We start from the raw sequence: 121,586 nt of genomic DNA, 5'->3' as shown, positions 1-121,586 counted from the left end.
TGCCACGCCTGGCTAATTTTTGTATTTTTAGTAGAGATGGGGTTTTACCATGTTGGCAAGGATGGTCTTGATCTCTTGACCTCATGATCCACCTGCCTCAGCCTCCCAAAGTACTGGGATTACAGGCGTGAGCCACCGCGCCCAGCCATGCGCAGCTACTTTTTGTTTATTTTTATTTTTTATTTTTATTTTTATTATTTTTTTTGAGACGGAGTCTCACTCTGTCGCCCAGGCTGGAGTGCAGTGGCCGGATCTCAGCTCACTGCAAGCTCTGCCTCCTGGGTTTACACCATTCTCCTGCCTCAGCCTCCCGAGTAGCTGGGACTACAGGCATCCGCCACCTCACCCGGCTAGTTTTTGTATTTTTTAGTAGAGACGGGGTTTCACCGTGTTAGCCAGGATGGTCTCGATCTCCTGACCTCGTGATCCGCCCGTCTCGGCCTCCCAAAGTGCTGGGATTACAGGCTTGAGCCACCGCGCCCGGCCGCACAGCTAATTTTTAAATTTGTTTTGTAGAGACAGAGTCTCGCTATGTTGCCTAGGCTGGTCTCAGATTCCTGGGCTCAAGTGAATTCCCCCACCTGAAAGTGCTGGGATTACAGGCCGAAGCCACTGCACCTGGCCTCTTGATGGTATTTTTACAGACCAACAAACAAGCTCAGGCTCAGAGTTTAGCCCAGGTTCATACAACTGATAAACTGTGCATTTGGGATCCAGACCCAGATGTGCCTGATTTCAAAGCCAGTGCTCTCAACACCCATGCCATTTGGACTACATTTTGTGGTCGATGACTTTCAGTACTATACTACCTTGGGCTTGCTGTTTGGGGCCCAAGAGCACTCTCCTAATATATCTCCAAGGGACTGTACTTTATGTGTAGATAAGATTTTGAGCTATTAGAGGGCCACCCTGTCTTACTCAGTTTTATGTACTCAGTGCCTAGCGGGGCACCTGGCACATAGCAATGTTCAGTAAGTGTATGTGAAGTGAAGGGCTGAAAAAGTGAGTAAACAAACACCCCATTTGGTATACTTCAACATACAGCTGATCTCACAAGAGAGCATCACTGGGGACATAAGGATACAAACTTCCTCACTCATTTGTTTGTTTGTTTGTTGATGTTTTTGAGACAGGGTCACCCTCTGTCCCCCAGGCTGGAGTGCAGTGGCATGATCTCAGCTCACAGCAACCTTCACCTCCTGGGTTCAAGCAATTCTCCTGCCTCAGCCTCCTGAGTAGCTGAGATTACAGGCGTGCACCATCATAACCTGGCTAATTTTTGTATTTTTAGTAGAGACAGGGTTTCACCATATTGGTCAAGCTGGTCTCGAACTCCCAACCTCCGGTGATCCACCCACCTCGACCTCCCAAAGTGCTGGGGTTACAGGCGTGAGCCACCGTGCCTGGCCCAAACTTCCCCACTCTTAATTTTTCTGGTTCATCTCTCTAACATCTTCAGACAGGAGGCCTGGTCTACTATTGGCCCTGTCACTGATTGGCTTTTTATTTTTTTTATTTTTTTGGATACAGGGTCTTGCTTGCTCTGTTACCCATGCTGGAGTGCAGTGGCTGGATTATGGCTTACTGTAGCCTCAATGTCCTGGGCTCAAGTGGTCCTCCCACCTCAGCCTCCAGAATAGCTGGGACGACAGGTATGCACTACCATGCCTGGCTAATTTTTAAATTTTTTGTTGAGACGGGGGTCTCACCACATTTCCCAGACTGGTCTTGAACTACTGGACTCAAGCAATCCTCCCACCTCAGCCTCCCAAAGTGCTGGCATTACAGGCAGGAGCCACTGCTCCCAGCCTGAGATTCTTCATGCCATCAGAATCAGGGTCCTGTTTTGGTGTATCTCCAGGGCTGTTGAATTCCCGCTCACCCCTATTACAAAAGCAAAGCAATTGGAATACAAATAAGACCTTGTTTGAAGGAAAACCCAAGACACACAGGAGAGTTTACATCATCTGGCCCACTAAAACATGGTATGCTGCCACACCCACGGTGACTCATTGACTTGTATGCATGATCTGGCCCCAGCCTCTGTCTCTGGCTTCATCTTGCACCATCCTGGCCCATCAGGTCCCAGATGCGTCATGTTCCCTCCCACCTCAGAGCCTTTGCACATGCTGTTCCTACTGCCTGGAATTCTCTTCTGCTTCCTGTTCGCCCTACTTAGCATCCACCTGTCTTTAACTCTTGGCTCGGATGTCATTTCTTCAGGGAAACGTTCTCTGAACACTCCACCCTTTGCCTGAGTCCCTATTATAAGCTGTCATCATATCTCAAAGCTTTCTTTTGTAACACTAACCAGTCTCTCGTGAACTATTTATGGGATTCTTAGATTACTGTGTCTCTATGACTAGATTGTCTGCTTTGCTCATTGCTGTCTCCAGTGGCCAGCAAAGCACCTACTGTGTGCTCAAAATTCTTTGATTCTTTTTTTGTTGGGTTTCTTTTTGTCATTGTTGTTGGGTTTCTTAAGCATGCATCTAGCTGATAACCCAGACATCATCCTTTAGAGGACTGATTCATGTACACTTTTCATTCAATCAGCTTCTCTCAAAGACCATTCTGGGTGTTGTTTGTTTGTTTGTGACAGAGTCTCACTCTGTCACCCAGGCTGGAGTGCATGGCTCAGTCTCAGCTCACTGCAACCTCCGCCTCCCAGGTTGAAGTGATTCTCGTGCCTCAGCCTCCTGAGTAGCTGGGATTACAGGCACCCACCATGCCCTGCTAATTTTTGTATTTTTAGTAGAGAGGTGGTTTTGCCATGTTGGCCAGGCTGGTCTCAAACTCCTGACCTCAAATGATCCACGAGCTTTGGCCTCTCAAAGTGGTGGGATTACAGGCATGGGCCACTGCACCTGGCCGCATTCTGGGTTTTAAACCTCCTTGTCAGCTGCAGTCTTGATGAATGTGTCTGGTTTCTTATTTTGATCCTATTCACTCTGTTCTCTATCACACCGGAGGTTGCTAAGATTATTCTGTTGAAGGTCTAGAATAATGAACTTTCCTGCAATGTGTCCTAACAAAATCATCATCAAATGGCTCAAGAAAAACAAAAGTACAACACTGCAAACCCACCACCCCAGCTACAGGTGTCAAACCACACAAAGCCACAGAATAAAACTCCAGGATCAGTTTGCCAGAACATAACAAGGTTTCAGTCTTCAGTCTCCTTCCTGAAGTGTATGGAGACAACCTTATTCCGTGCAGCCAAGAAGTTCTATGCATTCTATTGACACTTTCGGGGTAAAACTGCTTTTAGTGTTTATGTATTATCTTAATTCAGAACTTTTTTTCTTTGAGGATATTTCTATTTCTGTTTTTAAAAAATCTGGTGGCCAGGCACGGTGGCTCACACCTGTAACCCCAGCACTTTGGGAGACCGAGGCGGGTGGATCACGAGGTCAGGAGATCGAGACCATCCTGGACAACATGGTGAAACCCCGTCTCTACTAAAAAATACAAAAATTAGCAGGGTGTGGTGGCGCACACCTGTAGTCCCAGCTACTCGGAAGGCTGAGGCAGGAGAATCGCTTGAACTTGGGAGGCAGAGGTTGCAGTGAGCCGAGATCGCGCCACTGCACTACAGCCTGGTGACAGAGTGAGACTCCATCTCAACAACAACAATCTGTTTACTGGCCAGGCACAGTGGCTCACACCTATAATCTCAGCACTTTGGGAAGCTGAGATGGGTGGATCACTTGAGCTCAGGAGTTCAAGACCATCCTGGGTAAGATGGTGAAACCTCATCTCCAGAAAATAAATAAATAAATAAACTCTTCACAGGCCAGGTGCATGCAGTGGCTCATGCCTATAATCCCAAGAGCTTTGGAAGGCCAAGGTGAGAGGACTGCTTGAGGCCAGGAGTTCGAGACCAGCTTGGTCAACATGGTGAGACTCTGTCTCCATGAAAAATAAAAAATTGGCCGGGCGCGGTGGCTCAAGCCTGTAATCCCAGCACTTTGGGAGGCCGAGACGGGTGGATCACGAGGTCAGGAGATCGAGACCATCCTGGATAACACGGGGAAACCCCGTCTCTACTAAGAAATACAAAAAACTAGCCGGGCGAGGTGGTGGGCGCCTGTAGTCCCAGCTACTCGGGAGGCTGAGGCAGGAGAATGGCGTGAACCCGGGAGGCGGAGCTTGCAGTGAGCTGAGATCCGGCCACTGCACTCCAGCCTGGGCTACAGAGCGTGACTCCGTCTCAAAAAAAAAAAAAAAAAAAAAATAGGCATGGCGGCGCATGCCTGGAGTCCTTGCTAATTGGGAGGCTGAGGCAGGAGAATCACATGAGCCCAAGAGTTTGAGGCTACAGTGAGCTATGATGATACCACTGCCCTCCAGCCTGGGTGACAGAGTGAGACCTTGTCACTAAAAATAAAATTAAAAAAAAAATCCGTTCACGGATTCTAAAAATACCCTTATATCAATCTTTTCCAATGCTGAGATTATTTCTGGCAGGCAGATTGTAGTAGAATTCATTTGCCTCCTCTTCGGATGTGTTGATCTTAAGAATGTTGGTGATAAAACATAAATGCTAAAATCTAGTTTTATCTTGTAACTATTTCAAATACGCTATGGGACTGCCTCTCTGCATCTATTAAAGTACAGAAAAAAAAAAGAAGGAGACCACCTCTCTAACAGAAATTTCTCCAACCTTAGGGGAGGAGGTATCTGCACTCCATGTTCACTGCAGCACTGTTCACAACAGCCAAGATGTGGAAGCAATAAAATGCCCATCAACAGTTGAGTGGATAAAGAAATGCGGTGGCTCAAGCCTGTGATCCCAGCACTTTGGGAGGCTGAGATGGGTGGATCACGAGGTCAGAAGTTCAAGACCAGCCTGGCCAATATGGTGAAACCCGTCTCTACTAAAAATACAAAATTTAGCTGGGCACGGTGGCTCATGCCTGTCATCCCAGCACTTTGGGAGGCCAAGTTGGGAGGATCACATGAGGCCAGGAGTTCAACACCAGCCTGGCCAACATGACGAAACCCCATCTCTACTGGAAAAAAAGCAACACAAAATTAGCCAGGAGTGGTGGTGGGCACCTGTAATCCCAGCTTCTCAGGAGGCTGAAGCAGGAGAATTGCTTGAACTCAGGAGGTGGAGGTTGCACTGAGCTGAAATTCAGCCACTGCACTCCAGCCTGGGCAACAGAGCGAGACTCTGTCTCAAAAAAAAAAAAAAAGTAGTATGTGTATATATATATATATATATATATATATATATATATATACACAATGGAATACTATTTAGCCACAAAAACAAACAAAATCTGTCATTTAAATAACTTAGGTTGGGCCAGGTGCGGTGGTTCATGTGTGTAATCCTAGCACTTTGGGAGGCTGAGACGGGTGGATCATGAGGTCAGAAGTTCAAGACCAGCCCGGCCAATATGGTGAAACCCCGTCTCTACTAAAAATACAAAATTTAGCTGGGCATGGTGGCACACGCCTGTAGTCCCAGCTACTTGGGAGGCTGAGGCAGGAGAATCACTTGAACCTGGAAGGCGGAGGTTACAGTGAGCCGAGATCGCGCCACTGCACTCCAGCCTAGGTGACAGAGTGAGACTCCATCTCAAAAATAAATAAATAAACAAACAAAAAATAAGCAAAATAAAATAAATAACTTAGGTTGAGCTAGATACAATCCCAAGTAGCTGAGATTACAGGCGCGTGACACCACGCCCAGCTAATTTTTTGTATTTTTAGTAGAGAGGGGGTTTTGTCATGTTGGCCAGGTTGGTCTCGAACTCCTGACCTCAAGCGATCCACCTGCCTCGGCTCCCAAAGTGCTGGGATTACAGGCATGAGCCACTGTACCCGGCCAAAATTTCTCATTGTTGAATTGCGTATGGAACAATAAGGTGGTGGGATACAATAGGTGTCAGGTGTCGCAGATACTATAATCCTATGAGCTAAAATACATATAGCCATAAAATAATGTTTAATTGTTATCAAATCCTTTAGTTCCCTGACATTGTCCTATTCAGTGTTGCCTTTTCACTAGGCAAGTTGATGTGCAGCCATAAACAAGAAGAAGAGGAGAAAATTTAATATTTTGATTCTCAGATTGGAAGTCAGTCTCCCAAGGGTCATTTTAGGTTTCTACTTGGCAGGAAGTGGCTCAGAAGCAACTCTACCTTTCTCAGTTTTGCTCTGGACAGCCCAGCCTGAGGGAGAAAGCACGCATTGATAAAGAACATAACCAAACCTCACCCAACTTCTCTTTTCAGCACCCTAATTAAAAAGGCTAAATGAGGTGGCTCTTCCCCGCTCATGAAAATCATCTCTGAAGTAACCCTGAAACCTGTTAACAAAGGCGCATTTATTCAGCACAATAGAACTTTGATATCTGCAATGCTTAAAAAAATACATTCCCATTCCTGAGGAAATTAACTTGCCAGGTTCAGTTTAAACGCGATGAACCTTCCTTATTTTACTCCAGTAAAATAAAAAGAAACCAAGGAAACATATTTTTTCTTTAGTATTAAAAATATCTTTTATTGACTGAAGCTGATCAATTATTTTAGAGAAGACACAGAGGCATATAGTATAATCTTTAAAAAATTAAATTACAAGTTAAAATGGAAGTGTTTTAGTCTTTAAGATTTTTAAAAACGCATATAAAATTTGATCTTCCAACAAGCTTTGGTTTGTGTCAGTAGGTGGGACTACTATAGACCCAGAAAGATGGGGCTCTGCTCAGCTTGGGACAGAAGGACCTCAAGTAACCAGGGAGCTATTTTCCAGTTACATTTTATATCAAAGCATCTTACATCTTTTTACATAGCAAAGTCAAGAGCTAAAACCATGAGAGAATACTATTTCTCATATATTTTGAACTGACTCTGATAAGCTATTGTTTAGAATTTAAATGTATGCACAGATTTTTAAAAAATCAGATAGTTAAAACAGCACTTTCTATGCAGGGGTTCCTTCTCTATTTGACGTTCACATTTTTAAAGAGCTTCTCTAGCACTTAGCTGTAGTCTGTATCTTTACAGAGAAGTCTTTTTCATTCTTAGCATAATTCCAAGTTTCTGTATGTACGATAAGGTCTACTTTCTTACACACGAAAATATTTCTTCAGCACAAAAATGATTAACTTGAAAATAAAGTGTAGATGTTTAAAAAAATTAACTTTCCAGTTCTGCTCCCCACTTGAATTAAGTGTCGTTTATGAAGAACTACAATCCTCTTTCAGTTTTACGGTTAAGTATTCATTCAGCATTGGTGTCTGCTTTCTGCCTTCCACATAGATGAGAAATCTGCTTTTGGATGAAGAAAAAACACATTAATAAAATACAATCAATTAACATTGGAGTGCATGCTATAAGCTCCTGGCGTCTAAAATATTAACTGTACATCCTGATTTTTATCAACATCAAGACGTGCAAAATACTGTAAATATGAAAACTCAGCAGAGAGAGGGAGGGGAGAGAAGAGGAGGGATGGGGGCGGGGATGGTGCTGCTTGGGCTCCCTGCTTCCCCAGAGTCTTTGAAACGCTGATATGCTTACCTTCAAAAGATCTGAAATGCCTGTACCCTTTAGCTTATCAAACTGGGTTCTGAAGAAACTGCATATGAAATGCAGGTTTGACAGAAGTAAACACAAATCCAGAAAGTGCTTACTGGGTCAATAAACGTTTTTTATGAAGATTTTACCCCACGTAAAACTTTTTTTTTTTTTTTTTTTTTTTTGAGACGGAGTCTCGCTCTGTCACCCAGGCTGGAGTGCAGTGGCCGGATCTCAGCTCACTGCAAGCTCCGCCTCCCGGGTTCACGCCATTCTCCGGCCTCAGCCTCCCGAGTAGCTGGGACTACAGGCGCCCGCCACCTTGCCCGGCTAGTTTTTTGTATTTTTTAGTAGAGACGGGGTTTCACCGTGTTAGCCAGGATGGTCTCGATCTCCTGACCTCGTGATCCACCCGTCTCGGCCTCCCAAAGTGCTGGGATTACAGGCTTGAGCCACCGCGCCCGGCAACTTTTTTTTTTTTTTTTTTTTGAGACGGAGCTTTGTTCTTGTTGCCCAGGCTGGAGTGCACTGGCCCAATCTCCACTCACTGCACCCTCCGCCTCCCGGGTTCAAGCCATTCTCCTGCATCAGCCTCCCCAGTAGCTGGGATTATAGGCATGTGCCACCACACCTGGCTATTTGTGTGTGTGTGTGTATTTTTAGTAGACACAGGGTTTCGCCATGTTGGCCAAGATGGTCTCAAACTCCTGACCTCAGGTGATCTACCCCACTGGGCCTCCCAAAGTGCTGGGATTACAGGTGTGAGCCACCGTGACCAGCTACACCATGTAAAACTTTTATAAAGCTTTACTCCATGGAAAGACTTCTTGGCCAGGCGTGGTGGTTCAAGCCTTTAATCCTAGAACTTTAGGAGGCCAAGGCAGGCGGATCACCTGAGGCCAGGAGTTCGAGGCCAGCCTGCCCAACTTGGCGAAACCCCATCTCTACTAAAAATACAAAACAAAACAAAAAAAATTAGCCAGGTGTGGTGGCACATGCCTGTATTCCTAGCTACTTGGGAGGCTGAAGCAGGAGAACTGCTTGAACCCAGGGGGTGGAGGTTGCAGTGAGCTGAGATTGCACCATTGCACTCCAGCCTGGGCAACAGAGCAAGACTCCATCTCAAAAAAAAAAAAAACTTCTTTCTGGACAGACGCTCAGATGAAATGCTGAAACATTGATCTGATTTTTTTTCACCTATAATTTTTTTTTTTTTGAGATGGACTCTCATTCTGTCTCGGCTCACTGCAAGCTCCGCCTCCTGGGTTCACGCCATTCTCCTGCCTCAGCCTCCCCAAGTAGCTGGGACCACAGGCGCCTGCCACCATGCCCGGCTAGTTTTTTTGTATTTTTAGTAGAGACGGGGTTTCACCATGTTAGCCAGGATGGTCTCCATCTCCTGACCTCATGATCCACCTGCCTCGGCCTCCCAAAGTGCCACTGTGCCCGGCCAATTTTTTTTTTCTTTTTTTTTTTTTTTGAGACTGAATTTCACTCTTGTCGCCCAGGCTGGAGTGCAATGACACCATCTCAGCTCACTGCAACCTTTGCTTCCCGGATTCAAGCAATTCTCCTGCCTCAGCCTCCCAAGTAGCTGGGATTATAGGCGTGCACCACCATGCCCGGCTAATTTTGTATTTTTAGTAGAGACGGGGTTTCTCCATGTTGGTCAGGCTGGTCTTTAACTCCTGACCTCAGGTGATCCGCCCACCTCAGCCTCCCAAACTGCTGGGATTACAGGCTTGAGCCACCGCACCAGGCAGGTTTTTTTTTCTAATAAATTCTTTGGTTATTATTGTTTTAGTAGTTTTTGGGAACAGGTGGTGTTTGGTTACATGGTTAAGCACTTTGGTGGCGATTTCTGAGATGCTGGTGTGCTCATCACCCAAACAGTGTACACCGCACCCAATGTGTAGTCTTTTATCCCTCACCACCCCCTTCCCCCCAGTCCCCGGTGTCCGTGATATCATTCTCATGCCTTTGCATCCTCATAGCTTAGCTCCCACTTAGGAGTGTGAACATACTACGTTTGGTTTTCCATTCCTGAGTTACTTCATTTAGAATGATGGTCTTCAACTCCATCCAGGTTGCTGTAAATGCCATTATTTTATTTCTTTTCAAGGCTGAGTAGTATTCCATGGTACACATATACCACATTTTCTTTTTCCTTTTTTTTTTTTTTTTTTTTTGAGATAGAGTCTCACTCTGTTGCCCAAGCTGGAGTGCAGTGGCGCAATCTCAGTCCACTGCAACCTCCACCTCCCAGGTTCAAGTGATTCTCCTGCCTCAGTCTCCCAAGTAGCTGGGATTACAGGCCTGCACCACCACACCCAGCTAATTTTTGTATTTTTAGTAGAGACAGGGTTTCACCATGTTGGCCAGGCTGGTCTCAAACTCCCAACCTCAGGTGATCCGCCTGCCTCGGCCACCCAAAGTGCTGGGATTATAGGCATGAGCCACCATGCCCGGCCCATATGCCACATTTTCTTTATCCATTAGTTGATGGGCATCTACAATGGTTCCGTATTTTTGCAGTTGCAAATTGTGTTGCTATAAATATGTGTGTACAAGTGTCTTTTTCATATAATGACTACTTTTCCTCCACGTAGATACCCAGTAGTGGGATTGTTGGATCATATTGGAGTTCTACTTTTAGTTCTTTAAGGATAATCTCCACACTGTTTTCCATAGTGGTTGTACTAGTTTACATTCCCACCATCTGTGTAAAAGTGCTCCCTTTTTACTACATCCACGTCAATATCTATTATTTCTTGATTTTTAAATTATGGCCATTCTTGCTTGAGTAAGGTGGTACTGCATTGTGTTTTCTTTTTCTTTTTTTTTTTTTTTTTTTGAGACAGAGTCTCCCTATTGTCGCCTGGATGGAGTGCAATGGTGCGATCTCGGCTCACTGTAACCTCTGCCTCAGCCTCCCAAGTAGCTGGGATTACAGGTGCCCGCCACCATGCGTGGCTAATTTTTGTATTTTTAGTAGAAATGGGGTTTCACTATGTTGACCAGGCTTGTCTCTAACTCCTGGCCTCAAGCGATCACCCGCCTTGGCCTCCCAAAGTGCTGGGATTACAGGTGTGAGCCACGGCGCCTGGCCTACATTGTGGTTTTGATTTGCCTTCCCCTGATAATTAGTGAGGTTGAGCATCTTGTCATATTAGATTCTTATTTTTAAAGCTGTGTCTATGTATTCACTTCCCAAGATTTAAAATTCTAGGTATTGAGAATAATAACTTTTTTTTTTTGAAACGGAGTCTTGCTCTGTTGCCCAGGCTAGAGTGCAGTGGTGCGATCTTGGCTCACTGCAACCTCCACCTCCTGGGTTCATGCGATTCTCCTGCCTCAGACTTCCAAGTAGCTGGGATTACAAGCACCCACTACCGTGCCTGGCTAATTTTTGTATTTTCAGTAGAGACAGACCAGGCTGGTCTCGAACTCCTGACCTCATGATCTACTCACCTCAGCCTCCCAAAGTGATGGGAATACAGGTGTGAGCCACCACACCTGGCCTTTTTTTTTTTTTTTTTTTAAGAGACAAGGTCTCACTCTGTTCCCAGGCTGGAGTGCAGGAGAACAAGAACTTTTTGATCGGCATTTCTCTTGCAAGTAATGACATTTTACTCTGATTAAATTTAGAAGGTATGTATAAATCAGTTGAGCAAAAGAGAAAGTATTACAAGTCAAACAAATGCATGGCCTTGACTCAACGTTATCAATGTTCCCAAGTTACTTATTAAATATTAATTGAGATATAAGGTGAGATAAGCAAAGGTGACTTACCCATGATCATGATGAATACTGAAGTTGCCTTTTGTTTACTTCAATAACTGACAAAGGTATTTTTTTGAGCTGACTCTTCTGGGACCTCCGAGTTCTAGAAAACAACTCCCAGATTAGTATCCAGGATAGAAAAACTAGAAAATTATTAAGAAGACTAAACACAAGGCCGGGCGCGGTGGCTCACGCCTGTAATCCCAGCACTTTGGGAGGCCGAGGCGGGCGGATCACAAGGTGAGGAGATCGAGACCACGGTGAAACCCCGTCTCTACTAAAAATACAAAAAATTAGCCGGGCGCGGTGGCGGGCGCCTGTAGTCCCAGCTACTCAGGAGGCTGAGGCAGGAGAATGGCGTAAACCCAGGAGGCGGAGCTTGCAGTGGGCCGAGATCGCGCCACTGCACTCCAGCCTGGGCGACAGAGCGAGACTCTGTCTCAAAAAAAAAAAAAAAAAAAAAGAAGACTAAACACAAATATAGCAGAAATGCCTTTAAAAGACATTAGATGAGGCTGGGCGCCATGGCTCATGCCTATAATCCCAGCACTTTGGGAGGCCAGGGTGGGCAGATCACTTGAGGTCAAGAATTCAAGACAAGCCTGATCAGTATGGTGAAACCCCATCTCTACCAAAAATACACAAATTAGCTGGGCATGGTGGTGCCCGCCTGTAATTCCAGCTATGTGGGAAGCTGAGGTGGGAGAATTGTTTGAACCCAGGAGGTGGAGGTTGCAGTAAGCCAAGATCACGCCACTGTACTCCAGCCTGGGCGACAGAGTGAGACACTGTCTCAAAAAAAAAAAAAGATAAAAATAAAAATAAGATGTTAGATGAAGAAATATCTGCACTCTACTCCATGTTCACCGCAGCCAAGATGCAGAAGCCATCTAAGTGCCCGTCAGCAGATGAGTAGATCAGGAAAATGTAGCATATACACACAATGGAATACTATTCAGCCATAAAAACAAAATTCTGTCATTTGCAACAGTGTGGATGAACCTGGAGGACATTAGGCTACGTGAAAGAAGCCAGGCACAGAAAGACAAATGCTGCCTGATCTCACTTAAACATGAAATCTAAAAAACGTGGAGCTCAATGGCGTGAAGCCGGGAGGCGGAGCTTGCAGTGAGCCAAGATCGCACCACTGCACTCCAGTCTGGGCGACAGAGCGAGACTCCGTCTCAAAAAAAAAAAAATGTGGCACCCATAGAAGCATAGAGTAGAATAGTGGTTACCAGGGGCTGGGGGAGGGAGTGGTTGGGGAAAGGGGAGCTATTGATCAAAGGTACAAAGTTTCGATTAGACAGGAGGAAAAAGTTTCAGTGATCTATTGCACAGCACCATGACTATGCTTAACAAAAATGTACTGGCCAGGCACAGTGGCTCATGCCTGCAATCCCAGCACTTTGGGAGGCCGAGGCGGGCGAATAACAAGGTCAAGAGCTCGAGACCATCCTGGCCAACATGGTGAAACCCCGTCTCTACTAAAAATACAAAAATTAGCTGGGCGTGGTGGCGGGCGCCTGTAGTCCCAGCTACTTGGAAGGCTGAAAGGCAGGAGAATCACTTGAACCTGGGAGGTGGAGGTTGCAGTGAGCCAAGATCATACCACTGCACTCCAGCCTGGTGACAGAGCGAGACTCTGTATCAAAAAAAAAAAAAAAGAAAAAGAAAAGAAAAGAAAAGAAAAAAAATAAATAAATAATGTATTGTGTTTAAAAAAAAAAATTATAGAGACAGGGTCTCCCATTGTTGCCTATTCCTGGCTTCACGTGATTCTCCTGCCTCAGCCTACCAAAGGGCTAGGATTACAGGTGTAAGCCATTGTGCCCAGCCAATAATAATGTATTATATGTTTCAAAATTGTTAAATGAATAGATTCTAAATATTTCCACTACAAAGACATGATAAATCTGAGAGGTGATAGATACAGCTGGTTTAGTCATTCCACTACATTATATACATATTATAACATTGCACTATACACTATAAATATATACAATTATTGTCAATTTAAAAAAGATCTTAGGGGCTGTGTGTGGTGGCTCACACCTGCAATCCCAGCACTTTGGGAGGCTGAGGTGGGAGGATCTCTTGAGTCCAGGAGTTTGAGACCAGCCTGGGCAACACAGGGAGACAAAAAATATACTTAAAAAAAAATTAGCCAGGCGTGGGGACACACACCCATAGTCCCAGATATTCAGGAGGCTGAAGTGGGAGGACCGCTGGAGCCTGGGAGTTTGAGGTGCAAGTGAGCCATGATCGTGCCACTGCACTCTAGCCTGAGCAACAGAGTGAGACCCGGTCTCAAAAATAATAAATAAATAAGACCTTAGGAAATGAACAAAATATAATGAAGTGACTGCATACAATTGCCATCCACCCATCCAACAAAGGCTTCTTGACTTCCCATTCATGTGTGGGGGTCCCCTTTGTCTCTAATCTAGAAGGACTTCTCTGTCTGCTTTATCATGTGTGTCACAGCTACACGCTGGCCATCAGCTAATACCCAGATATAACTGGCTCGTTGTCAGCCCTAACACAGGCACTGATCCAGTGAGCCCTAAGTGACCCCTGTTGAAAACAGTGGTCAGTAGTTAAGCATCAGCAACTCTAAGTGCTGTGCTGCCTCGTTAGCCTGCTTAGGTGTCTGGGTGGGGAAAAGGGGAAGGAGGGGAATGGAGAGGTGAGGGGGAGGAATGAAGGGGAGATGATGCCCGGAAAGACCCCGGTGCATTCCGTGGTGACCCCTGGCTTGCAGGTGAGCCCACTTTCTCACCTCCTCCTGCCTGTGTGGCCTGCATTCCACCCACGCCGGGATCCCTCACAGTTCCTCAGGGGCACCCAAGGGTGCTTTCAGGCCTCTGTGCTTTTACTTATGCTGCTTCCTCTTTATGCAAATTGCCCACGTATTTTACCATCTGATTTTCTTTTTTTTTTTTTTTGAGACAGAGTCTCGCTCTGTTGCCCAGGCTGGAGTGCAGTGGCGCGATCTCGGCTCACTGCAACCTCTGCCTCCTGGGTTCAAGCAATTCTACTGCCTCAGCTTCTTGAGAAGCTGGGATCACAGGCACGCCACCATGCCCGGGTAATTTTTGTATTTTTAGTAGAGAGGGGGTTTCGCCATGTTGGCCAGGCTGGTCTGGAACTCCTGCCTTCAGGTGATCCGCCTGCCTGGGCCTCCCAAAGTGCTGGGATTACAGGCGTGAACCACTGCGCCTTGCTACCATGCTGTGTTTTCTCTTATTCATTGAAAAACTTCATTCTAAAAGGGATTCGCAGGCTTTATCAGCCTGCCACAAGAAAGGCCAAGAGCCCCGACAGGTAACACCAACCATCTCAAGCCAGCAATCAGAACGGCCAGGCCCATGCAGCAGGCACAACTCCAAGCTCAGTTTATGGTAGGGTCTGCTCACCACTCCTACCCTCGAGGCAAGGAGGAAGCCTGCCATGAGGCAATGTGCTCAGCTGTGCTTCCTCTTACTCTCACTCCTTTTTTCTTCTTTGTCTATTTTTAAATTATTGGAGTTTTTCTTGAATAGTTTAAAAATCAAAATAATAAAAACAGGTATAAACTGAGGAGTCCCGCCTCTACCTCATCCCTCATACCTCCTACTGGTAAAATTTATGTCATCTTTCCACTGTGTCCTTGTACAAATATATATTCTTATTTCCATCCTCTTTCTTTTCTTCTTTTCTTTTCTTTCTTTCTTTCTTTTTTTTTTTTTTTTGACAGGCTCTTGCTGTATTGCTCAGGTTGGAGTACAGTCGCTCAATCACAGTTCACTGAAGATCCTCCCGTCCCAGCCTCCCGAGGGCCTGGGACTACAAGTGTGCTCCACCATGCCCCACTCATGTTTTTAAAAACCTTTTTTTTGTAGAGACAGGGTCTAGCTATGTTGCCCAGGCTGGTCTTGAACTCCTGGGCTCAAGCAATCCTCCCACCTTGGCCTCCCAAAGTGGTGGGATTACAGGTGTGAGCCACTGCTTGTGGGCATCTCCTTACGTATGTGGAATGCCATATGAATCTTCAGTATCTTGCACGTTTCTCACTTAGCAATATACCTGGAAATATTTCCACATCCTAGAGCACCTCATTCTGTTCTGCAGCTGCTCAGAACTCCACCATGTGGGTGGACCACAGCTTATTCCCTCAGTTCCCTTTTGCTGGACACTGGGTGGCCTGCTACCGTTTGCTATTGTAAAGCAATGCTGCAAAGAAACACATGTGCCTATGCCATTTCATACACATGAAGAAGTATCCGTGGGAGAGATTCCCAAGGTGACACTGCATTGTCAAAGTGTCAGTTCTTCGGTGATTTTTAGAAAACATTGCCAATTTCCCCGCCAGGAGGACTGAATCATTTCATGCTCCCTGGCAACGTGGGAGAGTGCCTGTCTCACAGCAAGGCTCTGAATTACAACCCTTGTCTGTAGCAACAGATGGCAAAGCCCTGGAGAAGCACACAGGCTGCTCAGAACTTTACCCTGCTTCCTTATTGCAGAAATTAAGAATTTTTAAACAAAATTATTTGCTTTTTCTGTACCTAGCTGTACTTAGTACAAAGGCATAGGGGGAGGGGTTTGTAAAGCATGTTGCCAAGTAAATCCCTGTTATTTAAATTCTGTCTTCCCAATATCTCTAGAATCAGTTAATGTACCAGAAAATGTATGCTATCTGGAGCCAACAGTCTTTCCAATTAAATGATTTTCTGATTCTAGCTGTAGGATGTTGAGTAAAGAGATTTGGTCATTTTTCCCTTCCTGTAAAATGTAACGTTGGAATTAGATATCTCTTCTGGTTCTTTCTAGCTCAAACACTCTCACAAAAATACATTTTTTGACACAGGATCTTGCTCTGTTGCCCACGCTGGAGTGCAATGGTGTGATCGTGGCTCACTGTAGCCTTGAACTCCTGGGCTCAAAGTCATGATCCTCCTACCTTAGCATCCTTAGTAGCTGGAACTGTAGGCGTGAGCCACTACACTTGGCTAATTTTTATTTTTTATTTTTTAGCAATGGGGTGTTGCTTTCTTGCCCAGGCTGATCTCAAACTCCCAGGCTCAAGCAATCCTCCTGTGTAGTCCTCCCAAAGAGCTAGGATTACAGGTGTGAGTTACTGCGTCCAGCTAATTTTATTTTATTTTTCTTAGACAGTGTCCCAGTCTATGGCCCAACCTGCAGTGCAGTGGTGTGATCATAGCTCACTGTAGCCTTGACCTCATGTTCAAGCGATCCTCCTGCCTCAACCTCCCAAGTACCCAGGACTACAGTCACAGGTCACCAACGCCTGGCTAACTTTTTTGTATTTTTAGTGGAGACAGGGTTTCACTGTGTTAGACAGGATGGTCTTGATCTCCTGACCTCGTGATCCGCCCGCCTCAGCCTCCCAAAGTGCTGGGATTACAGGTGTGAGCCACCGTGCCTGGCCATGTCCAGCTAATTTTTAGTAGAGACAAGGTCTTGGTATGTTGCCCTGGCAGAACTTGAACTCCCGCCCTCAAGGGATCCTCTCACCACAGCCTCCCAAAGTGCTGGGATTATAGGTGTGAGCCACTGCACCTGGCCAGCTTTGTCTTTTTTCTGCACGTTCCTATCAGTTCCATTCAAGTTAGGCCCTGAGACCCCCTGTGGCAGATGCTGGGTGCTGCAGCCAGGGTGCCAAGGTGGAGAAGGGTCCTGAGGTGCTCACAGTGAGCAGGAGGCATGGACGCAGTCACCTGTCGGGTATCTGATGTGCACTCTGATGGAGACAGATAAACACGCACACATGCATGCACACACACACACGTGTAGGCACACACACACACAGCACCACACTAGCAGGATAAAAGTGAGGGAGTGCTTGATTATATCTCAGGAATTTGACATAAAACCCTAAAGAAGAGGTTGAAAGGACAACCTGAAGCCACGAGGACAAGGAGGAGACATCTGTTGCTATAACTCTTGTTTGGAAAATGTGAATTTGGGCAGGGCGCAGTGACTCATGCCTATAATCCCAGCACACTGGGAGGCCGAGTTGGGAGGATCATTTGAGGTCAGGAGTTTGAGACTAGCCTGGCCAACATGGTGAAACCCTGTCTCTACTAAAAATACAAAAAATTAACCAGGCATGGTGGTTCACACCTATAATATCAGCTACTCAGGAGGCTGAGGCAGGAGAATCGCTTGAACCAAGAAGTGGAGGAAAGAGTGAAACTCCTTCTCAAAAATAAAATGAAAATTAAAAAATAGGCCGGGCGTGGTGGCTCAAGCCTGTAATCCCAGCACTTTGGGAGGCCGAGGTGGGTGGATCACAAGGTCAGGAGATTGATACCATCCTGGCTAGTACGGTGAAACCCCATCTCTACTACAAATACGAAAAAAAAAAAAATTAGCCAGGCGTGGTGGCGGGTGCCTGTAGTACCAGCTACTCGGGAGGCTAAGGCAGGAGAATGGTGTGAACCTGGGAGGCAGAGCTTGCAGTGAGCCAAGATCGTACCACTGCACTCCAGCCTGGGTGACAGAGCAAGACTCTGTCTCAAAACAATATATATATCTATCTATATATATATATAAAAACAAAAAAACTAGCATGTAATCTTTATTCCATCAAAGTTCATGGATCCCCTGAATTCTATTCAACAAATTCTGATTAAAATTATCTGTCCAACAAATCCATAGAGACAGAAAGTAGATTGTGGTAGCCAGTGGCTGTGGCTGTGGGTGTGGGGTCTCCTTTTGGGGTGATTAAAATATTCTAGAATTAGATAGGGGTAGTGGCTGCATGATTTTATGAATATGATTTAAAAAACCACTGAATCGTACACTTTAGAACGGTGAATTGTATGTAAATAATAAAATGTGAATCCTCTCTCTCTCTCTTTTTGATATAGGGTCTCACTCTGTCATCCAGGCTGGAGTGCAGTGGCAAGATCATGGCTCACTACAGTCGTGACCTCCCAGGATCAAGTGATCCTCCCATCTCAGCCTCCTGAGTAGCTGGGACTACAGGTGCATGGCAGGGTGTCCAGCTAATTAAAAAAAAATTTTTTTTTGTAGAGGTGGGATTTCCCAATGTTGCCCAGGGTGGTCTCAAACTCCTTGGCTCAAGTGATCCATCTGCCTTGGCCTCCCAAAGTGCTAGGATTACAGGCATTAGGCACTATGGCTGGCCTATATCTCAATTTTTAAAAATAAATTTTAAAGAAATAGCTGCCAAAGAATGACCAGAAAAGTCATAAAGGTTCTCCCCAAACACAGGGGAAGCAGCAGCCTCACTGCATACATTTAAAGGGATAGTTAAGCACCAAAACACTTTTGGCATAAAAACGTTCCTCTGCCCCAGTATAAATGCAATGCTTCACTAATGCCTCAGAGACAGCTCGTGAAGAAGAAATCTTCCTAGGAAACACTAGAGTCCAGCACGGTTTCCACTTTGAAAAGCTTATAGGGCACACATGGTATACTTTGAAAAACTTCTGTTTTTAGATCCTGTTCTTCTTTAAGGTAATCTCTGCAACTACCTGTTTAGGCTCATGGCAATGAGCATCTTGATTCTAAAATGATTAATGTTCTAGTTTTGGATCTATTCGCGTCACATAGAAAATGCTCCAGGGAACTCTGAATCTAACAAAATACCAATCTGAAGAAGGACTAAGCAAGAAATGCCATCAGAGTATTTCATGAAATAAGACAAAGATGTCTGCTCTCCTCCTTCTATTCAACGCTCATCTGGAGGTCCGAGCCAGAGCAGTAAGGGAAGAAAATGAAATAAGGCATAAATATTGGAAAAAGGAATAAAACTGTCTCTATTCATAAATGACATGATTGTGTAGAAAATCCTAAGGAATCTACAAAAAAACTACTAGAATAGGCCGGGTGTGGTCGCCTGTAATCCCAGCACTTTGGGAGGATGAGGTGGATGGATCAAAAGGTCAGGAGTGGGAGGCCGAGACGGGCGGATCACGAGGTCAGGAGATCGAGACTATCCTGGCTAACACGGTGAAACCCCGTCTCTACTAAAAAAATACAAAAAAACAAAAAACTAGCCGGGTGAGGTGGCGGGCGCCTGTAGTCCCAGCTACTCAGGAGGCTGAGGCAGGAGAATGGCGTGAACCCGAGAGGCAGAGCTTGCAGTGAGCTGAGATCCGGCCACTGCACTCCAGCCTGGGCGACAGAGCGAGACTCCATCTCAAAAAAAAAAAAAAAAAAAGTCAGGAGATGGAGACCATCCTAGCTAACACGGTGAAACCCCGTCTCTACTAAAAAATGCAAAAAATTAGCTGGGCGTGGTGGCACGCACCTGCAGTCCCAGCCACTCCGGAGGCTGAGGCAGGAGAATGGCACGAACCCGGGAGGCGGAGCTTGTAGTGAGCCGAGATTGCGCCACTGCACTCCAGCCTGGGTGACACAGTGAGACTGTCTCACAAAAAATGTTTTTAAAAAGATAAAAAATAAAAAACCTGTTTAAGTTGGAAGTAATCAAAATTTTAAATTTCGCTTTTTAAAAGACACTGTTAAGAAAAGCCAGGCCAGGTGCAGTAGCTCACGCCTGTAATCCCAGCACTTTGGGAGGCTGAGGCAGGAGGATCACTTGAGCCCAGGAGTTTGAGACCAGCCTGGGCAACATTGTGGGACCCTGTCTCTACAAAAAATAAAAACATCAGCTGGGTGTGGTTTTGTCTACCTGTAATCCCAGCTACTCAGGAGGCTGAGGTGGGAAGATCACTTGAGCCTGGGAGTTGGAGGTTCAAGTTGGCCCTGCCTGGGTGACAGAGCCTGGGTGACAGCCTGGGTGACAGAGCAAGACTGTCTCTGAAAAATAAATAAATAAGCTGAGCACGGTGGCCCATGCCGATAGTCCCAACACTTTGGGAGGCTGAGGCAGGAGGATTACTTGAGGCCAGGAGTTCAATGTCAGCCTGGGAAACATAGTGGGCATGGTAGTGCATGCCTGTGGTCCCAGCTACTTGGGAGACTGAGGTGGGAGGATCACTTGAGCCCAGGAATTTGAGGCAGCAGTGAGCTGTGATCACGCCTGCGAATAGCTACTGCACTCCAGCCTGAGCAACAGAGGAAGACGCTGTCTCAAAAATAAATTAATTAAAAAAATTAAAATGAGGCAGGCAGGGTGGCTCATGCCTGTAATCCCAGCATTTTGGGAAGCCGAGGCGGGTGGATCACTTGAGGTCAGGAGTTCAAGACCAGCCTGGTCAACATGGTAAAACCCCATCTCTACTAAAAATATAAAAATTAGCGAGGCACAGTGGCGTGCACCTGTAATCTCAGCTACTTCGGAGGCTGAGACAGAAGAATCGCTTGAACCCAGGAGGCAGAGATTGCAGTGAACTGAGATTGTGCCATTGCACTCCAGCCTGGGCAACAAGAGTGAAACTCAGTCTCAAAAAAAAAAAAAAAAAAAATTAAAATTAAAAGTCCATATCTGTTAGACATCATGATCATGAAATATTTATGAGTGACATGATATGATGCTGAGATTCGCTCTAAAATGCTTCCAAAGAAAACGTGTATGGATGGGGTAAGATAAAATTGATGGTGGTCAAAGGTGAGTGACTGTGCCATTCTTTCTATTTCGGTGCATGTTTGAAATTTTCTATTTTTTTTTTTTTTTTTTTTTTTTGAGGCAGAATTTTGCTTATTGCCCAGGCTGGAGTTCAATGGCACGATCTCGACTCACCACAACCTCCACCTCCCGGGTCCAAGCGATTCTCCTGCCTCAGCATCCCGAGTTGCTGGGATTACAGGCATGCGCCACCATGTCCGGCTAATTTTGTATTTTTAGTAGAGACGGGGTTTCTCCATGTTAGTCAGGCTGGTCTCGAACTCCTGACCTCAGGTGATCCACCCGCCTTGGCCTCCCAAAGTGCTGGGATTACAGGCATGAGCCACCGGGCCTGGACTTGAAACTTTGTATAATAAAATTTGTTTTTCAAAATATTTCCGACTGGGTGCTGTGGCTCACGCCTGTAATCCTAGCACTTTGGGAGGCCAAGGTGGGTGGATCACTGGAGGTCAGGAGTTTGAGACCAGCCTGGCCAACATGGTGAAACCCCGTCTCTACTAAAAGTACAAAAATTAGCTGGGCAGGGTGGAGTATGCCTTTAGTTCCAGTTACTTGGGAGGCTGAGGCAGGAGAATCACTTGAACCCGGGAGGTGGAGGTTGCAGTGAGCTGAGATCGTGCCACTGCACTTCAGCCTGGGCGACAAGAGCAAAACTCTGTACCCTGACCCCCCAAAAAAAAATCCCCAAGAATTTATCTTCATATGCCCCAGATCATTAGAAAGAGGAAGTTTGGGTCCAGTGACATCTGAGTGTAACTTTTTCCTCCTTAAAACAAGCATGTTCCCTTTCCTCCCTAGAGACACAGAAACTCTTCCTCTAACAGAAAGGCCACCCTGCCGGTGATATTTGCACACTGGTGTTCAGTGGTGCGTTTGGATGTGACAAATATAGTCAAGAGAAAATGAAACGCATACATTTGTGGCACTGCCAGTGAGATTCTCATGGCTGATGGGCAGCAGCGTGCTCAGCTCCAGGTCCGTCACCATCTGACGAGATTCCGCCAGCAAACGCTGGAGCTTGCTCGTGGGCGAGAAATCATCCTGGGAGGGTAACACAGTTGAAGCCTACAGGAAATTAAGAGGCACCTTTAAATGCTTAGGTTTACAAACACAAATGCTAACTACCTAGGAATATTTTTTTCTTTTGTTCTTTTCCTCTGTCACCCAGGCTGAAATGCAGTGGCATGATCACAACTGACTGCCTCAAGCTCCTGGGCTCAAGTGATCCTCCTGCCTCAGCCTCCTGAAAAGCTGCGACCATACGTGTGTGCAACCACACCCAGCTAATTTTTTTTTTTTTTTTGGTAGAGGTGGGATCTCGTTATGTTGCTCAGGCTGATCTTGAACTCCTGGCCTCAAGTCATCCTCCTGCCTTGGCCTCCCAAAGTGCTAGGGTTATAGGTGTTAGCCACTACACCTGATCACCTGTAAATATTTCTTTGGTTTAGGTGTTACAAAGCAAAGCAGAACATCAAATAGTAAAATAAGAATAATTAAATTAATTCCTTTTCTTTCTTTCTTTTTTTTTTTTTTTTTGAGACGGAGTCTTGCTCTGTCGCCCAGGCTGGAGTGCAGTGGCGCGATTTCAGCTCACTGCAAGCTCTGCCTCCCGGGTTCACGCCATTCTCCTGCCTCAGCATCCCGAGTAGCTGGGACTACAGGCGCCCATCACCATGCCCAGCTAATTTTGTTTTGTATTTTTTAGTAGAGACGGGGTTTCACCGTGTTAGCCAGAATGGTCTCGATCTCCTGACCTCATGATCCACCTGCCTCGGCCTCCCAAAGTGCAGGGATTATAGGCGTGAGCCACCGCACCCGGCCTCTTTTGTTTTTTTTTTTGAGATGGAGTTTTGCTCTTGTTGCCTAGGCTGGAGTGCAATAGTGTGACCTCAGCTCATTGCAACCTCCACCTCTTGGGTTCAAGTGATTCTCCTGCCTCAGCCTCCCACGTAGATGGGGCTACAGGTGCCCGCCACCACGCCCAGCTAATTTTGTATGTTTAGTAGAGATGGGGTTTCACCATGTTGGCCAGGCTGGTCTTGAACTTCCGACCTCCGGTGATGCACCTGCCTTGAACTCCCAAAGTGCTAGGATTACAGGCATGAGCCACTGCACCCAACCCCTTTTATTTCTTAGAACCTACTCAGTTAAATAATTTGACTTAAACAGAACTTGCTACAGCTAATGAAGTAACACCCATGTGATAAAAGAATCCTAGACATTAGTTAACTCTCCTCAACCAACTTGTCAAGGCTGTATTTAGCATGTCAAAATACTTGCAAAATAAGACAACATTAAAGGCTTATAAGCCTTGAAAAATATGTGGGTATGTGCCTTCATTTATTCCTATTAAATTTCAACTTTGGGATCTGAAGTTTAGCACAAAAATGAGTCATTGCCAACTGCTCTCGAAGGGGCCTAGACTGATTTTTTTTTTTTTTTCTTTTGAGATGGAGTCTCACTCTGTCGCCAGGTTGGATTGCAGTGGCGCGATCTCGGCTCGCTGCAACCTCCACCTCCCGGGTTCAAGCGATTCTCCTGCCTTTCAGCCTCCCGAGTAGCCGGGACTACAGGTGCGCGCCACACGCCAAGCTGATTTTCGTATTTTTAGTAGAGATGGGATTTCACCATGTTGGCCAGGATTGTCTCAATCTCCTGACCTCATGATCTGCCCGCCTCGGCCTCCCAAAGTACTGGGATTATAGGCGTGAGCCACCGCACCTGGCCCTGAATTTTTTTTTTTTTTTTTTTTTTAATTTCTTGAGATGGAGCCTTGTTCTGTCGCCAGGCTGGAGTGCAGTGGTGTGATCTTGGCTCGCTGCAAACTCCTCCCAGGTTCAAGCGATTCCCCTGCCTCAGCCTCCCGAGTAGCTGGGATACAGGCATGCGCCACCATGCCCAGCTAATTTTTTGTGTTTTAGTAGAGACGGGGTTTCACCATGCTGGCCAGGATGGTCTCAATCTCCCAACCTTAGGTGATCCCCCTGCCTTGACCTCCAAAAGTGCTGGGAGTACAGGCTTGAGCCACCACCTGATTTTTTTTTTTTTTTAAAGAAAACTTAATTTCTAATTTCTATCATCAATGATCACTACTGACCTGACATGTAGATGTTTAACGAACATCTGCTGAATTTATCTGTGTGTACATATGGAATGTAGGCCTGCAATGTTAAGTACTGCCTCAGAAAAACTGATACAAACATTGGAAAAGAGTCTCCAAGAGCTAAAAAAGGTAATAGCTAATATTTTCCCTCATAGTTATAACTTAAAAAATTCAACAGCTTTGGCTGGGCACGGTGGCTCACGCCTGTTATCCCAGCACTTTGGAAGGCTGAGGCAGGCAGATCATGAGGTCAGGAGATGGAGACCATTGTGGCTAACGCGGTGAAATCCCGTCTCTACTAAAAATACAAAAAAAATTAGCTGGGCGTGGGGGCGGGCGTCTGTAGTAGTTCCAGCCACTAGGGGAGGCTGAGGCAGGAGAATGGCGTGAACCCGGGAGGCGGAGCTTGCAGTGAGCCGAGACTGCACCACTGCACTCCAACCCAGACGACAGAGCCAGACTCTGTCTCAAAAAAAAAAAAGGCTGGGCGCGGTGGCTCAAGCCTGTAATCCCAGCACTTTGGGAGGCCGAGACGGGCGGATCACAAGGTCAGGAGATCGAGACCATCCTGGCTAACACGGTGAAACCCCGTCTCTACTAAAAAAAATACAAAAAACTAGCCGGGCGAGGTGGCGGGTGCCTGTAGTGCCAGCTACTCGGGAGGCTGAGGCAGGAGAATGGCGGGAACCCGGGAGGCAGAGCTTGCAGTGAGCTGAGATCCGGCCACAGCACTCCAGCCTGGGCGACAGAGCCAGACTCCGTCTCAAAAAAAAAAAAAAAAAAAAAACTGAACCATTTTACTGAGGTATAACTGACATACAACTAACTATACAACTAAAATGTACACTCTGATGAGTTTTGACACATGTATACATCCCTGAAACCATGACCACAAAGAATAGTGACACATTCATTACACCCAAACCCCTTTGGAATTCCTCTGCCCTGTGCCTCCCTCCCTATTCCCAGACAACCACTGTCTCTTTTCTGTAACACAGATTAATTTGCATATTCTAGAATTTTATATTAATGCGTTCAAACTTTTGTGTCCCTCTTGTTTCTTTCACTCAGTGTAATTATCTTGAGAATAACCTATGTGACTGTGTGTATAAATAATTCCTTTTTGTTGCTGAGAGGTATCCTATTGTGTGGATATATTAGGTTGGTGCAAAAGTAAGTATCGTCTTTGTCATTAAAAGCAATGGCAGGCCATTAAAAGTAATCCCAACACTTTGGGAGACTGAGGCAGGCGGATCACTTGAGGTCAGGCATTCCAGACCAGCCTGGCCAGCATGGTGCAATCCCCGTCTACTAAAAATACAAAAATTAGCCTGGTGTGGTGGCGTGTGCCTGTAATCCCAGCTACGCGGGAGGCTGAGGCAGGAGAATTGCTTAAACCTGGGAGGCGGGGGTTGTAGAGAGCCAAGATCATGCTACTGGACTCCAGCCTGGGCGAGAGAGCAAGGTTCAATCTCAAAAAAAAAAAAAAAAAGGAATGGCAAAAACCGCAATTACTTTTGCACTAACCTATTACCACAGTGATTTAGCCATTCACTTGTGAATGGACATTTGGGTTGTTTCTGGTGTGCTGGGTAATACAAATAAAGCTGCTTGCATATTCATGTATAGTAAGTCTTTGTATAGACACATTTTATTTTATTTTATTTTTTCTGAGATGGAGTTTTGCTCTTATTGACCAGGCTAGAGTGCAGTGGTACAATCTCAGTTCACTACAACCTCCGCCTTCCGGTTTCAGGCGATTCTCCTGCCTCAGCCTCCCAAGTCACTGGGATTATAGGTAACCGCCACCATGCCCAGCTAATTTTTTTTTTTTTGTATTTTTAGTAGAGATGGGGGTTTCACCATGTTGGTCAGGCTGGTCTTGAACTGCTGACATCATGATCCACCCGCCTTGGCTTCCCAAAGTGTTGGGATTACAGGCGTGAGTCACTGCGCCCGGCTGTATAGACACATTTTTTTTCCGTTTATCTAGGAATGGAATGCTAGCTAGGTCATACGGTAGGTGTATATTTAACCTTTTTTTTTTCTTTTTTTAGAGACAGGGTCTCGCTCTGTCACCCAAGCTGGAATGCAGTGGCGCAATCATGGCTTCCTGCGGTCTCAAACTCCTGGACTCAAGTAATCCTCCCACCGCAGCCTCCCAAGTAGCTGGGACCGTAGGCATGAACCATTACACCCAGCTCATTTTTAAATTTTTTGTGGAGACGGGGTTTTGTTATATTGCCCAGGGTGGTCTCAAACTCCTGACCTCAAGCAATCCTCCTGCCTCAGCCTCCCAAAGTGCTGGGGTATATTTAACATTTTAAGAAACTGCCAGATGTTTTCCAAAGTACCAGTGACATTCCCACCATCAGTGTATGACGGTCCCAGCTGCTCCAGATTCCAGTCAATACTTGCTATGATCCATTTTTAAATTCCAGACATTCTAATAGGTATGAAGTGGTATCTCAATGTAGTTTTAAGTCGCATTCCCCTAATGACTAACAATGTTGTGCATCTTTTCACACACTAAACCACCATATATTTATAGCTTTGTTTTCAACTGATAGAGAAGTTCTAACCAGTTATTCAATCCCAAAGAGACACTATTCTTTATGTCTGTGTAGAATATCTCTTCTTTAATTACTTCTCGAGATTTACCTCCTCTCTGCACTATGCTAATAAAACACTTATCAGGCCAGGCGTGGTGGCTCATGCCTGTAATCCCAGCACCTTGGGAGGCTGAGGCGGGTGGATCACCTGAGGTCGGAAGTTCAAGACCAGCCTGGTCAACATGGTGAAATCCCCTCTGGCTATGGCCAGGTGCGGTGGCTCACATCTGTAATCCTAATGCTTTGGGAGGCTGAGGCAGGTGGATCATGTGAGGTTAGGAGTTCAAGACTAGCCTGGCCAACATGGTGAAACTCTGTCTCTACTAAAAATACAGAAAAATTAGCTGGGTGTGATGGCACACACCTGTAATCCCAGCTATTTGGGAGTCTGAGGTGGAGAATTGCTTGAATCCAGGAGGCGGAGGTTGCAGTGAGCCAAGATCACGCCACTGCACTCCAGTCTTGGTGACAAGAGTGAGACTCTGCCTCAAAAAGAAAAAAATTTTTTTTTTCTCTTTTTTTTTTTTTTTTTTTTTTTGAGACGGAGTCTCGCTCTGTCACCCAGGCTGGAGTGCAGTGGCTGGATCTCAGCTCACTGCAAGCTCCACCTCCCGGGTTTACGCCATTCTCCGGCCTCAGCCTCCCGAGTACTTGGGACTACAGGCGCTGCCACCTCGCCCGGCTATTTTTTGTATTTCTTAGTAGAGACGGGGTTTCACCATGTTAGCCAGGTTGGTCTCGATCTCCTGACCTCGTGATCTGCCCGTCTCGGCCTCCCAAAGTGCTGGGATTACAGGCTTGAGCCACCACGCCCGGCCTTTTCTCTCCTTTTTAAAAAGAGAATTCAAAATGTGTTTACCATGTGATTCCAAATGATGAACAGGAGAAATAAACATTAACTCAACAAATTTATTATGATTATTATTATTATTGGAACGATGTTTTGCTCTTGTTGCCTAGGCTGAAGCGCAATGGTGTGATCTCGGCTCACTGCAACCTCTGCCTCCCGGGTTCAAGCGATTCTCCTGCCTCAGTCTCCTGAGTAGCTGAGTTTACAGGCACCTGCCACCATGCCTGGCTAATTTTTGTATATTTAGTAAAGACGGGGTTTCGCCGGGCGCGGTGGCTCACGCCTGTAATCCCAGCACTTTGGGAGGCCGAGGCGGGCGGATCACAAGGTCAGGAGATCGAGACCACGGTGAAACCCCGTCTCTACTAAAAATACAAAAAAAAATTAGCCGGGCGCGGTTGTGGGCGCCTGTAGTCCCAGCTACTCGGGAGGCTGAGGCAGGAGAATGGCGTGAACCCGGGAGGTGGAGCTTGCAGTGAGCCGAGATCGCGCCACTGCACTGCAGCCTGGGTGACAGAGCGAGACTCCGTCTCAAAAAAAAAAAAAAGTAAAAAAAAAATAATAAAAAAAAATAATAATAAATAAATAAAATAAAAAAAAAGACGGGGTTTCACCGTGTTGACCAGGCTGGTCTTGAACTTCTGACCTCAGGTGATCCACCCACCTCGGCCTCCCAAAGTGCTGGGATTACAGGCATGAGCCACCACGCCCGGCCTATTATTATTTTTTAAAACAGGGTCTGGCTCTGTCGCCCAGGCTGAAGTGCAATGGCACAATCTCAGCTTGCTGCAGCCTCCGCCTCCCGGGCTCAAGCAATTCTTCCACATCAACCTCTTGAGTGGCTGGGACCACAGGCATGAGCTATAACACCTGGCTAATTTTTGTATTTTTAGTAGAGACGGGGTTTCACCATGTTGGCCAGGCTGGTCTTCAACTCCCGACCTCAGGTGATCCACCCGCCTCAGCCTCCCAAGGTGCTGGGATTACAGGCATGAGCCACCACGCCTGGCCTGATAAGTGTTTTATTAGCATGGTGCAGAGAGGAAATAAATCTCGAGAAGTAATTAAAGAAGGGATATTCTACACAGACATAAAGAATAGTGTCTCTTTGGGATTGAATAACTGGTTAGAACTTCTCTATCAGTTGAAAACAAAGCTATAAATATATGGTGGTTTAGTGTGTGAAAAGATGCACAACATTGTTAGTCATTAGGGGAATGCGACTTAAAACTACATTGAGATACCACTTCATACCTATTAGAATGTCTGGAATTTAAAAATGGATCATAGCAAGTATTGACTGGAATCTGGAGCAGCTGGGACCGTCATACACTGATGGGAATGTAACTGGTACTTTGGAAAACATCCGGCAGTTTCTTTTTTTTTTTTTTTTTTGAGACGGAGTCTCGCTCTGTAGCCCAGGCTGGAGTGCAGTGGCCGGATCTCAGCTCACTGCAAGCTCCGCTTCCCGGGTTCACGCCATTCTCCGGCCTCAGCCTCCCGAGTAGCTGGGACTACAGGCGCTGCCACCTCGCCCGGCTATTTTTTGTATTTCTTAGTAGAGACGGGGTTTCACCGTGTTAGCCAGGATGGTCTCGATCTCCTGACCTCGTGATCCGCCCGTCTCGGCCTCCCAAAGTGCTGGGATTACAGGCTTGAGCCACCGCGCCCGGCCGGCAGTTTCTTAAAATGTTAAATATACCCCAGCACTTTGGGAGGCAGGAGGATTGCTTGAGGCAGGAGGATTGCTTGAGGTCAGGAGATTGAGACCACCCTGGGCAACATAACAGGACCCCGTCTCCACAAAAAATTTAAAAATGAGCTGGGCGTAATGGTTCATGCCTATAATCCCAGCTACTTGGGAGGCTGCGGTGGGAGGATTACTTGAGTCCAGGAGTTTGAGACCGCAGGAAGCCATGATTGCGCCACTGCATTCCAGCTTGGGTGACAGAGCGAGACCCTGTCTCTAAAAAAAAGAAAGAAAAGGTTAAATATACACCTACCGTATGACCTAGCTAGCATTCCATTCCTAGATAAATGAAAAAAAAAGTATCTATACCAAGACTTATTTACACATAAATATGCAAGCAGCTTTATTTGTATTACCCAGCACACCAGAAACAACCCAAATGTCCATTCACAAGTGAATGGCTAAATCACTGTGGTAATAGGTTGGTGCAGAAGTAATTGCGGGCCGGGCGCGGTGGCTCACGCCTGTAATCCCAGCACTTTGGGAGGCCAAGGTGGATCACGAGGTCAGGAGATCGAGACCATCCTGGCGAACACAGTAAAACCCCATCTCTACTAAAAATACAAAAAAACTAGCCGGGCGTGGCAGCAGGCGCCTGTAGTCCCAGCTTCTTGGGAGGCTGAGGCAGGAGAATGGCGTGAACCCGGGAGGCGGCAGAGCTTGCAGTGAGCCGAGATCGCGTCACTGCACTCCAGCCTGGGTGACAGAGCAAGACTCCGTCTCAAAAAAAAAAAAAAAAAAAAAAGTATTTGTGGTTTTTACCATTACTCTTTTTTTTCTTTTTTTTTTTGAGATTGAGTCTCGCTCTGTCACCCAGGCTGGAGTCCAGTAGCATGATCTTGACTCACTGCAACCCTCGCCTCCTGAGTTTAAGTAATTCTCCTGCCTCAGCCTCCCAAGTAGCTGGGATTACAGGCACACGCCACCACACCAAGCTAATTTTTGTGGTTTTAGTAGACAGGGGGTTTCACTGTGCTGGCCAGGCTGGTCTGGAACGTCTGACCTCAAGTGATCCGCCTGCCTCAGTCTCCCAAAGTGTTGGGATTACTTTTAATGGCCTGCCATTGCTTTTAATGACAAAGACCATATTTACTTTTGCACCAACCTAATATATCCACACAATAGGATACTTCTCAGCAACAAAAAGGAATTATTTATACACACAGTCACATAGATTAATCTCAAGATAATTACACTGAGTGAAAGAAACAAGAGGGACACAAAAGTTTGAACGCATTAATATAAAATTCTAGAAAATGCAAACTAATCTGTGTTACAGAAAAGAGACCAGTGGTTGTCTGGGAATAGGGAGGGATGCACAGGGCAGAGGAAGAATTCCAAAGGGGTTTGGGTGTAATGAATGTGTCACTATTAGTCTGTCACATACAGACTAATGTGTGGTAAATGGGATTTCATTATATAAGACAATGTCCGGCCAGTGCAGCACCTCATGCCTGTAATCCCATTAGTGGGATGAAGATTTCAATTTGCCACCCTGGTATCCTGGTAAATCATAGATGTTAGATGTTTTCCTTTTTTTTGTTTTTGTTTTTTTGTTTTTTTTTTTTTGAGACAGAATCTCGCTCTGTTGCCAGGCTGGAATGCAATGGCGCAACCTCGGCTCACTGCAACCTCCACCTCCTGGTTTCAAGCCATTCTCCCACCTCAGCCTCCCAAGTAACTGAGATTACAGGTGCCCTCCACTATGCCCGGCTAATTTTTGTATTTTAGTAGAGATGGAGTTTCACCATGTTGGTCAGGCTGGTCTCAAACTCCTGACCTCAGGTGATCTGCCCACCTCGGCCTCCCAAAGTGTTGGGATTACAGGCATGAGCCACTGCACCTGGCGATGTTTTCCTTTTTTATGTTTTTAAAATTTTATTGAAATAAAAAATAGAGGCAGGGTCTTGCTATGTTGCCCATGCTGATCCTGGGCTTAAGTGATCCTCCCACCTTGGTCCCCCAGAGTGTTGGGATTACAGGCATGAGACACGGTACCTGGCCAGACATTTTCTTATGTAATGAAATCCCATTTACCACACATTAGTCTGTATGCATGTCTCTGCAGACAGAGAAATCTGTAAGCAAGCCCACCAACGTGTCACCTGGGGTCTCTCTAGACACTGCCAGGGGTTGTGTATTTGGCGGAAGGGGCAGCTGAGACCAGGTATTGGGTGATATCTTCTGGGTGTACATTTCTGTATTGTTCTTGTGGTTTGTTTTTCTTTTCTTCCTTTTTTTTTTTTTTTTTTTCTTTACAACCCACATGTATCAAGTTGCCAATAAGTAAACAAACAAACAAACAATCTTTCTTGGAAGAAAAAAAAGTAGTCCCGGCACGGCGGTTCACATGTATAATCCCAGCACTTTGGGAGGCCAAGGCAAGAAGATCACTGAGCCCAAGTGTTCAAGACCAGACTGGGCAACAAATTGAGACCCTGTCTCTACAAAAAATAAGAAAATTAGCTGGGAGTGGTGGCATGTGCCTCTAGTTGCAGCTACTGGGGAGGCTGAGGCAGGAGGATTGCTTGAGCCCAGGAGATTGAGGCTGCAGGGAGCCATGATTGTACCACTGCACTACAGCCTGGGTGACTGAGTACCCCGTCTCAAAGAAACAGAACAAAACAAACACAAAATAATAAAATAAATAACAGGATTGCCTTAAAAGCATCTTAAAATCCTAGAATTAAAAAAAACAAAACAAAACGGAGGAATAGCCAAAATAAGCACACTAACAGTGGTTGCTAGAGGAGCATTAAAAGCCTTTGGTGAGAGGTCTGACTTGAGTAAGCTGCGAAATTCTAAGCAAAATACAAACCTTTTCATTGAATGCTGGTGCATCTTTGCAGATTAACAAACTCTTAGGCGAGTTCTTTTTATCGGAAGAGGACTCTGTCTCATCCTCTCTCAAGGCAGATTTTGAAGAGCCCAAAGAGTGGGAATCTTGGATGGCAATTAGCTCACTATGAATAAGAAAACCCAACAAAAACAGATATCTTAAAACAATATCATACATAGATCACTCTTATACTTTTAAAAGTATCTTAAAAGGACAAACAAGGCCGGGCGCGGTGGCTCAAGCCTGTAATCCCAGCACTTTGGGAGGCCGAGACGGGCGGATCACGAGGTCAGGAGATCGAGACCATCCTGGCTAACACGGCGAAACCCCGTCTCTACTAAAAACACAAAAAATTAGCCGGGCGAGGTGGCGGCGCCTGTGGTCCCAGCTACTCGGGAGGCTGAGGCAGGAGAATGGCGTGAACCCGGGAGGCGGAGCTTGCAGTGAGCTGAGATCCGGCCACTGCACTCCAGCCTGGGTGACAGAGCGAGACTCCGTCTCAAAAAAAAAAAAAAAAAAAAAAAAAAAAACGGACAAACAAGTGTTTTTGTTATTGAAGCAGCGCAAGTTTGAGTAGAACATTATAGATTGGAATAGAATATTATAAGTTAATGCACACCTTTTGCAAATAAGAATGAAAACAAGGCCGGGCACAGTAGCTCACGCCTATAATCCCAGTACTTTGGGAGGCTGAGCCGGGTGGATCATAGGTCAGGAGATCAGGACCATCCTGGCCAACATGGTGAAACCCCATCTCTACTAAAAATATAAACATTAGCTGGGTGTGGCCGGGCGCAGTGGCTCATGCCTGTAATCCCAGCACTTTGGGAGGCCGAGGTGGGCGGATCACGAGGTCAGGAGATCGAGACCATCCTAACACGGTGAAACCCCGTCTCTACTAAAAATACAAAAAATTAGGAGGGCATGGTGGCAGGCACCTTAGTCCCAGCTATTCAGAAGGCTGAAGCTACTTGGAAGGAGAATGGCGTGAACCCGGGAAGCAGAGTGTGCAGTGAGCCAAGATCATGCCACTGCACTCCAGCCTAGGCGACAGAGCGAGACTGCCTCAAAAATAAAAAATTAACTGGGTGTGGTGGCACGTGCCTGTAATGCCAGTTACTCAGGAGGCTGAGGCATGAGAATTGCTTGAACCCAGGAGGCGGAGGTTGCAGAGAGCCGAGATTGCACCACTGCACTCCAGCCTGGCAATGAAGCGAGACTCTGTCTCAAAAAAAAAAAAAAAAAAAAAAGAATTAAAACAAAATTGTTAGATAAAGGTAACTATAGAATAAAGAATGTCCCCCTAAAAATACAATGAACTGAACGTTCTAGAGATAGGATCATCTAAAAGGGGGGAAAAAATTAAAATAGACTAATTCTTTTTTTTTTTTTTTTTTGAGACAGAGTCTGGCTCTGTCACCCAGGTTGGAGTGCAGTGGCGGGATCTTGGCTCACTGCAAGCTCCGCCTCCCAGGTTCATGCCATTCTCCAGCCTCAGCTTCCCATGTAGCTGGCACTACAGGCGCCCGCCACTACGCCCGGCTAATTTTTTTGGTATTTTTAGTAGAGACGGGGTTTCACCGTGTTAGCCAGGATGGTCTCAATCTCCTGACCTCGTGATCCACCCGCCTTGGCCTCCCAAAGTGCTGGGATTACAGCCGTGAGCCACCGCACCTGGCCAAATAGACTGATACTTTTTTTTTTTTTTTTTTTTTTTTTTTTTGAGTCGGAGTCTCGCTCTGTCGCCCAGGCTGGAGTGCAGTGGCCGGATCTCAGCTCACTGCAAGCTCCGCCTCCCAGGTTCACGCCATTCTCCCGCCTCAGCCTCCCGAGTAGCTGGGACTACAGGCGCCCGCCACCTCGCCCGGCTAGTTTTTTGTATTTTTTAGTGGAGACAGGGTTTCACTGTGTTAGCCAGGATGGTCTCGATCTCCTGACCTCGTGATCCACCCGTCTCGGCCTCCCAAAGTGCTGGGATTACAGGCTTGAGCCACCGCGCCCGGCCAATAGACTGATTCTTAAAAAAAAAAAAAAAAAAAAAAAGCCGGCTGGGTGCAGTGACTCATACCTGTAATCCCCATACTTTGGGAGGCTGAGAAGGGCGGATCACCTGAGGTCAGGAGTTTGAGACCAGCCTGGCCAACATGGTAAAACTGCGCCTCTACTAAAAAAATACAAAAATCAGCCGGGCATGGTGGCGCATGCCTGTAATCTCAGCTACTCGAGAGGCTGAGGCAGGAGAATCGCTTGAACCCAGGAGGCAGAGGTTGCAGTGAGCCAACATCGTGCCATTGCACTCCAGCCTAGGGGACAAGAGCAAAACTTCATCTCAAAAAAAAAAAAAAAAGAGCCAAGTGCAGTAATTCCTGCCTGTAGTCCCAGCTACTTGGGAGGCTGAGGTGGGATCACTTGAGCCCAGGAGTTAGAGGCTGCAGTGAGCTATCACTATAACACTGCACTCCAGCCTGGGTGACAGCGAGACCCTATCTCTAAAAAGAAAAAAAAAAAAAGAAAAAAAAAACACGGAATAAGGTTATACTTGTGAAAATTTTAGGTTTTCAGTTTTTGAGATTGATTTTTGTTAATGGCTTTGTTTATTTATTTATTTTTGTTATCATTAGAGATGGGGTTTCACTATGTTGCCCACTATGGCCTTGAACTTCTGAACTCAAGAGATCCTCCTTGCTTTGGCCTCCCAAAGTGTTGGGATTGCAGGCATGAGCCACCTCACCTGGCCAATAACTTTTTTTTTTTGAGACTGAGTCCCATTCTATTGCCCAGGCTGGAGTGCAGTGGCATAATCTTGAGTCATTGCAACCTCCGTCTCCTGGGTTCAAGCGATTCTTGTGCCTCAGCCTCCCGAGTAGCTGGGACTACAGGCGTGTGCCACCATGTCCGGCTCATTTTTGCATTTTTAGTAGAGATAGGGTTTCACCATGTTGGCCAGACTGGTCTCGAACTCCTGACCTCAGGTGATCCGCCTGATTTTGACAGAAAAGCTGTTCTGGAACAGACCAGAGGCACTAGAACTGCTTCCTCCCCTGTAACCTAAAACAAAGTGAGAACAGGCTGCCCCCGGTTTTTCCCTGCATGGGTAAACCTGTTTGTCAAATGGAATGCTGGCACAAATGTAAACATTTTAGTTAGATAATCAAGTAGGTAAGCAAGTTCTTATAATCTATGGAAAAATAGAAAAACATAATTATCTTTCTACTTAATCACATATTTGTCATGTGATATCTTGGCATCCGTCTCTGCTGGCAGAACAGGCCAATCACTTCAATCATTTTAAGTCGGTGAGGTCAAAAGGGCCTTGAAAGAAACTCTGAATGTAAATTTGCACTTATTTCGTACATTAAATTTAATCCTCTATGCTCTTAAAACTATCTGACATAAGCTTGTCCCTTAATATATGGGTGTCCTTGTTCAGTAGTGAAAAATAGGCAGTTGTGCCATGATACTTGCAATTATCCAAAGATCTTTAAAGACCAAATATGAATAGATGACATTTAGCGTGACGACCGACTTTTTAAAATAATTCGCAACTGGCAGAATGACTATCTGTATGACCTTTAAACAATTCAAGTTTCTAAAAGGGCCAGAGGAAATAAATAAACAAAATAAAATTAAAGAGCCAAAGGACACTCCAAATAATTAAGCACTAGAAATAAATTTTAATCATACAATCCTATAAAAGCCGATGTAATGATTAAAATACGCCTCTCGGCCGGGCGCGGTGGCTCACGCCTGTAATCCCAGCACTTTGGGAGGCCAAGGCAGGCGGATCACGAGGTCAGAAGATCGAGACCATCCTGGTTAACATGGTGAAACCTCGTCTCTACTAAAAATACAAAAAAATTAGCCAGGCGTGGTGGCGGGCGCCTGTAGTCCCAGCTACACGGGAGGCTGAGGCAGGAGAATGGCGTGAACCCGGGAGGCGGAGCTTGCAGCGAGCCGAGATTGCGCCACTGCACTCCAGCCTGGGTGGCAGAGCGAGACTCCATCTCAAAAAAAAAAAAAAAAAAAAAAAAAAAAAAAAGGCCGGGCGCGGTGGCTCAAGCCTGTAATCCCAGCACTTTGGGAGGCCGAGACGGGCGGATCACGAGGTCAGGAGATCGAGACCATCCTGGCTGACACGGTGAAACCCCGTCTCTACTAAAAAATACAAAAACTTAGCCGGGCGAGGTGGCGGGCGCCTGTAGTCCCAGCTACTCGGGAGGCTGAGGCAGGAGAATGGCGTAAACCCGGGAGGCGGAGCTTGCAGTGAGCTGAGATCCCGCCACTGCACTCTAGCCTGGGCGACACAGCGAGACTCCGTCTCAAAAAAAAAAAAAAAAATACGCCTCTCAATATGGAAACTTCATCCTTTCTGTAATTTAAGATTAAAGAGCTATGCTTTATTTAAAAATAGCAGACATTATTATGACACCACTCACACACAAGATTTAGCTATTTTAACAATAAGACAAGCCTGAATAAGGCAGCATATGCTAACAACTAATCCATTTTCTTCTCTTAAAAAAGCCAATAACTTACCAGCTTGTTCAATACAAGTATCCTCCTTCCTGAACGATTTTGAAAAATTGAGAAAGTTTGGGCGATGTAAAGTCTCAAACAGATACGAACTGAATGAACGCAAAGGCAGGCATGGCTGGATATGTAAATACACTAAGTGACCCTGGATAAGAGCTGAGAGATGCCGGGTGTGGTGGCTCACACCTGTCATCCCCACAGGTGAAAAGATTGCTTAAGCCCAGAAGTTCGAGACCAGCCTGGGCAAGATAGTATCACCTCATCTCAATTTTTTAAAAAAGAGCGATGATACATTTTTTTTTTTTGAATAGTCTCACTTTGTTGCCCAAGCTGGAGTGCAGTGGCACAACCATAGCTCACTGCCGTGTCAAACTCCTGAGTTCAAGTGATCCTCCCACAGGTGTTTGCCATCCATGCCCAGCAAATTAAAATTTTTTTTCTTGTAGAAATGGAGCCTCACTATGTCACCCAGGCTAGTCTCAAATTCCTGGACTCAAGTGATCCTCCTGCCTCAGCCTCCCAATCCTGGGACTACAGGTGTACACCACCATGCCCAGCTAACTTAAAAACAATTCTTTAAAAATGTGTAGAGGCCAAGCGTGGTGGCTCACGCCTGTAATTACAGCAATTTGGGAGGCCAAGGTGGGTGGATCACTTGAAGTCAGGAGTTTGAGACCAGCCTGGCCAATATGGTGAGACCCCATCTTTACTAAAAATACAAAAATTAGCTGGGCATGGTGGTGTGTGCCTTTAATCCCAGCTACTTGGGAGGCTGGGGCAGGAGAATGGCTTGAACTCAGGAGGCAGAGGTCTCAGTGAGCCAAGATTGCGCCACTGCATTCCAGCCTGGGCGACAAAGCTAGACTCCATCTCCAAAAAAAAAAGCGTAGAGATAGGGTCTCGCTATATTGCCCATGCTGGTCTCAAACTCCTGGCTTCATGTGACCCTCCTGCCTTGGCCTCCCAACGTGCTAGAATTACAGGCATAAGCCACCACAATGCATCAAGAGAAATTTTTATGTGGTGTCTAGGTTATATGCCATCTGGACCAGAAATGGTCAGCGTGTCAATTCAGAATGGCTTCTGGGGCAAGGAATGCTCTAGGGTGGCATTCCACTCTGTGCAGCGATCCACCCGTTTGCTTTTTAATAAAACATACTTGCCCAAGTCATAACAACTGCTTTTGTTTTTAAACAAAACCTTTGCCTCAGAAGCCGTCCTTGGTATAAACGCGTCCCTGGAATCTAACAGAGCCTCTATAATTAAAGACTCAACAGTCCATGCTGTGACGAAAAGAGGGAACCATTGGTCCTAAGGAAGATCTCTGTTAGCAAACACGGCTTCTGGATTAACAGTAGGTATGGCGTGGCTTCTCTCACCCGTTGTATTTCTAAATATTGGCATGTGTGCTCCACGGGTGTTTACAGACGTGAATGTTACTCACCTTGCCGGGAAGTCACGTTGTGTCCCACGGAAGCTTTCTGAACACGTGCACCCAGATTTGAGGCGGACAATTCTCTGCATTTTGGAAGGCTTGAAAATACTCATCCACTCCACATCAGACATGTGGCCTGGGGCTTCAATTATGAAGTTACTCGGGTGGCAGCACTTGGAGTCACACATGCCACTTTCGCCCAGACAGGCTTCATTCTTCTGGCAGCATGAGATTTCGGACCTTTCCATCTGATCTTGACACTCTACATCCAGCTTTTCTGGCTGTTTTGAACTTGGGCAGTTGGTCAGGCCCAGGTAAACACTGACATCGTGCCACTGCTTCTCATCAGATAAAGCGGGCGTTTCTGAGGGTTGTTTTTCTTCGTTCTGAACCCCAGTGCCATGACATTTTAGTGATTTTGCATGGATCTTGCACAATGTAATTTTGTTTTCAGGTTCAATCTGGGTTTTTCCTCCCAGTGACCAAGACTTGTGTTTCTCTACTAAGTCTTTGGTAAATATGGATGACAGCGTAATTACACTTTTCTCCCCAAACGCAGTATTGATCTGTCGTTTCTTCTCTTTGCATTCATCACAAGAGCTCTTGTCTGACCTATTTTGCTGAACCAACATGGCTTCAAATTTCTGGTCCTTAAACAGTGACTTCTGATTTTTTTCCCTCTTAATATCGACTTTTGGGTGGTTATTTTCAAGGTCTGATAAACACATGTCTCTGCTATGGTGGCATTATAAGAAAAATTGAGGTTATAAGATATACTTGATACTATCATTCTAAACATTTCACCCAAAACTCAGTAGAGCTAAGTCCCAATGAGACTCATTTGTCTGAACCTCAGAGCCCAATTCTAGCCCAACCTTCTCCAGGAAGCCTTTCTGACCACCAAGCCCACATTCCCTTTTCCATCCTCACCTCTTATTGCGCTGTCTACATGAGCAAAAAGAATCCTACAGAAATGTGACAAAACCTTTTAATAAATCTTCCTTTAAAATTTTTCATGTCACTTGTATTCAGGTATTCTAATCTGTATCATTCTGATACCTAGGAAATACAATTCTCTCTTTCCATAATGCCATAAACTATTTTATGCTTAAAAAATTTTTTTTTGAGGCTGGGCGTAGTGGCTCATGCCTGTAATCCCAGCACTTTGGGAGGTTGAGGTGGGTGGATCACCTGAGGTCAGGAGTTTGAGACCAGCCTGACCCACATGGAGAAACCCTGTCTCTACTAAATATACAAAAATTAGCCGGGCGTGGTGGAACATGCCTGTATTCCCAGCTACTTGGGAGGCTGAGGCAAGAGAATTGCTTGAACCTGGGAGGCGGAGGTTGTGGTGAGCCAAGATAGTGCTATTGCACTCCAGCCTGGGTGACAAGAGCGAAACTAAAAAAAAAAATTTTTTTTTTGGTAGAGACAGGGTCTTGCTATGTTGCAAGGGTCAAGCAATCCTTGCTATGTTGCAGGGTCAAGCAATCCTTCAGCCTGGGTGACAAGAGCGAATCTCAAAAAAAAAAAAAAAAAATTTTTTTTTTGGTAGAGACAGGGTCTTGCTATGTTGCCTAGGCTGCTCTTGAACTCCTGGCCTCAAGCAATCCTTCTGCCTTAGCTTCCAAAGGCACTGCGATTATAGGTGTAAGCCATGGTGCCCAGCCCATTTTAAGCTTTTAAGGAATAACCTCAACTCATCTAGTACCTCCCAGAGGCAATGAAGGTCAAAAAGGAGAAAGATAGCCTTGGCAACACAACGAAACCCCATATCTACAAAAAATACGAAAAAAAATAAGTAGCCGGGCATGGTGGCGCACCCCTGTGGGCCCAGCTACTCACTTGGAAGGCTGCGGTGAGAGGATCGCTTGAACCCAGGAGGTGGAAGTTGCAGTAAGCTAAGGTTGTACCACTGCATGCCAGCTTGGGCAACAGAGCAAGACCCCATCTCAAAAAAAGGAAAAAGGAGAAAGAGCCAGTATGTTAGAGGCTTCTGCCTGCAAGAGAACTCTGAGGTAGTCTGGTGGCAGTGGCAGCAGCTAGGACTCAGAGCCACAGGCCACAACCCCCCGCAGAGAGCCCCAAAGGAAAGTGCAGCAAGTACAGCAGAAAGCAGGGCGGCCCCAGACACACGGCACACGGCACACGCCACACGCCTAGGGTGATCGCGGCAGTGCTGCAACTACTAAGCCCTGCTGCTCTCAACTCCATTCTCCCAGGAAAAGTCGCTGCTGCAACCCAGTCCGGCCTCCATGGTTCCAAACAGTCATAGGGAGCTTCCCTAATCCCTCTCCCTTTCAAAGACTCCTTGTAACATTTCGGCTTAGAAAAGTAGACTAAGTTGAGCTGTGGTACACTTATATGCCTGTTAAATTAAACCACACTTTATATGTTTATATTTTAATTTTACAGAAACCAATTTAATTCCCACACTGCTTGTTGTAGGGAAGGGAAGATATTTCCTATTAATGACGCAAGCAGGAAAATCCAGTTAAGGGCACAGATCACCCTCGGTGGAGTGGGGCTCTTACTCAGTGATCAATGCATTCCTTGGCATTACTTCTTTTGGGCGAGTGCCATGTCCTATATACCTACATGTGCCCAAGTCCTAGCCTAGTGTCTAAACACTGAATGCTGGATGGATGGATGGATGGGTGGATGGATGGATGGATGGGTGGATGGATGGATGGATGAACGAATGATTCATCTCTGTAGTGTCTACTCTAGCTCAAAGCCTTCTGCACAACAGAAGGGCAAATCAGGTTAAACATATTCACTTCTATCCAGTGGCTAAATCAGGATCATGCCTAAAATTCTTAGATCAGGTCTTCCTACAACTGAGGATTATGAAAGTCATTATTAGCTCACACACATTTTATTTATTTATTTATTTATTTATTTATTTATTTATTTTCAGATGGAGCCTCACTCTGTCTCCGAGGCTGGAGTGCAGTGGCGTGATCTCAGCTCGCTGCAACCTCTGCCTCCCAGGTTATAGCAATTCTCCTGCCTCAGCCTGCCAAATAGCTAGGACTACAGGTGCGTGCCACCACGCCCGGCTAATTTTTTTCTATTTTTAGTACAGACGGGGTTTCATCGTGTTAGCCAAGATGGTCTTGATCTCCTGACCTCGTGATCCACCCGCCTCAGCCTCCCAAAGTGCTGGGATTACAGGCATGAGCCACCGCGCCAGGCCTATTTATTTATTTTTTGAGACGGAGTTTGGCTCTTGTCACCCAGGCTGGAGTATGATGGCGCGATCTTGGCTCCCTGCAACCTCCACCTCTGGGGTTTAAGTGATTCTCGTGCCTCAGTCTCCCGAGTAGCTGGGACTACAGGCATGAGCCACTATGCCTGCTAATGTTTGTATTTTTAGTAGAGATGGGATTTCACCATGTTGGTCAGGCTGGTCTCAAACTCCTGACCTCAGGTGACCCACCTGCCTTGGCCTCCCAAAGTGCTGGGATTACAGGTGTGAGGCACCGCATCCGGCCACATTTATTTCCTACCATATGGGGAATAGTAGTCAGTACTGGCCAATAGTAAGTGCACAGTCAATACTGACTGATGGAATATAATACAAGATCATATTAATTGCATCTTGCTGAGATTACCTGGAGTCCAGGGCCTTTGAGTCCTCCATCTTTGAGTCATACATCTGTATTAATTCCTGAGAATTTTCCACATTGAAATTAAGAAACTGCAGATCACTCTGTTGTTTTACATAAATCTGTCATGGATATTGATAAATCAATATGAAATGTAATAACAAAACTAAACTGAACCAACAATTTGGCAGTTTCCCTGAAACAGTTCATAAACCCTAAAACAGATCAGATAGTTACTAGGGAAATATGCTAAATATGTCTGCTTTTAATTTTCCTTTGTTAGCACTAAGATTTGCTAGGATAGCTGGGCTCCCTGCCTTTGATCACCACAAGCAAGACCCTGTCTGCTGTACTAAACATGATACACAGGCTGGGCTCAGTGGCTCACACCTGTAATCCCAGCACTTTGGGAGGCTGAGGTGGGTGGATCATGAGGTCAGGAGTTCAAGACCAGCCTGGTCAATATAGTAAAACCCTGTCTCTACTAAAAATACAAAAAATTAGTTGGCCTGGTGGTGGGCACATGTAATCCCAGCTACTTGGGAGGCTGAGGCATGAGGATCACTTGTACCTGGGGTGCGGAGGTTGCAGTGAGCCAAGATCAGGCCATTGCACCTCAGGCCGGGCGACAGTATGAGACTCTGTCTCAAAAAAATAAAATAAAATAAAAATAAATAAACATGATATACAACTAATGTAGTTAGGGTTCCAAACCACCAATTAAACAAAATCGACAGGCATACTTTTTTCTAATTTGCTATTTGTTTACAAACATTTCTTATGTGATAGAGAAGGATGATTGGGGACATACCTGTCTCAGATTGTGCAGTTCTGAATTTGTGCGTTCTTGCTTTGACTTCGCAATATTAAGCAATTCATCTTTCCTCTTTTCTCTCTCTACTATATAAGAACAAGTATTATTAAACATTTTTCATCAGCTGTATCAACACAAATCTCTCCATTTCCAACAATTCAATGCTCAGCTGACATTTTTGTTGTTGTTCCTGAACTTAAAAACAGCAGAATAGGCTGAACGAAGTGGCTCGCACCTGTAATTGCAGCACTTTGGGAGGCAGAGGTGGGTGGATCACTTGAGGTCAGGAGTTCGAGACTAGCCTGGCCAACATGGCAAAACCCCATCTCTACTAAAAATATAAATTTAGCCAGGTGTGGTGGTGCATGCCTGTGGTCCCGGTCACTTGGGAGGCTGAGGCAGGAAAATCATTTGAACCTGGGAGGTGGAGGTTGCAGTGAGCAGAGACTGCACCACTTCACTCCAGCCTGGATGATGGAGTAAGCACTTTGTCTCAAAAAAAAAAAAAAAAAAAAAGAAGTGATTTGTAGATTCAGGGATTATTTGTCTTTCCTTTTGTGGGTGATAGAATGAGGGTGATTTCCAAATTTCTATACTTAATACATATTACTTTAATTATTTATTTTTAAATTTTAGAAGATAAATATTTTTAAAAACAGAGATGGGGTCTCGCTATGTTGCCCAGGCTGATCTTGAACTCCTGGGTTTCACCACGTTAGCCAGGTTGGTCTCCAACTCCTGGCCTCATGGGATCTGCCCGCCTCGGCCTCCCAAAATGCTGGGATTACAGGCATGAGCCACTGTGCCTGGCCAAAACCGAGACATTTTAACAGTGGAAGGGATATCCATAGTGCATCTGACTCAGTGAGTCTCAATTCCACACGCCTCTCATGTTAACAGCATCCAAGCAGGGTGTACTCCTAATGTTTAAATAAACCTGTTTTGTTATAATCGCAGCTACTTTGGAGGCTGAGGTGGAAAGACTGCTTGAGCCCAGGAGTTTAAGACCAGCCTGAGCCAACACAGCAAGACACTGTCTCTTAAAAAAAAAATAAAAAAGATACTTGTTTTGCATACAGCATGGTCCCTAAACAAAAGCCAACTACTTTATCTGGCCCTCAGAGTAATTTTAAATATATCTGAATGTTGGCTGGTAGGGTTGTTGGGGGGTGGTGGGGGAGGGCAGGTGGTCAAAGAAAAAAAAATATATATATATATATATTTGAATGTTGCCTTAATCTCTGATTTTAGAATAATCTACTTTTGCATAAGAGGCAATGCCACTGTAAATATAAATGTTTCCCTAGTTCAGATAGTTTTCTCCACTGCTGGGTTTAGCTGAGAGATAAGAGTGGATTGGGTCTATTTTCACAAGTTGGCCACAGAAAACAAAGAGGTAAGGAACTCTCTGCTGCTATCTGCCTGAACAAGCAGCCTAAGATAAAACAACGGGGCCCACGCCTGTAATCCCAGCACTTTGGGAGGCTGAGACGGGTGGATCACGAGGTCAGGAGATCGAGACCATCCTGGCTAACACGGTGAAACCCCGTATCTACTAAAAATACAAAAATTAGCCAGGCGCGGTGGCGGGTGCCTGTAGTCCCAGCTACATGGGAGGCTGAGGCAGGAGAATGGCGTGAACCCAGGAGGCGGAGCTTGCAGTGACTGGAGATTGCGCCACTGCACTCCAGCCTGGGCGACAGAGCGAGACTTCATCTTAAAAAAAAAAAAAAACAACAACAATGGGAAGGGCCTTAGATGCCTGGAACCTGCTGAATTCTGATCAAGACTCTGCCTGGAAGACCTGAGGCAGACACTCAGTCTACAAGAGCTCACCTACAGGGCTGTCAGGACCCACAGAAATGTAAACTAGTATCATTGTTCCCTTTGCAAACTCCTTACTCCTACTTATGTACAAACAAGACATGTTTTGTTCTCTCAGCCTATGTAAAGAACACGCCTGTAATTCCAGCACTTTGGGAGGCCAAGGCAGGCAGATCACGAGGTCAGGAGATCGAGACCATCCTGGCTAACACAGTGAAACCCTGTCTCTATTAAAAAATACAAAAAATTAGCTGGGCATGGTGGCAGGTGCCTGTAGTCCCAGCTACTCGGGAAGCTGAGGCAGGAGAATGGCGTGAACCCAGGAGGCTGAGCTTTCAGTGAGGAGAGAACGCGCCACTGCACTCCAGCCTGGGCGACAGAGAGCTAGACTCTGTCTCAAAACAAACAAACAAATAAACAAACTGCATTGTCAGCAAGAGGAAAAAAAAAGTTTTAAACTTAAAAGTAAAACTTTGGCCGGGCGCGGTGGCTCAAGCCTGTAATCCCAGCACTTTGGGAGGCCGAGACGGGCGGATCACGAGGTCAGGAGATCGAGACCATCCTGGCTAACACAATGAAACCCGTCTCCACTAAAAATACAAAAAAAAAAAATTAGCCGGGCGTGGTGTTGGCGCCTGTAGTCCCAGCTACTCGGGAGGCTGAGGCAGGAGAATGGCGAGAACCCGGGAGGCAGAGCTTGCAGTGAGCCGAGATCGCGCCACTGCACTCCAGCCTGGGCGACAGAGCGAGACTCCGCCTCAAAAAAAAAAAAAAAAAAAAGTAAAACTTTAAGACATATTCCAACTTCAAATAAAACGTGGTAACATCTGAGTGGGTGCGGTGGTTCACACCTGTAATCCTAACACTCTGGGAGGCCGAGGTGGGTGGATTGTCTGAGCTCAGGAGTTCGAGACCAGACTGGGCAACACAATTAAACTGCGTCTCTACTAAAGTACAAAAAGTTAGCCAGGTGTGGTGGCGTGCACCTCCAGTCCCAGCTACTCTGGAGGCTGAGGCATAAGAATTGCTTGAACCCAGGAGGCAGAAGTTGAAGTAAGACAAGATTGTGCCACTACACTCCAGCCTAGGTGACAGAGCAAGACTCCATCTCCAAAAAAACAAAAACGAAAACAAAAAAACATGGTAATATTTAGCCATAGCACTTGACAGTATATTATCATGTTATACCTTTAAAAATTCTTTTTTGGGCTTAGGCCAAGCAAGATGGCTCATGCCTATAACCTTAGTACTTTGGGAGGCCAAGGCAGGAGGATTATCTGAGGCTAGGAGTTCAAGACTAGCAGCCTGGGCAACATAGTGAGACCCTGCCTCTACTAAAAATAAAAAAATAAAATAAAATAAAATTAGCTAGGTGTGATGACACATGCCTGTAGTCCCAGCTACTCGGGAGGCTGAGGTGGCAGGATCACTTGAACCCAGACAGTCGAGGCTGCAGTGAGCTATGATTGCACCACTGCACTCCAGCCTGGGCAACAGAGCAAGATCCTGTGTCTACAAAATAAATAAATAAATTCTTTTTAGGCTTTGTTCACTTTTATAATTAAAACATGCAAATCCACCAATTGTCTATATTTTGAAAAAGAAGAACAAAATATACAAAAATTGTTTTCAGACAATGGTGTGAGATTGTCTTCAGTAGAGAAGATGTTTAAAGAATCAATTTAGGATGCCAGGCATGGTGGCTTATGCCTGTAATCCCAACACTTTGGGAAGCAGAGGTAGGAGGATCGCTTGAGCCCAGCAGTTCCAGTCCAGACTGGGCAACTTAGTGGAACCTCATCCGTACAAAAAATTTAAAAATTAGGCATGTGTGATGGCATGTGCCTGTGGTCCTGCCTACTTGGGAGGCTGAGGTGGGAGGATCACTTGAGCCTCAGAGTTTGAGGTTGCAGTGAGCTGTGATTGTACCACTGCACTCCAGCCTGGGTAAAGAAATCTGCTTAGGATATGATAAAAATATTTCACAAAATCAAGTTATTATAATATTAGCTAACAAATTCCATGTATTTTATTTAGTAGTACATAGTAGAGTGCATGGGTAAAAAGTGATTAATCAAAAAGAAAAGAGGCTAACGTATCCTTTAAGCTTTGTTCCTTCCTTTGACCTCCCATAGCATTTTATGCATAGCATTTGTATAGTACTAAATTCTGTGGGCCTGTGAGCGTCTGAGCATACTGCAGGGCACCTGGCATACAAATGCTGGTCCAAGGACTGTTTCTTTTTTTTTTGAGATGGAGTCTCGCTTTGTCGCCCAGGCTGGAGTGCAGTGGCCGGATCTCAGCTCACTGCAAGCTCCGCCTCCCGGGTTTACGCCATTCTCCTGCCTCAGCCTCCCGAGTAGCTAGGACTACAGGCGCCCACCACCTCGCCCGGCTAGTTTTTTGTATTTTTAGTAGAGACGGGGTTTCACCATATTAGCCAGGATGGTCTCGATCTCCTGACCTCGTGATCCGCCCGTCTCGGCCTCCCAAAGTGCTGGGATTACAGGCTTGAGCCACCGCGCCCGGCCAGGACTGTTTCAATGCAACTGTAAAGCTACAAATATGTGATATCTTTAGTAGCATAACGGGTTATCATTACTTGTAGATGCAGCAATCCTAGAAATGGTGAAAATAGTGACCTCTAGTGGCAGAATACCACACTTCCCCCCATCTTTAATCACAAGAGATTAATATTAAGAATTCCATTTTACTTAAAACTCCTTAGGCCAGGCATGGTGGCTCACACCTGTAATCCCAGCACTTTGGGAGGCCGAGGCAAGAGGATCACTTGATCCCAGGAGCTAGAGGCCAGCCTGGGCAACATAGTGAGACCCTTCTCTGCAAAAAAATTAAAAATTCAGCCAGGCTACTCAGAAGGCCAAGGCAGGAGGATTCCTTGAGTATAGGAGTTGGAGGCTGCAGTGAGCTGTGATTACACCACTGCACTCCAACCCAGGAGACAGAGTGAGACCTTGTCTTTAATTTTTTTTTCCCATTAATTTATAGACAAACTGCATTCCATTCCCTGCCATATTCCTTACCTACTCCCAGTATCTCAGAGTTTCCACTGGTGAAGGCCTCCTTCTCCACTCCCAACTGAGAATGGCTGACACAGAGAGCTTGTTTACATCCCTACCAGCCAAGATGATTCTTTTGGGCTTTCTTTTCAGTGGTTTGTGTTAGGAAAGTCATTGATTTAGAGGTAAAGTTCCAAAGAGAAAATCATATGAACACTTTCTGGTCTACTGATACCTACCCTCAGTCCCCCTTTTTCTAGGGGTACACATTCATAAAAAACCCCTACTTAGCACCCATACAACCATTCTGTTTTTCATGTTCAGTAAATTACATGATATATTCAATACTTTATTATAAAACAGCCTTTGTGTGAGATGATTTTGTCCAACCGCAGGCTAATGCGAGTGTTCTGTGCATGTTTACGGCAGGCTAGGCTGAGCTATGCCAGTGGGTAGGTTGGCTTCATTAAATGCATTTTTGACTTATGAGGGGTTTATCAGAATGTAACCCTGTAAGTCAAAGAGCATCTATGTTATATTTTTAGTGAGAAGCAGAGTCACACGCTCAAGCTGGAAGGGAGAGTAGCTCATTTTGCAGAAGAGGAAACAGTGACTGGGAACGGGATGGCAGCATTAACATTTGCTGCTTGGTCCTCACTGATCCCGCAAAGGGTGTTAAAAACAAACAAAAAGGCTGGGCGCAATGGCTCCCGCCTGTAATCCCAGCACTTTGGGAGGCCGAGGCGGGCGGATTACCTGAGGCCAGAGTTCAAGACCAGCCTGCCCAATATGGTGAAACCCTGTCCCTACTAAAAATATGAAAATTAGCTGGGCATGGTGGCGCACGCCTGTAATTCCAGCTACTCGGGAAGCTGAGGCAGGAGAATTGCTTGAACCTGGGATGTGGAGGTTGCAGTGAGCTGAGATCGTGCCACTGTATTCCAGCCTGGGCAACAGAGTGAGACTCTGTCTCAGAAAAAAAAAAAAAAAAAAAAAAAAAAAAAAAAAAAAAGCCAGACTCACGCCTGTAATCTCAGCACTTTGGGAGGCCAAGGCTGGTGGATCACCTGAGGTCAGGAGTTCAAGACCAGCCTGACCAATGTGGCGAATCCCTGTCTCTACTAAAAATACAAAATTTAGCCAGGCATGGTGGCTCACACTGGTAATCCCAGCTACTAAGGAAGCTGAGGCAGGAGAATTGCTTGGGCCCGGGAGGCAGAAGTTGCAGTCAGTCAAGACTACCGCACTCCAGCCTGGGTGACACAGCAAGACCCTGTCTCAAAAAAAAAAAAAAAAAAAAAAAATTGGGCGAGGTATAATTCCTTTAGCCTGTCATCATAGCGAGTCTAGGTTACAAATACATTCAATCATCTGTTTTACCAGTAAAAAGCAATTCATCGTGCAGGCAACTTTTCTCTTGTTTGAGGCGAATGATCTCTTCTCGTTGCTCATTATTTTCTGTCGTCTTTTCGTTGAGGTCCTCTTCACAACAGAAGAAAAAGAAAGTCCTCAAATAAATACTAGTTTCCAGTCCTCAAAGACACACTATGTCTAACACTCATGTCCTCAGCAGCCCCTTCCAGTCCTGTTGGATCTATAGACAAAATCTGTTTCACAGCCAACATCTCCACCCCTGGCAAGGACCCTGGTTGGAGGCTTCACTTGCTCTCATCTCACTGACCTCCCTGCGCCAGCCTTGCCTCTCCTGTGACAGCCCAGTGTACACAGAGCAATCTTTTAAAAATCAAAATCTGCCCGGCGCAGTGGCTCATGCCTATAATCCCAGCACTTTGGGAGGCCGAGGCAGACAAACCACTTGAGGCCAGGAGTTCCGGACCAGCCTGGCCAACATGGTGAAACCCCGTCTCTACTAAAAATACAAAAATCAGCTGGGTGTGGTGGTGCACACCTGCAATTCTAGCTACTCGGAAGCCTGAGGCAGGAAAATTACTTGAATCCAGGTGGTGGAGGTTGCAGTGAGCTGAGATCATGCCACTGCACTCAACAGAGTGAGATTCCATCTCAAAAAAAAAAAAAGTAAAGTAAAATAAAAATAAAGGCCAAGTGCAGTGGCTCACGCCTGTAATCCCAACACTTTGGGAGGCTGAGGCGAGTGGATCACCTGAGGTCAGGAGTTCGAGACCAGCCTGGCCAACCTGGTAAAACCCCATCTCTACTAAAAATACAAAAATTAGCTGGGCATGGCGGCAGGTGCCCATAATCCCAGCTACTCAGGAGGCTGAGGCAGGAGAATCGCTTGAGAGGGAGGTGGAGGTTGCAGTGAGCCGAGATCACGTCACTGCACTCCAGCCTGGGCGACAAGAGTGAAATTCCATCTCAAAAATAAATACATAAAAAATAAATAAATAAAAATCTGCTTGTGTCATTTCTCAGTGAAAAGCCTTGCTACTGCACTGAGGATGAAATCCAAATTCATTTCCGCAAACTGCAGAGCCCAGCGTGACCTGACCCGCCCATCTCCCCACTGCCCTTCCCTCCTTTCCTTCTGTTCCTTGAATATGTCTGTGGTATGAGAAGAAACAGAGTTGGCTTTTGTCCTCTGTTCCTGGAACAGAGCTCCTAAAACCTGTCGAATTTCCTAAGTGACAGAAGCATCTTTTGTCATTCATGAAGAGCCCCAGTTGATTACGCCAGAGCACATGCTAACGAGGTGACTCAGGGTGGAGCCCCTACGTGGCCTCAGGATGCAGCCAGTCACCAGAAACACCAAGTGAGGAGAGGGCTGGAACCTGCAGTCCCACTTGTGGACCTCCAGGAAGGGGAGGGAGGGCTGGAGATTGAGCTCTATAAAAATTTTTCTTCTTCTTCTTTTTTTTTTTTGAGACAGGATCTTGCTCTGTTGCCCAGGCTGAAGTGTAGTGGCACGATCTTGGCTCACTGCAACCTCCACCTCCTGGGCTCAAGAAATCCTTCTACTTTGCCTCCCAGGCAGCTGGGACTACAGGATCACACCACCTATGCCTGGCTAATTTTTTGTAGAGACAGGGCTCTGCCATGTTATCCAGGCTAGTCTTGAACTCCTGGCCTCGGGTGATCTGCCTGCTTTGCCCTCCCAAAGTGCTAGGATTACATGTGAGCCATCATGCCCAGCCATTATTTCTCTTTTCTTAAATAAAAAAGTTTTAAGCTGGATGCAGTGGCTCATGCCTGTAATCCCAGCACTTTGGGAGGCCAAGGTGGGTGGATCATGAGGTCAGGAGTTTGAGACCAGCCTGACCAACATGATGAAACCCCATCTCTACTAAAAATACAAAAATTAGCCAGGCATGGTGGCGGGGGCCTGTAATCCCAGCTACTCGGGAGGCTGAGGCAGGAGAATTGCTTGAACCTGGGAGGTGGAGGTTGCAGTGAGCTGAGATCACGCCATTGCACTCCAGCCTGGGCAACAGAGTGAGACTCCACCTCAAAAAAAAAAAGTTTTAATATTGAATTTATAAAATGTTTATAATATATAAATATTGACAGAACAGACTTCTTTCTACTTGTATATTTTACCTCGGTATATATAAACATTCAATAAATACCAAATACCTAGAGTGTAGCCCTGGTGCTGCGCTATTAACAGTACACTGAAAAAGAGAAGCAGAGTCTGTTCCTGCTGCCAAGGGGATGATAATATGATTATGGTTTTAGCTGAAGCTACAAATGGAGATGAGACCTATGGCTAACCATAGGTCAGGGCATCATAAGGACAACATTTTCAAATGCTGAATCTTTTAAGTTAAATCAACAAAGATTGGCTGGGTGCGTTGGTTCACGCTTGTAAATCCCAGCACTTTGGGAGGCCAAGGCAGAGGGATCGCCTGAAGTCAGGAGTTCCAGACTAGCCTGGCCAACATGGCAAAACTCTGTCTCTACTAAACATCCAAAAATTAGCCAGGCATGGTGGTGGGCGCCTGTAATCCCAGCTACTTGGGAAGCTGAGACAGGGGAATAGCTTGAACTTGGGAGGTGGAGGCTTTGGTGAACCAAGATCGCGCCACTGCACTCCAGCCTGGGTGACAGAGTGAGACTCTATCGAAAATAAATAAATAAATTGGCAAAAATAAAAATTCCTAATATCCGAATCAGAAGTTTCTGCCCTCATCATGGGAAGAAATGCCCAGGCTAGCCTGCTAGCAAGGAGAAGATGAAACGTGTGAGGCAGAACTGCCCAGATGGGAAGCTCAGTGAGGCCCAATCGTAATCCGTCACCTCCCATTTACCTCTAGACACGTGGGTTTAATACATGCTGGGACTGCCTGCCACTGAGATACTGATGTTGTCTGCCACAAAGCAGGTATCAGCAATAGCTAATGGTACAGCCACCTCAACTAAGGCAGGATTACTTTAAAATACGATACATTCTGCAGTTTTCCCCAACTCTGTTATTTATCTTATAAGACACAAATTGCAGCATAATCCTATATAAATGAAATTCATATTAGGGCCTAAGGCTGGGAATTGATCTACTCGCAAGCATAAGATTAAGTGAACCCAAATGAAGAAATACATTACCAAGATAATACACTCATATCTTAAATGTAGGTCTCTTCCTTACCTTTTAGTTTACTGACTTCAATCTTAAGTGCCTTCAATTTCTGCTTATAATCTTGCTTTTCTTTCACAATACAAGTCTCCGCCATCTTGGCGTCACGTAGGGCATGCTCTAGCAATTTAAATTTACCCGAACAGTCTGCAATGTGATTGACTGCCTCAATAATATCTTTGTCCTAAAAACCAAATTTGAAAACGGTTATTCTACATTCTTAAATTCCAATTAACCAAAAAGAAAAGATAATACTAAGATCCGACTGTGTGCCAGGTTCCATTCTAAGCACTTTTCGCATATTAACTCATTTAATCTTTACAGTAACTCTATGAGGAGGTACTGTTGCTCTTGCCAAGTGACAGACGAGTCGACAGAAAGGCCATGTTCCTTGCCCCTGGTTACACAGCTAGTTAGTGGTGGAGCCACCATTTGAACCTAGCTGGCTGCCTCAGACACTATATACTGAACCACTACCCCTTACTCTCTCTCAGAAAGTTACAGTCAGACCATTCCATTACCTAAGAAACTATAATAGTAACAAGAGGGTAGGTGGCCCCTGGATGGGAAACTCATCCTCTGGATTATATAGGTCGGTCTAACGGCTCACCATTCCCTCCCATTTTCCAGCTTGTTAAAATGACAGACTCCACAACAACATCATTCCAAACCTACCAAATTAGAATTTCTTAATTGTTGAGGCAGTTTTAGTTACCAAAAAAGGTATCTGCTCCTTGAAAAGCAACTCAAACAACACCTAAAAGTATAAAAATAAGTAAAAGTTCTATCCCTCCCCCACTCACCTGGAATAACTGTTATTAAGAGGTTTTACCCGACTGAAGTTCTAAGTGTTTCTGCTACAGCCATCGTAAATGCACGCCTGAAAAATCACATTGTCTGCACATCTCGCACTAGGACTTACAGAATTAAAGGGTTGGGGCAGGTCATGCAAAAACCCATGGAACTTTGCGACCAGGCCAGTAGCAAAAAATAACAGTTCTAATAAGTACAAGAACACAGTTCAGTTAACACTAGGAGAGACCCACAACAGTCAATACCTTTCAGCCTGAAACCTGGACTCCTACTTACTCCTTTGATAAGGATGTCCTGGAGGGCATCTGCTTCTAAGGAAACCATTTTCATCAGATAAAATCTCTCAGTCTAGGAACACAGCCTTTTTTTTCGGATGAAGTCTCGCTCTGTCATCAGGCTGGAGTGCAGTGGTGTGATCTCAGCTTACTGCAACCTCCGCCTCCTGGGTTCAGGCAATTCTCCTGCCTCAGCCTCCCAAGTAGCTGGGACTACAGGGGTGTGGCACTACGCCCAGCTAATTTTTGTATTTTTTTAAATAGAGACAGGGTTTCACCATGTTAGCCAGGATGGTCTCGATCTCTTGGTTTTATGATCCGCCTGGCTCAGCCTCCCAAAGTGCTGGGATTACAGATGTGAGCCACCGTCCCTGGCCTTCTTTTTTTTTTTTTCTTTTTTTGAGACAGTCTCACTGTGTCACCCAAGCTGGAGTGCAGTGGTGCAATCTCGGCTCACTGCAACGTCTACCTCCCAGCTTCCAGGGATCCTCATACTCCAGCCTCCAGAGTAGCTGAGATTACAGGCATGCCACCATGCCCGGCTAACTTTTTTGTATTTTTAGTAAAGACAGGGGTTTCACCATGTTGGCCAGGCTGGTCTCGAACTCCTAACCTCAAGGAATCCACCCGCCTCGGCCTCCCAAAGTGCTGGGATTATGGGCATGAGCCACTGCACCCGGCCTCCAGGAGCACACCCTTCCTAATGCACCCACTGTTTTAATGGTGGGGAAATGCCTTGCCAGCACCTCCACACATACCTACAGCTTTGCCAGAGTTTGCTATGATGGAAACCAGAGAGGTTGTTGAAGCCACTAAACTGGCTACTACTTGACTAAAGATATGACTGTAGATTTTAATATTTTCTATTTAATTTTCAGAGCACTTGCCCCAATCACTTCAAAACAATGTGCTGAGAAAAATCACATCTTTATTAGCGTGAGCATTTCATTATACCAACATCGCTCCCTTAAATACCAATTGTCAAAGACGCGCATAACAGCAGGAGACTGTGTATCGTTGTATATTGCATGTTAGTGACTATATCAACTGCTCGATTGCAAATGGTTTTTCTCTCCATTAAAAAAAATTATCAAGCAATCTAATTGCCAATAACTCTATGAGACCTAATAATGGATACCCGGGGAGAAAATAAGTTAATTCAGACCTGCCAGCCCATGGAATGGGCCTTGGAGACAGAAGACCAGAAGCAGAGTCCTGCCTCCTTTCTTCATGCCTTGGGAACATCATTTTAAATTTGTTTCCCTCATTTCTAACTGGGCGTTTTAAAAAACAAGAGCAACATTGGTAGCTTTACATTTCTGAGATGCTAGGGACTTAGGTAAGATAATGAATGTGAATAGAAACCACCAAGCACTCTGGCAAATGGAAGAATTCTTATTTTTGATTACCTTTAGCTTTATCATTGTCGTGAGAGCTTGTTCTCGAGCTTGTAACTGTCCTACCTGAGCAGAAAGTTCCACTAACGTGTTGCTGAGAGTTTCGTTTCTAGCCTACAAGAAAACAACACAGATGATACTGCTTGAGTCCTTTTAAAGCTTTCACTACGCTCGCTAGCCATAGTCTGTGCTTATTTCTCCATTTTGTTTTTTCCTTGTTTGACTTGTTAGTAACAAAAAAAGAGTTGGTAATGAAGTGGGCTAATAAAACCCACATTGTTTTAGTAACAAAGTGGGCTAAGAAAGCAGTCATCAAAAAAGAATACAAATATGTATTTCTCTATTAATTCTACCATCCTCTCAGTACTTGTATTTGCCCTACTGAATTATGTTGATGATGCTTAACATGTCTATTTCCTAATATCTTTTATGTGTAATTTTGGGTTGGGAAGAGGGAAGAAAATGAATGAATGAGAACTGTATTAGTAAGAGATTTCCTTTGTTGAAACAAAGTAGCATTAGTGAACTCTGTGAATTTAAAAAATATTCTTTGTCGAAAGAACTTCCTACTGGGGTATTCCTACTCATCAGTTATTTAAAAAAAACACACATAGTGCTAGATCTGATATAATTATTATGTATACAATCTATTCACTAGTTGAGAAAAATAACCATCAGGCTTTTTTTTTTTTTTTTTTTTTGAGATGGAGTCTCACTCTGTCGCCCAGGCTAGAGTGCACTGGTGGTATGATCTCGGCTCACTGCAACCTCCGCCTCCTGGGTTCAAGTGATTCTCCTGCCTCAGCCTCCGGAGTAGCTGGGATGAAGGATGTAACACATAAACAAGCTGGCTTTCTGCGTCTCTTATGAGCATGAACTCAAAAAATACCTGATGACTGACGAATTAGAAGAGAAAACCAAAAAAATCTGTCTTTTTTTTTTTTTTTGACACAGAGTCTCGCTCTTTCCCCCAGGATGGAGTGGAGTGGTGTGATCTCGGCTCACTGCAACCTCTGCCTCTCAGGTTCAAGTGACTCTCCTACCTCAGCCTCCCGAGTAGCTGGGACTACAGGCGCCCGCCAAAACACCTGGTTGATTTTTGAATTTTTAGTAGAGAGGGGGTTTCACCATGTTGGCCAGGCTGATCTCAGACTTTGGACCTCAAGTGATCTGCCCACCTCGGCCTCCCAAAGTGCTGGGATTATAGGTGTCAGCCACCGTGTCGGGCTCAAAAAACAAGTCTTAGAGGTTTTATTCCCAATATGCCACTAACGTTATAAGATACAATAATTGGCTGGGCACAGTGGCTCACATCTGTAATCCCAACACTCTGGGAGGCCGAGGCGGGCGGATCACCTGATATCGGGAGTTTGAGACCAGCCTGACCAACATGGAGAAACTCCGTCTCTACTAAAAATACAAAATTAGCTGGGCGTGCTGGTGCATGCCTGTAATCCCAGCTACTCGGGAGAGTGAGGCAAGAGAATTGCTTGAACCCAGGAGGCAGAGGTTGCAGTGAGCCGAGATTGTGCCATTGCACTCCAGCCTGGGCAACAAGAGCGAAACTCCGTCTCAAAAATAAAAAGACGCAATAATTTAGAAAACATCATTGAAGCTACCAAAACTTGATGATACCCTCTCATCTTTGAGGAAAGCTTTCTAAAATAACCCATTGTTGATTAAATGGTAGATGCTACTAAACCAAATGGCATAACAGTTACAAAGGGTTGTACTGAAGCTCAATCTCTAAGACAGGATAGTGCTGTGCAACTAACCAAAACTGTAGGATAAACACAGAACTACAAGGGGTGGATGAGTGTAGATACCTTCATACACACACGTATGCATTTTTGCATTGGTTGTTTGTTGTGATTGTTGTTTTTTATCGAGATGAAGTCTCACTGTGTTGCCCAGGCTGGACTTGAACTCCTGGGCCCAAGCGATGTTTCTGCCTCAGCCTCCCCAGAAGCTGGGACTACAGGCACTCACCACTGTGCTTGGCTTACATGTGCTTTTTTGTTGTTGTTGTTTTGTCACCCAGGCTGGGGTGTAGTGGCACAATCACAGCTCACTGCAGCCTTGACCTCCTGGGCTCAAGTGATCCTCCTGCCTCAGCCTCCCAAGTAGCTGGGACCACAGCAGTACACCACCACACCCAGCTCATTTTTGTATTTCCATTTTTTCATAGAGACAGGCATTTGCCATGTTGCCAAGCATGGTCTCGAGTTCCTGGGCTGAAGCAATCCTCCCACCTCAGCCTCCCAAACAAAGGGCTGGGATAACAGGCATAAGCCACCGAGCCACTGTGCCCAGCCTCACATGCATTTTTAATGAAACATTTAAATATAATTTTTCTTTTTTCTTCTCTCTCTTTTTTTTTTTTTTTGAGACAGAGTTTCCCTCTTGTTGCCCGGTCTGGAGTGCAATGGTGAGATCTCGGCTCACCGCAACCTCCACCTCCCGGGTTCAAACGATTCGCCTGCCTCAGCCTCCCGAGTAGCTGGGACTACAGGCGCGCGCCACCATGCCCAGCTAATTTTGTATTTTTAGTAGAGAGAGGGTTTTTCCACGTTGGCCAGGCTGGTCTCAAACTCCCGACCTCAGGTGATCCGCCCACCTCGGCCTCCCAAAGTGTCGGCATTACAGGAGTGAGTCACCGCACGTGGCCAAATCTAATTTTTCAATAACTTAAACACAAAGGGAATTTGGACTAGTGAAGTTTGTCAGAAAATAATCCCAACCTCAAGGTCTTCAGAGAGAAGAGAAGAATGCGTTGCCTTTTGAGCCATTTCCTGAAGCTGTAGTTGGGTCTTTTGGAGAGCAGTTTGGCATTCCATTTGGTTGGATTCAAGAGATTTTACCTTCTTCGTGAGTGACCTGATTATTTCAGTTCTTTTATGTAGTTCACCTGAGGGAAAGTTCATCAATAATTTGCAGTCAGACCTTCAGCTTAAAATGCATTATTTTCAAAATGGGTGGTTAAAAAGTAAAAGTGTGCTAGAGAATTTTTACAAAGACAATCTTCTTTTAAAACCTTTTTTACGAAATGCACACTATCACCCCTAATCAAGAAACAGAACTGTGAGCAACTGGAAGCCTCTGGAGGTCACTTCCTGAACATCATCTCTCCAGCTTCTACTTTCCCAACCATGAGACTGATCTTCGAGTAATCACTTCCTAGCTTTTCACTGCAGCTTTACCAATGACCACATGCCTCAAAATTATAGTTTAATTTGAACCATATAAAAATGGAATCATATTCTGAGAATTCTTCTGTTTGCTTTTTTTGCTTAAGATGATGATTCTGAGATTCGCTCAGTTGTGTATAACTTGTGATTGTGTACTAACATTGCCCGGTAATATTCCACTGAATGATTACACCAAAGCTTATTTCTGTTTTCTGTTTTCTTTTTTTTTTTTTTTTTTTGGTGAGACAGAGTCTCCCTCTATTGCCCAGGCTGGAGTGCAATGGCATGATCTCGGCTCACTGCAACCTCTACCTCCTGGGTTCAAATGATTCTTCTGCCTCAACCTCCCAAGTAGCTGGGACTACAGGCGAGCGCCACCAGGTCCAGCTAATTTTTTTGTATTTTTAGTAGAGACGGGGTTTCACCATATTAGCCAGGATGGTCTCCATCTCCTGACCTCGTGATCCATCCACCTCAGCCTCCCAAAGTGCTGGGATTACAGGTATGAGCCACTGCGCCCAGCCTACCAAAGGTTATTTCTAATATTGATGATCATTTGGGTTATTTCTACTTTGCAGCTATGATAAACAATGCTGCTCTGAATATTCTTTGACACGCATCTTTTTTTTTTTTTGAGATGGAGTCTCGCTCTGTAGCCCAGGCTGGAGTGCAGTGGTGTGATCTCAGTTCACTGCAACCTCCGCCTCCCAGGTTCAAGCAATTCTCCTGCCGTAGCCTCCGGAGTAGCCCGGACTACAGGCATGAGCCACCATGCCTGGCTAATTTTTGTATTTTTAGTAGAGACGGAGTTTCGCCATGTTGGCCAGGTTGGTCTCGAACCCCTGACCTCAGGTGGTTCGCCTGCCTTGGCCTCCCAAAGTGCTGGGATTATAGACGTGAGCCACAGCGCCAGGCCTTTTTACATGCATCTGGGTGCATATTTTCAAGAGTTTCTCGAGAGCCTTGCTTCTCAAAATGTGATCCCTGGACCAGCAGCGGCAGTGGCATCGCCTGGGATGCCTGTTAGAAATGCAGATCCTTGGGCCCCAGACCTACTGTATCAGAATCTAAATTTTAACAAGCCCCTTAAGTGATTCATGTGTCTATTATAGGGTGAGAATATTCTAGAAGTGGCTTTGCTGGGCTGTAGGATATGCACATCTTCAGCTTCACCAGATACTGCCAAACGATTTTGCACACGAGCAGTAACAACTGACTCCCGCTAGCAGCGTCTCAGCTTTCCCTTGGCGTCATACTTTACCAAAACCCAATAATTTCTGCCAGGCTAGTAAAGGTAAAATAGTATCTCAATTTGGTTTTTATTTGCATTTCCCTAATTACTAATGAGAATAGGAAACTTTTTATATATTTATTGGACATTCAATTTTCCTCTTTCCATGAGGTGCCTATTCAAATCTTGCTCATTTTAAAATAAAATACTGATAGCTACGTATAATGTGGGTTATATATGTTATATGTGTTATCTTTGTTGTTTTAACATGTTTATATAAGAGCCATAAGATGTTATACTGCATTTAATCAGCAACCATGTTAAATGCTGTGTGTGTATACGCGTGTGGGTGTGGTCAGAGTAAAATCAGATGGTCATCAAAGAAACAAAAAAAAATAATACATTTGGGCTTTTGTTTGTTTCTTTCTTTGTTTTGACACAGAGTCTTACTCTGTCGCCCAGGATGGAGTGCAGTGGCACGATCTCGGCTCACTGCAACCTCCACCTCCCAGATTCAAGCAATTCTCCTGCCTCAGCCTCCTGAGTAGCTGGGACTATAGGTGTGCACCACCATGCCCTGCTAATTTTTGTATTTCTAGTAGAGATAAGGTACACCATGTTGGCTGGGCTGGTATCGAACTCCTGACCTCAAGTGATCGGCCTGCCTCAGCCTCCCAAAGTGCCGGGATTAAAGGCATGAGCCACCGCGCCCCACCAAAAATGACAGATTTGGATTGCCACATTTACAGAATCCTTTGAGTAATGTTAAGTAAAAAAAGGTTATCTTTCTATTACACAGATCTAGTGTTTTCTCCTCTAATGCATTCTACTAACAATCTAGAGTCAATGGAACATTCAGATTTAGGGCAGCACTGAAGGAATGACAGAATTAAAATATGGTATCAAATAAACTTTTTGCAACCATTTTTGAGACAGCTATATATATATATATATATATATATATACATAGAGAGAGAGAGAGAGAGAGAGAGAGAGAGACAGGGTCTTGTTCTGTCCCCCAGGCTGGAGTGCAGTGGCGCAATCTTGGCTCACTGCAACCTCCACCTCCCGGGTTCAAGTGATTCTCGTGCCTCTGCCTCCCGAGTAGTTGAGATTACAGGTGTGCACCACCACGCCCAGCTAATTTTTTGTATTTTTAGTAGAAGTGGGGTTTCACCATGTTGGCTGGGCTAGTCTCCAGCTCCAGAGCTCAAATGATCTACCAAAGTGCTGGGATTACAGGTGTGAGCTACTGTGCCTGGACAGACAGCTATAATTTTAAAAGATGACCATTTTAGGAACTTAAGATCAAGTTCAATACAAAAAGCTTAAAATCTTTCAGCTTAGTTTAAGAGAATGGCCGGGCGCGGTGGCTCAAGCCTGTAATCCCAGCACTTTGGGAGGCCGAGACGGGCGGATCACGAGGTCAGGAGATCGAGACCATCCTGGTTAACACGGTGAAACCCCGTCTCTACTAAAAAATACAAAAACTTAGCCGGGCGCGGTGGTGGGCACCTGTAGTCCCAGCTACTCGGGAGGCTGAGGCAGGAGAATGGCGTGAACCCGTGAGGCGGAGCTTGCAGTGAGCTGAGATCCGGCCACTGCACTCCAGCCCGGGCGACAGAGCGAGACTCTGTCTCAAAAAAAAAAAAAAAAAAAAAAAAGAGAATGGCTAGTCATATGGCATCTTCATTCATAGTCTCGTTCAAAACTTCAGCCTCACCAATGGCGCTCACCCCATGTTAACTGGAGCTCTATCCAGCCCCCTTTTTATGCTGAAATACTTTGCTTATCCTACTTTATTTAAATGTGTCTGTCCCATTATCACTGTTCATAAAGTCCTCCTGTCTCCAATGAGCCTAAACTTGAGGACAGCAGGGGTTGCAGTCTTTACTTCCTCTCTGTCTTCCCCATGAGCCCATCAATGTGTTAGCACAAAGGAGTGCATAACTGTTGTCACTGAATGTATTTCTGACCTTCTAATTTGCTGCAACGTTCTTCCAATGTCAACACTTTCTGCCGATCCTCTTCCCATGAAAGAAGCTGTTGCTGGTGCACTGCAACCATGTCATTGAGCTCTTTATCTCGATCTTTTAATTCTCCAATGAGCAACTGCAGCTCCTTCCGTTGTTTCTCAATAGTGGAAATCTCAACTTCTGACCCGATGTTCTAAACATAGAAAGCGGTTTCACATCAAAATAGAATGAAATCAGTAATAAATCAGCCAAAGTCAATTTTCCAAATAAGTATATCTTCTTTTGCTGCCAGCTCCAAGTAGTTCAATTAAGTTTCAAGTTAATAACATGGCAGCAAAGATTATGTATACTTAAAACATATTCAAGTTAAAACCTACCATGCACTCTGCCTCTCTACAATTTTCTGTCATGCCATACGTGCCATGCCTAAAAAGTGGGACTGTTTCTAAAACCCGCTGGGTAAACAAATAAACCTATTTCTGCACATTTCTTCCCCTTTGCCAACAACCCTTTTCTCTGCCAGTCAATAACATTATCTCCCACCTTGCCCCAGCAATTTGAGTAACCAAGTACAGGTTAAACATGAAATAGTGGCCAGGCGTGGTGGCTCACACCTATAATCCCAGCACTTTGGGAGGTCAAGGTGGGTTGATCACCTGAGGTCAGGAGTTTGAGACGAGCCTGACTAACATGGCAAAACCCCATCTTTACTAAAAATACAAAAATTAGCTCAGTGTGGTGGCATATGCCTGTAACCTCAGCTACTCAAGAGGCTGAGGCAGGAGAATTGCTTGAACCCTGGAGGCGGAGGGTGCAGTGAGCCGAGATCGTGCCATTGCACTCCAGCCTGGGCGACAAGAGTGAAACTCTAGCTCAAAAACAAAACAAAACAAAACCATGAAATAGTTACTGTTTAAATGTAAATGATTCTTACTAAAGAATGGGAATTTTAGTCTATAAAAATAAAATTAAGTCTTCCAGTATTCAATATTCATGAAAACTATAACATCTAAGGCATCTATACATATTCAATCTATTAAGGACAATTTAATATTGTAACTGGTCCAAATACAACATACATAATTAAAAACCAAATTCTGTAAGGAAATTTTTCACATATACCCAAAGACAATAGTATGATAAACTCCCATATACTCAGTACCTAGGTTCTACCATTATTGAGATTTCACTACAGCTGCTTCACTTTCCTTTTATTGATTAAAAAATACCACTTCACCCTTACATCCTTCAGAATGCATCTCTAAAAATGAACATTTCCTATATAACCATGATGCCATTTTTATACCTAATAATATTATCTATTAATACAATAATTCCTTTTAAGTATACAGCATTTGAAAGTCTAACAAGTTGGTCTGACCAAATTGTGATCCCAGAATTAGCCACTTAGTGGCTACATAACCTTGGGCAAGTTACTTAACTTCTCTAAGCATTAGTTTCCTCACCTGTAAAATGATAGCAACGGCATTTTAACATCTTGGAGTGACGAAGATTAAACAAGACAAACTCTGTAAAGTACTGAGCACAAAGCCTGGCCCGTAGTAATCACTTAACAAACATCAGCTCTCATTAACACTGTAAACCGCATTTCAAATCATGGTGCGGTCCCTACCTATGAAATAAAGAACTAAAAGTGTTACTTTAATAGAGTTCCACCTTAAAGACAGCAATTAAAGGTTCACCAGTGGCCCTTTGTACTCCCTTACTGCTTTTTGAAAAATAAGATTTGTAAATAAACAAAAATAATGAGGGGGGCTCAGTGGCTCACACCTGTAATCTCAGCACTTTGGGAAGCCGAGGTGGGCAGATCACCTGAGGTCAGGAGTTCGAGACCAGCCTGGCCAACATGGCGAAACCCTCTCTCTACTAAAAATACAAAAATTAGCTCGGCATGGTGGTGGGCGCCTGTAGTCCCAGCTATTTGTAAGGCTGAGGCGGGAGGATCGCTTGAACCTGGGAAGCAGAGGCTGCAGTGAGCCGACATTGCGTCGCTGCGCTCCAGCCCTGGGGACAGAGCCAGATCCTGTCTCAAAAATAAATAAGAATGATGAATAAATTACAGTTACTAGTCTTAACAAGGAAAATGGAATTTGGAGTCAAGGGATTTCAAGTCCCAAGGCTTGAATTCCAGTGTTGGCCCAGCCCTTTTTTCATGCATTCAACATAATTTATTGAGCGCCAGTGGCTGGGCCACAGCCCGCCAGGCAAGGAGCACATATTCCACTCCAGGAAAACAGGCAGTAAGCCGAGTATACAAAGGCAGGTCGTCTTACACTGATGGACGCGAACCTTGGGCAAGCCCACTTCCAGACTTTTTGGTACAGTGGAGCTGTGAGAGAGCTCCTTTCTTTACTCGCCAGGTTGTGTAAATTAAGGACACCCAGCGAGGTAAATGGGAGAGCAGGTCCCCAGACGCCAGTCGTCCTCCTTAAACAGTAAGCACCGGGTACGCGCTACTCTGTGACCTGAGCTGAATAATAAGGTGTTATTGGGTTAAGGAAACGGTGGTGACACCGTTTTCCTCTGTGTCCAATGTATTGTTTCACTTTTTTTTTTTTTTTTTTTGAGATGGAGTCTCGCTCTGTCACCCAGGCTGGAGTGCAGTGGCGCGGTCTCGGCTCACTGCAAGCTCCGCCTCCCAGGTTCACGCCATTCTCCTGCCTCAGCCTCCCGAGTAGCTGGGACTACAGGCCACCACGCCCGGCTAATTTTTTTTGTATTTTTAGTAGAGACGGGGTTTCACCGTGTTAGTCAGGATGGTCTCGATCTCCTGACCTCGTGATCCGCCCGCCTCCGCCTCCCAAAGTGCTGGGATTACAGGCGTGAGCCACCGCGCCCGGCCCGTTTCACATTTTAAGTAGACACGGTTCTTGAGAAGCAGTAGATTTCGACCAATGTGCACCATTGCAGCGGCGCCCAGCCGCGCTCGGAACCGCCGCTCACCTGGCGTCCGGCAAGAAAGGCCGCCGGAGGGTTCATAGGTGTTTCCTCCGCCCCCGGAGAAGGCCGGTGTGGACGGCGTCACCTTAGAAACGCCATCGGCGCGCCTGCCCCGAGCGGCGGGGGCGAGCCCGGAGCCCCGCGCCCTCGGCCGTCCCCCGCCCCGCACCCCAACCGCCTGCCTGGCGCCCACGCGGCGTGCGCTCGCCGGGGCTCGGGGCTCCCATCCAGGGTTTCCCGGCTGCAGCCCCGCCGCGCTGATGGGCACTGTTCTTCCACCTCAGAGACTGGGGGCTCCCAAGTGGCTCAGGCTGAGTATGGACGCTTTTTGCCCACGCCTGAGGCTCCAGCGCTGGAAGGCCTCGAAGAACCGGCTCTTCACCATTACCCAGGGAATGAAGAAGTTAATAAAGGCTGCTGCGCCGCCCCCAGCACCCTGGTTTATGACATTTGAATTGCTCACTCCCCTATCTTCCATCTTCACCCTAATAACCGTGAGCTCGGCAGTGCTCGCTCCTGTGTAGCTGGCTCCAAGAACAGGACCTGACACCCGAATGCCTGGAGGCAGAGCCCAGCCCTTGGAGATAACAGTTGCGAGCCACCCTAGCACCTTTGATACTTTAAACCAAGAATCACAGATGAAGAGGGGGAAATTGATTTTGGGGGGCTCCTGAAAAGCAATGAGAAGAACCACGGTACTTTGTCCTGACAAAATCTACGATATTTTGGGTTGAATCTAAGCTTTTTCACCTGTCCTTCCATAGTCACCTCTTCATCCCCGTGGGAACGGGACTAGGAAAAAATAAGGCTTATCACACTTCAGCCCTGGCTGCGCATCCCTGAATGCTTAACTCATCAGACAGCAAGACAATTACTAAGTACCGTCTTACAGGGTTTCAACTTTACTTTTTGGTTGAATATGAAATAGCAAAACATGCCCTTGTGTTCAAAAAAGACAATCTGAAAATGGAAAAACAAAATTAAGATTTCTTACTTTGAAGCTTTACTGACAGGCTCATGTTTGGGAGACCAAGACAATGTCTTAGAATTTAAAAATCAAGAAAGCTGGGCGCAGTGGCCTGTAATCCCAGCACTTTGGGAGGCCAATGTGGGAGGATCTCTTCAGCTCAGGAGTTCACCCGTCTCTAAAAAACAATTTTTTTTTTTCCTTCGCCCTTGTCGCCCGGGCTGGAGTGCAATGGCACAATCTGGGCTCACTGCAACCTCTGCCTCCAGCCTCAAGCAAATCTCCTGCCTCAGCCTCCCAAGTAGCTGGGATTATAGGTGCCCACCACCATGCCAGTTTTTTTGTATTTTTAGTAGAGATAGGTTTCACCACATTGGCCAGGCTGGTTGTGAAATCCTGACCTCAGTTGATCCACCCACTTCGGCCTCCCAAAGTGCTGGGATTACAGGTATGAGCTACTGCACCTGGCCAAAAAATAATTTTTTTTTTTTTCCCCAGAGTTTCACTCTTGTTGCCCATGCTGGAGTCCAATGGCTTGATCTCAGCTCACTGCAACTTCCATCTCCCAGGTTCAAGCGATTCTCCTGCCTCAGTCTCCCGAGTGGCTGGGATTACAGGCATGCACCACCATGCCTGGCTAATTTTGTATTTTTAGTAGAGACGCGGTTTCTCCATGTTGGTCAGGCTGGTCTCGAACTCCCAACCTCAGGTGATCTGCCCACCTTGCCTTCCCAAAGTGCTGGGATTACAGGCATGAGCCACCGCACCCGGCCAATCCCAGCACTTTGGGAGGCCGAGGTGGACAAGTCATTTGAAGCCAGAAGTTTGAGACCAGCCTGGCCAACATGGTAACACTCTGTTTCTACTAAAACAAACAAACAAACAAAATTAGCTGGACGTGATGTCGGGCACCTGTAATCCCAGCTACTCGGGAGGTTGAGGCAGGAGAATCACTTGAACCCTGTTGGTGGTGATGAGATGTAAAGGAATGAGATGTAAAGGAACATGATCCACCTGCCTTGGCCTCCCAAAGTGCTGGGATTACAGGCATGAGGCACCTTGCCTGGCATAAATTTTTTTTTAAAGTTAACTGGGCATGGTGGTGCACTCTTCTGGTCTCAGCTACTCAGGAGGCTGAGACAGGAGGATCACTTGAGCTAGGAGATGGAGGCTCCAATGAGCTGTGATCATGCCACTGCATTCCAGCCTGACCGACAGTGAGACCCTGACTCAAAAAACAAAAACAAGGCCAGGCGTAGTGGCTCATGCCTGTAATCCCAGCATAGAGAGGCTGAGGTGGGCGGACCATGAGATCGGGAGTTCAAGACCAGCCTGGTTAATATGGCAAATCCGTCACTATTAAAAATACACACACAAAAAAAAACTAGCCAGGTGTGGTGGTGCGTGCCTGTAGTCCCAGCTACCCGGGAGGCTGAGGCAGGAGAATCGCTTGAACCCAGGAGGCGGAGGTTGCAGTGAGCCAATATTGCGCCACACCACTCCAGTCTGGGCAATAGAGGGAGACTCTGTCTCAAAAAAAACCCCAAAACACAAAAAACAAACAAAAAAACCTCACCACCACCACCAGAACCCAAAACCAAATAGCCAATAAACACAAAAAGGTGGTCTACTTCCCTGATCATCACAGAAATGCCAATAAATAAACAAATTCTGAGTAGTTGCTAAAAACAGCCTAGCAGTAGATGACTGCAGTAAGTTGGTGGTGATGAGATGTAAAGGAATGTGGGTTGAATGTCAATTTTTGAAGTCAGGAGCGTTTTAATTCATGTTTCTTAGGTTTCACCATTGTAAGACTTGGTATTTTTGGCTAAGCGCGGTGGCTCACGCCTGTAATCCCAGCACTTTGGGAGGCCAAGGCAGGCGGATCATGAGATCAGGAGATAGAGACCACCCTGGCAAAAACGGTGAAACCCCGTCTCTACTAAAAATACAAAAAAATTAGCCAGGTGTGGTGGCGGGCACCTGTAGTCCCAGCTTCTAGGGAGGCTGAGGCAGGAGAATGGCATGAACCCGGGAGGTGGCGGGGCTTGCAGTGAGCGGCGATCGATCGCGCCACTGCACTCCAGCCTGGGCGACAGAGCGAGACTCCGTCTCAAAAAAAAAAAAAAAAAAAAATTAACATTAGCCGGGCATGGTGGTATGTGCCTTCAGTCTCAGCTACTCCAAAAGCTGAAGTGGGAGGATCACTTGAGCCTGGGAGGTCAAGGCTGCAGTGAGCTGTGATCACACCACTGCATTCCAGCCGGGGCAACAGAGCGAGACCTAATCTCAAAAATGAATACAATTGTGTATCTAGACTAGTAAGAAATTAGGCTCATTTTGATTATGGTTCATAAATAGTAACTGAGTATGGTAAAAGGATTATGATGACTAGGTGCAAATTAAAAATCTCAATCATTTTACCTTCGCTCCCCAAAGGTTTTCTTTAAAACAAACAAAAAAATTTAAAAATAATACATAACTTTAAAAAAATGACAGAGGTGAAAGCTACATGAATGACACTGCATCTGATTTTATACTCACAGTCTAATCCAAACTGAAGTTCCCAATGAACTTTTCCCAGTCTCCCTATTTGATTTCCTAAATAAAGGAATTTAGTAAATAATGAGAACAGGGAACTAAAAGGTAAAATTCACCTTTAAAACAGTAATTTATCAACTTTTAAACTAAGAGTGAGAAAGCTACCACAGACTGACTTTTATGTAATAATAAAAAGTTTAACATCACTCATTGTCATGTTTTTAAAAATGAATGAAATATTACTTATCAAAACTATACACAAAAAGTATCTGCACTAAGAGTTGCCAGCTTAATCATGGGAAATCTCTTATAAGGCTGCTTAAAGCTTCATGTTTTTTACTAAAAATGGTAGACTGTGAGAATGTGTAAAGTCAATTTTTGAACTATTAGTACTTTTTTTTTTTTTGAGACCAGGTTTCACTGTTGCCCAGGCTGGAGTGCAGTGTCATGATCTTGGTTCACTGCAGCCTCAACCTCCCAGGTTCAAGTGATCCTTTCCCCTCAGCCTCCCAAGTAGCTGGGACTGCAGGCACCCACCACCACACCTGGCTAATTTTCTTATTTTTTGTAGGGACAGGGTCTTGCCACATTGCCCAGGCTAGTCTTGAACTCCTGGGCTCAAGTGATCCTCTCACCTCGGCTGGGATTACAGCCGTGCAACAAAGCAGCTTGGCCCTATTAGTACATTTTAATCAGAGATTAGACTATGTTACATTTTAAATTTCAGTTTAAAAAAGTGATTCACACATGTTATACACAAGGACAATTTTAATCCTGCATTTTCCTGTAGTAACATCCACTGCTGGCTATCTATGGATTGAAACTGCATTTGCTAAGAACTGTGAACATGAAGAAACTTTACATGAAGTCACATGTTGATACAGGCACACAGACATCTTTCAGCACCAACAGACTACATACGTAATACATACCAGATAGTCTCGATGGATAGATTAGTTTCACCGGTAATTCTATTTAGTAAAATCCACAGTTAATGCAGAATTCCATTTTTTAATTTTACATCTTTATTACACATTTTTCTAATACTTTATTTTTTAAAAAACACTCATTCAAGATTGTAATTTGCATGGCAATAAACAAGGGTTCCATGGGTTCTAAGTTTAAGTGTCCACAGCAATTTAAAACACCCCAAGTCCTCTTTCCAATTTGCAGCACCTGACTTAAAGTTTAAATTCATCTAATGCATCATTAAAACTGTCATTTTCTCTTGTGAGAAGACATGTTTCAATTGCTATTTCCAGGACTATATATTGAGGATGGGTGTACAGTATTTTTAATGGTTAGCAGAATTTTACTCACATAATTTATAGCCAGAATAAGAGCCTCTAGCCTCTCCGAACGGCCTTCCACTCAGAACAATGATGATGATAAATGTCTAAAATGTTTCTGGGGTACTCCACTTGACATTACCAAACATGTTTCCAAATAATCTTAGAAAATATGATTCTTTAAACATATGCATAATATTCTACCACACAATGCACCATCACTTCTTTAACCATTTTCCAATTGTTCATTTATAACATTTGCAATTTTTCATTATAAATAATATTGTGATGAATACTTTCATCTGTAAGTTTTATGCAAGGCTGATTATTTCTTCTGTCTTCTAATGTCAAAGAAGTGGCTTACTGGTTCAAACAGTGCACATACATGGTTTAAGGCTTTTAGTATACTTTACCAAATAATCTCCAGAATAGCTCGAACAACTCCTACCAACAGTATGTTATTGTGCCCATAGGGTGGACTTCCCAACAACAAAGCAAATTCAACTTCAACCACAAATCTATTAGATTCTCACCCATCTCAAAACTATCACATCAAAGAAGCAAGGAGACATATTACTGGTGAGGAAGCCAAATCCAAATTCTTTTAAAAAAATCACTCAGCTTTAGATCAGTAAAACAACAAAAATGCTCCCCACAAAAAGTCTACTGGGTTTTTCAAAAAATAAAGTTAAAAAGAGAGAAAGAGAAACTCAGGCTAGGCATGGTGGCTCACGTCTGTAATACCAGCACTTTGGGAGGCCGAGGTGGGCCAATCACGAGGGCAGGAGTTCGAGACCAGCCTGGCCAACATGGTGAAACCCTGTCTCTACTAAAACTACAAAAATTAGTTGGGCGTGATGGCGGGCACCTGTAATCCCACCTACTCGAGAGGCTGAGGCAGGAGAATCACTTGAACCCGGGAGGCGGAGGTTGCAGTGACCCGAGATCACACCACTGCATTCCAGCCCAGGCAACAGTGCGAGACTCTGTCTTTAAAAAAAAAAAAAAGAGACAGAGAAAGAGAAAGTCAGTACCAAATGACCAAAATTTTTTATTTGACTAAATTCTATTCATGCATGAGCATGACAGTCTCCCGTTTATTTGACTTTGGCAATAAAAAAACAAGCAGCCTTGTACAGAACAGTGAAAATGCCAAGGACGAGGGCAGTCTACAGTTTTACTGTAGAATAAATATATATATATATATTTTTTAAAAGGCCTCTCTCCCTTTGGCCATATCAACTTCTCAGTTCAGGCCATTAAATATAGACGAATTTTCAAATTCACTTCTTTACTTCTCCAAGATCTTCGATGCTGTCATCATCTACCTATAAAACACAAATAATTATATCTCGTGAGTTGTGCTTGCAATTAAGAAAAAATGGAAGCAATTTGCTTTAAAAACTTACTTCTAGCGATGTATGTGTTCCATGTACTCACCTCTGGCCATTTTTCCTGAATGACGTCAATTATGTCATCTGTAAAGTCTCCCTGAATGATAATTTCATCCTCCCCTGTTACTGAGGCACCACAGGAGAATTTTTGAGCAAAAAATCTTTGTGCTTCTTTAAGATCAATTTCTATTTTTTTAAAAAAAGAGCAAGAACTGTAATTGGAATTGTGCAAAGATGTCTTTCCATTTTGAAATTTAATCTACATTTTAAATTCATAAAACAGATTGTTAATGGGTTTTATATTCCTTTCAGAACAATACAAACTATCATAGAGATCTTAACAATGCAGTTTACACTTTGAAGGTCAAATAAAGGCTCAATATATAAAAACAGAATCATCTATACTACCCCTAACTCATGTAAGACCAAAATAAATCCAGGGACACTTTATTTATTTTATTTTTGAGATGGAGTCCTTGCTGTCACCCAGGCTAGAGTGCAGTGGCGCAAAATCTCGGCTCACTGCATGCTCCGCCTCCCGGGTTCACGCCATTCTCCTGCCTCAGCCTCCCCAGCAGCTGGGACAAGAGGCGCACGCTGCCACGCCCAGCTAACTTTTTTGTATTTTTAGTAGAGACGGGGTTTCACTGTGTTAGCCAGGATGGTCTCAATCTCCTGATCTCGTGATCCGCCAGCCTCCGCCTCCCAAAGTGCTGGGATTACACGCATGAGCCACTGCGCCCGGCGCTTTTTTTTTTTTTGAGATGGAGTCTTGCTCTGTTGCCCAGACTGGAGTGCAGTGGCTCGATCTTGGCTCACTGCAACATCCATCTCCCGGATTCAAGCGATTCTCCTGACTCAGCCTCCTGAACAGCTGGGATTACAGGCATGTGCCACCATGCCTGGCTAATTTTTGTATTTTTAGTAGAGACAGGGTTTCACCAAGTTGGCCAGGCTGGTCTCAAACTCCTGACCTCAGGTGATCCACCCATGTCAGCCTCCCAAACTGTTGGGATTATAACAAGCATGAGCCATCACGCCCAGCCTCTTTTTTCTTTTTAAGGCTGGTCAAGTGAAGCAGTGGGAGTAAAGAAGGAAGAAAGAAATCTGTAAGTGGTTGTGATCATTTAGTTGTAAACACCATCGTACTCAGACCGGACTATTGATTGTTTTTCAATCTGTGTTGTCTTACAGAGGGATCATGGTTTAGATTTTCACCCAGTTTCACTACTCATTCAAGGCTTCCAGGAACTGAGGGGTTCTAAAGTAGGATGTTCTGCCACCTTTCTCACCCTCTGCTGTCATTCCCAGAGGGGATGAGCCATTTTGCAACCTTCTGCCACCATGCCTGCAGAGGACAGAGGAGCAGCACTGGCTGGTTTCAAACAAAATCCTCCCCAGTCCTCCTCATCCACATAAAATGTGCCCAAGCAGGAATTCCAGAAAGTAAAAAGTACCCTCTATAGAAGATTTTTGACATTTCTCTAAAATTTGATTTTGAAGGTGTAATGAGAAATACAAAATTTATCTTCTTAGCAAAAAACAGACCTGTGAAGTTTTCATGGTATGTGAGAGAGAGATAGAGGGAGACAGAGAGAGAAAATAGTTCACACATTTTAAATATACTTAACCCTGAACTCACCAAAAGTTGCAAGGCCACACACTCTTGTCACATATTTCTTCTTTGCTCTGGGAATTTTGGCTATAGTAACCTTTTGTGGTACGGTCTTCTTTTTCTGTTTTATTTGACCCCTTCCACCTTTATTTATTAAGAAAGAGCTTAGCATTAGTCGTTTTGTTTTTGACATAATAAGAGAATACTGTCTTTAAATTTATTAATTTTCAAAAAGTTTAACTTTCTTTTTCTCTAATACAAAATTACTAAACACATCCAGGTATTCATTCAATAAACACGTATTAAGTACCTACTATGTGCCCAGCACTGGGCTAAGGGCTGAGGATACAAAGATGAACAGACCATAGCCCCTGCCCTCCAGGGACTCACAGCCTAATGAAGAGAGTAAAAAAAAAATTACAGCAACCTGATATATACAATAATAGGATCCATGAATAAGACTTTATGATAGCTTTGCAGAGCGACAAGTTAGTCTGCTTCCAGAGGACACAGAAAGGTTCCGAGAGGAAGTAACATCTAGGTGGAGTTTTGAAGAATAAGGAAAGGTCCAGGTAAAAGCAAAAAGGTTGGAGAGGCATAAGAAAGGACATTCCAGGGAAAGGGAACAAGTACAGAGATAAGAAAAGGCATTATATTTGGGAACTTCACTTGATTGAAGGATGCTTATGAATATGTAGCACATGAAGTCAGAAAAGCAAAAGATTACATACATAGCAGCCACTGGATCTGTTTTTCGGTGGATCTGTGAAGAGTAAGACTGATAGAAAGGCCCCTACAGAGGTTCCTGCATTAGCTCAGGCAAAAAATGGAAAGTAAAGCAGTGCCAACAGTAATAGCCACTAGGCCACAGGCAGGAGAGGAGGGAGGAGAAAGAACAGAAACGCGAACTGAGTGAAGGGAGAGAGAGAAAGTAAGATGGTTCTCAGGGCTCTGGTTTAGATGACTGAATAAATTGTATGGTCACTAACCAAAACGGAGAAGAAGAAAAGAATCAATTTGGGACTTGAGACTCAGCAAGCTTAATTTCCAAAGTGCAGTGTTTGAGGTGCTTCTGGGATCAAGCACACTTCTAGGCTAGAGACACAGGCCAGATTCAGAGATACAGATTTGGGAATTTTAAGTGTATAGTGGGCAGCGGAAGTTAGGAATGTGATAGAATCATCCAACAAGAACATGAAGAATGAGAAGTGGGCCTAGGACAGAATCCTGAAAAACACTGACTTTTAAAGGACAGAAGGAACAGAAGTCCACACAGAAGACTAAGGAGGAGTGATAGGAGAGCTAGGAAGGAACAGAAACTAAGGAGTGACAATGTTTCAGCAAAGAGGGAGTGCGTATGTGCTTATTATTTAGCAATGACTAAGCCACTGCTGACCCTTACTGGAAGAGCTGCAGTGGTCAGGAAGTCAGGTTAGGATGGACTGAGGAGTGAAGAGTGAACCACAGAACAGAACGGGGGATAGTGAGTCTGGCCTTAGTAAAGAAATCTGGCTAAGGAAAGGAGAGGGATAAGGCAAAGAAAGGCATGAGCTTTGGGGAGAGTTTTTTTTTTTTTTAAGACACAAAGTCCTGAAAATATTTGTGAGTGAGTTTCAGTCATAGGGAGAATAATGAATGAAAACCAAACAGGTAGGTACAGGATCCACAGCATCAGGAGTTGGTCTGAGAAGAAGGAGTGAGTCAAGCATATGCAACAGCTGTAAAACAAAGTTTTCAACTGAGCTATCAGAAGTAATAAGAAGATAACATCTTTTATATAAATGTCCTCACTCTACTTAAATAGAATACACAGGAATTTTAGCTGTCTGTTTTTTACATACAAACAGGGCAAATAAGCATGTTTTCCTAGGTCCAATTTACTGACAAAGTCCAAATCATACCACATCCAACCATGATCTTGAGACTATTAGTATGTGCCCCTCTGTATGATATACATGGGGAACTATAGTAACAGGTACATGGTATTAACACCGGGAACCTCCTCCTTTTTGTAAGAGATGAGGTCTCACTATGTTGCCCAGGATAGAGTGCATGGCTATTTGGAGGAACGATCATTACATACTACAGCCTTGAACTCTTGGGCTTAAGTGATCCTCCTGCCTCAGCTCCCTAAGAAGCTGGGACTATAGGCACCCACCATTGCGCCTAGCTTTGGGAACCCTTTTAATTACTTACGTCTTCTATCGTAGTGACGGTATGACTGTACAAATCAAGATATGAATTTAGGTCTTACCTCTCTTCTGTTTTTTCTTTTCCTCTTCTTCCCCTGCTGTTCCTTGACCCTCACTAATTCCAGCTTCTTGTTTGGGTGAATTTTCTAGATATAAAAATGAAATACAAAAGCATGAACATCATCTCACACTGTTAAAAAAAAGAAATCACCTTTGAGCAACCTCATATACAAATAAGGCATCTTACCAACAGCTGAGCATGACATTTGTAAAGCAATGGATTACACTGCTAGATTCCTATTCAAGTCTAGTTCTAAAGTCATTATGGTAAGTGTATGGTAACAGAAGAGAAAACCCAGTCTTTTGATATGTGAGGGCTAAAATTTTTAGCCACAAGAAGGGAGCACAAAACACTTGGGCTCTGCAGGAGTGCTCTAGCATCTAAACTTACTAATTTTGTTACCATCTGGAGAACAGCTCCTCACCCGCTCAGACATGATCCTATCCCAGTAAGGTCCTGTTCAGGGCCAACCATGTAGACTGAATATAAAACCAGACTTGAGGGTTTTTATTCAACCACTGACAGTGATGAAGTAGCTACCAGCCAAAAGGGACTTATCAAGTTAGGGATTTGTGTGTCAGAGAAATCACCTGAAAGTCAAGGAGCAATGAGTGGGGCAGCACTGGGTGTCTCTGGGCAGGCCTGTTCCCAGACCAGGCTTTCTCTTCTTCCTGCTACTGCCTTCATTTTTACCAATCTTGCAAGAGAAGCCATCAATATGAGCAAACTGAGGAATTCTGTTCCTCCACAGTCTTCCCACCTCCGGCAACGGCAACTCTATTTTTTTTTTTTTTTTTTTTTTGAGACGGAGTCTCGCTCTGTCGCCCAGGCTGGAGTGCCGTGGCTGGATCTCAGCTCACTGCAAGCTCCGCCTCCCAGGTTCACGCCATTCTCCCGCCTTAGCCTCCCAAAGTAGCTGGGACTACAGACGCCCACCACCATGGCCAGCTAATTTTTTGTATTTTTAGTAGCGACAGGGTTTCACCATGTTAGCCAGGATGGTCTTGATCTCCTGACCTTGTGATCCACCCACCTCGGCCTCCCAAAATGCTGGGATTACACGCGTGAACCACCATGCCCGGCCAGCAACTCCATTTTTTTAGTTGCTTAAACCAAAACCCTAGATGTCCCTTTTATTCACACTACGCCCAACAAATCAGAAAATCCTGTCAGTTCTACCTTCAAAATATACTCCTATCTGATCACTTTTCACCACCTCACCACTACCATTCTGACCTCAGTCATCACAACAGCCTCCTGTCTGGTCTCCCCCTGCTTTTCTGCCTATGACCCTCTTTTGACATTTTTGTTTGTTTTTTTGAGACAGGGTCTCGCTCTGTTGCTCAGGCTGGGGTGCCTCAATCTGCTGGGATCAAGTAATCCTCCTGCCTCAGCCTCTCGAGTAGCTGAGGCTATAGGCTCATGTGCCACCATGCCCAGATAATTTTGCGTTTTTTGTAGAGACAGGGCTTTACCATGTTGCTCAGGCTGGTCTCGAACTCCTGGACTCAAACGATTCACCTGCCTCAGCCTCCCAAAGTGCTGCAATTATAGGTGTGAGCCACCACTCCCGGCCTCTTTGGTTTATTCTTAGCAGAGCAGCCTAAGTGATACTGCTGAAACAAGTCAGACCTCATCACTCTTCTGTTTAAACTCCTCCAAGAGCTCCTCATCTAACTAAGAGCAAAAGCCAAAATGGCCCACACTGCCCAACCCGGTGTGGTCTACTCTTACTTCGTATCAAACTCTTCTCCGGTCCTTCAATAAGCTCCAGACACAAAGGCTTACTTGTTGTTTCCTGAATATACTAGCAGAGCTTCTGCTCAGGGCCTCTCCTCAGGCTGTGTCCTCCGCCTAGGAATGTTCTGCCAGATACCCAAATGACTCATTCCCTCAGTTCCCAAAAAATCAACTGCCACCTTTTCAGCAAAATCTTCCCTAGGTACTACCTAATATTTCAAATTCCTTCCCACCAATTCTCATCTCCCCGTTTCCTGCTTATTACTGTCTATATACTATATGTTTTGCTTATTTAATCTGTCTCCCTTTCTAGAATGTAATTGCCACAAGAGTAGGAAATCTTTTTATTTACTGGCTTATCCTCAGAATCTGAAACAGTGTGTAGCACATAGTATGCTTACAATAAAATCAATATATATTTGCCCCTAAATCATTTACTTTTTTTAATTTTGTTTTTTTGAGACAGAGTTTTGCTCTTGTTGCCCAGGCTGGAGTGCAATGGTGCCATCTTGGCTCACTGCAACCTCTGCCTCCTGGGTTCCAGCAATTCTTCTGCCTCAGCCTCCCGAGTAGCTGGGATTACAGGCATGCACCACCATGCTGGGCTAATTTTGCACTTTTAGTAGAAATAGGGTTTCTCCATGTTGATCAGGCTGGTCTTGAACTCCCGACCTCAGGTGATCCGCCCACCTCAGCCTCCCAAAGTGCTGGGATTACAGGTGTGAGGCACTGTGCCCACCCAATCACTTACTTTTTGTTTGTTTGCTTGAGAAGGAGTCTCACTCTGTCGCCCAGGCTGGGCTGGAGTGCAGTGGCACGATCTTGGCTCACTGCAAGCTCCACCTCCTGGATTCACACCATTCTCCTGCCTCAGCCTCCCGAGTAGCTGGGACTACAGGCGCCCACCACCACGCCTGGCTAAATTTTTTTTTTTTTTTTGGTATTTTTAGTAGAGGCGGCGTTTCACCGTGTTAGCCAAGATGATCTCCATCTCCTGACCTTGTTATCCGCCTGCTTCAGCCTCCCAAAGTGCTGGGATTATAGATGTGAGCCACTGAACTCGGCCCATTTACTTTTTTTATATAAGAAAGTTGATATTCAGACCTATCCTATCTCAGAGAGAACTTAAACAGCTAACAGAGATAAATGTTAATTCTGTAATATCCTACTAAAGGAGGACTTTCGCATCTTTAGAATAATGCCATACATGCATTTGTCTCAGGTACAGAAATTTAATGCAAGAAAAAAAATTTTCATACCTACAGTAAGTTTTGCAAATTCATTTGGAAAATTCTTCTCTAACCATTGTCTACATTTAGCAACATCAGGCATATATTCACAGTACTAGGAGAAAAAAAAAGAACTGAGTCACAACAAAACATTTTCAGTCAAACAATATGTTGTAATTAAAAATCACTCCCTATGCTTGTTAATACAAAGAATAAAACAAACCACTCCCATCTGACTTCTTATCCACAGGAAATCTGTATTCAACCAGAATATGTCTCGTAAGAAATTAGATATTAAGAAGAATTAGGTACCTCTCCACGGAATCAGTTTATTTCTTCTCCCTCTATTTCTTGCTTTGAGCACATAAGTGCCTCATTTTCATGACTTGCTCACAGAGCCTGACTTAGAAAGTCTTACACACAATTTATTTGCTCTTTCTTTCCTCTGCTCATTCGTGTAGATTTTGGCATTAAGGTTACTCTTATTTTATGAGCTGACTATTCATAAATCCTATGCAAAAATCCAAAATGCACAGCCATGTGCAAAAGATGCACATGTATGATTTAAGGTCTAAATTTAGAAAATAATTTATAAGACCATAAAATTATTCTAAACCAAAGTTCTCTAGAAAAGGTTAAAGCTTTACTATCAAATAATCAAAAATGAAAAATAAAAAAAAGTTCTCAAGGTAGCTTTAAAACCAAGAATAACTTCAAATACATAAGGTAAAAAATAAATAAATAAATAAAGGACTTACCTCTGTTGGTAATGAACAGACTGAGGAAATAAAAAGAAAAAAGATTTGAAATGTTAAATCTATATGTACACACACACGCAGGGCTTATCCTTAACTTTTATACTTGAGAAAATGCTTCATTTTTACATTTTTCCTGTAAGTTTTCTATACCACTTTTCAAATGCCACTCTTCAGTGAGGTAAAAGGCACATGGTTATGAGACTTTGGAGGTAAAAGGCACATGATTATGAGATGATACTATCTTGATTTTTTCATCTAAAGAGTGTCTCCGTCAGCTGATGGAGCATCAAAGTATGCTATTTTGTATATAATGAGGTCTTACCATAATCATTTCAGTGAGTCAAAAATTAAGCTAAGACAAGAACAATTCCCCCATACAACAGGGTTTGAAGGAAACTGGTTATTTCTTTTCTTTTGAGACATGGTCTCGCTCTGCTGCCCAGCCTGGGGTGCAGTGGTGCAATCATGGCTCACTGCAGCCTCCACCCCTCTGGGGGCTCAAACGATCCTCCCACCTCAGCCTCCCGACTAAATGGGTCTATAGACACACACTACCATGCCCAGCTAAGTTTTTGTAAAGACAAGGTTTTACCATGTTGCCCAGGCTGGTCTCAAACTTCTGGGCTTAAGCGATCCACCTACCTTAGCTTCCCAAAGTGCTAGGATCACAGGCGTGAAGCACTGTTCCCAGCCTGGTTATTTCTTCTGATAGTTTACCAAAACAGCCACCATTTTTTATTTATACTGATAAATTTATAAACTTTAGCTGCATTTTTACTACCATCTTTTTGCAATACATTTTTCTTTTTTTTTTTTTTTGAGACAGAGTCTTGTTCTTTCTGCCAGGCTGGAGTGCAGTGGCACGATCTTGGCTCACCGCAACTTCTGTCTCCCAGGCTCAAGAAATTCTCCTGCCTCAGCCTCCCGAGTAGCTGGGATTACAAGCATGTGCCACCACGCCCGGCTAATTATTGTATTTTTAGTAGAGATGGGGTTTCACCATGTTGGCCAGACTGGTCTCAAACTCCTGACCTCAGGTGATCCACCTGCCTCAGCCTCCCAAAGTGCTGGGATTACAGGTGTGAGGCACCATGCTCGGCCTATTTTTTTAGAGTCAGGGTCTTACTCTCACTCTGTCATCCAGGCTGGAGTGTAGTGGTGTGCCCATGGCTCACTACAGCCTCGAACTCCTCAGCTCAAGTAATCCTCCCACTTCAGCTTCCCAAGTAGCTGGGACTACAGGTGTGAGCCACTATGTACAGCTAAGTTTTTTATTTTTGTAGAGACAGGATCTTGCTATGTTGCCAAAGCTTTTTCATATTATGCTACACAAGATCACGAAAGTGTAAAGCTAGAAGGAATCTTGGTTCAATCCTATCATTCAGTGTTACAGCCTGTACAGGCTAATAAGGGACTAGAAGAACTGAAAAAGCTTCCCAATTTTAACTGTAATTCTAATACTGCGTCAACTGTTTATTTTATTTTTAAGGTTTAGAATGGAATAGTTCAGTGTGTCCAATATCCTGAGATTTTTGAGGGAGAAAAAGGTGGTACAAGGGAGAGAAAGGTGGTACACCATGTAATCACAGCAATTACCACACACTGGGCACCTAGTATGTGCCAAATGCTTTACTATGCCTTGCATCCATTATTATGTTTACTTGTCGCAACTTTGTAAGACAAGAAGCACCATATCTATATTCTGATGATGAAAATGAGGCTTAGTGTACGTAACCACTTGCATCTGGATAATAGGATTTGAATGTGCCTGTTTCTGATGCTCATGCGATTAAGCACTAACTTAGATTACACAAAGTAAACAAGCAACTTAGTGGCACCAGACAGCTGAAAATGATCTCCCTTCACCTTACCCTACTAACATTCTACCATGCTACCACACAATCACTATTTTATAGATGGGGCACTAAAAGAGTTAAATAGCTCATTCAATGACAAAGGTGGTATGTGGCAGAAGAAAACTGGAATCCAGCGGTTTTGTCCAGTCGAGTCTATTATAGTTTAGGGTTCTTTCTACCAAAGATCTCCCTGGTTAGCCACAGCCCCATATTCCTCACAGTTCAAGTTCAAATACTAGGCATAGTTGTTCAGCCACACTTTCAGGATATAACTATATAATTATTGGCTAAAGGCCGGGCGCGGTGGCTCAAGCCTGTAATCCCAGCACTTTGGGAGGCCGAGACGGGCGGATCACAAGGTCAGGAGATCGAGACCATCCTGGCTAACACGGCGAAACCCCGTCTCTACTAAAAACACAAAAAATTAGCCGGGCGAGGTGGCGGCGCCTGTGGTCCCAGCTACTCGGGAGGCTGAGGCAGGAGAATGGTGTGAACCCGGGAGGCGGAGCTTGCAGTGAGCTGAGATCTGGCCATTGCACTCCAGCCTGGGCGACAGAGCGAGACTCCGTCTCAAAAAAAAAAAAAAAAAAAAAAAAAAAAAAAAAAAAATTATTGGCTAAATACCATTACAGTAAATACTAAAGCTACAAATTTTGTATACAATTTCAAATAATATTTAGTTCAGAAAAAAATAAATAAATTGGGTTCTTGCTCTGTTGCCCAGGCTGGAGTGCAGTGGTACCATCTCAGCTGGCTGCAACCTCTACCTCCTAGGTTCAAGTGATTCTCGTAGCTCAGCCTCCCGAGTAGCTGGGATTACAGGTGTGTGTCACTACACCCAGCTAATTTTTGTATTTTTAGTAGAGACAGGGTTTTACCATGTTGGCCAGGCTGGTCTTGAACTCCTGGCCTCAAGTGATCTGCCCACCTTGGCCTCAGCCTCCCAAGTGCTGTGATTACAGGTGTGAGCCAACACACCTGGCCCGGTTCAGCAAAATTCTAATGCAATAAAAATTGGGGCAGCTCCTTTAAGTTCTTTAAAAAAGTCAATTTCTCTCTACAGATCACTTACTTATTTGGAAAGGGAAAACCTTTTCAATGCAAACATCTAGCCATCACCTTCAAACTTAGCATCACTAATAGTGAAACATCAAACATTATGAGCTTTTGATGCAATGCAACATGACGAACAAAACATCATCCACGGAACCTTCTTGCCAAAATCTGTTTAACTTTAATCTAATTAAGCCTCTAGGCCGGGTGTGGTGGCTCACATCCATAATCCCAGCACTTTGGGAGGCCGAGGTGGGTGGATTACTTGAGGTCAGGAGTTAAAGACCAGCCTGGCCAACATGGTGAAATCCCATCTCTACTAAAAATACAAATATTAGCCGGGTGTGGTGGTCCACACCTGTAGTCCCAGGTACTGGGAAGGCTGAGGCAGGAGAATTGCTTGATCCTGGGAGGTAGAGGCTGCAGTGAGCTGAGATTGTGCCACTGCACTCCAGCCTGGGCAACAGCGAGAGACTTTGTCTCAAAAAAAAAAAAAAAAAAAAAAAAATTAAGCCTCTAGACTCCACTTCGTCTCAAAAAAAAAAAAAAAAAAATTAAGCCTCTAGACTCCAGCTTTTTTTTTTTTTTTTTTTTGTTAAAGAGACAAGAGTCTCGCTTTGTCACCCAGGCAGTAGTGCAGTGATGTGATCATTAACTCATGAAGCCTTGAACTCCTGGGCTTAAGTGTTCACCCCACTACAGCCTCCGAGTAGCTGGAACTGCTGGAACTACAGGCGTTTGCAACACCTGGCTAATTTATTTAAGTTTTTGTGGAGGCAGGGTCTCACTATGTTGCCCAAGCTGGTCTCGAACTCCTGAGCTCAAATGATCTGCCAGCCTTGGCCTCCCAAAGTGTTGGAATAAGAGGTGTGAGTCACTGTGCCTGGCCAAATGAGCAAAGTTACCACCACATGGAATGGGACTAATCCACAGCCAGGTACCTCTTGATAAAATGCACTGAAGTTAACAGCAGTTCTGTGATGGTCTTGGCAGAAGATCATAAACTAAATCTAGTCTTAAGAATACATCAGAGCGGCCCGGTGTGGTGGCTCACACCTGTAATCCCAACGCTTTGGGAGGCTGAGGAGGGTGGATCACGAGGTCAGGAGTTTGAGACCAGCCTGGCCAAGATGGTGAAATCCCATCTCTACAAAAAATACAAAAATCAGCCAGGCACAGTGGCAGGCGCCTGTAATCCCAGCTGAGTCGGGAGGCTGAGGCAGGAAAATCGCTTGAACCGGGGACACGGAGGTTGCAGTGAGCCGAGATCATGCCATTGCATTCTAGTCTGGGCAACAGAGCAAGACTCTGTCTCAAAAACAAACAAACAAAAAAATGCCTTTCTATAACAGAGAATGAATAGCCACAATCAAATAATTTCCTGAAAGTCAGTATTTTCAATTACAAATTTCACTGTCAACAGTCACCAAAATCACTAACTTTGCACACAGTGTCACTAAGCCTCAATCATCTCATACTTTAAAGTCTTCTAAATTTGGGGAGGAGGGTGGAAAAAATAAAAATAAAAATAAAGTCTCTTAAACTTGATTTCTGTGGCCAGTTTCAACCCATTTCAGGTACTTCCTCCTTCCTTCCAAACAGTTATTATCCAAAAAGATATAACCAATCACATCACTTCCCAGATTAAGAACTTTTCAAACATCTTATCGTACTTCTCCAGACTCAACTCCTACCACCCCATGGTCCAACAATGAACTTCTATCCATGCCATTCTTTTCAGCAAACACCTACTCATCCTTCAAGATTCTGCAAAATTTCCTTGAAGCTGATGTTATAATGGCTTGTCTTAGATTTTAATCCCGGCCCCACCACTTATACAATTGAGAAACTTATCATCAATAAAACCATAATATTTCAGTTTTGAAGATTAAATATACAAACATAAAATCCACTCAATACTTTAAGTTTCCATTTTTTCAGTTCTCCCAAGTAGAACTACTGGTTGGTTCTTTATTCTCACTGAAGTCTGATCAGCCCTCTAGTATACAATTAGTACATTATAACTCACCTGTTAAAATGTTTGTCTTCCCAGTTAAGCTAAGTTTCCAGGAGATAATTATGTCTTACTTCTGTACATGGAGCACAAAGCTTGCCACAGAGCAGATGCTTAAAACGTGTTTCCTAAATGAATTCAAGCTGCTCTCTGAAACCCCAGACTTTAGCTGAGAGCAAATTCTCTAATTTGCATCCTTCTTTTTGCAAAAGGGTAAAGGGAGGGAAGGGGAAGGAATGATAAGAAAAATGCCTATGTCACTATCGCTTCTACTTTTCTCTTTAATCAGTTAGGTATTCTATTGGAAGGTTTTCCCTCTTCTCTAAGCACTCCAACAATACGAAATGTCTGCCAAAACCACATCCAGTTTATTTCTCCCCTCTCCCTTGTCCTCAAATGTGATTAACTGCTTTATACTGTTGATCCTACCATCATAATTTATTTTTCAACCTCTCTTCCTCACTTATGCCACTCGTTTAAATGCTCATTAATTTTGTCTAAAGTTTTATTATAGCCTGGCTAATAAGCCTGCCTCCTTCAACTGTTATCTTGCTGCCAGATTCATCTTCATGTAACTTCACTGCTCCAAAATTTTCAATGGCTTAAAATTATCTACAAATCAAGTGCCCCAGAACTTGACCCCAAACCACATTGCCGTAATTTCTGGCTGCCCCTCTTCATGAATTCCATATTACAACCAAACTGTAACACTCGAAACTCCCTCTACACTACTCACTATTAAATACTTTCCTACCTCCACACCTCTGCCCGGCAAGTCCAACCTTCAGCCCTTCTGTCTTGCCTGAATGCAACCTTTCCTTCAAATCCCCATTTGGCTGTGGTTGCCTCTATGAAGTCTCCCCCTAATTTCCTACAAATCTCTCCCCTCCTTAAGGATTAGTCCTTAATCTTTACTTCTTCTCTCTTTTTTTTTTTTTTTTTTCTGAGACGGAGTTTTGCTCTCAAAGGCTGAGTGCAGTGGCACGATCTTAGCTCATTGCAACCTCCGCCTCCCAGGTTTAAGCGATTCTCCTGACTCAGCCTCCCGAGTAGCTGGGATTACAGGTGCCTGCCACCACGCCCAGCTAATTTTTGTATTTTTAGTAGAGACAGGGTTTCACCATATTGGCCGGGCTGGTCTTGAACTCCTGACCTCAGGTGATCCACCCACCTTGGCCTCCCAAAGTCCTGGGATTACCGGTGTGAGCCACCGTGCCCGGCCTATTTCTTGTCTCTTTCTTTCAGCATTCATCATCTTCCCTGTGTAAGTTATGTGTAGACAGATAGAGCCGCTGCCAATTTACATGCCTCCACAGAACTTAGCCGAGGACCTTATACATCAGAGATACTAAGTAAAAATTGTTCATAGTCTTTGTAAATTGTTGGTTATGATGTGGACTCTATTAACAATGTCATCATACTTTCTTACCAAGCTGGCTAACAAAATCTACTCCTTTTACAAAAAGGTAATGTTAGAAAGAAACTAAAAGGTACAGTCTATTCCTATCTCTACTACTGGTTTCTTCAATTAAGCATAAGAAGTTTTTACATTAAGTGGAAGTCTGTATTGTTCTGGAGAGAGTCGACAAGGTAGAAAGGCACCTTTCGGTAGCTTCCACTTTAGTCCTAGTTCACTGACCCTTTGAGGTCACAGGGAATAGATATTATTCTTTACTCACATACGTTTCCAAATTTAAAGTGGTGTTTCACAGGTAATCATCATATAAAAATGTAACAGAAACCTATATTCTGAGCATCTTGCTAAAATAAATGTGATCAGTTTTTCTCACATCTTCAGTTTTTGTGTTTTTTTTTTTTGAGACAGGGTCTAGCACTGTTGCCCGGGCTGGAGTACAATGGCGTGATCTCGGCTCGCTGCAACCTTTGCCTCCCCGGTTCAAGTGATTCTCCTGCCTCAGCCTCCCAAGAAGCTGGGATTACAGGTGCCTGCCACCATGCCTGGCTAATTTTTTTATTTTTAGTAGAGACGGGGTTTCACTATGTTGGCCAGGCTGGTCTTGAACTCCTGACCTCATGATCTGCCTGCCTCAGCCTCCCAAAGTGCTGGGATTACAAGTATGAGCCACCGCACCCAGCCCCTTGGTTTTAATTCATGATTACAGAAAACTAAAACAAGATTTCTAGAGACTGACATTTTCACCGAGCTTTCAAACTTCTCACCAACTAAGCAATTCTCTATGTGGTAAAATCCACCCAGCTCACCTCGCTCCAGGTACACCCCAAGAATCTTTCTGACTTTTCCCTCTTTTTCCCTTAGAAAAGCTCATATACTGTCTCTCTCTGCTGCCAAATGCAGCATACTTGGATTCTTCCGTTTGGAGAAACTCAAATACACTGTATTGGAAGTCAGCCTATTATCTATCTCCAAATCTAATCTTTCTCAAAGTCATCATTTTTAGTGGTGTTCTGGTTTTTCAACTTTCTCAGTTGCGAAACATGGAATTCACCTAAATTTTTTTCTTTTTTCACCATTAAACTGTTTATCTTTTCTTTAATTAACCCTCTTTATTTACTTTTATACCGCTTACACTCTCAACAAGGCACTTATTTACCTCAAACCTACATTTCTGAAAGTGGCCTTCAAATTTGTGGGTTCTATTTCCTCCAAATAATGCAGCATATTAATCTCTTGTCACTTTATTTTCCTGCTCAAAAAACTATTAGGGGCTGGGCACAGTGGCTCACACCTGTAATCCCAGCACTTTGGGAGGCCGAGGTGGGCGGATTACAAGGTCAGAAGATTGAGACCATCCTGGCTAACATGGTGTAACCCGTCTCTACTAAAAATACAAACAAATTAGCCAGGAGTGGTTGTGGGCGCCTGTAGTCCCAGCTACTCAGGAGGCTGAGGCAGGAGAATGGCATGAACCCGGTAGGCAGAGCTTGCAGTGAGCCAAGATCGCGCCACTGCACTCGAGCCTGGGCGACAGAGTGAGACTCCATCTCAAAAAACAAACAAACAAAAAACCCGATTAGGTTGGTGCAAAAGTAATTGCAGTTTTTGCTGTTACTTTTAATGGCAAAAACTGCAATTACTTTTGCATCAACCTAAGTCCCTCATAGACGATGGAGACTATAGCAATAATCTGAACTTCTCTAAGCTAGTATTCTCTAGAATACTCTGAACTTCTCATCTGACTTTCAGGGATAATAACATATAACATTTGCCGAGAACTTACCATGTGCCAAACATTGTTACACATTTTCCTTGTGTTACTTCACTTACTCAAGAACCCTCTGACGTAGTCTCTACTGTGATGCCCCATTTCATGGATGAGTGAATTGGCCAAGGTCACAATGTCAGTAAAAGGCAGAGCCAGGATTTAAACTGAGGTAGACTTCAGCGTCTGAGGTCTCAACCCTGAAGACAAAATGACTTCCTCGTTTCTCACTATACTCCAATCCAGCATTCTGCTACCATCTGCCCTTTCTTCTGTCTCTCCTGAAGATACTATAATAAAATTTGCTACTATATTGTTTTTATTAATCCCTTCCTTGCAAGTTCTACCCATCACCTAAGGCTTAACTCAAACCCTACTTCCTTGAAAACTTCTCTACTTCCCTCTGAACAAAGACCTCCCCCTTTCCTGAATGTCTAATTCATTGTTATAGTCAATACCATTTAATATTCCCTCGATGTTTCTCATTAACTAGACCTTAAACTCCTTAATGAAAAAGTATCCTTTTCCCCATCCTACTGCCTATACACCAATACAAAGTAGAGAAGGAAATGAAAAGAATAAACCTTTTGCCGGGCACGGTGGCTCACACCTGTAATCCCAGCACTTTGGGAGGCTGAGGTGGACAGATCACCAGAGGTCAGGAGTTCGAGACCAGCCTGACCAACATGGAGAAACCCCGTCTCTACTAAAAATACAAAATTAGCCGGGCGTGGTGGCACATGCCTGTAATTCCAGCTACTCCAGAGGCTGAGACAGGAGAATCGCTTGAACTTGGGAGGCAAGAGATTGCAGTGAGCCGAAATCACGCCATTGCACTCCAACCTGGGCAACAAGAGTGAAACTTCGGCCGGGCACGGTGGCTCACGCCTGTAATCCCAGCACTTTGGGAGGCCGAGGCGGGCGGATCACAAGGTCAGGAGATCGAGACCACGGTGAAACCCCGTCTCTACTAAAAATACAAAAAATTAGCCGGGCGCGGTTGTGGGCGCCTGTAGTCCCAGCTACTCGGGAGGCTGAGGCAGGAGAATGGCGTGAACCCGGGAGGCGGAGCTTGCAGTGAGCCGAGATCGCGCCACTGCACTCCAGCCTGGGCGACAGAGCGAGACTCCGTCTCAAAAGAGTGAAACTTCATCTCAAAAAAAAAAAAAAAAAAAAAAACCTTCTCCAAAAGATTAGTGGCCTCCTGTCAACATAAATTATCGGTGGGTTGGTCTGAATAGTGTAATACTATAAAAGCTACTTTAGGAATGACATAAGCAATTTAACAGCATGGTCTTCATATACTGTATTTCATCAATTCTAACGTATTTTTAAAATTTTTATAGGGCTACATCTTCTAATTATGTCATGTCCATCTAACTGGTATCACTTTTTCTTAGTGGAACCTAAAACAATAGTGTACCTTATAAAATATGGACTCCTAAATTTGATGAAAGAGTACAATAGCTCTCTACTACATCTGCCACACAAAGGTGAAGAAACCAAACTAGTATACTTTTCTAATATAGTAATAGCATTTCATGAACTAAATTCTCATGTTAGTTGCTGTACCTGGAACTTTATACGAATCATCTGACTTAAGACGTAATCATTATCTTCATTTTACAGACCTTAGAAAAGGACCCTGGGAAAGTTACTTGAATAGAGAAATCAAGTAACCTGCCTGGGGTCACAAACCCGGTAAGTGCTGGAGTCAAAATGCAAGCCCTGGTCTGTAACTCCAAACGCAAATAATATAACCAAGTAAGACCAATATTGTAACCTAACTCAACAAGCCCTACAAAAAGTTTCACCGCCTACTCTCTTGCTGAGGTACTGTGTGCTAAGTTTATTTCACTATCGAAGATACTCAATAAATAATGAATTGTTAGAATTTTTTAACTCAATGACATCATTTCTCCTTCTATGGTACTTAAATGTCAGATGAGGTCTCTACTGTAGTCACAGAATGTAAGGTCCATGTGAACAAGGATCTTTTGACTTATTCACTATTCAAGCCGCAGCACCTAAAACATCACTAGGCACACAGTAAGTTCTGAGAAATATTTACTGAAAAAATATTTACTTGCCCTTTTACTGTCCTGTATCTTCAAATTTTTCTGAAAGTTTCCAAGATGCGAATACATACAGCATTTACAATTCACAAATATTTCTATATTGAAAATGAAGAAAAACACTTGAAAGTGAAAAAGATCTTGATTAAACCTAATGCATATATCATGATTCAAACCAAGAAGACTTTCCTAACTGTCCTACCACCCAACACTCCAACCTCACCTTCTCTCACTCCTTAATGGGCACCCTCCCTATACGATACACCATACAAACTCAAAGCTGGTCGCTTCTTCACAGCCATCAGCCATCAAGTTTTTTCTTTTTTTTTTTTTTTTGAGATGGAGTCTCGCTCCGTCATTCAGGCTGGAGTGCAGTGGTGCAATCTCCACTCACTGCAAGCTCCGCCTCCCGGGTTCACGCTATTCTCCTGCCTCAGCCTCCCGAGTAGCTGGGACTACAGGCGCCCGCCACCGCGCCCGGCTAATTTTTGTATTTTTAGTAGAGACCGGGTTTCACCGTGTTAGCCAGGATGGTCTCGATCTCCTGACCTCGTGATCCACCCGTCTCGGCCTCCCAAAGTGCTGGGATTACAGGCGTGAGCCACCACGCCCGGCCACCATCAAGCTTTTTCTACATAGTCGTTCGCTTTGTCTGGGACGCCCTTCCCCACCTTCTCATCCAGTTCTTGCCATCCTTAACTCAGGATCTTCCAAGAAGCCCTCCTTTGATAGCTAGACTAGCGTACACCTTGAGGACCTGCAGGCTGAAATAACCTAGCTGCACATCTCTATTCCAAACGGACTGTAAGCTTCTTCAGTCAGAGTAGCCAGACACAAATCACTCAGATTGGGAAGCTGTTAATTCATGCCTCCTCCTCCCCAGCACTCCTCTCCCCCAGCACAAATTCACCAAATGAAAAAGATGGGGGAAAAAACTTAGTACCACCAAATGTCAAACTATTATTATAATGCATAAAAATATAGTGAGTAAAAGTCATTCTGTGGCTACCAACACTTGCCTCCACAATAAAGGACTCGAAGTGGGTAATCGGCATCTAACTTGGCACTGTTCCTTGAGTCTCCTTTGCAATCAGCCCCGCTGGATTCCGAAATGTCAGCAGCCATTTCACAAACCTGTAAGCAAGGAAAATAACACACCCTCACTATTTTAGAATGAAGACCCCAGAAGAACAGCATTCCTCTCAACAGAAATCCCCCCAACCCGAAGCTGTTTCAATTTTGTTGTTGAGTGGGGGACACAAGCTGCATTCGATTCATAAAATATAAGCAATCCCAGGCACAAGATCTCCTTGGTCCACAGACCTACAGGGAAGGAAGCAGCAAATGGACCATGAAGGATGGGGCAGAGGCACTCACTAGTAAAAAAGAGGAAGCAATGGGGAAGGAAAGATGGGGTGAGTACCCTAGGCAGACACGGAGCAAAAAGGTCTAAGGGTGGTCTGGGAGGGATGCAAACTGCACTAAGAGAGAAGGGCTACAAAGGTGCCGAATGCAGAGGCTGGAAATGCCAAGGAACGAGGGGTGGGTCATCAGAGGAGCCCGGGGTGCACGGTGTGGGGGCAGCTAAACGCCACGGGAAGGGCCTGGGGACTCTAAAAAGGGCATGGGAGGGGGCGGGGTGACCAGAGCCTAAGGAGGATGTGAACAGAAAACGAGGACAGAATGTAAGAGCACTGAGGGGACAAGGGCGACCAGGTCTGAGGCGAAGGAGCAACCCCGGGGACGCCAGAAGGGGCCCTTGTGGGCGGGGGTGTGGAGACGCCCGGCCCGGCCCCCTTCCGCCAGGCAGCATCTCAGCTTCCCCCACACTCTCTACGAGCTTCTGGGGAGCGGGAGAAGCACTTGGTGTCGTTACCCAGGCGGTCGCACAGGCCCCGCCGGCTCCGCTCCCGCCGCTATCGCCAGCTGAACCGACACATGCAACTCGCCTCCCCGGCCACGGCCGCCCGAAAGCCAGTCCGCCAGCAGCGCTCCCGCGAGACAATGAGCCTTTATCGCGAGACTCCGACCGCCGCTGGGCGGATGTCGCGAGAAGCCGGAAGACGGGGGCGGAGAAAAATTGGGGATCATGCGCCTTGCGCTCCAGGGCGGGGGCGTGGCCAAGCGGCCAAGAGGCGGGCCGCCGGTAGGCGGTGCTAGTCACCCGTTGGAGAGGATGAATCCTCGAGACGGGTGCGCCGAGGGGAGCGCGACCTGTAACGGCAGAGAGTGCACGTGAGTCAGAAATGACTCCCTATTAATGGGCCGGAGGATCATCGCCCCGGTGTCTGCGGTGTATCCTGGAGTTCTGACTAACCTCCAACTACTGCATAAATCACTCCTGTGCGGGGAGATTGCAGCCGGATAGAGCTTTTGGTTGCATTTTAACACCATACACTAAATTAAAGGAATGTTTTCTCCCTCCCTCACTTCCTTCCTCCCTTCCACCCTCCCTTCCTTCTTTCCTTCCTCTCTTCCTTTCTCTCTGCGGGATAGAGCGTGTGGTTGCATTTTAACACCATACACTAAATTAAAGGAATTCTTTCTTTCCTCCTTTTCTCTCTCTCTTTCTTTTCTTTCTCTTTCTTCTTTTTCTTTCTTTCTGTCTCTGTCTCTCTCTCTCTCTTCCCCTTCCCTCCCTCCTTTTCTTCCTTCTTTCCTTACTTCCTCCCTCCCTCCCTTCCTTTCTTCATCCTTTATGTGTTGACAGCGTCTCACTGTCACCTAGGCTGGATGGAGTGCAGTTGCACAAACACGGCTCACTGCAGCCTCGACCTTCCAAGTAGTTGGAACCACAAGCTATTCTCCTGCCTCAGCCTCCTGAGTAGTTGGGATTACAGGCATGCGCCACCATGCCCGGCTAATTTTGTATTTTTAGTAGAGACGGGGTTTCTGCATGTTGATCAGGCTGGTCTCAATCTCCCGACTTCAGGTGATCCGCCAGCCTCGACCTCCTAAGTGATCGGATTACAGGCATGAGCCACCGCACCCAGCCCAGGGGAAACTCTTGAAAAGATAATATCAATGCTATCTATGTGTCTTTCATTGCCCACAGTCTCACTGACTAAAGATAATTTTTTATCACCTTTGTGTTTACCTATCTTATAGGTGTTCTAAATTGGAGTTAATCTACCCTATCTCAGACTTTCTCAGGAGGCTGAAGCCTGGTAGACTTAACCACGTACCTTGTGTCTCGTTTCGTCTTGAGAAAATCCCTTCCTATTCAGCCTGAGTCCCGTTTGTGAAATGGGAATAACACTGCAATATCGGGAGAACCCACTCCCGATGTTTAACGTGGGTTCTTTTCTATTTCCTAAGTGTCTCGGCTGGGTAGGGAAAGAGCACGAGAGAGAGAAATTTAAAGGTGGGTGTCCGGGGGAGACATCACATGTCTCGCAGGATCTGTGATGTTCCCCGAGCCATAAAACCAGCAAGTTTTTATTAGCGATTTTTAAAAGGGGAGGGAGTGCACGAATAGGGTGTGGGTCACAGAGATCACATACTTCACAAGGTAATAAAATATCACAAAGCAAATGGAGGCAGGGCGAGATCACAGGACCACCAGATGAGGTGAAATTAAAATTGCTAATGAAGTTTCGGCAGGCATTGTCATTGATAACATCTTATCAGGAAACAGGGTTTGAGAGCAGATAACCTGTCTGACCAAAATTTATTAGGCAGGAATTTTCTCATCCTAATAAGCCTGGGAGCGCTACAGGAGACGGGGCTTATTTCATCCCTTCAGCTTCGACCATAAAAGACCATAAAAGCCCGCTTTGAGAGGGCCATTCATAGGCCTACCCTCAGGGCGCATTCTCTTTCTCAGGGATGTTCCTTGCTGAGAAAAAGAATTCAGTGATATTTCTCCTATTTGCTTATGAAAGAGGAGGAATGTAGCTCTGTTCTGTCCAGCTCACCGGCGGCCAGTTCAAAGTTACCTCTCTTGTTCCCTGAACATTGCTGTTATCTTGTTCTTTTTTTAAGATGCCCAGATTTCATATTCAAACTCACATGCTCTACAAACAATTTATGCAGTTGACACAATTACAGGGTCCCGAGGCGACATTCATCCTCCTCAGCTTACGAAGAAGATGACGGGATTAAGAGATTAAAGTAAAGACAGGCATAGGAAATCACAAGGATATTCACTGGGGAAGTAATAAGTGTCCATGAAATCTTCACAATTTATGTTCAGAGATTACAGTAAAGACAGGTATAAGAAATTATAAAAGTATTAATTTGGGGAACTAATAAATGTCCATGAAATCTTCACAATTTATGTTCTTCTGCCACGGCTTCAGCCGGTCCCTCCGTTCAGGGTCCCTGACTTCCCACAACACTACAACGCTTGCAGGGATGTGAGAGTTAAGGGAATGATGACCCCAGAAATGCTCTGTAGATCGTGAATGTTGTTCTTTTCTGTTTTGCTTCATCCTTCACTCACATCCATTTTATTTATTCCCCTCCTTCCCTGCCAACATCATTCACCACTGCTAGTACCACCACTTTTTCTGTTTACAACTTATTTATGTGTGCACTAAGCCATGTGGTACAATCTTTTCCACCAGAGATTCACGCATGTGGCCTCCCCACTGAGACCTTTCTTAAATAAAAGAGGAGATCCCCCCTTGCAAGAGAGTCAACACCACACTAGTGAAAGAAGAAAAGATCTTGTCCCCACCAAAGCATGTTTGATTCCAATAATAATACCTTCCATGTATTGATACCCACTCCCCACTATATGCCAGAAACCATGCTCATTTAGGGGAACAGAGTCCAGCTGAATTCATCCCCCCAAATTTTCTTAGGTTCCTACTATGTACCAGGCACTGTGCTAGGCACCAGGAATACTGCAGTGAACAAAAGAGATGAAGTTCCTATTCTAAGTTTAACAGTCTTAGACATGCTAGCTGATTTAATCCTTACAAAGGGCCAGGTGCAGTGTCTCATGTTTGTAATCCCAGCACTTTGGGAGGTGAGGTGGGATGATTTGAGCCCAGAAGTCTGAGACCAGCCCAGGCAGCATAGAGAGAACGCATCCCTACAAATAATAATAATAATAATAAAATAGCTGAGTGTGGTGGTGCACACCTGTGGACACGGCTACTCAGGAGGCTGAGGTGGGAGGATCACTTGAGCCCAGGAGGTCGAGGCTGCAGTGAGGTGTGATGGTGCCACTGCACTCCAGCCTGGACAACAGAATGAGACTGTGTCTCACAAAGCAACAAACACAAGGCCAGGCTTGGTGGCTCACGCCTGTAATCCCAGCACTTTGGGAGGCCAAGGTGGGCAGATCACGAGGTCAGGAGATCGAGACCATCCTGGCTAACATGGTGAAACCCCATCTCTACTAAAAATACAAAAAATTAGCCGGGCATGGTGGTGGGCACCTGTAGTCCCAGCTACTCAGGAGGCTGAGGCAGGAGAATGGCGTAAACCCAGGAGGCAGAGCTTGCAGTGAGCTGAGATCGCGCCACTGTACTCCAGCCTGGGCGACAGAGCAAGACTCCATCTCAAAAAAAAAGAAAAAGGAAACAAAAACAAAACAAAAACCCTGTGAAGTAGGTATAATTCTCCCTAATTTCCAGATGTCTAAATCAAAGCTCAACAGGGGAAATGAATTAGGTTCACATGTGCTTAAGATCACAAAGCAAATAGTGTATTTTATTAATCTTAAGGTGCATATTTTCCACATTTCAACATTTCTTTGTTGTTGCATTGCAATGGATGGAATCTTAGCATGGTGTCATCATTTAGCTGGTGGCAATTTTCTTTCTTAATAATGCACAAATTATGGTGCATTATTACCAACAATGGCATCTTGGATGTGATGAAATATGGACAGGTAGCCAGTCCTGCGTAACAGACCAATGTCTTCAGTTTCACTCATTATGCTTTTCCCGCTGTACGTTGTATGGAAAGGGTTGCTGACCTCTGTAGACTGCTGTCTCAAGCTTCCTTGTTCTTAGCTTCCAGCTATGATCAGCCAATGGGAGGCAGGCATGGCAGTAGCCCCCTTACCATCCACCCCTCCTCACCACTTGAGCTGCATTTCTGGTGGTAACTTGGTCTCCCTCTGAAATGTTAGAGGATCACAGTCCCTGGACTCCTAAAACAGAGCACATTCCCTGGATCTAGTCTCTAGCCTAAGGGTGGTGATGGCTTCCTGCTGTTGCTAATCTCTGCATTGTCTCACCACCTCTTGTTTAGCTTTTCAACAGTTCCATTCTTGTGTAACCAATTCCCTGCCTTAAATTATTTGCTTTCCATACTGAGATGGGGTTCTGTTTTCTGGGTGGACTCTACCTGCACAGCTGGCACTGAAGCCCAGATTTGCATTTCCTATCACACTCCACAGTCTTTCAGCTCTCAGGTACTAAAAGGAGGAATGATGTATGAAAAAAAGAAACATCCCAGTGGTCACAGACTCTTGGAGAGGCAGTGGACTTATTGCAAAGGATACAGGAATCCACTTGTGCACCAAGTAGATCGATTAAATATCTTTCAGACGTAAGTATTACTATTTTCTAGTGCAAGTTGCAGTTTTGGTGCAATGAAAATCCAAGTTGAATCTGATTAACCTGGCTCGAGTTATATCCATTCCTAAATTAACCATCCTGACTAATCAAGCCCTGAGTCAAGTGTCCATGCTTGGACCTGAGTTTGGAGACTGGTGAGAGGATACATCCCAGAGAAAAATTGAGATACTGTTACCAGAAAAGAGAGTGATACTAAGATATCAAAAACAACAGATGTGCACTACTGGAAGACTCATAATCACATATGCTAAAAATTATTAAACAATCTAACACCCTTAACACACCAAGTGGGTGTATAGATGAGGCCAATTTCCTTACTAACAGAATTCCATTTTACTTTATATAGTGTGTCCAGCAGAAGATGTTCAATTTCCCAGCTTCCCTTGCAACAAAAGAGCACAGTCTGGTCAAGGAGCCATAGGTAGAAGTTCCTGAGAAGGGCATCCCTTTCATCAGGAAGCATTGCAAAAGATTTTGAAATGGGCAAAAAAGGGTATTGGGTCTCCTTCTAGCACACCCCTTAGTGCCATCTCCATCTTTCACTGTCTTTGAGCTATTTTACAATTTTTTTTTTTTCTGAGATGGAATCTCGCTCTGTTACCCAGGCTGGAGTGTGCTGGTGCCATCTCGGTTCACTGCAACCTCCACCTCCTAGGTTCAAGCAATTCTCCTGCCTCAGCTACCCAAGTATCTGGGATTACAGGCATGTGCCACCACACCTGTGTAATTTTTGTATTTTTAGTAGAGATGGGGTTTCATCATGTTGGCCTGACTGGTTTTGAACTCCTGACCTCAGGTGATCCGCCCACCTTGGCCTCCCAAAATGCTGGGATTATAGGCGAGAGGCACCACACCCGGCCCTATTTTACAATTTTGAAAGTTGTAAGAAACTGATAGTAATGCAAACAGTTCTTGTCCATAGAAATGCAAATGAATTGCATCCAGAGGAGCTGCAATCGATCTCTGTTGATATTTACTAGTTTTCCAGCTATTTGGAAATTCGTCTCTACATTCCTGATTGCTTATGTATGCATGTATATCAATATGATTACCTACATGTACAGACTTTTTTTTTTTAGACGGAGTTTCGCTCCTGTTGCCCAGGCTGGAGTGCAGTGGCGCTATCTTGGCTCACCACAGTCTCGGCCTCCTGGGTTCAAGTGATTCTCCTGCCTCAGCCTCCCGAGTAGCTGGGATTACAGGCGCCCACCACCACGTCCAACTAATTTTTTGTATTTTTAGTAGAGACAGGGTTTCACCGTATTGGCCAGGCTGGTCTTGAACTCCTGACCTCAGGTGATCCACCCACCTCGGTCTCCCAAAGTGCTGGGATTACAGGCATAAGCCACCGTGCCCGGCCCATGTATGGACTTTTTAAAGTTGTTTTTTTAGCTGGTTTTGACATCTTACTGATTCCCTTACCAATTAATGAGTGAAATAAAATATTTAACATGTTTATTTTACTTTTTATCACTTAACACTTCCCAGGTGCGGTGGCTTATGCTTGTAATCCCAGCACTTTGGGAAGCTGAGGCAGGCCTATTGCTTGAGCCCAGGAGTTCCAGGCTAGCTTGGCCAACATGGTAAAACCCTGTCTCTACAAAAAATACAAAAATTAGCCAGGTGTGATGGATGGCACATGCCTGTAGCCTGAGCTACTCGGGAGGCTTAAGGTGGGAGGATTTCCTGAGTCTGGGAGGTTGAGGCTGCAGTGAGCCATGATCATGCCACTGCACTCCAGCCTGGACAACAGCATGAGAACTTGTCTCAAAAAAGCAAAATCAAAAACAAAAAAACCACTTACCAGGTAAAAAGTCAAGTCCTCACATTAAGAAAAAAAAAAAAAAAATCCTTTGCTTTTCTCCCTTCTCTCTGAATGGACCATGAAAATAGGGCTAACAGTATTGCAGTCATCTTGTAGCCATGAGGCACATGCCTGAGAATGAAGATCTGAATGGTGAGAACTATGGACTGGATACACATAAACAGCCTGGGTTCCTGATAGCATTGTTGAGTCACCATATCAGCTCTTGACTTTCTCTGTTCGGAGGTTCCTACTGTGAAAGACGAGTGCTCCCCTAGCTATTTAAACCAATGCAGTGGGGCTTTCTATTGTACCACAGAATGCGTTCCGAATTGATACTAGCAGAAAGCCAGATATTTCCTTTAACACAATGGAGAAACTTGTGGTCAAGCAAAGCAGGCCTGATGGTAAGGAGATGAAGGTGAGATCAGGCTAAAGAATGATGGGGAAGTGATGTTGCAAGACTGGCCATTTAGGCGAAGCATGGAGGAAGGGCAATTTGGAGACTCACTTCCTGAGAAGGCTTCTGTTGAAGAGAATGAATGGGTTTGCTCTCGGCTGCTTGAATTGGAAGTGACTTCGTAAACATCTGATGCCCTATCAGAACGTAGTCCAGATTTTCAAGAAATCATGGGTTTCATTTTTCTACTTCTGGGGCTGGATGGGTCCTGAGCCAGACGTTTTCTTTCACTTGGTTCTTTCTGGACATTTTCAAGATGATCACTTGGGGTGACGTGGATATTCATTGATTGCCTTTCTAGCATCCACTTTCAATAACAGACGCATTTTGGTTGGAAGAGTTCATCTCTCCCCTACACCCTACCTATGTGGTCTTGTTGGGCCTTCACAACTCCCCATCCAGAGGTGGAATGTGTGTGACCCCATCTAAGCCAATCAGCACATTGTGTTCTGCTCTTAACAGTGACGAACTGATTCAAGGGTAGATTAGTCAGAGTGAATCTCAGCAGATTTTGAGGGAGCTCTAGAAAAGAAGCTCTCAAGCCTGGGAAACATGGTGAAAGCTTGTCTCTACTAAAAATACAAATATTAGCCAGTTGTGGCAGCATACACCTGTAGTCTCAGCTACTCAGGGGACTAAGGTAGGAGAATCACTTGAACCCAGAAGGCAGAGGCTGCAGTGGGCCAAGACTGCACTACTGCACCCCAGCCTGAGAGAAAGAGAGAGACTCTCTCTAAAAATAATAATAGATCAATAAATTTAAAAAATAAAAATAAGCTCTCAGCTGAGCATGGTGGTTCACGCCTGTAATCCCAGCACTTTGAGAGACCAAGGCAGTTGGATTGCTTTAGCCCAGGAGTTCAAGACCAGCATGGGTAACATATTGAGACCCCACCTCTACAAAAAATGAAAAATTAGCCAGGCATGGTAGCGCATGCCTGTGGTCCCAGCTACTTGGGAGGCTGAGCTGGGAGGATCGGTTGAGCCAGGGAGGTCGAGGCTGCAGTGAGCCATGATCACACCATTGCACTCCAGCCTGGAAAAAAAAAAAAAAAAAAAAGCTCTCTCTTTACCACTGGAATTGTGTCTCAGAGAATGCATATTAGAGTTGCTGACAACCATCTTGCCACCATGTGGCCTGAAAATAAAGTCAATATGGGAGAGAGCAGAGAGCTGAGAGATGAAGAACATTTGACCCCTGATTGTAGCCATATCTGAAGTCAGCTCTAACCCTGGACCTTTGAATTATGAAAGTTAACAATTTTCTACTTATGCGTAAGCCAGTTTGAAAAGGAATTTATTTCTCAAATTAGCCCTGAGGGACACATAGGGTTAGGGCTAGGACAGTCCTTACTAGGGTTTATTAAGACCTGTTTTAACCCAGTGTTTCTGAACAGTTTTCCTCTGGTATGACACACAGTAGATGCTACGCTCTTGCATTGCACAATCTCATAAACAAATCTACATTCTGATGAAACCTCAAAATAATTATGGGGATATAAAGCACTAAAATAATTTGTAATTTTCAAATTTTACAGTTCTGTAATTTTCACAATTACTTACAATACATCTGTAAGGTTGCTCACTATGGACTATAGCTGTCACTTGATTCCTTTCTTTCCCACACAATAAAGCACTTTGGGGGATTTAAAACAAGGTCCAACCCAGAGATAATTATCATAAGGCTAATGTCCAATCTGTCTAATTTGTTTAAGTAATTAAAATGTCAAAGCCTTGTAATTTCATATTATCAATAAATAGCCAGGTGCAGTGGTATGTGCCTGTAGTCCCAGCAACTCGGGAGGCTGAGCTAGAAGGATGGCTTGGGCCCAGGAGTTCAAGGCTGCATTGAGCTAGCTAGGATCGTGCCACTGCACTCCAGCCTGGGTGAAGACCCTGTCTCTAAAAAGAAAAACAATAATAATAATATTAGCAATAAATTCCCAGATGGATGCCACACATACAACCAAATCCAATATGCCAATGAACTGGGGCCCCCACAGATAAGAACTGAGAAGCGAATGGGGCTCCATGTATTCCCAGGCTATATGAAATACTATCAGAACTAATCAGCTTTTCACCTGTTAGCTCTAGTCTAAATTGAAAACATATTATTCTTTTTCTGAAAATAGAAATTTTATTTGTCACCTTTCTGTCTTGTGGATATCCTTTGAGAATATAGCACCTTCTTCTTGGGTCTCTGATGTTTGAAGTGGTTTAAACAATTTTTTTTTTTCTTTTCTGAGACAGAGTCTCATTCTGTCACCCAGGCTGGAGTGCAGTGACACCATCTCAGTTCACTGCAACCTCCGCCTCCCGGATTCAAGCAATTCTCCTGCCTCAGCCTCCTGAGTAGCTAGAAGTACAGGTGTGTGCCCACACCTGGCTAAATTTTTTGTATTTTTAGTAGAGACGGGGTTTCACCATGTTGGCCGGGCTGGTCTCGAACTCTTGACCTCGTGATCTTCCTGCCTCGGCCTCCCAAAGTGCTGGGATTACAGGCATGAGCCACCACGCCCAGCCTATTACAATTTTTTTTTTAATGAAAAAAAAGTAAGAGTATGGAAATAGATCTTAGTTTCAAGAATAGTTGGATCCTGCAGATAAAACAACGTATTCTAGAACCTCTCTCTCACTCTTGCTGTCAGAGAATTATAAAGCAAATGTGAAAAGTGTGTATGTTTGGTGATTCTAGGTAAATACATGGGAGTTTCTTCATACTATTGAAGATTTTCTATAAATTTGAAATTATGTCAAATTTACAAGTATTGTTTTTTTAAGGTTACTATCTCTTTTCAGCTTTTGGCTCCATCACTATGCTTTCTTCCTACTCCTTAGATACTTACGTTATTTTCTATTAGTTTAGCAATCCCAAAAAAAGAGAGATTACCTTTTCCAATAGTTCTAGCAAACAACTCAGGTGAATGTCTCATTAGCATTTTGAGTCACGTGCCCATCCCTGGGCCAATCACAATGGCCACACAGATGGAATGATCTGATTGGCCAGACCTGGTCACATGCCTATTTTTAGAGCCAAGGGATGGAACCAAATCCCCAATCCTCCAAATCTCAGAGGTGGATGGTGAGGGAGGAATGTGTTTGCCCAAGGAAAATCAGGATGCCAATGCCAAAGTAGAGTGACTGGATGCTGGGAAGACAAAAACAACACATAAATAGGCCATCATCTGCACTCTTGATCCCGGAAGCCCTTCTCAAAGGGGGAAGGATTAGGAGACTGAGATGAAGAGGGAGGAGCAGGCACCGCAGCAGTTAATGAAAACCAACCTGTTCTGCTTCTCCAAAAATTAGACGTTTAATAAGGTCATTTGCTCTTGCAGCACAGGACTGACAAGGGACACAACCAGTTCTGTCACAAGAGGCCCATAAACATTCAACGTAGAGGAGGACTAATTTTAAAAGACGATACAATTTTATCGGGATGAGATGAGCACTTTGTTAAGTCAGGCAGCAAAACCTGTCTTTGCTTAGTCAAACCAAGGACCCCCTCATATAAGGGACGCAGAGTATCAGAAGTATCAGCATAAACGCATCTCACTGGTTGAAGCTGGGGTGACCAGCCACAGGTCGATTTTCAGTGGACTAAAAGCACTGGCAGAGGATCAGCTTGACTCTAATTCTGTGCTCCCAGACACTCTGAGAGTCTTATTACAATGCATGTTAGTCTTTTATTGTAAAAATATTACATGCTTCTTGCAAAATATTCAAACAATGGAGAAGCATACACAGTAAAACATGAAGGTTTCTCCCTCCTGAGTGCTGTGAAGTTTGGTCATATAATGATAATAGTAATAGTAATAGTAGCTACAACTTACATAGCACCTCCTCTGTGTGGTACACTGTTATAAGCACTTTACATAGATTAACTCATTTTTCCTTCATATTAGAATGATGTAATATTGTTCCTGTTTTACACATGAGGAAACAAAGGTGAAATAGCTTGCCTAAGATCTCACAGCTACTCAGCAAGAGAATTAACTTTAAACCAGGCAGCTTAAATCCAGAGTACACATTCTTATATTCCAGATTTTAAAATGTAGTATATATGTACGATTTTAAAAATTGAGTTGCAATTCACATAACACAACAGCACAATAATACAAAATTAATCATTTAAAGTGAACAATTCAATGACATTTAGTATCTCCATATGGTGTGCAAACACCACCTCTACCTACTTCCAAAACATTTCCATCACCCCAAAAGCAAACCTCGAACTCATTAAGCAGTCATTCCTCATTCTCCCCTGGCAAACGCTAGCCTGAGTCCTGTCTTTATGATCTATCTATTCTGAGTATTTTATATAAATGAAATCACGCTGTATGTGACCTTTTGTGTCTGGCTTCTTTCATTTAGAATAATAACTTTTTTTTTTTGAGACAAAGTTTCCCTCTTGTTGCCCAGGCTAGATTACAATGGCATGATCTCAGCTCACTGCAACCTCTGCCTCCCAGGTTCAAGTGATTCTCGTGCCTCAGTCTCCCGAGTAGTTAGGATTACAGGTGCCCGCCACCGCGACCAGCTAATTTTTTGTATTTTTAGTAGAGACAGGGTTTCACCATGTTGGCCAGGCTGGTCTTGAACTCCTAGCCTCAGGTGATCCACCTGCCTCGGCCTCCCAAAGTGCTGGGATTACAGGCATGGGCCAACGTGCCCAGCCAGAATAATGATTTTGAGGCTGATACACTTTGTAGCATGAAGCATCCTTTTTATAAAAGGATTCATTAAACCATAAAAAGCACTTCATCCCTTCAGCATTTTAATGGCTGAATAATATTTTCCATTGTATTTATATACCACAAATGTGTTCATCCATTCATTCACATGTGACCATTTGTGTTGTTTCTACTTGTCCTAGTAAAGATCCTCCAGAGAATCAGGACCATAGAATTTTCTGTTTCTATAGAGACATTTATTTTGAGGAATTGATTCACACAATCATGGAGGCTGGCAAGTCCCAAATCTGAAGGATAGGTCAGCAGGCTGGATGCCCTGGGAAGAACTGATGTTGCTGGCAGAATTCTTTCTTGCTCAATCTTTGTTCTACTAAGGCCTTCAACTGATCAGGTGAGGCACACCCACACTGCGGAGTGCAACCTACTTTACTCAAAGTCCGCACATTTAAATGTTAATCTCATCTACAACACACCCTCATCCAGAATAGTATTTAATCAAATATCTGGGCACCGGGGCCCAGCCAAGTTATCACATAAAATAAACCAACACGGCCGGGCGCGGTGGCTCAAGCCTGTAATCCCAGCACTTTGGGAGGCCGAGACGGGCGGATCACGAGGTCAGGAGATCGAGACCATCCTGGTTAACACGGTGAAACCCCGTCTCTACTAAAAAATACAAAAGGCCGGGCACGGTGGCTCACGCCTGTAATCCCAGCACTTTGGGAGGCCGAGGCGGGCGGATCACGAGGTCAGGAGATCGAGACCATCCTGGCTAACACGGTGAAACCTCGTCTCTACTAAAAATGCAAAAAATTAGCCGGGCGAAGTGGCGGGCGCCTGTAGTCCCAGCTACTCGGGAGGCTGAGGCAGGAGAATGGCGTGAACCCGGGAGGCGGAGCTTGCAGTGAGCCGAGATCGTGCCATTGCACTCCAGCCTGGGCGACTAAGCGAGACTCTGTCTCAAATAAATAAATAAATAAATAAATAAATAATACAAAAAACTAGCCGGGCGAGGTGGCGGGCGCCTGTAGTCCCAGCTACTGGGGAGGCTGAGGCAGGAGAATGGCGTGAACCCGGGAGGCGGAGCTTGCAGTGAGCTGAGATCCGGCCACTGCACTCCAGCCTGGGTGACAGAGCGAGACTCTGTCTCAAAAAAAAAAAATAAAAATAAAAAAATAAAAAATAAAATAAAATAAAATAAAATAAACCAACACATCCCCTTTTGGCTATAGGAAGAGTGTGTTATGAATATCCATGTACAAGTATTTGAATCTCTGTTTTCAGTTCTCTTGGGTATATACCTAGGAGTGGAATTGCTGAGTCATGTGGCAATTCTATGTTGAACTTTTTGAGGAACTGCCAGACTGTTTCCCACAGCAAATGAACTTTTTACTCTCCCACCAGCAATGTACAAGGAAATAAAAAACATCATATTTTAATTTATAAAAGTCGAATTATACTACACAAGCTGCAAGGTGGTAGTTCGTTTTTTCCCCACTTAATGACATATCTTGGACATTCTGGGTTAGTACATTTAATTCTGCATCTCATAGCAGAAATGCTTAGAATAGGGCCTGTCCAAAGGCAAATGTTATAAAAGTGAATGCTATTATTCTTTTTAATAAGTTTTTTGTTTGTTTTTAGTTTTTTTTTTTGAGACAGAGTTTCACTCTCATTGTCCAGGCTGGAGTGCAGTGGCATGATCTCGGCTCACTGCAACCTCTGCCTCCTGGGTTCAAGTGATTCTGCAGCCTCAGCCTCCAAAGTAGCTGGGATTACAGGCACTCGCCACTAGGCCTGGCTATTTTTTGTATTTTTAGTACAGATGGGGTTTTGCCATGTTGGCCAGGCTAGTTTCGAACTCCTGACCTCAGGTGATCCACCCGCCTCAGCCTCCCAAAGTGCTGGGATTGCAGGCATGAGCCACCGTGCCCAGCTAACAAGTATGTATTTTATTTAACAAGTATAAATATTTTATTGAATGAAGTCACCATAATTTATTTATCTCATTCCCCACTGGTAAACCTTTCAGTTACTCTCAATTTTATTTCACTTAAAAAATACTGTTATAGGCCGGGCGCGGTGGCTCACGCCTGTAATCCCAGCACTTTGGGAGGCCGAGGTGGGTGGATCACGAGGTCAGGAGATCGAGACCATCCTGGCTAACACGGTGAAACCCCGTCTCTACTAAAAATACAAAAAATTAGCCGGGCGTGGTGGTGCACGCCTGTAGTCCCAGCTACTTGGAGGCTGAGGCAGGAGAATGGCGTGAACCCGGGAGTCGGAGCTTGCAGTGAGCCGAGATTGCGCCACTGCACTCCAGCCTGGGCGACAAAGCCAGACTCCATCTCAAAAAAAAAAAAAAAAAAAAAAAGGCCGGGCGCGGTGGCTCAAGCCTGTAATCCCAGCACTTTGGGAGGCCGAGACGGGCGGATCACGAGGTCAGGAGATCGAGACCATCCTGGCGAACACGGTGAAACTCCGTCTCTACTAAAAAAAAAATACAAAAAAACTAGCCGGGCGAGGTGGCGGGTGCCTGTAGTCCCAGCTACTCGGGAGGCTGAGGCAGGAGAATGGCGTAAACTCGGGAGGTGGAGCTTGCAGTGAGCTGAGATCCGGCCGCTGCACTCCAGCCTGGGCGACAGAGCCAGACTCCATCTCCAAAAAAAATAAAAAATAAAAAAAAATACTGTTATACTGGCTGGGTCCGTGGTGGTTCAGGCCTATAATCCCAGCACTTTGGGAGGTCGAGGTGGGTGGATCACCTGAGGTCAGGAGTTCAAGACCAGCCTGGCTAACATAATGAAATCCCATCTCTACTAAAAATACAAAAAATTGACCTGGCGTGGTGGTGGACACCTGTACTTCCAGATATTTGGGAGGCTGAGGCCCAATAATCACTTGAACCCAGGAGGAGGTTGCAGTGAGCCGAAATCGCACTACTGCACTTCAGCCTGGTCAACAAGAGTGAAACTGTCTCATAAAAACAAAAAATACTATTACAGGCATTCTTTTTAAAATTTTATTTTTATTTTTATTAAAATTAATAATTTTTTTTTTCTTTTAGAGGCAAGATCTTACTCTAATGCCCAGGCCGGTCTCAAATTTTTGGGCTTTAGCAATCCTCCCGCCTCAGCCTGCTGGGATTACAGGTGCGAGCCACCAGGCCCAACCAAAAAAAACGTTAATTTTAGAGATAGAGTCTCAATTTGTTGCCCAGATTGGACCTGAATTGCTGGGCTCGAAAGATCCTCCTACTCCAGCCTCCTGAGTAGCTGGGACTACAGGCATGTGCCACACACCGAGACTTTATTGAACTTTTTTTGAGATGGGGTCTTGCTCTGTCTCCCAGGCTAGAGAGCAGGGGCACAGTCTTGTCTCACTGGAATCTCCACCTCCCAGGTTCAAGCCATTCTCCTGCCTCAGTCTCCTAAGTAGCTGGGATTAAAGTAACCCGCCACCACGTCTGACTAATTTTTGTATTTTTATAGAGATGGGGTTTCACCATGTTGGCCAGGCTGGTCTTGAACTCCTGACTTCAGGTGATCCACCCGCCTTGGCCTCCCAAAGTGCTGAAATTACAGGTGTGAGCCACTGCGCCCGGCCTACTCACCTTTTTTATTTTCTTTTGAGACGGAGTCTTGCTCTGTGGCCCAGGCTGGAGTGCAGTGGCACGATCTTGGCTCACTGCAACCTCCGCCTCCTGGATTCAAGCAATTCTCCTTCCTTAGCCTCCCAAGTAGCTGGGATTACAGGCATGCGCCACCATGCCTGGCTAATTTTTTGTAATTTTAATAGAGATGGGGTTTCACCATGTTGGTCAGGCTGGTGTTGAACTCCTGACCTCAGTTGATCCACCCGCCTCAGCCTCTTGAAGTGCTGGGATTACAGGTGTGAGCCATCACGCCCAGCCTTAACTTTTTATTATGAGAAATATATACAAGCGGAGAGAACAGGACAATGAATGTCCATGTTCCCTCCATCCAACTACAACAGTCAAAAACTTGTAACCTCTCTTTTTCTATTTCTACCAGACTACTTTGAAGTAAGTTTGAAATGTTATATAATTTCATCTATATGTATTCAGTATTTATTTATAAAAGATAAGGACTCTTTTTTTAAACATAACCAAAATATCAGTATCTCACCTAACATAAGTAACAATAATTCCTTAATATATACAATTAGCCAATTAGTGTTCACATTTCCATGAATGTCTCCAACTTTTTTTTTTTATTTTTTGAGACAGAGTCTCGCTCTGTCACCCAGGCTGGAGTGCAGTGGCACAATTTCAGCTCACTGCAGCCTCCACCTCCCAGTTTCAAGTGATTCTCCTGCCTCAGCCTCCTGAGTAGGTGGGACTTACAGGCGTGTACCACCACATCCAGCTAATTTTTGTATTTTTAGTAGAGACGGGATTTTACCATGTTGGCCAGATGGTCTGATCTCTTGACCTCATGATCCACCTGCCTCGGCCTCCCAAAGTGCTGGGACTACAGGCATGAGCCACCACGCCCAGCCCATGTCTCCAACTTTTTAACATTTGGAGTTAACTGAGTCACAGTATAGACAATTGGTTGATCGATCTCTTAAATATCTTTGAATCTATAGCTCCCCCTTTTAATTTTTCTTGCATTTTATATAAAGAAGAAACCATTATTTGCTATTTTCTTCTCTTTTTTTTTTTTTGAGACAAGGTCTTGCTCTGTTACCCAGGCTGGAGTGCAATGGCGTGATCTTGGCTCACTGCAACCTCTGCCTCCCCAATTCAAGCAGTCCTCCCACCTCAGCCTCCCAAGTAGCTGCGACTATAGGCATGTACCATCATATCCAGCTGATTTTTGTGTTTTTAGGAGAGAAAGGGTTTCACCATGTTGGTCAGGCTGGTCTCAAACTCCTGACCTAACGTGATTCACCCACCTTGGCCTCCCAGAGTGCAGGGATTACAGGCATGAGCCACTATGCCCAGCCTGCAATTTTTAAGTCATTTTGAAATGGCAAAAACTTCCCCATCAGAGCTCGTGTCTGGTCCGTGTGACACCTGGGTCACTGTGTGAGGCAATCCTCATCACTCCCCTTAACCTTTTGGTCCCAGCCTTCTCCTGAGCTGTAGCCCCTTCAGGCAGAATCAAACAAACACATACAATGACTCACTTGAACATTAAATTTGGTCATAATTCCTCCTCACTTCCAGAGAAGCCATGTTGAAATTGCAGGGTAGAGAGGAACTCTAGAACTCAAGCTGACGTTGAAAAGTCATCGTAGGCTGGACACGGTGGATCACACCTATAATCCCAGCACTTTGGGAGGCCAAGGTAGGTGGATCACCTGAGGTCAGGGGTTCGAGACCCACTGGCTAACACAGTGAAACCCTGTCTCTACTAAAAAATAAAAATAAAAATTAGCCAGGCGTGCTGGGACATGCCTGTAATCCTAGCTACTGAGGAGGCTGAGGCAGGAGAATCGCTTGAACCCGGGAGGTGCAGGTTGCAGTGAGCCGAGATTGCACCACTACACTCCAGCCTGGGCAGCAGAACGAGACTGTCTCAAAAATAAGTAAATAAATAAATAAAAAATAAATAAAAGAAAAGTAATTGTAGGCCGGGCACATTGGCTCATGCCTGTAATCTCAGCATTTGGTGACACTGAGATGGGAGGATCACTTAAGCCCGGGAGTTCAAGACCAGCTCCCATATCTACAAAACCTAGCCAGGTGTGGTGTCACGCACCTGTAGTCCCAGCTATTCAGGATGCTGAGGCAGGAGGATTGCTTGAGCCCAGGAGTTAGAGGCTGCAGTGAGCAGTGATCATACCACTGCACTCCAGCACCTTGGAGACAGACTGAGACTCTTTCTAAAAAAAAAAAAAAAAAAAAAAAGTCATTGTAGGCCGGGCGCGGTGGCTCACGCCTGTAATCCCAGCACTTTGGGAGGCCGAGGCGGGCGGATCACAAGGTCAGGAGATGGAGACCACGGTGAAACCCCGTCTCTACTAAAAATACAAAAAATTAGCCGGGCGCGGTGGCGGGCGCCTGTAGTCCCAGCTACTCAGGAGGCTGAGGCAGGAGAATGGCGTAAACCCAGGAGGCGGAGCTTGCAGTGAGCCGAGATCGCGCCACTGCACTCCAGCCTGGGCGACAGAGAGAGACTCCGTCTCAAAAAACAAAAAACAAAAAACAAAAAAAAAGTCATTGTAGTGGGTTAAATAGTGGCCTCCCTTGAAAATCTGTGTTCATGTCCTGTCCCCCAGAAACTATGAATATGACCGTATTTGGAGAAAGGGTCTTTGCAGATCTAATTAAGTTAAGGATCTTAATCCTTAACTTAATGATTGATGAGATCATTCATGATTACTGTGCCCTAAATCCAATGACAAATGTTCTTAGGAGAGACACATGGGAGAGAAGTCCATGTGAACACAGAGGCAGAGACTGGAGGGATGTGGTCGGAAGCCAAGGAATGCTGACAGCCAATCAGAGGCTGGAAGGGAAAGGACAAAGTCTTCACTAGCCCCCGCTAGAGAATGCACAGTCCTGCTGACACTGTGATTTCAGACTCTGGACTCCAGAACCCTGAGAGACAGGAAGCTAACACAATGAGAAAATCAGTATCCTGGCTGGGGAAGGAGTTTTGGGGAAACACAGCCCTTGAATTTATACCACATAGACAGTTTCTTCCCCAACCACCTGTTGGGTGAACCCAGGCAGGAATATTCACTTCCTGCCCTGGTCACATATAAAGCAAACCACTTTCTTTATAAAGCATCAGAGTAGGAGGTACAACAGGGCCCAAGGGCCCCAAGCTCATGCCAGATCAGCCCAGCAGGTGTGTCCCCAAGTTCTTTCAATTCACCCTTTCTGTTCAGTAGTGTCACCTCACAGCCAGGTGAAGAAGGAAGCGACCAGAAGTCTGGAATCATGGCTGGGCACTGTGGCTCACGCCTATAATCCCAGCACTTTGGGGGTTCAACGCAGGTGGATCATGAGGTCAGGAGTTCGAGACCAGCCTGGCCAATATGGTGAAACCCCATCTCTACTAAAAATACAACAATTAGCCAGGTGTGGTGGCAGGCACCTGTAGTCCCAGCTACTCAGGAGGCTGAGCCAGGAGAATTACTTGAACCTGGGAGGCGGAGGTTGCAGTTAGCAGAGACTGAAACACTGCACTCCAGCCTGGGTGACAGAGTGAGACTGTGTCTCAAAAAAAAAAAAAAAAAAAAAAAGAAGTCTGGAATCATTTGTTGGCTGGTTCATTTATTTATCTGAGACATACTTATTGAGTAGCCCTTTGGTGCCAGGTATTGGGCTACGTACTGGAGAAACACATGTAAATCATTACAATGCTGCATGGTAAGTGTGAGGATGGCCGAAATGGCCCAGAGAAGCAGGCTTGACCCAGACTAGAGAAAGAGAATCACAGAAGGCTTCGGAGCGAGGTCTACTGAACTTCTGATGTGGTAGCCACAAATCACCTGTGGCTTTTACATTTTATTTATTTATTTATTTTATTTAAAGAAGTTTTTTGAGACAAGGTCTTTCTGTGTCACTCAGGTTGGATGTAGTGGTGCAATTACGGCTCACTGCAGCCTCGGCCTCTCAGGCTCAAGTGATCCTCCCAGCTCAGCCTTCCAAGTAGCTGAGACTACAGGTGCGTGCCACCACACCCAGCTAAATTTTCCTAGTTGTTGTAGAAATGGGGTCTCACTTTGTTGCCCAGGCTGATACATTTTAAGTTAACCAAAATTAAATAATAATAATGTGTGCGTGTGTGTGTTTGTGTGTGTATTTTTTGTTTGTTTGTTTGTTTTGAGACGGAGTTTCACTCTTGTTGCCCAGGCTGGAGTGCAATGGCGCCATCTCAGCTCACTGCAACCTCTGCCTCCTAGCTTCAAGTGATTCTCCTGCCTCAGCCTCCCAAGTAGCTGGGATTATGGGTGCCTGACACCACACCCAGCTAATTTTTCTATTTTTAGTAGAGATGGGGTTTCACTATGTTGGCCAGGCTGGTCTGGAACTCCCAACCTCAGGTGATCTGCCTGCCTTGGCCTCCCAGAGTGCTGGGATTACAGGCGTGAGCCACTGCATCAGGCTGGAACTGAGTTTTTAATATTACTTAATTTTAGACCAGGTGTGGTGGCTCACACCTGTAATCCCAGCACTTTGGGAAGGCAAGGTGGGCAGATCACCTGAGGTTGGGAGTTCGAGACCAGCCTGGCCAACATGAAGAAACCCTGTCTCTACTAAAAATACAAAATTAGCCGGGCATGGTGGTGCCTGCCTGTAATCCCAGCTACTCGGGAGGCTGAGGCAGGAGAGTAACTTGAACCCGGGAGGCGGAGCTTGCGGTGAGCCAAGATTGTGCCATTGCACTCCAGCCCAGGCAACGAGAGCGAAACTCCGTCTCAAAAAAAAAAGAAAAGAAAAGAAAAGAAAAAAGGCCGGGCGTGGTGACTCACAACTATAATCCCAGCACTTCGGGAGGCCGAGGTGAGCGGATCATGAGGTCAGGAGATCGAGACCATCCTGGCTAACATGATGAAACCCCATCTCTACTAAAAATACAAAAAGTTAGGCCTGTGTGGTGGCGGGCGCCTGTAGTCCCAGCTACTCGGGAGGCTGAGGCAGGAGAATGGCGTGAACCCAGGAGGCGGAGCTTGCAGTGAGCCGAGATCACACCACTGCACTCCAGCCTGGGCGATAGAGCAAGACTCTGTCTCTAAATAAATAAATAAAGAAGAAGAAACAAGAAATAGAAACTCAGTTCCTATTACCCAATTTCCAGAGGTCAGTGGCTGCATGCATATTACAGAACATTTCCATCACTGTAGAAAGCTCTGTTGGAAGAGGCTGGTCTAAGCTGAGGCCTAGAAAGAGCAGTTAGCCCTAGGAGGAAGGAAGAGTGTCTCCAGGGCTCCCTGTAAGGTGACCTTTGCATACCATCGCAGTTATGACTCATGCTGGAGCTGTTGAGGCCGGTTCCTGTAGTGTCTTGCCTGCCATCTTGAATTCTCTGCTAAGGACAATGAGAAGGCACTGTAGTGTTGCACAACATGAGTGACATCATCATATTTGAGTTTTGGAGAATGGGCTGACGGAGCAGCAAGACTGGAGGCAGGGGACCAATCAGGAGGCAGTTACTTTCCTCCAAGACCTTGGGCCAGCCAAAATGGTAGAAATGTGCATGGAGACGTGCATGATGTGCGATCTGCAGACTGCAGATTCCAGTTGGGCCTGGAAGAAGCGGGAATAACGGTAATGGCTTGAACTATTTGGTGGATGATGCTAACAGTTCCCTTTGAGGCAGAATCTGAGGACTCGAATGAGGAACTGTTTTTTTTTTTTGTTTGTTTGTTTGTTTGTTTTTAATGTGTTGCTGCTTAAGGGAGTGATCTGAAGTGATCTAAAGGGCCTCATTCCCTGATAACATCACCATGACAGTTCACCACGGAAAACTCGAGAAAGAGAAAACAGCATACAAAGGCCCTGAACCTGCAGAATTCCTACATGACTACAATGGGTTTTCCTTTGCCCTCTTTGCTCTCTTTCAGCCTTTCCCCCAGTCCTTTACAATGCCACTTGCTTCTGTCTCCTTCTGCCACTGAATTCAAGGCCCCCTGCAGAACAGCGCCACTCTTCGTGGTTGGTTGATATGGACTCCAAATTCCAAACTCCTCAAATGTTCCTTAGATGCCCTCCAGTCTTACTTGTTCCACGCTCTTCACTTTGGAAATGTCTGTTCCTTCTTTTCTTCCCCTAGGACTTTTTCTTTTTTTTTTTTTTTTTTTTTTTTTGAGACGGAGTCTCACGCTGTTGCCCAGGCTGGAGTGCAGTGGGGCGATCTCGGCTCACTGCAAGCTCCGCCTCCTGGGTTCACGCCATTCTCCCGCCTCAGCCTCCCGAGTAGCTGGGACTACAGGCGCCCGCCACCGCGCCCGGCTAATTTTTTGTATTTTTAGTAGAGACGGGGTTTCACTGTGGTCTCGATCTCCTGACCTTGTGATCCGCCCGCCTCGGCCTCCCAAAGTGCTGGGATTACAGGCTTGAGCCACCGCGCCCGGCCAGGACTTTTTCTTTTTTCTTTTTCTTTCTTTTTTTTTTTTGAGATGGGGTTCAAGCAATTCTCATGCCTCAGCCTCCCGAGTAGCTGGGATTACGGGCATGAGCCACCACACCTGGCCTAAAATAAAGTTATACCTATAAAATTAAAATATGTGGCTGGGTGTGGTAGCTCACACCTGTAATCCCAGCTCTTTGTGAGGCCAAGGTGGGAGTATCGCCTGAGTCCAGGAATTTGAGACCAGCCTGGGCAAAGGGCAAGACCTGTCTCTACAAAAAATAATTTAAAAAACCAAATAGTCAAGTGTAGTGGTACATGCCTGTAGTCCCAGCTACTTGAGAGGCAGAAGTGGGAGAACTACTTGAACCCAGGAGGTCGAGGCTGCAGTGAGCCAAGATCACGCCACTGACCCCAGCCTGGGCAACAGAGTGGGACCCTGTCTCATAAAATAAAAAAAAAAATATGTGTATACATCACTCTGTATCACCTAATACCATTTCACATATCATCTGTGGTGTGTTTAATTCATTGTGGAAAATATTACTTTAAACCACATATTCTATTTGTTTTACTTTATTGTTATGTATCCTAGGTCCCCCTTATCTGTGGTTTTGCTTTCCGGGGCTTTCAGTTACCTGTGGTCAGCTATGGCACAAAAATATTCAGTGGAAAATTCCAGAAACAAACATCAGTTTTAAACGGCATAGCATTCTGAGTAGCATGATGAAGTCTCTCGCCATCCCTGCTCTTTTTCCCAGGATGTGAATCCTCTCTTTCCCAGCATGTCTACACTGTAGACGCTACCAACCTGGTGGTAGCTGTCTTGGTTCCCAGATCCAAAACCCACAGGGCACATAGAACTCGGTGCTGTCTGCAGTTTCAGTCATCCACTGGGGTCTTGGAACATCTTCCCCACAGATAAGGGGGGACTATTGTGTTTGTCTTATTTCCCCGGCTCAACACTCAGCTCCAGGTGACAGATAAACTCTTCCTCATTTTGGGAGTCCTGAAGCATCTAGAAAACACTTTAGAGGTCGCTTCTCTCTCTCTCTCTCTATATATATATGTGTGTGTGTGTGTGTGTATATATATATATGATTATACTTTAAGTTCTAGGGTACATGTACACACCGTGCAGGTTTGTTACATATATATCCATGTGCCATGTTGGTGTACTGCACCCAGTAACTCATCATTTATATTAGGTATATCTCATAATGCTATCCCTCCCCGCTCCCCTCACCCCACAACAGGCCCCAGTGTGTGATGTTCCCCTTCCTGTATCCAAGTGTTCTCATTGTTCAATTCCCACCTAAGAATGAGAACATGCGGTGTTTGGTTTTATGTCCAGCTTCATCCATGTCCCCACAAAGGACATGAACTCATTCTTTTTTATGGCTCCATAGTATTCCATGGTGTATATGTGCCACATTTTCTTAATCCAGTCTATCATTGATGGACATTTGGGTAGGTTCCAAGTATTTGCTATTTTGAATAGTGCTGCAATAAACATACATGTGCACGTGTCTTTATAGTAGCATGATTTATAATCCTTTGGGTATATACCCAGTAATGGGATGGCTGGGTCAAATGGTATTTCTAGTTCTATATCCTTGAGGAATCGCCACACTGTCTTCCACAATGGCTGAACTAGTTTACAGTCCCACCAACAGTGTAAAAGTGTTCCTATTTCTCCACATCCTCTCCAGCACCTGTTGTTTCCTGACTTTTAAATGATGGCCTTTCTAACTGGTGTGAGATGGTATCTCATTGTGGTTTCGATTTGCATTTATCTGATGGCCAGTGATGATGAGCATTTTTTCATGTGTCTGTTGACTACATAAATGTCTTCTTTTGAGAAGTGTCTGTTCATATCCTTTGCCCACTTTTTGATGGGGTTGTTTGATTTTTTTCTTGTAAATTTGTTTAAGTTCTTTGTAGATTCTGGATATTAGCCCTTTGTTAGATAGGTAGATTGTAAAAATTTTCTCCCGTTCTGTAGGTTGCCTGTTCACTCAGATGGTAGTTTCTTTTGCTGTGCAGAAGCTCTTTAATTAGATCCCATTTGTCAATTTTGGCTTTTGTTGCCATTGCTTTTGGTGTTTTAGCCATGAAGTCCTTGCCCATGCCTATGTCCTGAATGGTATTGCCTAGATTTTCTTCTAGGGTTTTTATGGTTTTAGGTCTGACATTTAAGTCTTTAATCCATTTTGAATTAATTTTTATATAAGGTGTAAGGAAGGGATCCAGTTTCAGCTTTCTACATATGGCTAACCAGTTTTCCCAGCAACATTTATTAAATAGGGACTCCTTTCCCCATTTCTTGTTTCTCTCAGGTTTGTCAAAGATCAGATGGCTGTAGATGTGTGGTATTATATCTGAGGACTCTGTTCTGTTCCATTGGTCTATATCTCTGTTTTGGTACCAGTACCATGCTGTCTTGGTTACTGTATCCTTATAGTATAGTTTGAAGTCAGGTAGCATGATGCCTCCAGCTTTGTTCTTTTGGTTTAGGATTGCCTTGGCAATGCGGGCTCTTTTTTGGTTCCATATGAACTTTAATTTTTCCAATTCTGTGAAGAAAGTCATTGGTAGCTTGATGGGGATGGCATTGAATCTATAAATTACCTTGGGCAGTATGGCCATTTTCATGATATTGATTATTCCTATCCATGAGCATGGAATGTTCTTCTGTTTGTTTGTGTCCTCTTTTATTTCGCTGAGCAGTGGTTTGTAGTTCTCCTTGAAGAGGTCCTTCACATCCCTTGTAAGTTGGATTCCTAGGTATTTTATTCTCTTTGAAGCAATTGTGAAGGGAGTTCACTCATGATTTGGCTCTCTCTTTGTCTATTATTGGTGTATAGGAATGCTTGTGATTTTTGCACATTGATTTTGTATCCTGAGACTTTGCTGAAGTTGCTTATCAGCTTAAGGAGATTTTGGGTTGAGATGATAGTGTTTTCTAAATATAAAATCATGTCATCTGCAAACAGGGACAATTTGACTTCCTCTTTTCCTAATTGAATACCCTTTATTTCTTTGTCCTGCCTGATTGCCCTGGCCAGAACTTCCAACACTATGTTGAATTGGAGTGGTGAAAGAGGGCATTCCTGTCTTGTGCCAGTTTTCAAAGGGAATGCTTCCAGTTTTTGCCCATTCAGTATGATGTTGGCTGTGGGTTTGTCATAAATAGCTCTTATTATTTTATTTTGAGATACGTCCCATCAATACCTAATTTACTGAGAGTTTTTAGTATGAAGGGCTGTCGAATTTTGTTGAAGGCCTTTTCTGCATCTATTAAGATAATCATGTGGTTTTTGTCTTTGGTTCTGTTTATATGCTGGATTACATTTATTGATTTGCGTATGTTGAACCGGTCTTGCATCCCAGGGATGAAGCCCACATGATCATGGTGGATAAGCTTTATTTGTTTTTTTTTTTTTTTTTTTTTGAGACGGAGTCTGGCTCTGTCGCCCGGGCTAGAGTGCAGTGGCCGGATCTCAGCTCACTGCAAGCTCCGCCCCCCGGGTTTACGCCATTCTCCTGCCTCAGCCTCCCGAGTAGCTGGGACTACAGGCGCCCGCCACCGCGCCCGGCTAGTTTTTTTGTATTTTTTAGTAGAGACGGGGTTTCACCGTGTTCGCCAGGATGGTCTCGATCTCCTGACCTCGTGATCCGCCCGTCTCGGCCTCCCAAAGTGCTGGGATTACAGGCTTGAGCCACCGCGCCCGGCCATGGTGGATAAGCTTTTTGATGTGCTGCCGGATTCAGTTTGCCAGTATTTTATTGAGGATTTTTGCATCGATGTTCATCAGGGATATTGGTCTAAACTTATCCTTTTTTGTTGTGTCTCTGCCAGGCTTTGGTACCAGGATGACGTTGGCCTCATAAAATGAGTTAGGGAGGATTCCCTCTTTTTCTATTGATTGGAATAGTTTCAGAAAGAATGGTAACAGCTCCTTGTACCTCTGGTAGAATTCGGCTGTGAATCCGTCCGGTCCTGGACTTTTTTTGGTTGGTAGGCTATTAATTATTGCCTCAATTTCAAAGACTGTTATTGGTCTATTCAGGGTATATATATTTTTTGAGACAGGATCTCATTCCGTTGCCCAGGTTGATGTGTGGTGGCACAATCTTGGCTCACTGCAACCTCCACCTCCTGAGTTCAAGTGATTCTCCTGCCTCAGCCTCCAAAGTAGCTGGGATTGCAGATGCCTGCAACCACGCCTGGCTAAATTTTGGATTTTCTTAGAGACAGGGTTTCACCATTTTGGCGAGGCTGGTCACAAACTCCTGATTTCAAATGATCTGCCCACCTCAGCCTCCCAAAGTGCTGGGATGGCAGCCATGTATCACCACACCTGGCTAATTTTTCTTTTTTTTCTTTTTCTTTTTTTTTGTGGAGATGGGGTTTCGCCATGTTGTCCAGGCTGGTCTCTAACTCCTGGGCTCAAGAGATACACCCGCCTCAGCCTCCCAAAATGTTGGGATTACAGGCGTGAGCCACTGCACCAGGCCCTTTCCTTTCTTTTCAAGACAGAATGGTGTTCTGTTGTGTGTATAGGCTACATTCTGTTTGTCTGTTTATCAGTTGATGGACTCTTGGGCTGCTTCTGCCTTTTGGCTATTGTGACGATACTGCTATGAACATGAGTGTACAAATACCTGTTCAAGTCCCTGCTTTCAATTCTTTCAGGTACATATCCAGAAGTAGAATTGCTGGATCTCAATATTTTTAGTAACTGCCGCATTGTTTTGCATATTTTGCATTCCCACCAACAATGCACAAGGGTTTCAATTTCTCCACAATTTTGCCAATGTTATTTTCTGTTTTTCTGGTTTTTGTTTTTTGTTTATTTTTGAGATGGAGTCTCGCTCTGTCGCCCAGGCTGGAGTGCAGTGGTGTGATCTTGGCTCACTGCAAACTCCGCCTCCCGGGTTCACGCCATTCTCTTGCCTCAGCCTCCTGAATAGCTGGGACTACAGGTGCCCACCACAACCCCCGGCTCATTTTTTTCGTATTTTTAGTGGACACAGGGTTTCACCACGTTAGCCAGGATGGTCTCAATCTCCTGACCTCGTGATCCACCTGCCTTGGCCTCCCAAAGTGCTGGGATTACAAGCGTGAGCCACCACACCTGGCCTTATTTTTTTTTTCTTTTAAATAATAACAATCCTAATGTGTGTGAAGTGGTATCTTATAGTTTTGATTTGGATTTCCCTAGTGATTAGTAATATTGAGTATCTTAATGGCAAATGTGTTTATTGGCCATTTGTGTATCTTCTTTGGAGATATGCCTATTCAAGTCCTTTGCCTCCCCTCCTTTTTTTTTTTGAGATGAAGTCTCGCTGCATTGCCCATGCTGGAGTGCAGTGGCACATTCTCAGCTCACTGCAGCCTCCGTCTCAAGCAATTTTCCTGCCTCAGCCTCCTGAGTAGCTGAGACTACAGGTGTGTGCCACCACACTCGGCTAATTTTTCTATTTTTATTTTAATTTAGTTAATTAATTAATTAATTTTTTTGAGATGGAGTCTCGCTCTGTCACCCAGGCTAGAGTGCAGTGCCGTGATCTCGGCTCACTGCCAGCTCTGCCTCCTGGGTTCATGCTATTCTCCTGCCTCAGCCTCCTGAGTAGCTGGGACTACAGGCGCCCACCACCATGCCTGGCTCATTTTTTGTATTTTTAGTAGAGACGAGGTTTCACCATGTTAGCAAGGATGGTCTCAGTCTCCTGACCTCGTGATCCACTGGCCTCAGCCTCCCAAAGTGCTGGGATTACAGGCGTGAGCCATTGTGCCGAGCCTAGCCTATTTTTTAATTGAGTTGTTTTTTGTTGTTGTTGTACTTGATTTGTAAGAGCTCTTTATATATTTTGGATAGTAATCCCTTATCACATATATGTGGTTTGCAAATACTTTCTCCCATCCCATGGATTGCCTTGTGTATTAGTCCACTTTCATGCTGCTGATAAAGACATATACGAGACTGGGCAATTTACAAAAGAAAGAGGTTTAATGGACTCACAGTTCCACGTGGCTGGGGAGGCCTCAAATCATGGGGGAAGCTGAAAGGCACATCTCACATGGCAGCAGACAAGAAAAAGGAGCTTGTGCAGGGAAACTCCCCTTTACAAAGCCATCAGATCTTGTGAGACTTATTCAGTATCACAAGAATAGCACAAAAAAGTCCCACCCCTTGGTTCAATTACCTCCCACTGGGTCCCTCCCACATCACGTGGGAATTATGGGAGCTATAATTCAAGATGAGATTTGGGTGGGGACACAGCCAAACCATATCACTTTGTCTTTTTTTTATTTGTTTGTTTTGTTTTTATTTATTTATTTATTTATTTATTTATTTATTTATTTATTTTGAGACGGAGTCTCGCTCTGTCACCCAGGCTGGAGTGCAGTGGCCGGATCTCAGCTCACTGCAAGCTCCACCTCCCGGGTTCACGCCATTCTCCTGCCTCAGCCTCCCGAGTAGCTGGGACTACAGGCGCCCGCCACCTCGCCCGGCTCGTTTTTTGTATTTTTTAGTAGAGACAGGGTTTCACCGGGTTAGCCAGGATAGTCTTGATCTCCTGACCTCGTGATCCGCCCGTCTCGGCCTCCCAAAGTGCTGGGATTACAGGCTTGAGCCACCGCGCCTGGCCTGTTTTGTTTTTATTTTTAATGTGGAGTCTTACTCAGTCACCCAGGCTGGAGTGCAGTGGCGCAATCTCGGCTTACTGCAACCTCTGCCTCCCAAGTTCAAGGGATTCTCCTGCCTCAGCCTCCCAAGAAGCTGAGACTACAGGTGCGTGCCACCAGACCCAGCTAATTTTTGTATTTTTAGTAGAGATGAGGTTTCACCATGTTGGCCAGGCTAACCTCAAACTCCTGACCTCAAGTGATCCACCTGCCTTGGCCTCCCAAAGTGCTGGGATTACAGGCATGAGCCACTGCACTTGACCTCACTTTGTCTGTTAATAGTGAGTGTCCTTTAAGGCACAAAGGTTTTAATTTAGGTGGAGTCCAATTTATCTATTTTTTCTTTTGTTCCTTGTGTATTTGGCATCATATCCAAAAATCATTACCTTAGTCAATGTCCTTAAGTTTTTCCCCTATGTTTTCTAAGAGTTTTGTGGTTTTAGCTTTTACATCTAGATCTTGGATCTATTTTGAATTAATTTTTAGATTTATTTATTTATTTATTTTTCAGACGGAGTCTTATTCTGTCACCCAGGCTGAAGTGCAGTGGCTGTGATCTCGGCTCACTGCAACCTCTGCCTCCCCAGTTCAAGCAATTCTCCTGCCTCAACCTCCCGAGTAGTGGGATTACAGGTGCTCTCCACCACGCCCGGCTAATTTTTGTATTTTTAGTAGAGACGTGGTTTCATCGTGTTGGTCAGGCTGGTCTTGAACTCCTGACCTTGTGATCCACCGGCCTCAGCCTCTCAAAGTGCTGGGATTACAGGTGTGAGCCACCACACCCGGTCTATTTGTTTATTTTTTTTAGTTGAAGTCTTGCTCTTGTCCTCCAGACTGGAGTGCAGTGGTGCGATCTCGGCTCACTGCAACCTCCACCTTCCAGCTTCAAGCAATTCTCCTGCCTCACTCTCCCGAGTAGCTGGGACTACAGGTGCCTGCCACCACACCTGGCTAATTTTTATATTTCTACTAGAGATGGGGTCTTACCATGTTGGCCAAACTGGTCTTGAATTCCTGATCCCAGGTGATCTGCCCTCCTCGGCCTCCCATAGTGCTACGATTACAGGTATGAGCCACTGCCTGGCCAATTTTTTTTTCTTTTTTTTTTTTTTTAAGACAGATTCTCCCTCTGTGGCCCAGGATGGAGTGCAGTGGTGCAATCTTGGCTCACTTCAACCTCCACCTCCTGGGTTCAAGCGATTCTTGTGACTCAGCCTCTGGAACGGCTGGGACTACAGGCACTCGCCACCACGACCAGTTAATTTTTTTTCTTTTTTTTTTCTTTTTTTTTTTTTTTGAGACGGAGTCTGGCTCTGTCGCCCGGGCTGGAGTGCAGTGGCCGGATCTCAGCTCACTGCAAGCTCCGCCCCCCGGGTTTACGCCATTCTCCTGCCTCAGCCTCCCGAGTAGCTGGGACTACAGGTGCCCGCCGCCTCGCCCGGCTAGTTTTTTGTATTTTTTAGTAGAGACGGGGTTTCACCGTGTTCGCCAGGATGATCTCGATCTCCTGACCTAGTGATCCGCCCGTCTCGGCCTCCCAAAGTGCTGGGATTACAGGCTTGAGCCACCGGGCCCGGCCTTTTTTTTCTTTTTTGAGACAAAGTCTTACTCTTTTTCCCTAGGCTGGAGTGCAATGGTGCTATCTCGGCTCACTGCAACCTCCACCTCCCGAGTTCAAGCGATTTTCCTGCCTCAGCCCCACCGAATAGCTGGGATTACAGGCATGCGACACCACGTCTGGCTAGTTTTGGTGTTTTTAGTAGAGGCAGGGTTTCACCATGTTGGCCAGGCTGGTCTCGAACTCTTGACCTCAGGTGATCCACCTGCCTTGGCCTCCCAAAGTGCTGGGATTGCAGGAGTGAGCCACCACGCCCAGCCTCGACCGGCTGATTTTTGTAATTTTAGTAGAGTTGGGGTTTCATCATGTCGGCCAGGCTGGTCTCGAATTCCTGACCTCAAGTGATCTGCCTTCCAAAGTGCTGGGATTACAGGCATGAGCCTATATAGATTTAAATTTGGTGCACAAAGGAATAGGCCACCAGAGCATGATCTTGAGCAGGAAGTCCAAGAAGAGAGACACAGCATTTTCTTGAAGGCCTGGGGTAGAATAAGATCAGAGTGTATGTGAAAAACCAGTAGACTTTTGGTGCAGGTGCAGTGGCTCACGCCTGTAATCCCAGCACTTTCAGAGGCCGAGGCAGGCAGATCGCTTGAACCCAGGAGTTTAGGACCAGCCTGGCCAGTATGGTGAAACCTCATCTCTACAAAATATACAAAAATTAGCCAGGCATGGTGGCACATGCCGGTGGTCCCAGCAACTTGTGAGGCTGAGGTGGGAGGATCACTTGAGCCTAGGAGGCACAGGTTGAAGTGAGCTACATTTGTGCCACTGCACTCCAGCCTTAGCGACAGAGCCAGACTCTGTCTCAAAACATACAAACCAAAAAAAACCAAACCAAAAAAACCAGTAGACTTTCAGAGGAATAGATATCATTTTTTTCTTCCTTAATCCTCTGCCTTCTAGTTAATTCTACAGTCCAAAAACAAAAAAAAATAGAGAGGAAGGTGATTTGACAAGACAAAGGATTTAGAAAAGAAAGGCAGGTGTTAGTCATGTGGAAAAAAAAGGAAGTATTTGTGTTTACAAGAATCCTGACAGTATCTGAGAATGTAGAATGAAGAATATTTTCCATTTGTTAAAAAATCCAGGCTAAGCATATGAAATACTCAGGGTTATCCCTCTGACCTCGTCTTGGGGTGTTTCAGCCTGCCATGGTTACCCCTGTTAGTTAAGCCTTATCACAGAATCACAAAGGCCCACAGAGTGAAGGTGGCTACGAAAAGCTCTCATGAAAAGTAGGCTTGGCATGGTGGCTTACACCTGTAATCCCAGCACTTTGAGAGGTCAAGATGGGTGGATCACTTGAGCCCAGGAGTTTGAGATCTGGACAACATGGCAAAACCGCATCTCTACAAAGATACAAAAATTAGATGGGCATGGTAGCATGTGCCTGTAGTCCCAGCCACTCAGGAGGCTAAGGTGAGAGGATGGCTTGAGCCTAGGAGGTCGAGGCTACAGTGAGCCAAGATAGAGCCACTGCACTCCAGCCTGGACAACAGAGCCAGACCCTGTCTCAAAAAAAAAAAAAGAAAGAGAGAGAGAGAAAGAGAAAGAAAGAGGGAAAGAAGGAAAGAAAGAGAGAGAAAAAAGAAAAGAAAAAAACAGAGAGAGAGAGAGAAAGAAAGAAAAGAAAAAAGTAAAGAAAAAAGAAAAGTAGAAGTTAGTCATCCAGGCCAAGAGTATGAAGTTTGTCTTCAAAGAACTGCTGAATTTGTCAGGGAATGAGATGTAGACATCTGACGAACACGTTTATTTATTAGAGGTTACGAGACTAGTGAGTAGGGTGGAAGGAGGAAAGCGGCAGGAAAATCATACTGGAAAGGTAGGTTGGGAACCAACTGTGAAGGACCTTGTACATCAATCGAAGGAATGTGACCTTCAACCTAGAGCAGAGGTGACAAACTCAAAATCCCACAGAGACGAGGCTTGCCAATGAGGAAAGCCAACCAGATGTAAGGCAATAGGGAGTGGTGGGGACTGTGGCAAACAGTAGAGCTCATTCTCTGTCTCTACTCTGTCTACTCTCAGCTCCAGCTGATTGTTTCCATGTGGGAGTGTCGCTCCAGTGTGGCCAGATCTTCCAGTGTTC

The 121,586-nt window shown here is 44.8% G+C and overlaps 2 protein-coding genes and 2 long non-coding RNA genes across 5 annotated transcripts; 1 reads left to right on the top strand and 3 right to left on the bottom strand.

Annotated features, from left to right (window-relative positions):
• Positions 1-6,488: 6,488 nt before the first annotated feature.
• Positions 6,489-63,849, bottom strand: CCDC62 (coiled-coil domain containing 62). Of its 2 annotated transcripts, none has more exons than XM_077955629.1 (13): positions 63,668-63,849; positions 60,704-60,896; positions 57,050-57,216; positions 54,321-54,422; positions 51,836-52,007; positions 48,655-48,756; positions 42,428-42,516; positions 41,623-41,738; positions 38,015-38,740; positions 32,017-32,161; positions 21,799-21,948; positions 11,325-11,418; positions 6,489-7,286 (listed from the first exon to the last, which is right to left on the bottom strand). In XM_077955629.1, the coding sequence occupies exons 1-12, from the start codon at positions 63,701-63,703 to the stop codon at positions 11,365-11,367; spliced, it is 2,052 nt and encodes a 683-aa protein (XP_077811755.1). In that variant the 5' UTR covers positions 63,704-63,849; the 3' UTR covers positions 6,489-7,286; positions 11,325-11,364. The 2 variants fall into 2 exon arrangements, with proteins under 2 accessions (XP_077811755.1, XP_028685881.2); XM_028830048.2 differs by having other exon boundaries at positions 6,489-7,283.
• A 4,076-nt stretch (positions 63,850-67,925) lies between these two features.
• Positions 67,926-89,633, bottom strand: DENR (density regulated re-initiation and release factor). Its single transcript, XM_015151759.3, has 8 exons — positions 89,507-89,633; positions 88,650-88,764; positions 77,451-77,470; positions 76,723-76,807; positions 73,725-73,808; positions 71,498-71,614; positions 69,902-70,041; positions 67,926-69,789 (listed from the first exon to the last, which is right to left on the bottom strand). The coding sequence occupies exons 2-8, from the start codon at positions 88,753-88,755 to the stop codon at positions 69,745-69,747; spliced, it is 597 nt and encodes a 198-aa protein (XP_015007245.1). The 5' UTR covers positions 88,756-88,764; positions 89,507-89,633; the 3' UTR covers positions 67,926-69,744.
• LOC144333198 (uncharacterized) lies at positions 78,249-82,837 on the bottom strand. Its single transcript, XR_013401663.1, has 2 exons — positions 81,511-82,837; positions 78,249-78,474 (listed from the first exon to the last, which is right to left on the bottom strand). It is a non-coding gene; the product is annotated as an uncharacterized LOC144333198 (long non-coding RNA).
• On the top strand, positions 80,934-83,386 carry LOC144333193 (uncharacterized). The gene is made up of 2 exons (XR_013401658.1): positions 80,934-81,448; positions 81,583-83,386. It is a non-coding gene; the product is annotated as an uncharacterized LOC144333193 (long non-coding RNA).
• Positions 89,634-121,586: the final 31,953 nt, after the last annotated feature.

The sequence above is a fragment of the Macaca mulatta genome, chromosome 11 (genome assembly GCF_049350105.2).
Source record: "Macaca mulatta isolate MMU2019108-1 chromosome 11, T2T-MMU8v2.0, whole genome shotgun sequence".
Lineage (NCBI taxonomy): Eukaryota > Metazoa > Chordata > Mammalia > Primates > Cercopithecidae > Macaca > Macaca mulatta.
The sequence above is the reverse complement of the archived record's forward strand: the minus strand, read 5'-3'. Positions and strand labels throughout refer to the sequence as shown.

What these genes read in the sequence shown, in the direction of transcription:
- DENR (XM_015151759.3), bottom strand. Translation starts at nt 88,755, where the DNA reads ATGGCTGCTGACATTTCGGAATCCAGCGGGGCTGATTGCAAAGGAGAC. An exon ending in ATTTGCAAAACTTACTGTAG is followed by an intron (nt 73,809 to 76,722) that starts GTATGAAAATTT and finishes TTTTATATCTAG; the next exon opens with AAAATTCACCCAAACAAGAA. An exon ending in GTGTGGCCTTGCAACTTTTG is followed by an intron (nt 70,042 to 71,497) that starts GTGAGTTCAGGG and finishes TTAAAAAAATAG; the next exon opens with AAATTGATCTTAAAGAAGCA.
- CCDC62 (XM_077955629.1), bottom strand. Translation starts at nt 63,703, where the DNA reads ATGAACCCTCCGGCGGCCTTTCTTGCCGGACGCCAG. An exon ending in CAACGTGACTTCCCGGCAAG is followed by an intron (nt 32,162 to 38,014) that starts GTGAGTAACATT and finishes TCTTATTCATAG; the next exon opens with TGAGCTAATTGCCATCCAAG. An exon ending in TCACTGGCAGTGCCACAAAT is followed by an intron (nt 11,419 to 21,798) that starts GTATGCGTTTCA and finishes GTTGTTTTCTAG; the next exon opens with AACTCGGAGGTCCCAGAAGA.